Raw genomic sequence first — 144,179 nt, forward strand, 5'->3', positions numbered from 1 at the left:
CAGCTTCTCCCACCGGGTCCTGCAGAGACCGTCCTCAGGTCCCTCGATTGGATGGAAATGTGTCGGGGAAGCTGATAGGTCAAACTAAGGTTCCTCCCTTGTTGGAAAACAGTGCCCACCAGCCCTTAGTTCCTGCCTATTAGACCACTGGAGGTTCTTCAATTAGAAAACACCAACTAGAAGGACAGGGGAACACCATTCCATAGTTGTCATCCCTGAGTTCCCTTACATGTGTCTCTGACCAGACCAGAGTCAACCGAAGAGTCAAAACATTACAAATTGTAATGAACAAAATTAGTTAAGAGATAACTCTCGATTTTGGGTCAGGTCGGATCTCAGGGCTCTGAGATAGAGCTGCACTAGGCCTCCTGACTCAAATCCGGGCCAGCTGCCCCTTCCCCCTCCCAGCTCACTCAGGCACGTTCTCTCTCTCTCTAATATTAATAAAAATATTTTTTTAATTAACAATCCCAGTAGTTCTTGTAGCTTCACACATACAAACAAGGAAGATATTTATTAAAAAAAATATTTATTAATTTTTACACCTGCTGTAGCACAAGACTATTAACACTATAACTCACTGAATGTACATTAAATGTTCACATTTAAATAACAGGACAGGGTCAATATTTTCAACCTGTGGGTCAACTTTAGCATCTCATGAAGTGCTTTTTAGCCCTAGATATCTTGAGAGTTTTTTGAAAGGATAATTCCAAATCGGAAAACAATTCAAGAAGATCAAAGCAATAGGTTTTTCCAGAATAATAGGAATTTTACATGATGAAATGTCTATTTATGTGAGCACAAATCAAACAATAAAAATGTAAAATCTGTATGTAACCTACTCCAAAATTTTCACACTGCACTGATTGAAGTTTAGAGTGCCAATATGTCCTAAGAGAGGCCACAATATAAACATTGGCTACATACTTTTTTTTCTGTATTGATCTTCAGATGGCTTATAATCCACCACCTCTTCAAATCCAAGTCCCTTTGAAAAAATCTACTAACTTGGAATGGACGTGCAGAATACCTGATCTTAGAGAAGTGTTTGCCTTGATGGCCGCCTGCATCTCTGGTTGATAATATACAAATTGGTTTTAGATCCTTTGTTTATTCCACATAAGTACAAAAAGAGAAAAAGAAAAAACTTAGATGAGAAAGAAGCAGAGTCCTTCCAAACTATTTTCTTCTGTGTATTTTACAACTTGAAATAACTGGCATAAAATGAACATTCTGTTCAGTGATAGTTTTCTCTTGTAATCAATAAGTTATTCCTGAGGGAAGTGGTAGTACCTTGCTCGTTCAAATTAAAAAGGACCCAATAGGGCCAGATTTAAGGTATAAAAATTAAACTGGACCTTTAGCAAAGTCTAATACTCTTCGCCTAGCAAGTCTTTCTAGACAGGACACTGGGATATTTACAGTTATTATACTGCAGGACTCTGGAACCCAGAGTCTCTGTTTTGTGACTCAGGGTCAATGTTTTCTATGGAAAACATCAACATTACATCTTTGTTACCAAAGATAGAGTCCATCCTTAGCTTCTACACATTTACCAAGTAACTTTCTCAAGCTCCCTTAGTGCCCAGATTTTCAGGGATAACTAAATAAATGAGGTCTCAAAAATAAAGTGCAAAATCTACATATTAGTAAAGTTATTTCGACAGAATCATTTCTTTTTCCAAAAGGTGTCTTTACCATAAAGAAGCTACTATACTTTCTTAGTTTATAGAACCAGTTTTTACCCAGAAATGTAAATAAAACAGAATAGCTAACTTCATTTGAAATTGAAATTAGATCTTTCTGTTCGGGAGTGGTAAGTTCCATCACAAGATAATTCCTCTAAAAATGTGTTAGTATGTCACAAAATATTGTTAAAATACATACCGATTTCTGCAATGTTTTATGTGTACAATTGGAATGCACAGTAAAAAGTAGGGAAGTATTTTCCCCCATTGAATTCATAGCCAACAAGACAGCAAACAGGAACACATATAAGAAAAGCTATCGCTGAGGCAGATTTTTTTCCTCCCAAGTGACAGTATAAAAAGCATAAAGATTGGATTTCTTTCATATCCCTTATAATTACCTTGACATATAAATGGTCCCCACATTCTTATTTTTCCCCTAAGTGTGAAGTTGGTCATCTTTCCAAAAGGTCCAGGTGAGTTACAATATGTCTAAGTTAAAAGTGTTAAAAAAAAAAATGAGGGCCAGCTTTCCAACCAAACTTAAAGAATGTTCATTTTAAGACAGCATGAGAAGTACTAAAATACACTAAAAGATGTGAGAGTCAGATGTACACCTGATAAGAACAAGGAATTAATCCTGTTCCAATGAATGGTAAATGGATCCTGCAAGGCAGGACAAGGTTTCAGTGCTTTTCACTTTATCGATATGTAATTATCTTGGTAATTTTTCCTGGTACCGAGATCTCAAACACCTCCTTCTTAATACACCACAACCAGAGAATGGGAGGCAAAGCTTTAATGTGGGAGTTTAAATTCTGCTGACATCAAACAAACCTTTTCTCCTACGGGGAGTCTACCATAGTGGAGTAATAAGTTAAGACCTACCAGAACAGGAGGTTCTTGCCTCAGTGGCTGAAGGCCAGCGCCTGTGCAAAGCACTACCAATAGTAGCCCAACAACAGTTTTCCCAAAGAGGCAAGTTGTTGTTGTGGTTGTTTTAAATGAGCAATAAGAAAAATCTAGACGACGGTTTTTCCTTCAGAACATCACTGTCAAACCTCTGTTTCATCATCTTTATTTTCATATTCAATAGGCTTCCCTTGTTAAATTACTGAAAATGCAAACTCAGAAGATGAAGCAGTTCTGACCGAATAAAATGCCCCTCTCCTCCAGGGTCATGGCTTGGAATGAAGAAGTCCAGTGGCCATGGACTTGGCACATCCTTTCTCAACCTTTGGTACAAATGTGATACACCACTTAATGTTTCCGCAAAGGAAAAGTAAGGCCTATCAATGTGTTAAAAAAACAACTCAAGAGTAAGGCGAAGTTTCTCCACCTTGAAATCCACTTTCCCCTTAAAGATCTCCATTCCATGGCAGAAGCTCCTAGGGTTTAAAGAGGCAATTTGGTAAAGATGACCTTGATAAAAGGAGCCCCGGTGTGTGGTTTCCAAATTCTTGAGCGAATGATAAATCTTAAAAAAAGAGTTCCAAGTGTTGGAAGTTTTCAGACTTATGGATGAGAAGAGACATGATGTGACTGCTGGATTCAAGCTCAAGGGTAGACGTTAAGGTTTAGTGATATGCACTTCACTGCTCCCATTCCCATTGGTGGTGGTTGTAATGATATACTGCGTGGACTGCTGCTGGCTGGTGGTCTGGGGGTCCAAGTCACTGTGTGTAGCTGGCTGAACCTGGACTCCCGCGGAGAGAGCAGAAGCTTGCTTTTCCTCCAATTCTGGTTGACTTTCTGATAACACATAATGACCCTAGAATAAAAAAAGATCTTTAGAAATCTGAAGTCTTGAAGGAGTGGGAGAGGTTCTGGGTGGAGAGAAAAAGAAGGAATATGAAAAGAAATGTTACAAGGCAACACCAAAATAGGCGCCTATGTGAGTACTTTGGAGGGGATGAATCAGAGTTAATAGACTGCGAAGGTATTTTAAGGGACTGCCTTAGGTGTTCTACCAAATGATACAGTGAAGAGCTCCAGGTACAGAAATCTGCATCACAATCATGACTTATGTGGCTAAGGAAATGTGGGCTATTGTACCACTCTTAAGAATTCAGATATTCGGGGCGCCTGGGTGGCTCAGTGGGTTAAGCCGCTGCCTTCGGCTCAGGTCATGATCTCGGGGTCCCAGGGTCCCGGGATCGAGTCCCACATCGGGCTCTCTGCTCGGCAGGGAGCCTGCTTCCTCCTCTCTCTCTCTCTGCCTGCCTCTCTCTGCCTACTTGTGATCTCTGTCTGTCAAATAAATAAATAAAATCTTTAAAAAAAAAAAAAAGAATTCAGATATTCATAAAGTAAGATTGCTGTCTATTATGATTTAAGAGTAATACAAAGGAGATCACAGAAGAGTTATTTAAAGTTTCCTTAAAGAGGCAGAATGGCAGGGCACCTGCATGGCTCAGTTGGTTAACCAATTGCCTTTAGCTTCAGTCCTGATCCTGGAACCCCAGGATCAAGTCCCCCATTGGCTCAGCAGGGAGTCTGCCTCTCCCTCTGATCCTCTCCCCTCTCCCCTCTCATGCTCTCTCTCACTCAAATAAATAAATAAAATCTTTTTAAAAAAAAAAGAAAAAGAGGCAGAATGGCTCCCAAGACAGGGAATCAAGATCAGTGGTTCCTAGACTTCAGAATTTCACAGACCAGCAAATTAAAAGTAATAATAAGTATTCCAAAATTTTATTTTGCCAAGAAAAGTCATTTTTAAGATGCTACTATCAAATCAGAGAAATTTTAACACTCAGAAGTATAAGAAGAGGGGTGCCTGGGTGGCTCAGTGGGTTAAAGCCTCTGCCTTCGGCTCAGGTCATGATCCCAGGGTCCTGGGATCGAGCCCCATATCAGGCTCTCTGCTTGGCGGGGAGCCTCCTTCCCCCTCTCTCCCTGCTTGCCTCTCTGTCTACTTGTGATCTCTGTCTGTCAAATAAATAAATAAAATCTTTTAAAAAAATAAAATAAAATAAAACCTTAAAAAAAAAAAGTATAAGAAGAACACGATCTTAGAACAAAGTCCCTTACCCTGAATCAATTTAGCTTTATGAAAACATGCATTATCATTATTTTTCCTCTGATCATGAAAACTTCACAGACGTGGAGCTATTTCCTTAAGTTAACGTTTTTAAAGCAAGAATGTGTCCCTTGGCAGGGTGATCGGTCTGCTATAAAGGCTAAGAAAAAAGAAGTCATGGAGGAAAACCCAGGCAGTGGCCTTTTCAAGCACTGTCCAGAAAAAAACGTCAGAGACAAATACCCATTTGATTTATCTAGGGCCACACGCTCAGGGTCCACACTCACCAATCTCTGATTATGATTTAGTTTCCCATGTGGGTCCTTCTCAAGCAGGAGGAGGCCAGGTTCTCAGCCTGGGGTCCGTGGACTACTAGGTGGTCCACATGTAGGCTTGAGCAATTCTATGAAGCCTGGAAAATGTACATTAAATGTGTGTGTGTGTGCGTGTGTGTGTATTATGGCAGGAGGAGGGGAACATCCTTGGCTATAATCAGGTTTTCAAATGAGTTCCTGGCCCAAAAAGGTAAAGAGTCAATGGGTCCCACAGGGAGTAAAAATTTCACTGATTATGCCTATGAGACTCTTCTATTTCACATTAGTCATTGTTTTCACAGACAATAGTGTTCTTCTGGATTTACACATCTCTCCTACGTCTAGTTAATGTGAGTTTGTGTGCTAAGAAATGGGTAAGCTCTCAGTATGCTTTGTGGGGAAAAAATCAGGTTTTTTTGTTTTGTTTTTTTAATTTATTTATTTGTCAGAAAGAGACAGCGCAAGCACAACAGGGGCAGCAGTAGGCAGCGGGAGAAACATGCTCCCTGCTGAGCAAGGAGCCCGATGCGGGACTTGATCCCAGGACCATGGGATCATGACCGGAGGCAAAGCCACCCAGGTGATGCAAAAAATCAGGTTTTGGGGCCACCAGACTACCCTGCTGCTCTTTGAGACATCTCGGGAAAGAGTCTTCCCCTGGGAACATCCCAATATCCCTAGCCACTTATGAGTATGTTTCTTAATTTAAATTTACATACTGTTTTCTAATTACTTAGAGGCAGGCCAGCACAAACCAATGAAGATAAAAACACAGGTAGCAGATACCATCAACACTGACCTGCCTAATCTAAATAGAACAAGATAATTCATGCCAATGTTTTTCCCCCAAGGGTGGGGGGGGGACGGGGGACTATGCTGACTATTTAAAATAGCTTAAAAGAGCTCCATAACAGATTCATTCTACTGTTCTCTCCCAACCCAGCTGAAGACCAATAGTCATAAATACTTCCCACAAAGCACGTAAAAAGGGTGATCAACTACGACTCTGTACATGTATGCATCTAGCGGGTTCATTACAGTCATTAATTGCATAGGTATTTATTGACCATTTGCTATATACCAGCCTCCTGGGCAAGGCACTGAGAATAAAGAGGTAAAGGCCAAGACCCGGCTTTCAAGGAATTCACTGTCTGCTGGGAAAAGACAGACCGGAAACCAGTTATTAATATACACTATAATAAGGGTTATAACATAGCTCCACAAGGAGTTATGGGAGTACAGAGGAGGTACTTGGTAAGGAGAGCTGAGGAGTAGGAAATGGGGGTTCGTGGAGACTGGTGTAGTATAACGGACAGGAAAGTCCTCCGGAGCAGGTCACTTACCGGCGTAACCGCCTTTACTTGGCCAGTGGTGACCGGAGTGGCCACACCACTGTCTGTAATCACGAACTGACCCGGGGGAAGTGTCATCATTTGAATCTCCGATGCTGAAAAACAGGAAATATCCATACTTCAGTGGTTTCAGATCTTAATACAAGTTGTAGTAACAAATACCTAGCAAGGGACCACATCCCTCTTTGAGACATTTTCCATAGATTTGCTTACCGTTAGTCATATGATATGACTTCCCCACACTCTGATAAGAATGATCATAGAAAGTTAGCCCAGAGTTAGCAAATATCAGAAACAATCAATGCATCTCCCCTGAACGTGACTTCTGAATATCCATAAGACAAACATTTAATAATTTTTTTAAAACCTTGGAATAAGTTACAAAGGTTTACCTGTTAGCTCAATATTTTTATCCTTTAATTTGGGATTTGAATCACTAACAGTGTACCCACTATTGCCTACTAATCACAATGTAATCTAACTTGAATTTTTATTTCACCACCAGTGTTATTAAAGCAAATTAAAAACAAAGCTCACGGGGCACCTGGGTGGCTCAGTGGGTTAAAGCCTCTGCCTTCGGCTCAGGTCATGATCCCAGGGTCCTGGGATCGAGCCCCGCATCGGGCTCTCTGCTCACCAGGGAGCCTGCTTCCTCCTCTCTCTCTCTCTGCCTGCCTCTCTGCCTACTTGTGATCTCTGTCTGTCAAATAAATAAATAAATAAATAAATAAAATCTTTAAAAAAAAAAAAGTAAAAGAGAGAGTATACAATAAATAAATAAATAAATGTGTCAATAGGATTGAATTAATTTTCATTAATCACTGATAAATATCACTATATTCCTAAAAAAAATAATAACAGAGAGAATACACACAAAAAAACAAAAACAAACCCTCAAGGGCTGTCTGGTCAGTAGAGCATGTGACTCTTGATCTCAGGGTCATGGGTTTGAGCCCCATATTTGGTGTAAAGATTACTTTAAAAAAATAAAATCTTTTTTTAAAAAATCCCTCAAAAGACATAACCAATTGCAATGCATGAGCCTTATTTAGAACTCAATTTGAAAAAAACCAACCATTAAAAAAAAATTTAAGAGGAGAGCCTGGGTGGATCACTCAGTTAAGTGACTACCTTTGGCTCAGGTCATGATCCCAGGTCCTGGGAGCCCCGCATCGGGCTCTCTGCTCAGCAGGGAGCCTGCTTCTCCCTCTTCCTCTACCCCTCCCCTGCTTGTGCTCTCTCTCTGTCTCTGTCAAATAAATAAATAAAATCTTTAAAAAAAATTTAGGAGACAATCACAGAAATATAAACAGTGGATATTTGATGGTTATTAAAGAATTACTGTCATGTATTTTTAGGTTTGATAACTGTACTGGAGTTGTGCTTTAAAAAATATTTACCTGGGCACCTACGTGGCTCAGTCAGTTGAACATGAGACTCTTGGTTTTGGCTCCAGTCATGATCTCAGGGTTGTCAGATCAAGCCCTTCATCAGGCTCAATGCTCGGTAAGGAATCTGGTTGAGAGTCTCTCTCTCTCTCCCTCTCCCCCAACCACCCCCAAGAGTGCTCTACATAAATAAATAAATAAGTAAAATCTTTTTTAAAATATTTATGGATGAAATAATACAGATTATTATACAGGTGGGGGATTAGAAGAGAAGGAGGAGAGTACAGATGAGACAAGATTGGCCCTGACTTGGTGTAAGGTTGGACAATGGGCACAAAGGCATTCATCATACTATTCTATTTTTGTGTGTTTTTAAATGTTTCCCCTAATAAACAACTTCAATTCCAGAATCTTTTCTCCAGGGTTTCTATTATTCCCACGGCAATCATTTCACCTTTCTTTCACAGGAATTAAACTTAGTATAAATGTCTACTTACCAGGGTTCTCCTGGTAGTTACCATGAGTTGGAATCTTTCCCCAACTAGAAACAAGACTCAGCCAGCATTGTGACGACCAAAATTTAAGAGAACGGATTGTAAAAATAACAAGAAGATAGAGTTTGAGCCTGATTCCATACCAGATCCACATAACACAGCCAAAGATCAAGGACAATGGCGAAAGACTCAAAGAAAGAAGTCAATAGTAGGAGGAAGGCCAGCCCTGGCCTTCCCAACTTCTCAGCCCCTATTGCTCCTACTTGCTACTATCGACATCTAGCTATTCCTCTGTTCTAGATCTTCATCATAAAGATCTCGTGCCTTCCAGCTCATATCCAAGGCTGCCATTCCCACCCAAACTGTTAACTACGAGGACCTTCAGCCGCCAACCTTTTGCTGCTTCTGTAGCACTAATGTCAGGGTTTTGAAAGCCATCCACTCATCTCTCTCTCTCTACTGGATAATGATCTCTTTGAGTCAAGGACTGTCTTATAAGGAGAGGCCACACGGTGTGGTGGTTTGGAGTTCCAAGCCTCTAGTTACTAGCGGGGTTCCTTGGTCAGTTACTCTGTGTCTGAGTTTCCCTATCTGTAAAGTGCAAATAACAACTGTATTTACAGGTTGTTGTGAATACTGAATGTAGTATATATGTGGCTTAGAACCATTTCTGGCACCTAGTGAGAGCTTAATGAAAGCTGGCTAACATTACTACTGTGTGGTGTTACTGACGGGAATGTCAGTATTAATTTTTTGTATATCCAGGGTCTAGCACATCCGCTTATACAAAGATTCTATTCAACGAATGTTGATGGAAGAGATGACTCACCACCATCAATATACCCTAGATTCATCTATTCTGCTATCGAGTCCCTCTGCCTACACTTTCTTCGGCAGTACTCCTGATGGCTCTGAAATGGATCGCTCTCTGAGATCAGAACGCCGCCTTGAATTTGGTCATGAAACTCTTTCAAGGATATGCACCACAGAATGTAGAAAACGGCCAATGAAACTTTAACCCAGAAAATTTATTCTAAAGCTGATAAAATTATGACCCTTGACTGTAGATTTCCCACCCATGAGCTAGACCCCCATCCCTGGTTCTGACTTACAGTAGCCACGGAAGGAATTCCAAGTGTTGGGCAGGTAGGTGTGTTGCACAGAGGAACCTTGCTGCTGCTGCTGGAGAGCCTGGCCTGGTGTGGAGGCACCGCCTTGGATATGGGAGGGGCTGAGCCCTTGCTGGGACTGCTGGGAGGCAGGGCTCAAGGGCTGCCCAGCTACCTAGAGAGAAAGACAAGGCACAAGTAGAAAACTAATCACTTCCAGTATAGTTAAGACTCACAAGTAACTGAAGGAAGTAAATCCGGCTGCATGAATGATAACACTGAAAGTGCGGTTGCTAAACTAATAGTATTTTAAATAAGAAGAAGATTAATGAAAAGGAATCATAACTATCAAAACCCAATTCATTTTCCAAGGATTATCTACAAGAATATCAAAAAAATTAATTTTACTAAGCGCATTAGAAAGATAAATGAATGAAAGTCTAATTATCTTAATTACATTAAGATTTTTTAAAAATTGAGGAGCTAAAGAGCTTGCCTATGTCACAGAGCGAATCTATTAACACAAACTGAAGCAGAACCCAGAAATCATCATTTCCACTGAGTACACTGGGAAATCCCACTCACTTAGTGGAGATAAACACAGATGTGGAGGCAGACATCCAGAGAGAGGCTTATTCCTGTCCACAGGACAGAGCCCAAGCTCCACAGTTTGCCCTGCAAGCCCTCCAGATTCCAGCTCCAAACTACCTTCCCAACTTCTCTCCCAAACATCATTTCCTGTTAGTAAACTAAACAGTTTTCCATAAATGTCCCAGTTTCCCATCTCTGAGCCTTTACTCACAATGAGAGTGTATTCAGATCCTAATGCCTTGCCCAACCACCATATCAAAATCATACCCCTCCTTCAAGATGTAACTCAGATACCACTTCCACAGAAACCTCCTTGATTCCCTGCTAAATGTAATCTTTCCCTCTTCTGAAAGTACAGAACTTATCTATATAGCCACATCATCCTCAGACCCAGGCAAGACCCATCCTTAGACCATGGCCCTGGAATATGTGTCCCCTTCTACATGACACTTGGGAACCAGAGTCCCCCATTCCCTGTGGAAATGGCCTTGCACCCACTTCCAGAGCCTGCACAAGTCTCTTGCCTGGGCCTGTCATCTTGCAGGGGTCCTATCTCTTGGATGTGGGCTCCTCTAAGGGTATTTGGCCACAGGGGACCAAGGGGGTAGTTGTGGGATCACCTTTGCAGGGATGTGGAAGTAGCTGGGACATGTGGCTTGGGGTGTCCACATGGATACACAGAAGGCCCTGTGAGGTGCAGGATGGAGGCTGGGTGAGAAAAAATGGAGAGCAGTCTGGGGGAAGGTTGTCCCTGAGCCACCACCTTCTGAGGAGTCCCTCCAGCATAGGGTTCCTTTGAGAAACTTAAAAGTGTGATACCTGTGGTGGTGGAAAAGATGGGCCCCTTGTTGACAGAGGGGACTGTCTGGGACGAGAAAAAGTGACAGAAACCTCACAGCCGCTGAACCTCACACTAGAAGGAGGAGAGCGGCCACAGATGGCAAGCAGCAAAGCCTCCCATCCCCAATGTCCCCCAGTAAACAGGAATGCAGAGAAAGTACATGTTTATCCTGTGGATTTCCACAGCAGCTTGAAGGGCACAGAGCCAGCAAGGGAGGGAGAAATCCTTCTCTCTCTTCTTCCTGCCCAGCCTGGCAGCTGCCAGCACCGCCCATACGTTTGGCAGGAAGGCAAGTAATTTCCAATTGGCACTAACCATGTTACTTAGTATCAATTGTTACTTAGCATATATTTTTCAATTTTGTTATTATACAAATATATGTGTCAAGTAGGAAGGCAGAACATACATTTTTTTTAAAGTTTTTATTTAAATTCTAGTTAGTTGGGGCGCCTGGGTGGCTCAGTCAGTTAAGCATCTGACTCTTGATTTTGGTTCAGGCTGTGATCTCAGGGTGGTGAGATCGAGCCCCCTGTTAGGCTCCCTCCTCAGTGGGGAGTCTGCTTCTCCCTCTCCTTCTGCCCCTTACCCTGCTCATGCTTGCTCTCGCTCTCTCTCAAATAAATAAGTAAAATCTTTTAAAAAGAGAGTTTGTTTCTAGGTTTGTCCCCTTTCTCTTTTTTTTCCCTTTGCTCATGTGTTTTGATTCCTAAATTACAGATATGAGTGAAATCATATGGTATCTGTCTTTCTCTGACAGACTTATTTCACTTAGCCTAATAGTCTCTAGCTCCATCCATGTAGTTGCAAAGAACATATTTTATTTAACAGTTTGTTAGCTTGATTTGAAACTTTAAACTGCCTCGACACACGGCATGCAGGCTTTTGTTTGTACTCTTGTTCTGGAACCTGTGAATATCAGAAGTGGGCCTGCACGTGTCCTTTCTGGTTCAAATACCTTCGCTTCATATCCTGTTTGCTTCTGTATATATGACATAACCCTACTAGACTCCAAGCTTGGAGGGCAAGACCTAGAAACGTTTCATGCAAAGGGTAAGATTGTAAGAAATATTTTTTGGATAGATGTAGCTATGCTGTCTCTATCATACAAACACAATAATACACCACAAAGTCATGGTTCCAAAATTCAAGGAACAACTTAGCAACTGCATGCTATCAGAGAGCCATTTAAAACAGGAAGCAAAGGCCAAGGCTGTCCCTAGAATATGAGATCTCAGGGCTCCTTCTGCTCAGAAGCTCATCACTTAATGCAAGTATGCCCATAATGCCAATATAAAACCCAGAGGCAAAGGCAGGACCTATAATGAAGGCCCAAAAATCATTTCAATAGCCCAGGTACCTAGGTTTGAAGATGATGTCTCTTCACTCACATGAACGTTCCCGGGTCGCCAGGACCATACTCCCTCGACAAACAGTTGGAGAACGTACCTGGGATGACGAGGGGGTGGAGGGAGTGGGCTCTGTGACTTGGATGTGTTGCACCTGGATGGCATGCTGGGTGTAGGTCTGAGGGTCGTGGAGCTGGCCAACATCCACAGTGGACTGCTGAGACTGGTGTGGGGAAGTGGCCTGAGGGATGGGAAGACAAAACGCATTCTGATTAAGGGGAAGGGGAATCCTTCCAGAGAAAACCTTCAGCTGCCCCAATGCCCCAGCAGGAGAGCAGATGGAACTTCACATCTGGGGCTTCGCTCCCAGAGAGCCCACACCTAAGCCATGTTGGTAAGCATTAGCAAAGACGATTGTTTTTAAAAGTTACACTTAAAAAACATAAGCCGCTAATGCTATTTAATTCTGAAAGAAAAGGGCAGAAAGGGAAATAGAGCTCATCATAAGATGAATGAGAAGCTCTCAGGAATCAAAAGTCCTTTTCCCTTAAGTTTCATTTAATTTAATGCCTTACCCTTGACAAGAGAATTTACTTTCAGCTACTGACCTACTAGAAGAGTAGTTCCCAACCCTTTTTAGGTACCCCAGACATCTCTGAAAATCTGGCTAAAGTATAGTCCCTTTTTCCAGAATAATGTACATATACATCAAACTTCACAGGGAATCCCAGAGATTCATAGGTTCCTCCAAAGCCTGAAGTTAAGAAACATCCCATAAGAAAAACAAGAGAAAGCACAGTCAATGACAGTAGCAACTCCTCCTTTCCTGCTCTGGTATTCGTCCAGAATTTTCAGACCAAATTAGTTCAAAGCAACAGGTTTGATCATTTGTGCCTTGAATACACTTCCTTAGCGTAATTAAATGAAACAAGGTTCTGGGAGGATTTCTTCTTTTAGCTCCCTCATCAGTGAGAATGAGCTACCAATTATCTGGTAGAAGGAACGGAATTATACCTCTGTACCAATAATGTGCTGATACTCAAAACTCAAGATCGTTCTTTACAACCTCCCTTTAGATGCCCAAGTGGGCACGTACCAAACTAGTTCTCCACCAAGTAGTCAACTTTGGAGCTCAAGGACTCAGAAGAGGCTCTGAAAGATCACGGGGGACTGTCCCAGGTAGCACAGGAGGACAGTATACATGGCAGCCCAAAAAGGCTAGACTGTTCTTGAGGGAACTCTCTTACATCGCTAATTCCACAGCCCTGTACAGCCCGGAGGGCAGGAGAGCTTTACAATAAAAGCCTTAGACTCAGAACTTACATGCAAAGCAAGTGACGTGGAATCCAGCTCTAGGTCTGAGAATTGGGTGCTTTTGTTGACCACCACCCCCCACCCCAGCCCCGCCATATTGGCTAGTGGCCATATGACATTGGTGAAGGTGAAGAGAAACATGTATACCGGAGCCACTTGAACCACTTGAAGCTGTATGTGCTGAGGCTGCTGAAGACCGGATGTCGACTGAGACACGGGAATGTACTGAATTCTCTGGTAGTCCCCCTGTGACGTTCGGTAATCTGTGGTTAAGGTCTGGGACAGTTCTGTCATGGCTTGGGTTAGGAGGTCTGTTGTCTAGAAAAGTCACAAAAACCACATTAGCTGGTGACACTACTGCTTGTACAAATTAGCCCTGAGTTCAGGCAGGAGAAATCCAAAGATGAGAAGATACTGGAAGATTAACCATGCGTCTGCATCTGCCTGTCTGTGTCAGCCCCAGTGGAGCTACCAGAGAGGTTCTGACAGTCTCCCAGCACAGGAGCAGCACTGAACATTTCTTGCTGCCCCTTCTACGGAGAGCTTTGGAAAGCATCAACCAGGAGACCAACCATAAGCATAATGCCTGGGTAGAAAACTGAAGGATAATGGGCTACCTTTGCAGCCAATTACAGAGCAAGTTAGACATGACTTTCACATTGGAAGCTGTGATAGGCGCCAAAGGGGATGAGGTGCCCTTACCAGCCACACACTTACCACCACGGTCTCCCCGGTAGCACTGTCTGTGGTTAACACAGCTGGGGTAGCACTGATCACAGCTGTTGTCAGTGGTGGATGTAAGGTGTTAGGGAGCTGGGCATACTCTGGATGCTTCTTTCGAATGTGCTGTACCATCTTGGTCTGGAAGAGTATGGCAAAACCAAGAATCATTACTAGAGTTAGTTAGTTGCCATTTTTCCTCAAACTCAAACCCTGCCAAGAGTCCTAAAGTCTTTCTGGATTTGCCTTGAAAGAAAGAAGCAGCACAGGGTTTACAAGAGAAAAAGAAGAGGTAGAGAAGAAACTGAACACCCATGGGACCCCACACCACCAGGCAAGGGCAGCACACCTCATTCATGGTGACCTCTCATCCCCCCAGTAACTCCAGCAACCAATCACAAGCTCCCTGCCCCCCATAACCAAGAATGACCCCCTTTTCCAGATCTATCATGTAAGTTCCTACGTAGTTCCTACAGAAGTAGGAAGTTCCTAGAAGTAAATCTATAGAAGATGTAAACCTGTAGAAGTTCCTACAGAAGTAAACCTGAGCTCATAAAGCAGGAGCATAACTATTCTAACACGAAACCTTCAGCAGACCGAGGGAAAAGGAAACCAACTGAATGCTCAGGTTATGTATGAGATACACTAACTCTGGGGAAATTCCACATATCCTCTTCCCATACTGGATTTACAGTTCCTATTCTCAGGAAGTAGCTCCTTAGCCATCTGAACTAGGAAAACACCTCTGACAGCCCCCATCAATCCAGCAGAAGCCAACTGCCGCCTTCTCTTAGGAGATTCCTTCAATAATGACCTTGATTCAGATGCATTCAAAGCCCTTCCCAATACCTTGCTGCTGTACTGTTTGGAGCAGTGAGGGCAGCAGACAGGAGGGGTGGCTATTGTGCCCGTGAGCTGGGTGTGGGTGCTCAGCATGGGATCCGGCTCTCCTGGGCCAGCTGGACGGAGTTTGCGAATGCTCGGTGGGAGCTCAGCCCCTGGATGGTTCTTCAGAATATGGGCTTTTCGCTTGCTGGCACTTTTGTAAACCTGCAAATTCAGATGCTTTGTCACGAAAGCAGCATACGGTTCTACCTTCTTACTTTAAAGCACACTCTCTAACAATTCCGTTGTTAGACAGGAGAAATGAGAAAAGGTATTCAGGTAGCCCAAAATAAAATATATGAACAGCTATCCTGAAGGATATATAAAATAAGAGCATAATGTAGATAGGCTAGGCATCTCTCTAGAATTTGTACATCTAAGATAGTAATAACAAAAATAGCCCTTACCCTGAAGTTTAAGAGGTAGATACACAGTCACAGAAAAAGAATTATTTCAAAGCCCAGATCATCCCACTTAGCCTTTCTACAAAAGCTCTCAATGTTTACTAGATGCCAAAGTATCTTCCAAAATGGCAAGTCTATAAGTGACTAGTACCTCCAATGGTAAATCTATGCTTTAAAAAGTTTCCCAGGGGGCGCCTAGGTGGCTCAGTGGGTTAAAGCCTCTGCCTTCGGCTCAGGTCATGATCCCGGGGTCCTGGGATGGAGCCCCACATCGGCTCTCTGCTCAGTGGGGAGCCTGCTTCCCCTTCTCGATCTCTGCCTGCGTCTGCCTACTTGTGATCTCTGTCTGTCAAATAAATAAATAAAATCTTTAAAAAAATAATAAATAGGGCGCCTGGGTGGCTCAGTGGGTTGGGCTGCTGCCTTCGGCTCAGGTCATGATCTCAGGGTCCCGGGATCGAGTCCCGCATCAGGTTCTCTGCTCAGCAGAGAGCCTGCTTCCCTCTCTCTCCCTCTCTCTGCCTGTCTCTCTGCCTCCTTGTGATCTCTGCCTTTCAAATAAATAAATAAATAAATATTTTTGATAAATAAATAAATAAATAAAAAGTTTCCCAGTTTTAAGCTAACACAACTCCATCGTATAAGGAAACAATATTACACTGAAACAACAGGTGTATATTTGGTTTTTTTGTAACTGCACAAAAGTAAGGATGAAATAGTACAGTCTTCCATTGCAAACCTTGTCCACAAAAAATAAATAAAAAGAGAAAAAAGAAAAAAAAAAAAAAAACTTGTCCACATCCTACTCAATCTTCTAGAAATCCCAAACCCACTGTATATATTTTACAAGTAGGATGATAAACAATTTTGCTTTAGAGCCTAGGAATTTAAAATGAATTTATATACTAAGCCCTTGGTAAGCCTCTGCTTTTAAAACAAAACCACAGAGAGAAGGAAAAACATTTAACACAAAGTCAACTAATGATTAGGGAAAAAATTTTGGCTTAAAACGAGCCTGCACTTGTAGCCCTTGCTCATCTGAATGGAAAACTACTGAGAGCCAGGGGACCGTCTGTTAAGAGTAACTGTAAGATCCCAGTATATTTATGCATGCAGACTTAGGGCTCCCAGAGACGCATCCCAGCGTGGATAGTTTCCTTTTACCTTATCACAATACTGACAAAAGTAGTCGCGGTTGGGCTTTATGATGGGGAGGGTTAGCTCCGGCACCTCCTCTATCTTCATGTCTGGGTGCCTCTTTGATAAGTGATTTACCTAAAGGGGAAAAATGCAAATGAGAAAAAAGAACCCATTTCAAAGAGAAGCGAACCAAATGCTCTGGTCTTGACTGCTAGAAGATGGAATCCTCGGAAGCCATGCCCCAAAACAGTAAGGCATGTGGCCAGATCCAGCATTTCCAGGCCCTTCTGACACGAAGCCTTAACAGTCATGGTTAGCAAGAGTTACCAGTCATTCAGCAAATCACCGAAGGGTCACTGTGGATTCCACGATGGGAAAGGGGATAGCATGAACCCGGTGCACATACCCTGCTTTGAAGGGCAGTTTCCTACTACTGCTCTTTCGCATCCGGAAAGGGGAGGCATTAAGGGAGCCACTGGGGAGAAGGAAAAACCCCACCAGAAAGGATGTTCAGGAACACAAGAAGAAGGAAATGAAATAGAAGGGCAGAGACTGAGCAGGGTAAAGCAAAAGAAAACTCGTAATAAGAAGTGATAGAGAAAGACTCATCCCAAGAGGTCAGGAGAAATGAGCTGTGCCACAGGAGGGCAAAGGGAGACTGGGAAGAACTCCAAATTGGGCATCACGTGCTTCTGGCTTTTCCCCCAGCCCCTGACGAAACCTACTGAGAATTTTGCACAGAATACTGCACAGAAGCCATCACCATAAACAGAAGTGGGTGGGTCTGGTAGCCGCTTGGCACTGACCAGCATGCCTCGTCTCCGGAAGCCCATCATACACAGGCGGCACTTGAACGTGAAGCTGTCGTAGTCCGTGGACGTGATGCGAGGCTTGAACGTCTTGGAGCGGCTGATGCGGTCAGCCTTCTTGGCCTCCCTCTCAGGGTTGTGCATTCTCTGCATATGTTCCCGTAGCTTGTCTTTCCGCTAGTTAGAGAGAATGTTTGAAAAGGCAGGGGAGGGGGGTAGCGAGGCAGAAAATTTTTAATTGACAGGATTTAAAAAAGCAGTACAAGTTACCAGTAAGCACAACCTACCAAGAGGCATCCGAGTTGCTAGGGTGCTGGAACAGACAAGGACATGGCAAAACTCTGTCTGCTACCAAATAAGTGTGCAGCCTTGCCTTTTGGGAAGGAAGAAATTATGTGTATTATGGAGAAGATCAAAGGATAATGGAATAAACTTGGTATTAAGAATTACAAGACAGGGGCTACTGGGTGCTTTGGTCGGTTAAGCGTCTGCCTTAGGCTCAGGTTATGGCCCCAAGGCCCTGGGATCAAACCCCGAATCGGACTCCCTGCTCAGTGGGAAGCCTGCTTCTCCCTCTGCCTCTGCCTGCTGCTCCCCCTATCAAACAAGATCTTTAAAAAAAAAAAAAACTTAGGGGCGCCTGGGTGGCTCAGTGGGTTAGAGCCTCTGCCTTCGGCTCAGGTCATGATCCCAGGGTCCTGAGATCGAGCCCCACATTGGGCTCTCTGCTCAGCAGGGAGCCTGTTTCCACCTCTCTCTCTCTCTGCCTACTTGTGATCTCTGCCTGTCAAATAAATAAAAAATAAAAATCTAAAAAAAAAATTTACAAGATAAATTGATAATGAATGATAGGTAATACTGTATTTACAAAGCCATGTGTATGCTCAGTTCCCACACATTTTAACAAACATTATGATGCTCTTCCAAATCCCACATAAATTTAACTATTTCTCATCTTTTTTTTTTAATATTTTATTTATTTATTTGACAGAGAGAAATCACAAGTAGACAGAGGCAGGCAGAGAGAGAGAGAGGGAAGCAGGCTCCCTGCTGAGCAGAGAGCCCGACGCGGGACTCGATCCCAGGACCCTGAGATCATGACCTGAGCCAAAGGCAGCGGCTTAACCCACTGAGCCACCCAGGGGCCCCTAACTATTTCTCATCTTATGGATTTAGAAGTTCATGTAAACAATCACGCTGCCCACTATGGATGGGGCATATGGTCTAGGTCACAGGTCTCAGTCTGATGACCTAATCTAGTGATACATGTTTATACGAGTGCATAGAAAGAAAATCGGGCAGAGCCTATCCCAATGGAAAAAAAATTCAGAAACATGCCAGCTCCCTTCTTCAGCATTTCTCTCTTCTCTTGGACATGATTAAACTCTTATTGGCCTGATAAAGATTCTGAGCCTTTCCACCAGAACAGCTCTCCTCACAGTTTGGTAGAAGGACTTCTATTTAACCGCTGCCCTTTTTCAGCACATTCATCTAACAAGCATTTCTCAAGTGCCCACCGAGTATTGGGAACCATTCCAAGTTCAGAGTTCAACGCTAGGACCCCTCACTTACCTCCTTCTTTTGCTGCCATGGATAAAATACGACCACTCTCTCCTCCTACCCCACCCACCTCATTCCTGGGAAGCCCATCAGAGAATTTCATCATCTCCTACTCTGCAGTGAAGTCTGGATTACAAGCCCTGTCCTAAATAACAGTATTTCTGAGTGTCTTTAGATAAAGCTCAACACCTCAGACTTCTGTTATATTTCTACTTTTTCCCCAGCACTGGTCTTCACTAATCTCCCCCAACCCCATTCTCTTTAAAGGACCCACTTATTGTAAATGAATCATTATATAAGCCTGAAAGCCTCTTCCTACTACTACACCCAGCTCCGCATACACATTCGCTGAAGGCCATTTCTCAGCATTTTCCATCCTAACGACCCTAAAACCAATTCATTATGCCCCACTTTCTCCTCCTGCCTAAATCCTGCTGCTGCTGGATCAGCAATGATCCCAAATAGCTAGGCTCCCGAGCTGCACAGCCCAATTTCTCTCTGTCCACCCATCAGCCTGGCATCCAGACACGAAGTTTTACCAATTCTCCCTCAGATGTTTGCCTTGATACGGTAGCCCTCTTCTCCATGCCCACTGCCTGGGCCTTAGTTCAGCCCAGCTGTAAAATGCCCCTGGAGTGCCTTTACCCCTCTCCCTGTCCTCCTCCCGCCCCTTTCTCTAGCAGGCTCCATCTTCCCCACCCTTAAGGGAATTCAAGTGTCACCTATACCCCAAGTCAGATCAAATCCTTCTCGTGGCATTTTTTTTTTCCTCTATTACAGTAGCAGAAATCATTTTTTTTTTAAGTTTTATTTACTGAAGTAATTTCTACACCCAATCTGGGTCTCGAGCTCAGGACCCTGAGATCAAGAGTCGAGTGTCCTTCCAACTGAGCCAGTCAGGGCCCCCCAGGAGCAGAAACAATTTTCAATGCACATGTCAGATTTCCTCTTTAAAGTGAGAGCACCTGAAAGTCAAGAGGTCCTACCTTTTGGAACTTGTAGTAGGACAATTACAATTCAGTAGAAGTGCTACAACAGGCTCACAAGTTAAGGGTTCTCTGGGAATACACAGGAGAAGCACTTAATCCAGGGAGGGGGGCATCAAGAAATGCCTCTGTATGAAGTGACATCAGCCAGGCAGAAGGATGAGAGAGTCTGAAAGTGTATTTCAAGCAGTGGGTTGAGAAGGAGAACAGATGTCAAGCCCCCAGGAGAGTGAGACAGCATGCCACACTGCCGTAAACCCCACAGTTCAGCAGAGCAGAGTACAACGGGGAAGGGAGAACTGCACAGGTAACTAACTGGGAGCCAGGTCCTGTATTCAACTAGAGTTTGGGTGACACACAATATTGTATCAGTTTCAGGTGTACAACACAGTGAGTTGACAACTCTCTCTACATATTCTATTATGTAAGCCAGATCTTCTGGTGGCCTTTTTATTTTTTTTTAAGTAAGCCTTTATGCCCAACGATAGGTGACCTGAGAGCAAGAGTTGCATGCTCTACTGACTGAAACAGCCAGGTGCCCCTTGGGGTGACTTCTAAGTGATAAGCACTTTGAAATCTATCTAAAAGGCTATTAAAATTAAAGGGTTTGTCTGAAGGCACATGACATCCAATTTGTTCTCTAGAAAAATAACTCATTATAGTCTGAAAAATGAACTGTTGTGCTTTTAGACTGTGTCAACTCAGCTAAGGAGAACTAACTGTATTGACACGGATCCCCTTCCTAGTGTGGTCCTCAGTCTTCAGGAGGAGACAGGCTCACACCAGACTGGAAGACAGGAAGGAAGCAGTGGCCAGGATGCTCCGGGAGCTGGAGGTGGGTTGCTGGGATGGCCCCGATCACCCTCGCTGGCTCCTACTGAGCCACCAGCTCTCCTGCTGAGAGCAGGCACCGCGGGCAACTCCCACTGAGCCACCCAGGCATCCCGTTGGTGGTGTTTTTTAATTAAGAAAAGAAAAAGAGGGGCACCTTAGCTGCTCAGCAGGTTAAGCCTCTGCCTTCAGCTCAGGTCATGATCTCAGGGTCCTGGGATAGAGTCCAGCATCAGGCTCTCTGCTAGGTGGGGAGCCTGTTTCCACCTCTCTCTCTCTCTCTCTCTCTGCCTGCCTCTCTGCCTACTTGTGATCTCTGTCTGTCAAATAAATAAATAAAATCTTTTTAAAAAATAAATAATAAATAATAATAATAATAAAAGAAATGAAAAAGAACCTACACCTATTTAGAGGTCACATTAGAGTTCTCCGCAAAGGCCCAAACTGTGCTACTGTACACTGAATGCCAGCAGGATTCTACTCCACAACATATCAAGTTAAAGCTTGAAAATTACTTCCTATATCTCTTTACCATCTCCAAATTCTATACAATGCATCTTTTTATAATTAATTTTTCCCTTCTGCATCCTTTTCTGATTCTTTTCCAGTTTCTATGACAGCATGATCTACAGTCACACTCACTAGTGTTTCTCTATTCAGTGTGAGCCATCTGATTCCCCAATGAAACGTACTTTACTATTTTCCTATTTCCTTATTGAACTCTTATCCCTGAGTCTCCTGCGAGTTTGCCCCTTGCTTCTTCTAAAGTCTAGGCAGGCTACCAATACTTATGATGTCTTCTTTTAATCCTGGAGTCATGACCCTTTCCCAAAGTTGCCCAAGCCGTTCGGCATCCCACAGATCTCCTGCCTTCCTTAGATGACAGTTCCGAGACTTTCAAAGCTCGATTGCCAGGCTCTGATACGTAATAGGTCCCCAACAAAAGTTTCTCGATTTGGTAAGTAAACGTATTGTTCTCTTGGGAATTCAAAGCAATGTAGTTCCACCTATTGTACATTTGGATTCTTTTAAGGAGATGGGTTATCACTCTATTCCACAATTATATTAATTATTTGGGGATATTAAGGTGAGATTTTCCCCCTCATTTTACCATAACCAAGTCAAACGTGAGACATAAAATGCATCCCAAGTTCAGCTCTTTGTAAGGAGGTGATTAACTGATGGAATGAACAGGCACCTCTCCTTAGCCCCGCGAAATTTCTGTGACCCTGAGAACGTTAGGCCCTTCACTGCTTCTGTACCTTAAATTGTTTCCCACACGTCGAACACAGGAAATCTTTGCGGTCCGAATGTCGGAGCATGTGCAGGCGCAGTTTGTCAGGGCGGCAGAACGCCTTGTCGCACTCTGTACACTGGTAGATCTTTTCTGAGTGGAAGCTCCGCACGTGTTTTTTCACCTGGCAGTTGGAGACGCGAGTCAGTCAGAGGACCCAAGGAAAGGACAAATGGCAGCTTATGAACACTAGAGGGAGCCAAACGCATTCCCATGGATTTTCATCGGCCCTGCCTCATAACCCAATCGGATGTGATTGATAAGTGGCCTCACACACAGCACTCCTGTCACCAAGAAGCAAAACAAGTAGCCAGAAAGCCTTATAAATCTTAACCTCCATATAACTTGAAGAAAAGAAACAAAGAGTACTTGCTCAGTTAAAGCCCTGATCACATGAGACCCATTTTTCTTTCTCTCCTTTTTTAAGATTAAAAGCAGAATTCCTCTGGATTTAAATAAATCTTGGTAAAAAATTATCCACAGAAAGATTAAAAAAAGATTCTTTCTCACTCTTTCCTGCCTCCAACACATATAGAAGCAATTTTGTCCCTTTCATTAATTGGTCCTTTTACATCTTTCCATCAAATCAGGTTCTGAAAGGGACACCTCGGTGACTCAGTTGCTTAAGCGTCTGCCTTCAGCTCAGGTCATAATCCCAGGGTCCTAGGATGGAGCCCTATATGGTGATCCCTGCTCATAGGGGAGTCTGCCTTTCCCTCTCCTACTCCCCTTGCTTGTGTACTCTTTCAAATAAATAAATAAAATCTTGGAATAAATAAACAAATAAGGTTCTGAAGAATAAAGACATGAATTTGATGATATAAAATACATTACCCTTTTATGAGAACAACACAACATCAGTATCATTTCTCCTTAATCGGGACTTATTCCCCATGCTTTTGGATAATTTAAATAAAGGAATATGACCTCTGAAATTCCTTAGCCATAAATACCCAGTGAAGGAGAGCCGTGAACGACGGCTAAGTAGTGAGTCGTAGCAAACCATTCCTGTAAGACATTTTGCTTGTTTTTTGAGTCTCTTTTGCCATTAGATTCTGCCATAAGCCACTTTTCTAACTGTTGTGGAGTGACAAAATTACCAAGGCTCCCCATACTAGCAGAACTATGAGCTCCTTTTGTCTAGGTAATTTTTTTAAGAGGGAAAATATTTTTATTAGATATTTATATTTAACTATTCATTGACTAACATAGAACTAGCAGATCATCACTTGATGTTCAAATGAAATCATGAATATTCTGGAATTTATCCTCACCTATTTTGCTCCAGAATATAGTCCAGGGAAGGAGGTCAGTGCTTGATACAAAAGTATATTATATACCAACTCTCTTTGTCTCCTTCCAAAATGCATGACCTTAGTAAAGCAAGACAGGATACCACAGTAGTAGAGAGAAAATGTTTCCAGGCCAAGAAATGGGAGTACGTCTTCTACAGGCTCTCTACATTTTATGAGTAGAGCGTACTGGCAAAGATTAAGAAAGACTTTGTAAAAATGATAATCAGATCTGGGTATTTGCTCCTTGCAATACAACTTAAATGGTTCAATGCCAATGTCTGATTTGGACAATTAAGGGTTATGATGATGTTTCGCTTATCAAAAGTAGCTTGATTGAAGAAATACTGTTCTCAACCGTAAAGTTGTTTCAAGGACAGGATGAAAATGCAGGCGGTAGGCAGTCTCAATTTTCCAAACATCGAAGTTTCTTTTACCAAAGAAGAAAAGTGTACAGGAGTCTCAGGAATAGACACTCACCTGGATAAAATCTGGGAATCGTTTCTTACAAGTTGGGCACGTGAAGCAGCCATCATTGATATGAATGGCCACATGATCCTTCAACAGATCAAGGCGGTCAAAGGATTCTGGGCAAAAAATGCAAGAATAAGTCTTCTGGTCCGAATGGAGCTTCATGTGGCTCTCCAGGGACGCACTGCTGATGAAGCCCTTGTTACAGAGATCACAGGTCAGCGGGCAGTTCCCCTCCCGCCCGTGGAAACGCAAATGTTGGTCCAGTTTGTCCTTTTCCCGGAAGGCCTTCCCACATTGCAAACACTTAAAAGGCCGGAAAGACTTTCGAATAAACAGATGCTGAAGAGCTGCGTTCTGAAAGACACACACAAACAGGATCATTCAGCGAGGAGTCAGGCGGGCAAGCAGCTCGCACACCTACAGAGAAAGAGGATCGTCTCTGCAGTCAGACTTTTCATAGATATTAAACTCCAGGACACACAGTGGAAAGATTTCTCTGGTGAAGACGTGAAAACTAAACCCATGCCCAGAGAAGATCCCCCTGGAAAGCAAACCTTTTTTATGTCTTATGATGTTTATGAATATATGGGTTTGTTTGGGTTCTTTTTTTTTTTTTTTTTTAAGAATTTAAGTCAGTCACAGCCAAAATAGCATTCCCAATAAAAGATCTGTATGATAAAACAAATTCCGGAGTTGAGCAGAGCAACAATTGGAGATTTAGAAGAAGTGATGTGGGATGAGTCACACATGCATGAATGAGGTTGGAGCAAGTCAGCCAAATGTGACTTGCTGAAGTTCTTGAGAAAAAGAATTCAAAGCTTGATTAAAATGTTTAGGGGAAAAAAAAAGATATAAAAAAACGGAAGAGTAGTACTTGCCAGGGGCTGGGGAAGGAGGCAACAGATACAAGGTTACTTTCAGAATGATGAAAATGTTCTGGAATTCTAGTGGTGATGGTTACACAACTGAGAATATTCTAAACACCGCTTGTAAAAGGGTGAATTTTATGGTCCGTGAATTATATCTCAATTTAAGAAAGAGAACTTGAAAGAGAAATGAAGGATACAGATTTATATGAACATGTTCTTTCATGAGATAAGATATATGAGCACACATTATAAATGCAATGTGTATATTTGACCACTTCCTACTTAGAAAATGCAGAAGATAAGTTCTCGGTGTAGCTACTTAGTTCCACTGGTTAAAAGGCCATGATAACAAAGTTAAGAGTATCTTTTTGTTCCCTGTCTAGACTACTCAATTTTCTTTTCTTTTCTTTTTTTTTTTTTTTTTTTTGCAGTCACAGATTGCACTTCTAATGCTGATTAGCCATCTTATTGTAAATTCATGCACTTGTTATAGGGAATCCAAGTGAGAAAATACAGATATTCAGTGCAAATTCATTACTACCACTGGAAAAACAACTCATGCTCTACTGAGAGCAGATCAACAGAATCATCTTTCACACAGGGAATACAGAATCAATATTTTAGCTATACTATAATGAAGACTCACTCACAGGTTCATCAAAAGACCAGAGGGAAAGCTTTAAAGAGCTGTGGGGAGGAGGGGAATTCCCTCAAAAAAAATGTATCTGTGAATGGGTATGCTTACGTAACCAAGGAAATAGTAACTGAAGCATTAATGGAGACCTTGATACGTTACTGGTGCAATGAAAAAAATACAATGAACCATGCTTAACCCCCAACAAGAAGCAGCTTCTAAACTAAATTTAGTGGGAAATAATCATTCAGGAAAAAAGCAGAATAACCTTTTTTTTCCTTAGTGAAAATTCTGAACACAGTTACTATATGACAGAAAACTTTCTCCTCCAGGTTCTCTCTCGGGACCAGGAGAGAGATTTTAGCTACTTGTTTATCTTGAGGCAATACTTAGAAATTCTGTTGTGTTCCCCAGTGGACGGACACTGCTTCAGAACTGCATTACATCATATTCTCCTTTGTGTCTAGATCCCTTCATATATAGCTTAGCTCATAGGAAGTGTTCAATAAAAACTCCAGAATTAATGAAATGCATTTCATATGAGAAACAGAAAGAATTCTTTCAAGATCCTTCTACAGCACCTGCAGAGATCTGCAGGAGCAGACCATCCTCATGTCAGACACAGAGTCTGCTTGTGCTTTATCATCCTGTTCGACAGGTACCCAATCTTTTTACTCCATCTGAACAAATATTTATTGCACAGAAGAGCTCTCACTATTTGGGAGACTTGGAAAACTTAACGGAAATACTGCAAACAAACAAATACTATCCCGAGATTCAGACATGCCAGATTTAGAGTGCTTACAGCATGTGAGAATCATTTCCTTTATCCAAGTTCGATATGGTTTCCAAGGACAGACACCATGTACAATTGCCCTTGGTCCCACTGGGGATTCCACTCCTCTTGGGGTGCCAAATCTAGAACCCGGTTTTGTTTTGAACTATTATGCTAGTAAGTCTTCTGCCATTTCTGATTAGTTTGAATATCCTCAGACACTTGATCGCTGAGCAGCCACTGGGCTCCTCGGGCTTAGTTCTGTCCACAGGCCTTGTTCTCGTTGTCCTTTTAATTCCCATGGAGCCCTGAAGATCATATTCCTCTGATCCTCATGTAATCTACACAGTACAAGGCAGTGAAAGTGCTGAAACTATCCCCACCCCTTGACCCACTTGCAGGCCATTTCTACTCTAATTCTACATTCCAGTGTAGCTCAGAGCTCTGCTGGCACACATTGCTAGAAGAAACCATGAGAAGTGGTAAAAAAGCACAGACGGATCCATTACGGATCTTCTGACCCCTGAGTTGCCATCAGCCAGGCACACGACACTACATGGTCCAGAAGATACTCTGGGTGCCAAAATGCTATGATTGCTGCCATCTGTGATGGGGGTTCAACTCACATTGAAGTGAATTCTAAGACAACAGATTCTTTGCAGACAAAGACCTATAATGTTTCTGAAGTTTGATATTAATAGCTAAAGGAAATTCATTCTTGATCACTTTTCATATTATTTTGATCTTGATACCAAAAAGAAATCAATCCTGTTTGTTTTTTGGCTCTTGTTTGTTTGTTTGTTTTAACACTCTTCTGCCTATTTCTACCAGACTTTCAAAGCCTTTAATGGACCAGCCCTCACTCTCCGCCATCCTTCAACTGGCACCCCACACTAGGGTCAAGCTACAATGTGCAGTGTACCAAAACCATTCCAAGCACATGCCTATGTGTTGGCCTTTGATCTTATGGCCAAGAGCCCTGGAAACAGCCCACTTCTTCCTGTCTCTCTCCCAAAACATTTAAGGCTTGCTTCCTGCACAAACTACTCCCCGACCCCTTCTCATCTTTCTTTGGCCTTTCTCACTTCCCAGTTCCTATAGCAATTACAGGCTACACTTACAAGTTTAGCCCTTGACTCTAAGATCCATTACATGAGCACTCTCTCCATAATTAGATGGTAAGCTCCTAGCGGAGAGGACTCATGGGAAGATTGCATGGTGTCCCTAGCCAGGGCTGAGTATGCAGTCAGATCTCACTACCATTCCCTAAGTCATCCAAACTGTTGTAGAACTGGATGGGATCCTGGAGATCACTTAGTCCTACCCTTCATTTGGGGTAGGAGGAATCTGCCACCCACAATGTATTCATCGGTCTACCTGAAAATAAATGGTTATTCATTGACTGATTTGCAATTACGGTAGATTCCACCAGGTTTTAGCAAGTACAGGTTGCAAAGAACAGCAGGTCAGCAAACACGTCAATAACGTTCTGTTACGTGGAACACAGGAAACGAACCTACCTGCAGCTCCAACTGAGCAGGCAGCATTAGAGGAGAGAAAAATAGTTACATTACCAATGGGATTGGAAGACTTCCCTTCAGTTGGTCATTACCAATCTGGAGAGAAAAGATGAAAAAATACATAGCCCTAATTTTTAGAAGGTGTGAGAGGAAGAAACACAAGAGCTCAACTAAGACTGACCTCCAAAAGCCAAGTGCACGTGGCTTTTGCTTTGATGCAAGGAACCTCATACCCAAACCAGCCACCCAATGCACTGAAGGATACGAACACCGTTAGAGCTACACTAGGCTCGTACAACCACAACTTCACTACATGTGTGGGCTTTCATTTTGGGTTGTTTTTATGGGGTTTTTTTTTCCTGTAAAAAAAAATAAATCTTGTAAGCATTTCTCTGGACTTGGTGAAAAATCAGAATGGCCAAAGCAGAAAAGAAAGTCATGGAGCAAGAGTAAAATGCAGATTGGGAAATAATGTAGAATGACAGATTAGGAAGGTATTAATTCATACCTTTTTGCCTTTCTGGTCTATATTTACATATGTTTCCACAGTCTTTGGAAAAAACATACATGGAGCCAAAAGCATTATATGTTTCCATCACAGGATCCTAAGACTACTTAGCCTCAGAGCACTGACAACCTTTCAATATTATTATATTGCTATAAATGTTTAAATGTATTTTTACAGGAAGGCATGGACTAGACTATTTTTCAAGGTCTCTTCCAGTCTACAGGCAAGTAAGAAGACCAAGAGAAATATAAGCTACGTGTAGGCAAGTGAGAAGACCAAAAGAAACATGAGCAAAGACAATCACGTCTCTCAAAACTGTAAGGCCTAGAAAGGTATAAAAAAAAAAAACCTCTTTCTAGCCACACATAACATAAAAGTATATACCGCTGCCATAGACAGTGGAATAAGTCATCGTTTTCTGGATGTAAACTGGTCAGCACATACACTTATCCCACAAAACCCTATTGTTCTCCACATGCCTCTCCTCCAGGAACTAACTCAGACTCCAATGCTATCTGTGAGGTAAGAGTAACACATCTGACCTGGAGGCCGTGGAAGCTGGGTGGCCGCATGGTCTACAGTTGAGACACAGGCCACAAAAGTGTAACAATGACCAACTCCCAAACCTGGTACTACACTTCAGGCTGTCCCGGGTGTGTAAACTCTACCTGCCATAGCAATGTGGACACGGGTCCCTTCGCAATGATGAGTAATGACATTTGCCAGTCTTCTTTGGAAACTGTAGACAACCAAATTCATGTACCCGAAATTAAATCTGAGAGCTATCATTAGGCACGGAGTAGAGTGGCTTCAGTGTAAATAATTATTATAATTAAACCTACTTATTTCCCCATTTCCAATCTGTGAGGTTAGGGATCCAGAGAGCTATCCTACTCGAACTATACTAATCCAGAAGCTGCCAAAAGCCAAGCTTCTGTGTCATCACTAAATTGATGGAATTTAGGACCAGCCATCCCAGGCTGTCACAGGACACAAAGACACTGAGAAGTAGTTAATACATTCCTCCTAGATAAGGGGATCCAGTGTGTGGTAGGCTAGATGCAAGATTTCAGAGTGGATGGTGATTGAGTTGGAAAAACATGGCACCTAGAAAGCCAGTCGACTGGAGAAAGGGCAGCACCTCGTGAAGGAGGAGCTCTGCTTCCCACTTACTCGGATACGCTTGGCTCTGCGCATGTCATCAGCTGTCAGCGTGCTCTGGGTGGGCAGCACGCTCTCCTCGTGCTGGGGTTGCAGGTGTAGGCTCTGAGTTTCTGGCTCGTGCTCCAGAGAAGGCTGGGTTTCCTGTGGCAGCTGAGGGATGGGAAGGGTGGTCTGTTCTGGTTGATCTAGCCCATTCAGAGTAGCTGGCTCAGCCTCATCGAACTGTTCCTTCGTGGAAAAATGTAGCAAGTCCTGAAATTGCAATAACCAGGAATGATTTCCCCAGCTAGACAGACCCATGCTAGAGTGCCAGCTAGTATTTGGAACTGCTGCCTATTTTTTAAATCTCTAGAGTCCTAATGCTCAGAAAAAAATAGTCTCCTTCTGGGAAAACTATCCAAGACTAGGTAACTATCCACAGGATGTAAAACTAAGAGATATTCTAGACCACTTCATGAGGAAAAGACTCTGAGAGGAGAACTCATCTGGAATAAGACCATGAAACTAATTAAACATTATCCCCCAACAATATCTGGACAATTTCAACTTTTTTTTTTTGGTGGCAGGGGTGAGGTGGTGATGACAGAGGGAGAGGGAGGGACAGAATCTTAAGCAGGCTCCATGCCCGGCACAGAACCCAAGATGGGGCTTGATCTCACAACCCTGAGATCATGACTTGATCTGAGATCGTGACCTAAGTAAAATCAAGAGTCAGACACTTAACTGACTGAGCCACCCAAGCGCCCCCAATTTCAAATCTTGACGGCAACAAAGTTGGATTTTTGTTGTAACATTCAAGAATACGTTCAGGGTTTTTTGAGAATGCCTTCTTCTCGCCTTCTCCCAGTCATCCTCTAATTAACAAGCCACCAAGCTCGGACATGGCAGGACTATCAGCCTCCAGGAGGTACCTGTACTGAAGCCTGGTACTCGTTCCAGATCCCCAGAGCAGGCATCTAACACAGAGTTCTTCCTCCCCCGGTACCTGTGTCCCGTCGTCACACTTGTCCCCATTTTCACTGGTTATTTCCAAGCGGATAAACTTTGGAGGGCGTCCTGGTCGTCGACCAGGACCAAATCGCCTCTTGCCTCGTCCCCTTCCTCTGCCTCTTGTTCTGGGGACAGAAGATTAGGTTATAAACAACATGGTTACACAGTACTCCCTAACAAGTATTTTCCCTCGACGGTGCTGATGAGCCCCAAATCTTGATTTCCTCTCATTTTATTACTTTTCCTGATTCTTTTTTCTACTGGCAACAATCATTTTGATAATATGCACTTTCTTTTTTTTTTAAGTTTTTTTTTTAAGATTTTAAAATTTATTTTAGAGAGCATGCTCATGCCGATTCATGAGCGGGGGAGGGGCAGAGAGAGGGACAAGCAGACTCCAGGTGCTGAGTGCAGGGTCCAACGTAGGGTTCAATTCTACAGCCCGAGATCAAGAGTAGACTGCTTAACTGACTGAGCCACCCAGGAGCCCTGGTAATATACACTCTCTAAATATCTCATCCCTGCCATCTATATAGCCCAGAGATATCTTAAATTATTCAGAAAAAAAGGAGCTACTGAAAACTCGGAGCCCTGACAACCATTTTGTTACTGAAAATTCGGAAAGCACAAACATATCTCTGAAATAATGTGAGAAATGCAGACAAGACAGAACACGTTAGGCCTTACAGTGCGTTCCTAGAGACAAGATTCCATTCTTCCCCTCCTTCTCCCGTGCTTCACTTCCTATTCCTTCCAAGACATGTGGCTAGATTCAAAAGAACTTTCTTGTTTTGCTATAAACTTCTGGCAGGTCAAAACAAATTTCTAACTCAACTGTGCCATAACATGCCTTGTGAACACCAAGTAAATTTTATCTTCTTTAATAGATTTCTAGCATATAAAAATTCCTCAATAAAGGAATTCAGGAAGTGTGCCCCTAAAATCTCTTTTAGAAGATGAATGAGTGAGAGGATTAAGAGTACACTCACTTGATGAACACTGAGTATTGTATGGAACTGTTGAACCTGAAACTAACCTAACACTGTATGTTAACGATACTGGGAAGGGAAGGGAAGGGAAGGGAAGAGAAGGGGAGGGGAGGGGAAAAGAAAAAAGATGTGTGTGAGAGGTATGTGTAAAATACCAGATCATGTTTTATTTCTCCACTTATCTATTTAGCAATTTAACAAAAATTATATGTTGTTCCAGAATTTTTAAAAAACTCTTTATTATAGAAAATTCTGAACCTAGATAAATGTAGAACCCAATGTACACAATGAACCCTATGTGCCCATTACCTGATTTCAATACTTAGCTACTCATGGCTAATTTTATTCCAATGTACCCCCACCCCGGCTATTTCCTCCACACACTTACGCATTAGATTATTCTGAACTAAGTCCAGACATCATTTCAACTGCAAATATTTCCACAAATATGTCTTTACAATACAAGGACTCTTTTTTCTATATTCCATACAGATAGATAGATAGATAGATAGATATACACATGTATATTCTACAATGCCATCATCACACCTTAAAAATCTGATAGTTGTGGGGCGCCTGGGTGGCTCAGTGGGTTAAGCCTCTGCCTTCGGCTCAGGTCATGGTCTCAGGGTCCTAGGGCTCTCTGCTCAGCAGGGAGCCCATTTCCCCCTCTCTCTCTGCCTGCCTCTCTGCCTACTCGTGATCTCTCTCTCTCTGTCAAGTACATAAAATCTTTTTTAAAAAATCTGATAGTTGCTCAATATTATTAAATCTAGTCAAAGTTCAAATTTTCCTAATGGTCTCCAATTTCTTTTTAATAGGCAGCCAACAAATGTCTTTATATACCATGTGCCACGCCCCATACTAGGCAATAAAGACAAGTTATATGTGACAGTTGTTGCCCTCAGAAGTCTAATAGAGACAGCAGGCACACAAACCAAAAAAACACAGTATAAAAAGTGCGATAGCAGAGCCATGAACAGAGTTCTAGAGACACCTGACAGGGAGTGATTTCACTCTCACTATGCCCTCCACCCACCTCAGACACTTACTCCTATGGCTCCCACGGTCATATCCTAGACCGGGTTACCCTCCGTATCGAGCCCCGTCGTCCCCTTACCTCAGTTCCACGCATTGCCCACTCGAACGTTACCTCTCGCTTTCCAGCTCACACCCTCAAATCCCTGGACTCAACAATCCTTGCATCTCACCACCACCTCCAGTGCGGTCCTTCTGTCACCTGTTTGCAGTCCTACAACCTCTTGATGTTTTCTCTCCCTTCTTCCACACAGAAACTCTGAAGTCATTCCCTGTAACTGCTATCACCGCTCGCTCTCGACTGCCGTCCCCACGGCTGCTCCATCACTCCTGCTGTGCCAGCAAAGCCACCACACTGTGCCGTCCCACTCCCTGGCTGCTCAGCACTGGCATCACTGCAGTAAATGATACTGGACGATGACAAAGAGCCATGCTAGGGGTCTCACTTTAGCATCATGACCACGAACCTCAAGAGAGCTCTTAACGGTATGATCGGAGGAAGTCATATGTCCTTCCCTAGAACACGGATTTTCCCACTTGCCTAAACACTGTGTCATTCCATCTCCTCTCTTTTCAAATCCTGTAAAAGATGGCAACCCTAATGGTGTCCCATCGGTGCTACCGCATTCCAAAATACTCTCATTCTTCACCTGAACTATTAAAATAGCTTCCAACTGGACTCCCTGTCTTCACTCTTGATCCAAAGAAAGCACAAGTGACATTTTAATTTTCATCCTGCATGACATTTCGACATATAAATTCACATCACAGATACTCCCTGATCAGAACCCTTTCAAGACTTATCATAGGGACGCTTGGGTGGCTCAGTTGGTTGGACGACTGCCTTCGGCTCAGGTCATGATCCCGGAGTCCCAGGATCAAGTCCCGCATCGGGCTCCCAACTCCACAGGGAGTCTGCTTCTCTCTCTGACCTTCTCCTCGCTCATGTTCTCTCTCACTGTCTCTCTCTCAAATAAATAAATAAATAAAAATCTTTTAAAAAAAATAAAGACTTATCATACTTAGAATAAAATCCAAATTTCTTACCATGACCCATAAGGCCTACCTGATCTGGCCCCTGCCTACCCCAACCTACAGGATTCTCACTTATCTATTTTTATTGTACTATGGAATGAAACCTATGATTTAGTTTGATGAAGGAATCCTACTTCTGAAAAAAGTTTGCACATCAGAGAGGCAGACTGTGTGCTATCTCAAGAATTCCCATCCCAGAATCTCTTAGAAGAGGCAGCTATGGGGGAAAGATCTCCTAATGCTGGGTACTCTGATTATGCTAGAAAAAAAACCAACAGTAGATGAGGATGGGGGCAAGCAAAGGGAAATGACAAACAAGAACTTTCCCTCTGCAGCCCACCTGATTACCTGTCTACACACAGAAACACCCAGAAACAAACACCCATTAGTTGACCGACAATATGGAAATGAATCTGGACCTTTAACACCCAAATTTGCAAAACGTTCTGATACCTGCTAAACACATCCAATTTTTCATCGTGGGAATTGAGATGCTGCTGCAACTGCTCCGAGCTTATAAATCGGCGGTTACATTCGTAGCAAGGCCAGTTCTTCTCTTGCTCACGAAGAACTGCAGTCACAGGAGAGAAATCATAATGGCTGATGACCAGGAGACAGCAATAGACCTCAAATGCCCAGTGTCCCCACCATCCTCATCTCATGGAGCCCAGCCCATAAGCACAGTGTCTGCTATCTACACTACTCTTTTGTTAAGAAAATCAAAGGATAGACTTTGACAAGAGTAGTTTCTAGGATCTTATTTTCTTCTATATTCATATAAGACATCAAAGAACTGAACTCTGTCATACTATCGTTTCCCATCTCCCCAACACACATACCCACACAGCCTCACCACACTGGAAAGACAGAAAGCGCTACCGAGGAAATCTGCATGCAGATGACTTAGGGATTCTGAACCAGGGTTCATAAGCTGAAGGCCTCTTATCACAAAAAGACTTAAAAGCCAAAGCCCAATATAATTACTTTAACAAGATGTTAAAGTAGCTACTAAAGCTGATTATTGGCACACCCAATCCTAGCAATGCCACTCCTGAATGTGCACCACAGAAGTACGCACATAGGTCCACTAAAAGAAAAACCCATGTAAGAATGTTCACAGTGGCACTCTTCAAAATAGTCCCAAACTAGAAACAACCCTGTTGTATAAAAAAGAATTCGGCTGGCCTTTGTCCCTGGTTCCTGGCAAACAACCTCTGAGTCTTTGGAATAGCTCACATAATAGGAGTGCCGTTGTCAATCGTGGTAGTCTTTGACCATACGTGAGATTCTCCTAAAATGACTCAAGATAGGGGGCTCCTTGTGCCAGAAAGTCAAACTGTCTGATTACAGGGTTGGAGCCTGGAGCCTTGAGCCAGGGAGCAAGAGCTGGAGGGCAAGTTCAATCATGCAGCCAACAGTTCTATCAACCATGCCTATTTCATGACACCTCAATAAAAACTCTGGACACTGCAGTTCAAGTGAGCCTCCTGGGTTGGTAACCATACATCAGTGTGCCACAGAGGTGACATGGGACATGGAAGCTTCCTATTTGGGGCCCACACAAACCTTGCCCTAAGCACTTCTTCATCTGGCTAGTCCTGATATGTGTCCTTTATAATAAAACTGTAATCATAAGCATAGCACTTTTCGGAGTTCTGTGAGTCATTCTAGAAAATTATCAAGCCTCAGGAGGTTCTAGTTCCCTAAACTGTAGTTAGTTGGTCAGAAATGCAGGTGACATGGGAACGCCAGAGCTTACAGCCGGTATCTGAATGAAGAAAGTCTTGTGAAAGATTCAGCCCTTAACCTGTGCAATGTGACCTAATCCAGGTTAAGTGTCAGAACTGCACTGTACAACCCAGATTTTCACCTACAGTGAAACAGATGCATTAATTATGGTCTAGCTGTACTCTAGACTACCAAAATAGCAATGAGGATGAATGCTTTACAATAGCCCACAATATGGATAAATCTCACAAACATGTCGAGCCAAAGATTCCCAGAACATACATAATTCTAGTTATATGAAGCCTGATATAAGCATACCATATCCATGGTATTAGAAGTCAGGATGTTAGTTATACCCAAGAGTGAAGAAGGCACAAGGGACTTCCAGAGCACTGGCCACATTCTGTTTCTTCATCCGGTACAGGTTATACAGGTGTGTGTTCCCTTTGCGAAAATTTATCTGACTGTATGCTTATGATATGTGCACTTTTCTGTACATAAATCATACTTCAGTAACATTTACATTAAAAACAAAGTCAATGCCTGCCTTGTGAATGTCCTCAGAGATGATTAAATCTAGATAAAGACTGTCCTCAGGTCTAGATTCTAATTTAGTATTTGGAGGTTTTCGTTACATTAAATACTACTTTCCAGCCACCCAGGAACAAAATGTAAATATGTCACTGTCATTTGATCCCCAAATCAGAGAGGGATGTGTAGCTGAATAAATAAATAAATAAATAAAACCTACTGGAATATCTTTTAAATATATTGAGATAGGAAAACCGGAGGTTGCATACTGATATAATATATACAATTTAGAATTCATACAGAAAGTGGAAAATAGAAAAAAATCCAACCACCTTTCCTTTCTTCCTCAGAAATGTCGTGAATTTTCTGGTTCACAAACTCAGCATAGGATGCAGCATACCACACCTGCAAGAACCAAGTACATCATGAAGAACTAGAGGGCACCAGCACACGTTCCTTGGGTGCTTACAGTCTTTCTCCCGCTTACACGAAACAATTCAGGCTTTCCCACAACCCACGAAAAACAAACAACAACAACAAAATCGCACTGTGAACCCTTCTCTTTAACACCAGATGGTCAGTCAGGAAGTGTGTTTGCCAAGACACACTCACTGTGTGTTTTCTTTCTCCTTTTTAAAAAAATTGTTTTTGTTTTTAAAAAAAATGTTTTTGTTATTAGAACAACTTCACAAGAGATAATACTAATAGTCTCTTCATCAAAGTAAAACATAGCCTCTTCTGGTTGTTTTATCTGTATGTAAACACGAGTTTTTACACAGCTGGAATCGTCATGGCTTCCACCCAAGGGCTGTCGCTGGGATCCCTGAGGATGATTTCAAATGCGAAGGTGCTCTCCTGAGTCTCTTCCTCCCTCCTACCTCACTGGCTACTTCTGCTCAGTCTCATCTGGCTCTTCTTCCTCTCTAAGTTTCCTCAAAGCTTAATCCAAGTCCAGGGCCTTCTTATTTTTCCCTAAAGTGATCACATCCATTTCCAACCAATTCTAATTGAGTATCTCCACCCCAGGCTTTCCCTTTCTGTTCCCTCTACATACCTTCTACTGCCTACCTGGTATTTTGTGTGTTTCACAAACACTTCAAGCTTTACATGTCCAGAACTGAATTCTAGATGCTTCCATATTGCACCCCTAACCCTGCCCATCTTCCGAACTCAGTAAATACCCTGCCTTTCCCCCAGCTGCTCAAACTTGACAACTACAAGTTATCTCAGATTTCTCAGTGTTGTTCTGCCGTCCTTCAGCAAGAGGTGCTCAGATGTTCTTCATCTCTGCTTCTCCCATCAAGATCCATGCCAAGACAAGCTATTGCCTGGTTGGTTTTCTAGGGAGATTCCCCTTTTCCACTCTTGCTCCCTCCAATCCATTCTTCACAGGAGCAGAGAGGGCTTCTTAAAACACGATCAGATTTCATCATTCTCATGCTTAAACAGTTTCTCACTCATAAAAAAACCCTGCAATGCTCAATGATGGGCTCCAAAGGGCTCCACGATCCATTCTAGCTCTTATCACTCTCCATCACTACCTTTCAACAAGAGGGACTGCTTGCAGTTCCTCAGATAGGCGAAGGGCTTTCCCACCCCAACCTTTGCCCTTGCAGTTCCACCATCAGGACTGTTGGGTTCTTCCCCTTTGCCTCCCTTAACCTTTCTACAGTGCTGGCCCCTCCCGTCCTGTTCCATAGTCCCCGGCCTCATTACCGTCTCCTCGGCAAGGCCTTCCTTCCCCAGCATTTGTAAACTGGTCCCTTTCGCTACCTGCTCTTTTTGTACCATCTGCTTCCTTCAGAGCATTTAACCAGTATTTGATATTACATTTGACCCCTGAACAACAGGGGTTTGAACTGCATGGGTCCACTTATATGCAGATTTTTTTTTTAGCACAGTACCATAAATGCACTTTCTCTTCCTTATGATTGTCTTAATAACATGTTCTTTATTCTGGCTTACTTTACTGTAAGAACACAGTATATAATGCATACAACATATGAAATATGTGTTAAGCAACTATTATGTTATTGGTAAGGCTTTCAATTAATGGTGGCTATTAACAGTTACATTTTGAAGAGTCAATAGTCACGTGTAGATTTTCAACTGCACAAGGGGTTGGTGCCCCCAATCTGTTTATTCAAGCAACTGTATTTGTTCACTTACAACCTTCTGCCCACTTCCCCTCTAGAATACGAGCTCCCTGAACACAGACACCGGTCTATCTTTTCCAAGTGTCTGAAACACAGTAGGAGTTCAATATATTAATCACTAAATGAATTAATCATGTATAATTGTTATGGAACCCTATTTTAACAATGAAGGAATATTTATATGGAGAGTCCATTTTTCAGTGTGGAATAATAGTCTATGACAGAGTTTATGTTCTAATGTACTTGACTGTGACCTATAGCTGGATTTTGAGATAGTTTATCAGTTTGCTCTTATAAATTCTACCCTAGTCCATCAATTCCAAAATGTATATTTTTAAGATCTTAACACCTCAAAAACCATCTCCATGGCATTCTGCAATCACTGTGATGTGGCTTTCTTTCACTCATTGCTCATTGCTCCTGCACAAACCTGGCCAAGCTCTTTGCATTGTTCTCATCTCATGCAGTTAGGTGCCCCTCTGGCACTCCATGACTTGTTAACGCTTGACTAGCAGTGCAAAAGAAGATTTAAAAAAAAAAGCCATCTCCCTCAGAATAAATAAAACAAACGTCTAAGCAATACAAGGCTGGTGCGATCACCTTGCAAGTCCTCTGTTAATACATCAAACATCAAATTGTCAGGAACCTTCCTACTGACTTAATCGAAAGTCACTGAACTTCCAAAGACATATGTTTTAATTGAGGAAAAAGTCATATATGGGTTCAGTGGGAAAAACACAGGGTCAAAACATGCACAGAAACGCCATCAGTCATCTGGAAAAATATCCCAAAGGGAACAGTGGTTCACTTATTTTAAAAAATACTACAGCAACATCAACACCTTGATGGCACAGAAGACAAAAGATATACAAAATACAAACATCTGTGATGAAGTAAAATGATTTAGTTTAAAAAAAAAAAAAGACTGTACGCAAGGCAGTTTAGATGTTAACCAATTTATTTTGCTTGTATGTGCCTTTTTAAATATGCAGAAATGTGATAGGGTTTCAAAATTATCTCTAAATAAGTCTAATACAGCTCCTGGAGTAAGTAGAAAATTACTCTTTTTGGTGATAAAAATAAGCACTATAACCTAGCTTAAAAAGCAGCATATTTTCTCTTAATGACATATAAAATAATGGTTCATCTTAAAGTCACTGGTGTTTGGATCAGTGAAACACAGCATTACAAAATTAGAATATATCTAGCTCTATCTTTGTTTATAATTATTTCCTCAGACTAATTTTCAAAAATTAGGTTTATTCAGCCAAGAACATTTTTACTATATACTGCCAGGAATATTCTACAAAATATTGCAGTTCTGTGATAAATGTTCCTATTTTTTAAACCCTCACATTCACTGTACCGTATCCATTTCTTTTTGTTAACTTAAATTAACAAAAAATAGTAACTCATAGTTGTTTTAAGGGTTTTTAAATTATTAATATTAAAACAATTTTTAACCTTTCTTTACTAGTGATTTCTCCTCCAAATAAAGCCTATTCCCAGTATTCATGTGTCCATGTGGATACCAGAGAGGTTAGAGGTGTCTTTTCTCAGCTTTCATTCTTTGTTTTTAAAGATATTATTATAAATATCAAATATTTACTTACTTGACAGAGAGAGGGGCAGAGGAAGAGAGAGAATCTCAAGCAGACTCCCCACTAAGTGCAGAGCTTAACATGGGGCTCGATCCCATGACCCCTAGATCACAACCTGAGCCAAAGTCAGATACCCAACCCAACCAACTCAGATTTTATTCTTTCTTTTCTTTTCTTTTTTTTTTTTTTTTTAAGATTTTAGTTATTTATTTGAGAAAGAGAGAGCAAGCAAGAGTAAGGGCAGACTCCATGCTAAATGTGGAGCCTGACACAAGACTTGATCTCAGGACCCAGAGATCATGTCCTGACCTGACATCAAGAGGTGGAGGCTCAACTGACTGAGTCACCCAGGTGCCCCTCAGTTTTTATTTTTAAACCTTTTAATGTGTATTACAAAGATTTATCCCACTCTGTTGCTTCCTTTTCATTTAGTGTTTTGGCCATTACACTCAACTGTTACATTCTTCTTTAATTGTTTCTGCCTGTCTTTACCTCTACAGTTTTAAGAGAGAAAATAATCTTCCCTCCACAGTCGAGAAGTATTCACTTCGGTATCAAGAATTTATTGGGATAGATGATGTGAGGTGTGAATCTCTTTTTACAAAGACGCAGGTTTTGTGTAGCTTTTGAACAAAGTCTAGGTCTTTGTTCTCCCCCAAAGAGGTATCTATCTGCCACTTCCACCACATCGCAGCATTGTGCAATTCAGTGTGCATGTACTGATAAAATCATTTCTTGCCCCTTTTTCAACTATATCAGGAATTTTCCCTTAGAATCACAACAGGATTTTCATTATTTCATCAAAAGTTAATATTTAGACAAATTTCTACAGAGTTATCCGCAAAGAATATATTCCTGAAATCAGAAGTCAGTTCATCGTAAAATGAAGCATGTAGGTAAAGAAATCTAGCTGGTACCTCTAAATTCCATGTTATAAGATCTCCTGTTTCCAACTAATTCTTCTTCAGAGTATGTAAATAACATTAAGTGACCCCAACTTTAATCCCAAACTCCATCATAAATACCAGTCTGTTCCCTAAACACAACCACTTCTTTACTTCTGGGCTGAATGCCTTCGTGTAGGCCTTTGACAGACTCAAAAGTTAGGTACTTTTCATTGCTTTTTTATGGTATTATTGTAAATGTACTGTACATAGCAGGTACTCAACAAGTAAGTGAATTAGAAGGAAAGGACCATTTTTGTAAGAATCCCCCTTCAGAGAAAAAAAAAAAAGAGGAAAAGCATTAAATGGTGACTATTCCTAACAAAGGTACCACTGACCCAGCACTGTACCTTCAGCTCTTGTTTGGGCTCTACGTTCTTTATCGTGGTGTAATACACATGGTGGCCATATTGGTAAGCCACCAGGTTCTGCTCCAGGTGGTTCTGGGCTGGACGTACAAACATCATCCAGTTACACAGGGTCTCATCAGATAATTCAAACCACAGGTCTTCATGTAAATCTCGGTCTTTTCTGTCCCCTTTATCAAGAGAAACCTGCAACCAAAGAGAAAGTAAAAAGTCACACCAAAACAAAAACAAAACAAAATAAAAACAAATCTAACTTTTGATATGATATACATTAATGTAATAATATACGAAACACCACTCCTGAAATTAACCATATCCTGATTCTTCCTTTTGCATCTAGAAAGATCCAGGAATTGTGTCTTGCCAGGTATAAAAGGAAAAGGCCACTTTTTGAAGACTCACTTGGAACAGAATCACCTGGCAAAATGTTCCAGTTAACAATCTCATCATATAGATTCAGCTGATCTTCATCATTAATTAATACATCAAAAAATACTATAAATAAGCCAGGAAGTGCAAGCAAAATACTCTCTGGTTCCTTACAAGTTGCTTACTTCAGAGATGCAACTGCATTCATTAATAAGGAATAGCCTAGTGATACGTATTTCTCTTTCCAAAGTAATATTCCTTCTTGAAGATCTTGAGCATTCACTAAGGAAAACCTCCCATGACAGCAAATGATTTCTCAAAAAACACACCACAAAGATTCTCCCTTCCTGCTGCCCTTTCTTGGTTTTCCAGGGTAGCTCTCCAAGAATTAGAAAGCACAAGAGCTGCTAAAGCATCAAATGGAAAAAAGAGAGATCGGTATAAATATATTTTACAATACAGGGAACTATTCTTTAGCAATAGACTCAATAGGACAGATCTGTTTCAAAAATTAATAAGGGGTTTTCCTGAAAACTTTTTTGGTACTCAGCAGATTACATTAGTCTACATCAAGTTAATCTGAAGAAGGAAAGAAAGAGTTGTCAAAGTTTCTATTACGGACTGAATTGTGCCCTCACCAAATTCATATGTTAAAGTCCTAACCCCTCAGTATGTGACCACATTTGGAAATGAGGCTTTTAAAGCATGAACTAAGTTAAAAGAGGTGATTAAGTCATTAGTGTGGGTCCCAACCCAATCTGACCGGTGTCCTTACAAGAAAAAGAGATCAGAACACAGGGAGAGACACCAGGGACATCTGCACACACAGAGTAAAGGCATGAGGACACAGAGAGGAGGCCGTGGACAAGCTGAGGAGAGAAGCCTCAGGGGAAACCAACCCTGCTGACACCTGGATGTTGGCCTTCCAGCCTCTGGCGCTGTGAGAAAATAAATTTCTGTTCTTTAAGCTCTCCCAGTCTATGGTATTTATTACAGCAGCTCTAGCAGACTAACACAGCCCCTAAGAACACCACCTCTCAGAATGACTCACAGAATGCCTGAGGGGACTGAGACTGCCACCTCCAACTTATTGGAGAGAGAGAGAGAATGTTTCCATTCAAAACAAATTAAACAGAAAAAACAAAAATAAAAAAATAGAACAAAGCAGAGAAAGAAAAATACTAGCAAACAATGGTTATAGAATTGAATTAAGAGAACCCATAGGAAAACACATGCTCTTTTAAAAGTTACTAAGAACAAGAGTGAACCATACAATAAAGCAAAAATTACCTTCAGATGAATGTAACAGTCTTTCAGCTCTGACTCCCTGACGAGGGGACCCTCCACAGGGCCAAACTGGGTGCGCTTGGGGATGCGCCTTTTGGAGAACACTCCTCCGAGGAACCTGTCAATGTAGAGGACCAGGGGGAGGCTCGCTCTGGCTCTGGTGAGCACAGGCCGGTTAGGGATGGGATGCAAGGGGCCATGCTTCGGGCACACTGAGGAATGTGCATTATTACACTCCTCACACCCTGCAAAAGAGAGAAAATCTTAAAGTCAAATTTCTCAGCATCACTTGATCTCGGGGACAAAGTTCTAACCTGAAAAATCCCCCAACTCCAAAATTCAATTAACTCCTACAATTATACTACTCATTCAGTTGTAATTCTGCTAGCTTTCATAGACCAATAAAATCCTGTCCTGTGAGGTGCTTGAGTGGCTCAGTCAGTTAAGCATCTGCCTCAGCTCAGGCCCTGATTCCAGGGTCCTGAGATAGAGTCCCGCATCAGGGTCCTTGCTCACTGGGGACCCTGCTTCTCCCTCTCCCTCTGTCTGCTGCTCTCCCTGCCAAATAAATAAATAAAATCTTTATTTAAAGAAAAGGGTGGGGATCACCTGGGTGGCTCAGTGGGTTAAGCCTCTGCCTTCTGCTCAGGTCATGATCTCAGGGTCCTGGGATTGAGCCCCACATCGGGCTCTCTGCTCAGCAGGGAGCCTACTTCCCCCTCTCCGCCTGCCTCTCTGCCTACTTGTGATCTCTCTCTGTCAAATAAATAAATAAAATCTTTAAAAAAAAAAAAGGGATGTGTGGGTGGCTCAGTTGGTTAAGTGTCTGCCTTCAGCTCAGGTCAAGATCCCAGGGTCCTGGGATTGAGTCCTGCATGAGGCTCCTTGCGCAGCGCACAGCCCGCTTCTCCCTCTGCCTCTGCCTGCCACTCTGACTGCTTGTGTGCTCGCTCTCTCTCTCTCTCTCTCTCTATCGCTCTGACAAATAAATAAATAAAATCTTAAAAAAAAAAAAATCCTGTCCTGCTCCTCTAAAATCAGGCAGAATTAGCTTGTGCCTGCCAAAAATAATACACAGGCAGTGACTTATTTCTCTGCTGGAGATTAAGTCAAATAGTAGCTCAGTACATTTACAAATCAATTATAATAGATCTGAAAAGAAAACAGAAGAGCTTATTAGGATAAATGCTGCAAAATCTGATAAGACAGAGAGTTGAATTTTAGAGTATGTAAATTATATCTCAGTAAAGCCATTTTTAAAAATCCCTAACAATACCATTTAATCAGTTTCTTCAAAGAGAGTCATTGAAGCCTCATTGTCTAGGCATGTCTAACTCAAACAGAAAAAGCACTGTATAGTTTGAGACTTCAATGCATCTCGTGTGAAGGTAATGCTAAAATGAATGAATTTAGCATTTGGTCCTTCATTGTCTTGAGTGACACACTTAGCCTCGCCCAGACAGAGCTCATTTTCAGCTCCTTCTCAGAGCAATCACTGAGCACTTAGCACCCACACTCACTCCCTCTTTCCCAGGGGCACCCATCTGTAAACTAACTACCAGAACTAGGTGGAAATGGCCACGAAACAGAGAGAAGTGCCTGGACCCCAGAGGCATCATACGCATGACCTTTCACACACTTAATTAGCCAACTGCATTTTACCCAGCTGGGTGAGGACCTGGCTTAGGAAATAGGTACTTCCAATTTCTACAACTCTCCAATAATGTAAAGATAAAGTCAATGTATAGGTATTTGACTAAGGAGTTGCCTTGAAAACTCATGAATTCAAGGAAAAAAATAAAACGAGGAAGTTTTCTATTAGATACGGAGGTGAGCACTGGCCCCATGCAAAGAGGCTTCACCATCACCACACAGAAGATCGCCTGAGATATGGGGAAACTGCGAAGCTCCGAACAGCGTCAGTAATTCAAATAAATGAGATAAGAACTTTGCCATATAAGCATGAAAATGGATGGAAAGAAGCAATAATTTGGCAGGTGGAAGCAGGAACCCTCCCACCCTCTCCCCAAGCAGCAGTACAGAGAGGCAGTTAAGTGTTGTGCCTAATCAGCAGCACACGGGAGCCAGACCACCTGCGTTTGAACCCTGACTCTCATAACAACTGAGCACTACCAACCCCATCCTAAGACTCTGGAAAGCATTAAACAATGTGGAAAATGTAAACCACAGGCGCGTGGAACATAACAGGCCTGTTTAAAAGGTTACTGTGGAGAGGTGAGGCAGCAGAGCCAACTTGTTAAAGCTGAAACAGCAGAACATTCCAGGGATATTCGAGAACATTCCAGGAATATCTGAGGACCAGACAAACTTACCACACTGGCTCAGGGCTGGTGTCAGAGACAGGCTCCATGCCTGAGCCACCACTCACGCCTGTTGTGAGTGTGTGTGAAGCAGAGCAGGCAGCTCAGCCTCTTCCGACCCTCGGTTCATTCATCAGTCAAATCAGAACCCTCCCAAAAGCATCGGTGCCTCCCTCCCAGGCTGTTGTGAGGACCCAGCAAGGTGGTGCATGCAGAACAAGGAGCACTGCTTCTGCACACAGGAAGCCCCCAGCCGATGCTGACCATGTTCCCGTGCTCACACCCCCACCCCAGGAACAGCTCACACTTACATAAGTCATGCGGGTCGAAGGGCCTCGGGGGATCTGGTTCCCAATCATCCAGGTCCGTGTCTTCACCATCTTCCTCCTCATCTTCCTCCGTATCTTCATCCTCATCCTCGTCTTCTTCCTCTTTGGCCTCCAGTCTGCCCATAGGGTTCTGCAGAGTTGCCAAAGGGTCTGAACCATCCACACCCTCAATGGAAGGTAACACCTGGTTATGCACCGGTAATGAGGCCTGGACAAACAGTAACCATAAAGTTAGCACACGTTTGCTTTCAGTTAGCTGGTGTGCACACACACACACACACACACACGCGCACGTGCGCACACACACATGCACACACGCCCCAAGGTTGGAAGATAGTCTTCACATCAGCTCCCTTCAAGACCTTGAAGAAGACACTATTTCCATCTCTAGGCTGTAACAGATCTGCCTTCATGTTTTCCCCACCTCTGGGAAAGCTGATAGGAAAGCCTGGGTGCTCCCTTTTTTGGTGTGTGCCCTGTCTCCCCAGAGGCTTCTAAAACCTTCCCACACCCTCTCGGTGCATGTGTGGTATTGTGTCTCAACATCTGAACCTAATTTTAAGTCGGGTGAGGTCCCTCCTGCCTTTTCAGGGTAACCACGACACCGTGTATGTAATGATCCGATCTATCTTCAACCACTTCACTTTTAAAACTAAACACATGGTACAACACCCAGCTGTAAAATTTAGTGGTTAACAGCCTCCTTTTACACACTTCAGAGAGGCTGAAGTTTCTAAGTAAATGAAAGAGATGTTTATTTGTTTCAAGCTAAAGTTAGTCTTTTAGGAATAAGAGAAGGTGTGGGGCATGTATTGGGTTACTACTACCTTACCAAATATACTAGCAAAAAAATAAATGGCACCTTAAAAAGCTCCCTGCCCAAATAAGTGTCTTGGGGTTCCATGGGACCCCAGATTCATTTATTTAATATTCTTTCTCCTGCCTAATTAGCACCATAAATCATACTCCAGCCATGTCCCTTTCCTGTTCAATGAATAAAGCAAGTTTTTAAAATGCCTACTCCATTTTTCTTTATCTTCTCCTATGTTGTTGTCCTCTCCTAGAATGTTCTTCCCTTTCCAATCTTCCAAACCCAGTGGTGGTCCAGTTTCTCCACGAACCATCCCTGACCACTCCAGGCCTCCCAACGCTTCTCTGCTTTGACCCATGCAGCATCTGGAGTCCGGAATCCCGATCCACAACATCATTCAGCCTCTGCTCCAACATTTCATCACCTCACCGGACAGCCCGAATCATTTGGGATGATTCAGGGACAGTTCTGCGGGGCCAAGGTCTCCCCATGTGCATCAGTGGGCGGGACCTACACCTTCCCCCTCCAGGGAGACAGAATCCGTGAAGACACGAAGGTCTTCAAATAGTTCAAGACCAAAACCCCTAATTCATTCAGTCATGTTCACGTGGCCCAGTTGCCAGATCCCTCATCATCCTGTTGTCTTCATTCATTCCTTAATGGATTCCACATTTCTTGATGAATATGGCTTCAGGTTACATTAGCATTTATGACAGCCATTGTTCTACTGCTGACCCAGTTTGAACTGGCAAATCACTAAAATCCCTGAGTCCTTTTCCCTCTCACACCATGCTATTAAGCCATTTTACTCCTCCTCATGACTTAAATAGCTGATTTTTTACTTAAATGTGTGCGGGTGTGGCAGGGGGGAGTTTTGCATTTATCAGCAGTGTATTTCATTTTATCACTTTTTCTGTTCTTCCAATCTGCCAAGATCTTTTAGCATCTTGATTCCGACATATCACGTATTAGCTGGCCCTCATACCTTTGTACCCATTGCCAATCGCCATCTAGATTTCAACTAGTATGGATTTTCCTGTGAGCCCTTCTTGCCTCTCCAGTGGCACCTCAGGGAAGTAGACCATTGGCTTTGGAGCCACACAAACTTGGATCAAAATCCTGGCTCCACCACTTGGGTAGGGGCGAGGAGAACCTCAGTTTCTGAAGCTCTGAACCTCAGTTTCTTTATCTGCAAAATGGACACAGCAATGCATACAGTATCTGCTACTCTGAAGAATAAGTGATACAGTATGTACGTGAGGTCAGTAGTAGAGTATCTGGCATTTAGGAAGTGTGTAATGTTAGTTCAGAATCGATGATTATTATCATAAGTCCTTGAAGGACCAAGATACCACATATGTCCTCCACAACCTTACAAGATGGCTGAGCATGTCGCAGAGATTCGATGGAGATTCATTCTAGAAATACATTTGGACCTTTAGGAAATGACATCAATCCTTTCAGGCGTATAAAGGAACTCTAGTATATTCACAAAAAAATCCTTTTTCAGTTGTGCTTCTGAGAGCTTCTTCAACTCCATGAAGAAAGAGCATTGTGTGTGTTCACAGAATCCCACCTGCCCAGCAGCTGAGGACCCCAGCCAGGCATCGGAAACACTCGGGCTCTAGGAGCGGCTAGAACCAATTACCTCGAAACAACGCGCACGTGTTTAAACACACATCCATTTCACCCAAGAGCCAGACTTGTATGTGACACTCCGTCTCTGGCTCGGGGCCTTTAGAGGCTTTATATACGAGGACACAGTTCTGGGAGATGCTTCAACGTCAGTAAAAACAGAAAGAGCGGGAGACTTCTGGCAATGAAACCGCGGGTGCCGTCGCACCCCCCGCCCCTGAACTCCCACCTGATCCTGCTGCCAAGCTATCCTGCTGTCTCAGAGCACCGTTCCATTCTCACCCCTCAATTCTAAGGCACTTAAATTTCAGGCCAGCGTTGGTGATGAATGTCACCACACCATAAACAAACTAAAGCATATATATCCACCTGGACTCCATACACATTTGTTATCCCTCTGCAGAGCCGACCAGAAAGAAGGAATTCAGGAATCCAGAGTCATTCCAGGGAAGTTGTGATGTATTTTTTTTCTCCAACAGATGCTGCTAGAAACACTGCAGTTAAGGCAGGGTTACTGCTGGCTTCTCACCACTGCTGAGAAAGCTGACATGAAAACACTACCAACAACCTCCCCCCTACACAACCCAGCTGGAATTCTCTTAAAGGCTGTCGCAAAGACAAGGCTTGAACACTTCAGCATTATGTTCAAGAACTGATGCCGAAACACAGGTTGCGTGTAGACCAGAATCATGTGAGCTGCGGTTAGAAAGGGACAAAGGGGCTCATGATAATCACGACTAGGTCTCGCTCTGTGTATTTCTAGGTAGCTCAGACCTTATTAACACACAGTAGGCAAGCCTCGTGCATTTGTTTAATGAATAATTCCAATTCAACTGACATTTCTGGAGAGCAAGGCCTGCATTTAAATTTCTTTGAGGCCAGGCAAGATTAGTGACAGAGATGAATTCAAATTCTGACTCTGCCCTGCGTTTTCCTCTACATCACAGCGGCCCCTGTGGAGTTAAGTCTGTTTTGGTGGAGGAGGGAACAGGGAGGAGTAAACTTCACACACGCCTTGAATACCAGAGCAACAAGGTGACCACACCTGCCCCTGAGGCATCAGCCAGCGGGAAAGAGGTGAGCTGTGTGTGCCAATTTTCACTTAGAGGAAGGGAAGAAGCAATAAGAACCTTAATCCTGTGCACTTTGTCATGCACAATAAAACACGGTAAGAGGGAGAACGAATTTGTTAAACTTATGGCATACTTTCTCCTTCCCACTTAATATCATTCTCTGTAATTATTTCTGAAATTACATAATGCATTTCAGGATACAATTTATCTGAGAAGTGGAATATGAAACTACATTGGACAGCAGCAAACACAACAGAATGCTTCTGGATTCCTACTGAGACCAATTACCAGTGTAGCATATTTCCTTCTCAGTGTGTGGGGAGTCACACATGTTCACTTTCACAAACAAAGGGGAGACTGTGCTTCTAGGTCTAGAGACTGCCAGTACCTTTCTTAAGGACAAGGGAATGCATATATGAAAAAGGCTTCAAGTGAATTTTGCTACCACTGTAAACAATTGAAGATAGGAAACTTTTAGCCAAGATTGGGGGGGAAGGGAGGGGCAAGGAGAGAGTGGCGGGGTGCGGGGTGGTACCCATCAACTGTGTTGAACTCGCACTCTAACTTTCTATCCAGAATTTTTCCAGGTCACAGAATAAACTGACAATTTCGGAGGTATTTATTGCAGCCAGAAATAAAAACCATGCTGGTTGAAAGGAAACAGCAGTAGGGCAAGGTATGAAGCCAGTAGTTACACTGCCTTGTAATGCCAGGGTTCACAGAGCTATCTGACTACAAAATGTGAAACGAGCAGACTGTTTCTGGAGATTAAAAGAAGATGAAGGGCTCTTTGAGGTGCCAGTGGCAGCAAAAGTTCTAATTAAAACCATGCCTTAATATTAAAACAACAAAATGCCTATCAGATTGGCAAAGTTTTAAAAGAATGCAAATATTTAGTGTGGCAAGGGTGAGTGGAAGCAGGTATTTTCATGTATTGTTGGTGGGAATGTAAATTTTTCCAGCATCTGAAAAGCCATTTAGAAAGTCTTATCAAAATAACTTCCCCATTTACAATAACAAATGTCAAACATGTGTCAACCCCAGAGACTAGCACCGATAAATTTCACGCATCGCTCGGCTTCGACAATCATCAACTCTTGGCTAACCTTATGTCAACTATTCTCCCACCCACGTCCCCCTCACTAGATTGTTTTGAAACAAACCTCTGAACTATATTTTCATCCGTAAATGGCTTAGTAGACATCTTGAAAGGGACAGAACTTACATATTTTATGTATTACCATATCTAAAAAAACAGTCATTCCTTAATATCACCAAATATCTAGTAGATGTTAGAATTTCCCCCAACTGCCTCATACTGCTGTTTTTAACAGTTAGTTTGTTGAAATCAGGACCTAAACAAGGTTCACATACTGCATCTGATATGTCTGTGAAGTCTCCTTGTATCTGTAAATTCCTATTTCCCTTCTTTTTCTTCACAATTTACATGTGGAAGAAATAAGCCATTTGTCCCACAGTCAGACTTTGCTGATTGCATCCTTGTGCGGTCTCTTATTTGTTCCATTCTGTCTACTGGGCTTCCTGCAAGCTGGAAGTGGAATCTGAAGACTCAATCGGATTCAGGTTCAGTTTTTTGGGAGGAATACTTCATATGTGGCAAAAATGCAAAAGGAGGTCCACAACACCAAGAGGTCCACAACACCAGGAGGCCTATAATGAATGGCTCTCTCTTCTTAGTGATATTAACAACGTCCCAAGGGTTGGGCTGATTCATCCATTATAAAGTGCCTCATCAGCTTTTTCCTATGGTTTTAGGCTGTAGTTGATGATCATTGCCTAGATCCCCATTTCATTAGGAAATGAAAAATGGCGATTTTCCAAGCCAGTCATCTCCTCTTTATTTATTAGCTGAAATGCTTCTATAAAGAAATTTCCCTCATTAAGTAATTGTTTACCTGAGTAACACTCAGAGAGAAAGGCTGGATTCCTTCCCATCATTTACCAGTTTTTTTAATAATGTGGTGGTACCTCAGCATCCTCAAAGATTGATGGAGTTATCTCTCTTAATATTAGTATAAATTTATGAATTTTAAATATATTTAATGCATTTCAATATATTGTAGATATTTTCCTGTTTTTACAGGTCAAATGCCTCATTTTGGCCCTTTCAAGCCAGATCATGAGTTCTTTCCATAGGACCCCAGAAATTTTCACTAACTTCCTCGCATTCTGATAAGACATGACATTTCAGGCTCATCTTGCACACTTCCTGCCCCAGAACTAGAATCTGCCATTTCCCTAAGCAGCCTGATCTCTTTTACTGGAAAAATGTGTTGGAGACCACACTGGCACACTGCTACTGCATTGATGACTCTGGCTAAACATTTTTAGAGGCCCAAACTAGAAAATATATGTTTTAAGATAAAATATATTATGAGTTCATGCTAATATTCTAATTCAGTTTTAAGATTCTGGATTTTTATTTAACTTGTTTGATTTTTACACTTGTTTTTGTACGTGGAGGGGGGGGTTAAGATTTTATTTATTTATTTGACACAGAGAGAGAGAGACAGCTGGAGAGGGAACACAAGCCGGGGGAAGTGGGAGAGGGAGAGGCAGGCTTCCTACTGAGCAGGGAGCCAGAAGCGGGGCTAGACCCAGAACCCCAGGATCATAACCAGAGCAGAAGGCAGACACTTAATGACTGAGCCACCCAGGCGCCCTGATTTTTACATTTGTATCTTTTTTTTCACTTTCATAAAAAATCTTGGTTCTTAAATAATTTTAAATATGAATACCTCTAGTCTCCATCATTTCTTTTTTTTTTTAATTTTATTTTATTTATTTATTTGACAGACAGAGATCACAAGTAGGCAGAGAGGCAGGCAGAGAGAGAGAGGGGAGGAAGCAGGCTCCCCGCCAAACAGAGAGCCCGATGTGGGGCTCGATCCCAGAACCCTGGGACCATAACCTGAGCCGAAGGCAGAGGCTTTAACCCACTGAGCCACCCAGGCGCCCCTAGTCTCCATCATTTCTTCTTGGGGATTTATTCTAAGGAAATAAGCTGATACGACATCTATGGCAATGTTCTATATAGTAGTAGAAAAAAAAAAGTAACATACATGTAAAACAATAAACAGAATATAAACAATAGTAAGTTCTTAAAATAGAATACCAGACAGTCAATGATGATAGTATAGCTTTTCAGAATGCCATTAAAAAAAAAAAAAAATCAATCAGGGGCGCCTGGGTGGCTCAGTGGGTTAAGCCGCTGCCTTCGGCTCAGGTCATGATCTCAGGGTCCTGGGATCGAGTCCCGCATGGGGCTCTCTGCTCAGCGGGGAGCCTGCTTCCTCCTCTCTCTCTCTCTCTCTCTCTCTCTGCCTGCCTCTCTGCCTACTTATGATCTCTCTCTGTCAAATAAATAAATAAAATCTTTAAAAAAAAAATCAATCAGATGAAAGCTACCTTTGTTTTGTTTGTTTTTGTTTTAAATGAGATATAATTGACATGTTATATTAGTTCTGGTATACAATATATTTGATTTGATATTTGGAAGCTACTCTAAGAAAAAAAAATCAAAAAAAGAAAAGAAAAGAAATCTAATACTCTGGCTGAAAACGCAATGGACTACTGAATAAATATGCAAAACCCTAAACAAAGTATTAGCACATCAAATCCAAATTCAGACACATATGACAAGTAGCAAGCAGCACTTATCCCAGTGCACAGCTGACTTAATTTATAAATATCAATGACTATAATTCACCATATTAACAGAAAAGGGGAAAAAAGCTCAACAGATTCAGAAAAAACATTTGACAAAAATTAATATGCATGAATAATAATATCATTAATAATCAACAGTCGTTAAAAAGTAGACATGGGGTGCCTCGTTGGCTCAATGGATTAACGCTTCTGCCTTTGGCTCCAGTCATGATCCCAGGGTCCTGGGATGGAGCCCTGCATCGGGATCTCTGCTCAGCAGGGAGCCTGCTTCCCCTTCTCTCTGCCTGCCTCTTGGCCTACTTATGATCTCTGTCTGTCAAATAAATAAAATCTTTAAAAAAAAAAAAGACTTTATTTGTTTATTTGACAGACAGAGATCACAAGGAGGCAGAGAAGCAGGCGGAGAGAGAGAGGGAGGAAAGCAGGCTCACCACTGAGCAGAGAGCCCGACATGGGGCTCAATCCCAGGACCCTGAGATCATGACCCGAGCCGAAGGCAGAGGCTTAACCCACTGAGCCACCCAGGCGCCCCATAAAGTCTTTTTTTAAAAAAAAAAAAAAGTAGAAATAAAGAGTACTTTCTTCAGCTGATTAAGGGTATTCTTTTTATAAAAATCCTATTTTGCACATCATTCTTAATAGTGAATATCCTTGGGGCGCCTGGGTGGTTCAATGGGTTAAGCCTCTGCCTTCAACACGATCTCAGGGTCCTGGGATGGAGTCCCTCATTGAATGGGGCTCTCTGCTCAGTGGGGAGCCTGCTTCCTCCTCTTTCTCTGCCTGCCTCTCTGCCTACTTGTGATCTCTGTCTGTCAAATAAATAAATAAAATCTTTAAAAAAAAGTGAAAATCCTCTGAGAGCAGGAAGGAAAAAAAAAGAAACCTACTAGCAGCACTTCTGTCTAACAATGTGTTAGAGATCCCAGCCATGAAACCAAAGAGGGAACAAAATATTAAAGGATATAAGGTTTGGGAAGGGTTGAAAACAAAGAGTATTATCAGTATTCACAGACAACATGACTAATTATCAAGAAAATCCAGAGGTGCCTGGGTGGTTCAGTGGGTTAAGTGTCTGCCTTTGGCTCAGGTCATGATCCCAGGGTCCGCAGGCAACCTGCTTCCTCCTCTCTCTGCGCCTGTCTCTGCCTACTTGTGATCTCTGTCAAATAAATAAATAAAATCTTTAAAAAAAAAAAAAAAAGTAGAAATAAAGAGAACTTTCTTCAGCTGATTAAGGGTATTCTTTTTATAAAAATCCTATATTGCACATCATTCACATCATTCTTAATAGTGAAAATCCTCAAAAAAAAAAAAAGTGAGTATCCTCTGAGAGCAGGAAGGAAAAAAAAAGAAACCTACTAGCAGCACTTCTGTCTAACAATGTATTAGAGATCCCAGCCATGAGACCAAAGAGGGAACAAAAAAGACGTAAAATTAAAAGATATAAGGTTTGGGAAGGGTTGAAAACAAAGAGTATTATCAGTATTCACAGACAACATGACTAATTATCAAGAAAATCCAAAATAAAAGTTAGAAGATGAAAATTTAAAAAAAGTATACCATTTATAATACCATCAAAACACACCAAATATCTAGGAATAAATCTATTGAAAGATGTTGTAAGACTCTACCTGAAGACAATTTTTTAACTTTTATTTTAAATGTATGAATATATCATGTTCACAGAATGGAGGTCTCAAAATTATAAATAGTTCTTCACAAACTATCTCATATATACAGTGAAATTCCAATGGAAATCCTGTAGGACGTTCGTGGAAACTTCCAGGTTGATTCTAACATATTTATGGAAAAGCAATGGGCCAAGAAACTCTCAAAGAACAAAGTAGAGAAAAGATCACAGTCTTGAATGTATATTGTGGTACATTCATAAAACTCAATACTAGATTTCAGTAACATTAGAAGGAAACAAAACCCCACAGCTACACCCAAAAACGGGAAGAGGTCTCCCCTAGCCAACATCATGTTGAACAAGAGAAGCCACGAAGAAAGGAAATGGTAAGAATTTCCATTTATAGATAGTTCAAAACCATAGAAAATTAATCTATGATGTTAGCAAGCAGGAGAGCAGTTCTCTCTGAGGAGAAAGGAAGAAATGACTGGGGAGAAGCATGAGGTTGGCTTTCAGGAGCTGGGAATGATGTATTCTTTACTGCATGCACTTGGGGATACATCATTGCACTATATGCTTACAATCTTTTGCACTTTCCTGTATGTATAAGTTAACTAAAAAGTGAAAAACATAGTAAGAAATATGATGAACATAAAGGAAACTACATAAATAACATGAAAAACAATAGCTATGAAAATGACTGTTGGGGGGACGCCTGGGTGGCTCAGTTAGTTAAGTGTCTGCCTTCAGTTCAGGTTATGACCCTACTCTCCCAGGATCAAGTTCTGCATCTGGCTCCTTGCTCAGCCGGAAACCTGCTTCTCCTTCTGCCTGCCTCTCCCCCTGCTTGTTCTCTCTTTCTCTCTCTCTCTGACAAATAAATAAATAAATAAAATATTTAAACAAAGAAAGAAAAATAAAATCTTTTAAAAAATGATTATGGTGCCCCTGTGTGGCTCAGTCTGTTAAGCATCTGCCCTCAGCCCAGGTCATGATCCCAGTGTCCTGGGATGGAGCCCCCCATCAGGCTCGGGCCTCAGTGGGGAGTCTGCTTGAGATGCTCTCTCTCCCTCTCCCTTTGCCCCTCACCCTGCTCTTGCATTTGTCAGAGCTCTCTCTCTCTCTCTCTCTCTCATTCTCTCTCTAAAACAAATGAATCTTTAAAAAAAGAAATGATGGGCGCCTGGGTGGCTCAGTGGGTTAAGCCGCTGCCTTCGGCTCAGGTCATGATCTCAGGGTCCTGGGATCGAGTCCCGCATCGGGCTCTCTGCTCTGCAGAGAGCCTGCTTCCTCCTCTCCCTCTCTCTGCCTGCCTGTCTGCCTGCTTGTGACACAAGGACAACACAGGACCCATCTCGAGTACAGTTTAGAGGATATGATGACTCCGACCTCCTTCACTTTCACCTCAATTTCTCTTTCTTCTACTCGAGTAAATTTCAAAGTATTTAGGTTAATAAATAATCTGTCAAAAAAATAAATAAAATCTTTAAAAAAATAAAAAAATAAATAAAAAATAAAAAAGGAAATGATTATCAAGAACAGGTTAGGTATGGAATGCCAAGAGTCAATATACTTGGAACTGATGTTCCTGAAAAGTGAACATACCAAGTGAAACTGAAAAGATTTTCAAAGGTCTGACAGATGAAAACTTCGCTGAAATAAAGTCTTAACCTATACGTTTGAAGGACACATACTGTCCTAGGAAATTCTGATTCACATGCAGGCAAAGTCATTAGACTTCAAAGAAAAACTTCAACGATAAAGAAAGTACCAAGTAGGTGGAGAAAAGGAGAAAAGGAATGAGGAAAATAAATTGGACTCAAGATTTCTACAAATTAGGGGCACCTGGGTGGCTCAGGTTGAGCCTCTGCCTTCGGCTCAGGTCATGGTCTTAGGGTCCTGGGATCGAGCCCCGCATTGGGCTCTCTGCTCAGCGGGGAGCCTGCTTCCCTTCCTCTCTCTCTTTGCCTGCCTCTCTGCCTACTTGTGATCTCTGTCAAATAAATAAATAAAATCTTTAAAAAAAAAAAAGATTTCTACAAATTAAATGCCAGCAGAGAATGAAGCAAAACTCTAAACAACTGTGGTTACTGAACAGGACATGAATTTATTAGTCACAATAATAATGCACCTAACAACAGAACAGCGAAGAAGAGGACGGTGGGAGGAACTGTCCGGGTGCTGATGCCCTTGTCGTCACAGCAGGAGCCAAGGACAACACAGGACCCATCTCGAGTGCAGTTTAGAGGATATGATGACTCTGACCTCCTTCACTTTCACCTCAATTTCTCTTTCTTCTACTCGAGTAAATTTCAAAGTATTTAGGTTAATAACAGCATTTGGAGCACAATGCCATTTCCCCATGCTTACCTTTAGTTCTATGTCTGGAATAATAGTTACCAGCTATTAACTTAATGAGGATATTTCTGGGCAGAATTTTTTTGGGATCTATTTTATGTACTTTTTTTTCTGTATTCCTTCAACTTTTTATGAAAAAAAAATTATTACTCCAAAAATGAGTGAATGAACTAATTATCTATGAAAGACAGACAAAGGGATTTCCTTTTATTTTTTTCTGGCCAAATTATCAAAACTAATTAAACCCATCCATTGCTTGGTGATAGAATCAGTAAGTAGTCACAGAAATGTACATGATTTGCTTTTTCAAGCATATACCTAATGATTACAAAATTATTAAAATAAAATAACATTCCTATAGACTGTCTCTCCCCAAAATTTACATTTTAAAAGCTAATCCCCAAAGCAGAAACTAATATAACACCATATGTTAACTATACAGAGAATTAAAATAAAACTAAAATTAAAATAAAGAAATCCTCAGGGCACTTGAGTGGCTCAGTTGGTTTAGGGTTTGCTTTGGCTCAGGTCACGATCCCAGGATGGGGGGATCCGGCCTCCAGTCAGGCTCCCTGATCAGTGGACAGTGGACAGTCTGCGTCTCCCTCTCCTCCCGGTTCCTTCTCTCTCTTTCTCTGTCTCCCAAATAAATAAATGAAGTCTTTAAAAAAAGAAAAGAAAGAAAAAATAAAAGAAAGCTAATCCTCAGTGTGACAGTATTACGTGGGGCCTCTGAGAGGCGATTAGGTATTGAAGACGGAGCCGTCATGAACAGGATTAGCATCCTTACAAAAACCCAGACTCCAAGGCTGCCTCAGTTCTGGAGAGCATGTGACTCTTGATCCTGGAGTTGTAAGTTGAAGCCCCATGTAGGGTGTGGAGCCTACTTAAAACTAGAAAAAAATAATAATCTTTAAAAAAGGGAAAAAAGAAGCCCACAGAGCTCACTCGCCCCTTCAGTCATACGAGGCCTGAGCAAGAAGCCTGCTGCCTGTGATCCAGGAAGTAAGCCCTCACCAGAATCTGTCAGCCCCTTGATCTTCAACGCCTCCCACACCTCCAGAACTGGGAGAAATAAATTTCTATTGTTCATAAGCCATCCAGTGTATTGGATTCTATTACAGCAGCCTAAACAGATTAAGACAAATGCTCATTCAAGTTCACAGACGCCACAAGCTTGCAGATTACTATCAATCAGGAATAAATTCAACCATAATTTATAGGACAAAGACTCCTCAGAATTCTCTCTAGATTTCATAAATAATATTAACAGAACTACTGTCCACTTTTCAAATTTTAAAATGGAAGTATCTGAATCATCTACCAAAAAAGATTTAAAGGCACAAAGTGCTTGCTAATGGGAATTTTCTTGATAATCACTCATGACGCTCAGTGGTACAGCTAAATAGCAGTCATACTTGCTGGCAGGGAAATCAAACTTATTTGGATCCATATTCCCTTTAGAGTAAGACCAGGGGCATCTAGCTTCTATATCTTATCACTTTCACAACCCAGATGAAAACAAGGAAGAAATCCCTCCAAGTCAAATAGGAGATAGTAGAAATATGGATAAAAGGAAAGATGCTTTTTAAAAGAAAACCAAGGGGCGCCTGGGTGGCTCAGTGGGTTAAGCCGCTGCCTTCAGCTCAAGTCATGATCTCAGGGTCCTGGGATGGAGTCCTGCATCGGGCTCTCTGCTCAGCAGGGAGCCTGCTTCCCTCTCTCTCTCTCTGCCTGCCTCTCAGTCTACTTGTGATTTCTCTCTGTCAAATAAATAAATAAAATCTTTTTAAAAAATTAAAATATAAATAAATAAATAAAAGAAAACCAAAAAGGATAAGTCAGGTAAGCCTCCAACTCTTGATTTCGGCTCAGGTCATAATCTCAGGATCATATAAGATCAAGTCCCACATCAGGCTCCACACAGAGTCCACTGGAGATTTTCTCTCTCTCTCTCTCTCTCTCTCTCTCTTCCTCTGCCCACCTCCCCCCACCTCCATAGATCACTCACACTTTCCCTAAATCAATAAATAAAATCTTCTAAAAAATTTTTAAAATAAAAGAAAACTAAGAAAAATCTCAATTTTTCAAGAAGCTAAAATGAGGAAGATTGCTATCAAATTTGTATGTCATTTAAGCAGAAATTTTTTCCTCAATATTTAAAATAGACAAACTACCCAAATGTTTCCAAATTTCCAAAAAGAGACACTTATAACTTCAGGATTATTCTTTAGAATTTGAAGCAATATCCTATTAATATACTTGTTTTTTAAATTTCCATGACAAATCATTTTTTTTTACCAGACTATTTCAGTATGTACTGACTATAATGCATTAGTGTTGTTTTGCTTTGTTTTCATTAAAGTAAGTAAAGACCATTCTTAATACATAAGAAGTAGACAACCAGAGGACACAGAGTGCAGAGGGTTGGGGTGGGTTGGAGGGGGGCAGTGCATTCCAGGGAATGGAAAACAATAAAAAGGCAAAAAAGCGACTCATTACCTGCTGAGCTGTAGCATCCTGTTGGACATAAGCTACCTGCCCTGGGTCTGTAAACAGAGTCTAGACAAAAGAAACAACAACAGGAAAAAAACCTATCAATAAATCTTTAGACAGTTTGCCTACACAGGAAAAATTATCCTTCTGCTAAGCACTAATTCTTGGCAGACTTAATTTCCATATAGCTAGTAATAATCCTTCATTAATAAAGAAGATAAAGACAGTAATCTTACTTTTAGCTAAAACCTTTCATTCAGATGGTTCCAAAGAGATTATGTAAGTTAACCATCTCAACTGGCTAACATACTTGACAATTTTACCCTTAAGCAAAATCTCTCGTGGTTGAATGTCACAGCTAATTAAAAAAGGTATGTCACAAAAATGTAAGACATGGCATGAACAAGGCCGCATACATTCACCCATCACACTGTGTACCACAGGAATAGACTTGGGATTGAGTGAAAATGGATGGAGACACACAGACACACAGAAGACTAACATATACACAAGAAGAGTTTTCAAATATATATAAATGCGTGCTCATTACCAAAAAAGTAGAAGGGAAATAAACTGAATTTAATGTTCCATAGATTCATTCCTGCATAAAGTTAGTAAAATCATAATTTTTAAAAGGTCTTATTGAAACACATAATTTGGGTCATGATACAGCAGAATTAACTAGAGAAGGAAAATCTTCGAAATCATTTTAGTCAAGGTACCACAGAAAATCACCAATCCAGAAAAATATTCTGCCCAAGCCTTTAGCAAACCCAGAGGAATAAGAACTATGGTTCAGTTCTGATTCCAGAGGTACATCTAGGAATTTCAGTCAGTTGTATGATTTCTTAGACTTGCTATTTAAAAATTACTAGAAGTCAAAAGAGCATGTGACTCTTGATCTTGGGGTTACGAGTCTGAGCCCCACATTAGGCACAGATTACTAAAATAAAATAAATTTTAAAATTATCAAAAATCAGACATTCAGTAACACAATAATAAGTTGCCTACAGGACATTCTTTACATAAACTATCCGAACTTGTTTTAATATAGTCAAGGGATTAAAACTAAGTAGAGACATCCTAAAAGTACCATCTGACTACTTGGTGACTTTCATTTATATAGATTTAGAAGTTTTCAATTAGGTGGGCCCCATTTCTTCTTGGGAGTGATTTGAGCCCCTTGATTAAATACTGCATGAGGGCAAACTTTTATTACCAAGATTCCACTACAAAAGTATGGAACTTGTTTTTGTTTGTTTGTTTTAGTATATTTAAAAGTGCTCTTTACATTCTAAAGCGCTAACATGCAAACTGACATTTACATATTTGTTTGTGCCGCTCATTTGGAAACTAACACACCAAGTCACTGAGAAAAAAATAAAGAAAGCAGTTCTAACTGCACAGCTTTTACCTTTGCTTCTATTATAGTCCTACAAATCAGTCAATTATTAATAAGCCAATAGGACTTTTTGCTTACACCTTTCACTGAAATAATCTGTATGTTTTTATTGATCCATCTGTGATTAAGCTATACAGAACTAAATGCCATTTTTGACTTGGTTCTTGATACTTCAGAAAAGTAACAAGTTGGTAAGCTAGTCCACGGTTGCTGGGACAAAACTCAGAGGAGGCTAGCACTCTAACCTCCTACTATATTTAAATTAAATAAAGCGTATCTTCCTCTGCCAAGTTAGTTATAAGCTCCTGAAAGGCACAGATTGTATCTGAATCATATCTTGCATCACCAGCACCTAGCCCAGGGAGGACAGAAAATAAACATAAGTCAGTGGGGAGTTAACCAGTTAACAAACAAACTAGAAACAGTAACCCTTCACATGCCTGTGCAGCTTCCACAGGATGGATGTACACCAGTGTGTGCTCAGGCCCATCCACTGAAGTGTAGGAGGCACCATCTGCCGTGTACACCACCTGCTGGGGCGGACGAACCTGGTCATCGGTGTAGACAATCTGAGCCACAGTTCCAGCATCAGGAACAAAGTGCACCTGGGGCAGAAAGCAGCAAGTATATAGCAAGTGTCCTTGTAGAACAAAACCAATCTCACAAAGATACCTGGCTGACCAAGCACAGTCCACAGTTTTATCTCTAAAATATTCCCAATGAAAGGAGGATGAGAACTGATCCACCCTAGTCATCTACACTGTTAGTGACTTGGGGACAGGATCCAAGGAAGGAATCCTTGTCACTGATTTGCTAGTTAATATCAGGCAACTGGTATAAATTCTTCTTGGCCCCAAATGTCCAATGCAGACATCTCTTTTGGGGAATCATGAGGGGGCAGTCACCTGATCCTGGAAATGTGACTGAAGATTCCTGGTTGACCACATAACCAAAATATGAAATACAAATTATTCTGCAATGTAAAGCAATGTCAACTCAAAAGCCAATTGCCCTCAACACATGATTAATATTCTGCTTTATAATTAATAGTGCCTTTCTTCAGACATATTAAAACTAGGTCACTTTCTTTCCTACATGTTTTTTTCACACTCCAAGGCTATACTGGAGGCATGGCAGTAAGCATATGCTGAGTCAATGAATGTTACAGAACTCTTCCTTGCCAGTAAGATAAAGACACAGAAAATTCTAGTCTAGTACTTTTAAAGGGTTTCGGAAAACTACTTCAGTTGTCACCAGGGTAAATAATTTTCTACCTACCAAGAATGAAAGCAGAAACTAAATTCTATAAAATGCTTTCTGTATAGTCCGCTTAGGACGTTTGACTTCTTGAAGGCTAGAGCTTGGCACACAGCCTGATACCTGATATTGAAGGTATAGAAGCAGATGGCCAAAGCACACATTTGGGAGAGAAATAATTTATGTGCTGATATCAACATTAGTTGGAATCTTTACTCTTATGCTTTCCTGGCTTTGGACCTAACTTCTTTTATTTCAGTTTTTTTCCAGCGGGAAGCAGTAGATTCCAAAGACGATATGAGGAAATTTAATCCCCAGAAGAAACCTGGAGACCAAATGCAATCAAACAGAAATAAAACAAACTTCCACTTTTAAACTAAGTAAACTGTCCAACTTCTACACAAATTTGATTTGTCCATGAAGATACAGTTTGTATATTGCAAGAATTGGACTTCTAACAATTGGCACAGCTTGAAGTGCTGCAAGATAACTTTTTGGCTTTAGATCTGTGCATTAACATTGAAACTTGGTCTCCATCGCACAGTATCTTGCTAAATCAGAGTTCCTGGCTAGGAAAAGAAACAACTGGGAAGAGGGAGAGCAATGGGGGGTGTTGAGCTCTGCTGTTTACTATCCAATTACCTACAAAATGGTGACCCTGTTTTTTGAATGGACTACATTTTCACTCACAAACAAAATACACCAAAATACACAGCTACATGAAAGTTGTCTTCACATGGTTTCTATGAGAATCAGAACAGCATTCTCAGTTACCCTGCTGGAAGCATCACGAGAACATTTTTTTTTTTAAGTATTCAGACTCAGACTTTAAATCATACCAGAAAACTAATTTTATTTATTGCAATATTTGCCACATTACTTAAGTAAATGCGTATATTTAAGTCTTTAGTGTTAACATCCTAATTTTGGTAATAATACTAAGGTTATATAAGTTAATGAAAAACTAACTTAAAATTGCATATTTATTACAATGCTTAAAAATTAAGTTTTATACTTTGGCCACACAGGATTCCATATGACTGTGGACTGTTCCCAGAATTCAAATCCACATCAAAAAAGCAGACATTTGCCTTTGCTAAGAATAGTCAAAATAACACGCTGCTGGTTATGACCACAGTCCAAAAGGCTGTGATCATCCATCACAGCAGCATTTGGATACGTGACTGGCCTTCCAGGTGGCTGACTCAATGGGACAGCTTGCCATTAGACCTTTATATTCTGAATTTGAAAGAAAAGAAAAAGCCACTCGGTAGACATACTTTGTACTTCATTACAGATGAAGAATCAAAACCGTATACTAGGGCACCTGGGTGGCTCAGTGGGTTAAGCCGCTGCCTTCAGCTCAGGTCATGATCTCAGAGTCCTGGGATCGAGTCCCGCATCGGGCTCTCTGCTCAGCAGGGAGCCTGCTTCCCTCTCTCTCTCTGCCTGCCTCTCTGCCTACTTGTGATTTCTCTCTGTCAAATTAATAAATAAATAAAATCTTTTAAAAAAAAAAACCAAAAAAACCGTATACTAGGTAACATGAAAGAAACACTCCAGTTGGAGGCTTTCAGCGCTAAGAATATAAAATAAAACCAGGCAGTGAAACAAACATGACAGTAAGTTGCAGAAGTGGCAGAGAAGCCTGTGGGTGGTCCCCAAGCCCTTGTAAATCATAGTGACCCATGCTGGTGGAGCATTCGAAGTGCCAAAACCCTCTGTATTCCGCCTGTGCTGGTCCTGCACATCCGCTCCCTCCCAGCTACTCTCACTACAGCGAAGCTGGTATTTCTTTAGCTGTCAGCAAACCGACCCAACTGAAATACCGCTCCCAGCCCCACACTGGAAAGACCGCTCTTCACCTGTGCGGCATTCTCTTCGTGCTCGGCAGATGTGGGCCACACATGTGAGCTCTCATCTTTGGAATCCATCCTTCCCCCTGCTGGACAGCTCCGCGTCCGTCCGGGGCACCTAGAGCAGCACCGGGCAGAGGACAGTCATCTGTCTACCACGTGCGGGTTCATGAAGGACAGAAAGACCACTCTGCAACGTGCCTGAAGAAAAAGAGAAAGTGAACCAAGTTCTTTAATAGATGAATACATTTTAATAAATTATAGTTTCAACCACAAAGGGAAAAAAATAACACATCTGGACAAAAAGGTGAAAATGGAGAAATTATTTGTAATGATAATACAATGTATTGCATGCTTGCTATGTTCTAGACACTCATCAAGTAGGTGTAACCCTCACTAAAAATACTAAAGTCTGGGGCTCCCAGCTGGGTCAGTCCATAGAGCACATGACTATTGATCTCAGGGTCATGAGTTCAAACCTCATGTTGGGGGTAAAGTTTACTTAAAAAGTAAATGAATGATGGGGCGCCTGGGTGGCTCAGTGGGTTAAAGCCTCTGCCTTCAGCTTAGGTCATGTTCTCAGGGTCCTGGGATCGAGCCCCGCATCGGCTCTCTGCTCAGCTGCAAGCCTGCTTCCCCTGCTCGCTCTCTCTGCTTCTTTGTCTACTTGTGATCTCTGTCTCTTAAATAAATAAATAAAATATTTTTTTTTAAAAAAGTAAATGAATGAATAAATACTGAAGGTCAACAACACAGACTAAAATAGAAAAAAAAAATGCTGCAGGTATATCTCTGAGTTCTGCTGATGAGGAGAACAAGGTTTCTAGACAGTAAATGTAGGTAAGTGATGGGTTCATACCCAAGCCTGACTGTGGCACAGCCCAGCTCAGCTGTCCCCTGCACACTTGCTTAGACACTGACTTCCTACACCACCTACGCGAAATGAACAGCAGAATAATAAAAGTCACAAAAACAGGAAAATGGCAGGCAGAGAAGACTGAATTTTTTGGGCCACAATCTGGTGAATATAAATGTAATTCTGTTTCCCATTTGGTTAATGCAGGATCAATTAATGAACAAATCACAAACCTTAATAAACATCAACCTGCACTAAATCTACATCTTGAAATCTTTTCCAAGATAGGTGGGTTTTTTTTCCATTTTTTTTTTAATTTTTCCAAAATAGTACTTTAAGGAAATCAATCTTCCCTTTTGATGATGATAAATCATGGACATGTTAAGACTCATGTGAGATTTTGCTGTTTATTTTTTTTTTTAAAGATTTTATTTATTTACTTGAGAGAGAGAGACAGTGAGAGAGAGCATGAGCGAGGAGAAGGTCAGAGAGCGAAGCAGACTCCCCATGGAACTGGGAGCCTGATGTGGGACTCGATCCCGGGACTCCAGGATCACGCCCTGAGCCGAAGGCAGTCGTCCAACCAACTGAGCCACCCAGGCGTCCCAGATTTTGCTGTTTAATGGAGCAGCCAAGCCTGATATACCTCCTCCCGCCATCCCATTAAAGCAGCATGCATAAACGGGAAAGGTAAAACCGCTCAGAACACCACTACACCAAAGGTAAGGAAGACCACTGGCCCAGATCCAGTCAGAATTTTTCCCATTATTAATGGAAATAAGCCAAAAAACATATTCTTAGACTGCACATGCTCCGATGTCTAAACCAGAATAAGACTCAAAGAAGAAAGAAAGGAGGGACGCCTGGGTGGCTCAATGGGTTAAGCCTCTGCCTTCGGCTCAGGTCATGATCCCAGGGTCCTGGGGTGGAGCCCCACATTGGGTTCTCTGCTCAGAGGGGAGCCTGCTTCCCACACCTCTCTGTCTGCTGCTCTGCCTGCTTGTGCACTCTCTCTCTCTGTCAAATAAATAAATAAAATCTTTTAAAAAAGAAGAAGAAGGAGAAAGAAAGGACTGGAGGGGCTCCTGAGTAGGGTAGGCAGTTAAGTAATCGACTCTTGGTTCTGGCTCAGGTCGTGATCTCAGGGCTATGGGATGGAGCCCTGCATTGGGCTCAGTGCTCAGTGTGGAGTCTGCTGGGGATTCTCTCTCCCTGCCCTCTCTGTCCCTCCTCTTGCTCTAAAATAAATAAAATCTTTCATAAAAAAAGAAAGAAAGAAAAGACTGTAATAAAAGAAAAGACTACAATATCCAATATCTGGCCCTTACTCTGGAAAACAGGAACTGCCACATCACGCTGCCTGGGAGACTCTCCTGAGCCGCTGAGGAGCCTGTCCCCACTTCACCTCAGCATTGTCATCCTTACCCCCACCCAAAATCACCCCCGCATACACTCACCCTGCATACATACACCTGACTCTTCTCCTCTCTGGCAGAGGATGCTGGAAACAACAGGTGAATGCATAAACAAAGAGTTATGGGGGAACTTTCTGGATAAGTGGTAGTGTTTTATACCTTGTATCCAGACTGGGGTTGTGGTTACATGGGGAATACATGTATCAAAAGTCATCAAGCTATTCAATTAAAATATGTGTAAATTAGGGGCACCTGGGGGCTTAGTGTGTTGAGCAGCAGGCTCTTGATTTCAGCTTGGGTTGAGATCTCAAAGTCCTGGGATGCAGCCCCCTGTCAGGAACCCGTGCTCAGTGGAGAGTGCCGCAGTGTTGAGAGTCTCGCCCCCATTCTCTCTGTCCCTCCCCTCACTTGCATGTCACATGCATGTGTCCTCTCTAAAATAAATAAAGCTTTTTGGGGTGCCTGGGTGGCTCAGTCCTTGGACGTCTGCCTTCAGCTTGGGTCATGATCCCAGGGTCCTGGGACCGGGCCCTGCATCCAGCTCTCTGCTCAGCAGAAAGCCTGCTTCTCCCTCTCCCACTCCCCCACCTGTGTTCCCTCTCTCGCTGAGTCTCTCTCTGCCAAATAATAAATAAAATCTTTTAAAAAATAAAATAAAATAAAGCTTTTTAAAATTAATTAATTATGTAATTACACGCTAGTGGAGTTGGTTATTTTTAAAAAAAAGGATACCGGGGTGCCTGGGTGGCTCAGTGGTTTAAGCCTCTGCCTTCAGCTCAGGTCATGATCTCAGGGTCCTGGGATGGAGCCCCACATCGGGCTCTCTGCTCAGCAGGGAGCCTGCTTCCCCCTCTCTCTCTGCCTGCCTCTCTGCCTACTTGTGATCTCTCTCTATCAAATAAATAAATAAAACTCTTAAAAAAAAAAAAAGATACCTTCCTTACATAAGAATACTATTCAAGCACGTATAAAAAGATATTCAGGGCGAGCTGCATACTATGTGAATTATACGTGAACAAAGCTATTATTTTTTTTTAGAGGAACAAATATATTAAGAAATCTAGGAATAAATGTCACCAAAAATATTAAGATACTCATGAAGAAAACTACTAAATTGTAAAACAGGACATAAAAGTTTCAATATTATGAAATCACAAGATGTTCCATATAACAAGTGGTTTATTTGTTTTTTTTTTAACTTTGAAATAGTTTGAGAGAATAGCTACAAAATGGTAGAAATAACACCTGTATTTCTTCAGATTTACCAAATGTTAGCATTCTACATGTTTCCTTTATTTTGTCTTCTCCCTCTTTCTCCCTCTTGCTATTTGAGAGTAAGTTGCAGACACATGCCCCTTTATTACTAAATTCCTAAGTACCTATTTCCTAAAAACAGTACTTTTTCTCAAATTACTAGGAACAAAACCAGAAAGTTACAATGAAATGGTGCTATTATCTAATTTACAGACCTTATTCGTGTTTTGCCAACTATCTACTTAATATCCTTCATAGAGAAAGAAACAACTTTTTTTAAAAGATTTTATTTATTTATTTGACAGAGAGAGACACAGAGAGAGAGGGAACACAAGCAGGGGGAGTGGCAGAGGGAGAAGCAGATTACCCGGATCAAGGAGCCCAATGCAGGGCTTGATCCCATGACCTGAGCCAAAGACAGACGCTTAACAGCTGAGCCACCCAGGTACCCCTCAACTTTTTTTTTCTGGCCCTGGATCCAGTCTGGCATTTCATGCAGTGCATCCAGTTGTCATATCCCTCCATCCCCTCTGCTCTGGAACAGTCTCCTAGTCTTTCTTAGTCATCCATGACCTTGACATTTTTAAAATACCCAGGCCATTTATTTTTCAGACTGTTCCTCAATTTGAATTTGTCTGATATTTCTCCACGGTTAGATTCAGGATGTGTTTTTTTAGCAAGACTACCACAAAAAAGATGTTGTATCTTTCCTATATAGGAATTTGAGACTGTTTTTTCAACTTGGTTCATTGATTGCATAAATACTCAAGTGCATAAATACTGCATACTATGCCAGGCACTGGGACGGGACAAGGACCAAGGCAGGCTTATCCCACACACTCATGAAACATACACAGCTCTGAGTGTCATTCTGTATTTGTTTTCATTTCTAGGAAGCTGCTTATTATTTCAAATTCAAATTCAAAAGGCATAAAAAGGTATGGACAATCTCCGTACCTGGAATCCCTTAACCACCCTTCAGAAGCCACCTATATTATCAATTTCTTGTCTACACTTCCAGAGATATGCTACACATATACATACAAAAATACAGGGCCAGGTGGCTGGCTCAATTGGTAGAGCACATGATTCTTGATCCCTGGGTCATGAGTTCAAACCCCAGCCTGGGCGCAGAACTTGCATGCATATATACATACATAATACATACATACATACATACATATATACATACATAAATACTCAGTCTCTCCCACCACAAATGGCAGCATACTATTGATTCTATACAAAGTAACATCTCGGGGCACCTGGGTGGCTCAGTGGGTTAAGCCGCTGCCTTCAGCTCGCGTCATGATCTCAGGGTCCTGGGATCAAGCCCTGCATCATGCTCCTTGCTCAGTGGGGAGCCTGCTTCTCTCTCTGCCTCTGCCTGCCTCTATGCCTGCTTGTGCTCTCTCTCTCTCTCTCTCTCTCTCTGTCAAATAAATAAATAAATGAATGAAATCTTTAAAAAAAAAAAAGTAACATCTCTGCTGAGCCATGTTTATTCTACAAAACATCATACCTTATACACTGTTACCTATCCATTATTTCATTTCCTCCCACTGCATCGTTTCACTGTGTATACATACACACTAATTTATTTAATCTCCTGTGGATAAACATTTAGGTTATTTCTAGTCTTTTCCTATTACAAACAACACTGTGATGAATAACTTGGAGGCCGTTTTACATTTGTTAGTATCTTGAATTCTTTTTTTTTTTCTTTTTTAAAGATTTTATTTATTTATTTGACAGAGAGAAATCACAAGTAGATGGAGAGGTAGGCAGAGAGAGAGAGAAGCAGGCTCCCCGCTGAGCAGAGAACCCGATGCTAACTCGATCCCAGGACCCTGAGATCATGACCTGAGCCGAAGGCAGCGGCTTAACCCACTGAGCCACCCAGGCGCCCCTATCTTGAATTCTTTTGAAGTCTCTAAGGGAAGATGTTGAATCACTTACAGCCACCGTCTGACTGGTAGGTCATTATTAGTTCTCAAACTCCAACAGTGGCACCCACCTCCCTGTGCCTAGTGCATGAGGGCATAGGGGACACACAGGGAGAAGTGCTCTGACCTGTGAAAACACAGCAGTCAGTCCAAAGCACAGTGGTTAAGAGCTTGGGCTCTGGGGGTGCCTGGGCAGCTCAGTCTTTGTTAAGTGTCTGTCTTTCGCTCAGGTCATGATCTCCAGATCCTGGGATGAAGCCCTGCCTTGGGCTCCCAGCTCAGTGGGGCCTCTGCTTCTCCCTCACCCTCTGTCTCGCCCCCTGCTTGTGTTCTCTCTGTCCCTCTCTCTCTCAAGTGAATAAATAAAACCTTAAAAAAAAAAAAAAAAGAGTTTAGGCTCTGGACCTGGATTTGGATAGCAATTCTGAAACATAACTGGCCTCGCACAAAACACAGATGTTCTCTAAATTCCTGTTCCGGGGCACCTGGGTGGCTCAGTGGGTTAAAAGCCTCTGCCTTCAGCTCAGGTCATGTTCTCAGGGTCCTGGGATCGAGTCCCGCATCGGGCTTTCTGCTCAGCAGGGAGCCTGCTTCCCTCTATCTCTCTCTCTGCCTGCCTCTCTGTCTACTTGTGATCTTTCTCTGTCAAATAAATAAATAAAATCTTTAAAATAAATAAATAAATAAATAATAAATAAATTCCTGTTCCTTCTCTAGAAAATGGGGATCATAAGCTTACTGAGAGACTGACATTAAATAATGCATGTGAGGTGCTTAGTACAATGGCTGTTATGTAACAAACTCTCATATATTAGCTTTTTTAAAAAGGTATTCAATCACATTACATTTTTGTGTCAAACTGGCTCCCCATCTCAATTGTAAGTTCCTACAGGCCAAGGAATGTGTGTGTTCACAAAAGTAACTCTGGATCTGGCACGTGGCAAGTACTCAATAATGTGTAGGGAGTGTTTAAAAAGCTATCACAGGGATGCCCAGGGGGCTAAGTCAGTGAAGTGTCGCATGGTCCCAGGGTTCTCAGAGGAGTCCCACATCAGGCTCCCTGATCCACGGGGAGTCTGCTCGTCCCTCTGCCCCTCCACCCGCTCACTCTCTCAAACTCTCTCTCTCTCAAATAAATAAATAAAATCTTAAAAAAAAAAAAAAAGCTATCACAGTAGCCAGGGTAAAAGAGGACACCTAATTTCAACTGGATGCTCAGGGCTGGTCTCGGAGAAGAGGACACCTGAAGGAAGGTAGAAGCAAGTAAGCAGAAACAGGAAGGAATGGGACACTTGCCCCAGACTGAAATACCTTGTTCCTAATCTTTCCCAAATAAGGACGTAGACACTACATCTGGCATAAAATACCAGTAAACCATAGAAGACAAGATTAAAGAGAAGAAAAAAGGAGATAACTACTTAGCAGATGTGGAACAAAACAATAGAACGTTAATCTACACATAGAAAAGTTTGCAAGACACGTTTAGCAATCAGGATGTGAAGTGCCGTCCAGCCATAGCTCTAAAAATTTTAGAATACCAACAGCAAATAAAGAAACCCAAGATGGTGAAAACTCTTTCATTCAGATAGTGTCTGGAATCCAAAGCAGTGCTACCGATTATCCACTTGGTAGTTCTTTTATTTTTTTTTTTTAAGATTTTATTTATTTATTTGACAGAGAGAGATCACAAGTAGGCAGAGAGGCAGGCAGAGAAAGAGGAAGGGAAGCAGGCTCCCCGCTGAGCAGAGAGCCCGATGGGGGCCTCGATCCCAGGACCCTGAGATCATGACCTGTGCCTAAGGCAGCGGCTTAACCCACTGAGCCACCCAGGCGCCCCCACTTGGTAGTTCTTGAAGATAGAGTCATAAAACCTATTGAGTTTCTCTCCCTATGAAACTACTTAAAACACCAGTGTGACATTCTGCAATTATTTATTATTTAATAAATTGCTCAAGAAAACTCCAGTCTAAGGGCCACCTGGCTGGTTCAGTCAATAGAGAATGTGACTCTTGATCTTGGGGTTGTGGGTTCGAGCCCCACAATGGGTATAGAAGTCACTTAAAAATAAAATCCTTACTGGGGTGCCTGGGTGATGCAGTAGGGTAAGACTCTTGATTTCAGTTCAGGACGTGTCAGGATCATGAGATGGAGCCCCACACAGGGATCTGCACTCAGCAGGGAGTCTGCTCTCTCTCTCTCTCCCTCTCTCTCCCCCCACCTCCACAACCAACTATGCCACCCAAGCACTCCTAAATAAGTCATTTTATATCCTCTAGCATCAGTATCCTTGTTGTAAAATAAGAGGGTAGAGTGGTGGGTGCCTGGGTGGCTCAGTCAGTTAAGCGTCCGTCTCCTGGTTTCAGCTCAGGTCGTGATCTCACGGTTGTGAGATCGAGCCCCATGTCCAGCTCCTTGCACAGTCTGGTTGGGATTCTCTCCCTTTCTCTCCCCTCTCTGTCCCTCTCTGTGCTCTCTCAAATAAATAAATTAAATAATAATTTTTTTAAAAGATTTTATTTACTTATTTGACAGACAGAGATCACAAGTAGGCAGAGAAGCAGGCAGAGAGATAGGAGGAAGCAGGCTCCCTGCTGAGCAGAGAGCCTGATGCAGGGCTCGATCCCAGGACCCTGGGATCAGGACCTGAGCCGAAGGCAGAGGCTTTAACGCACTGAGCCTCCCAGGCACCCCAGTAATAATTTTTAAAAAGAGTATAAAGTGGTTTCTAATGTCTAATTCTGCCTTAAGCTTAGAGAGGAAGCAGCAGAGAACAGAAGCAAATCTGCAGAATCTCAGCTAAACACCCTGGCTCCCAGATGGGCTCCACCATTCACTAGTGTATAACTTATTCTCTGAGTCCTCAATATCATCATAGAAAATGGAGACAGTAATTACCTCCCAGAATTACTATAGGGATTACCTGATATATGGAGAAATTCTAGGCACAAGATCTAGCACAAAGTAGTATTCAAATATGTCAACTTTTTTTTTTTTAAAGATTTTATTTGTTTATTTGACAGAGAGATCACAAATAGATGGAGAGGCAGGCAGAGAGAGAGAGAGAGGGAGGCAGGCTCCCCGCTGAGCAGAGAGCCCGATGCGGGACTCGATCCCAGGACCCTGAGATCATGACCTGAGCCGAAGGCAGCGGCTTAACCCACTGAGCCACCCAGGCGCCCCAAATATGTCAACTTTTATATTTTACAGATGAGCTATCAGCACGTCAGAATTTTCTAAACATTTCATATTGTTTAAAACCTAGCAACTGATCACATATAAATGCCCTGAACACAAGCTTCCTATATGGTAAGGCTTATCAGATTGGCCTTCTTTTTTGTTTATTTTTAACTGCACAATTCACAGAGTCCTGCTGATCTTGATTTATAGGAGATGAGGAAGGCTAGAAACTACCCTAGTGCTGTCCAACAGGCTAGTGCTGACACACTCTCTCAGCTACAAACAGACGTCCTTCAACTCCTCATTGTTTTACCTCTTCTAAGACCTGGAAGAACGGGTGAACCACAAACTGCAGCTTGTCTAGAAAATAGTCACCCATCCTCCCTGCTTTTACCCCTTGTCCAAAATGTTACAGACTTCATTTCTAGGAAAAGAAGGACATGACTGCATTTCTATCTTCTCTTTAAGGGCTTTATTTAACAAATAGTTATTAAGTACTTAGTACATGCCAGGATGTTCTAGGTCCTAAAAAAATCCTTGTATAAAAAAAAAAAAAAAAAATCCTTGCTTCCTTGAAGCTTCCAGTCTATTTTTTCTGGGGTAATGTTATATAGATGGAAGTATGACCTTTAGAATCAGACAAATCTGGATTCTACTCTCCCAAATCTACCATGTGCTTCATAACTATGATGTTAGTAAGAAACATCCAGTCTCCTTGTCTGAAAATCCAAATTATCTGCCCAGCATGGATGTCGTTGGAATTAACAATCTGCATTTTGTCAGGCCTATAATGCATTTTTTTTTCACATTTTAACATTTCTGAACTAGAAATCTATTTTATTACTGTGGTGTCCTGTGGTTGCTGTCTTCAAGGTGTCAGTCAGGATGTGGATGCCACTGCCTGTTGTGTGTGACCTTGCGCACAGCCATTTATTAGTTTGTCCTTGCTTCACTGAGTCATGCGTATTGTCAACACTGGACACCCTGAGTCTAACTGCCATTTTAAACGTCTTCAAGGAGATTACACTATAATTTGGCATTAGAAGTGAAAGGCATGGGAACAGCAGTTGAGCATAAATCTGATTAGGGAAGCAAATATCCATCACTGGGAAAACAACCTTAACAAGCAAAGGACCTGGGTATGGAAGACAGTGATATGGAGGAAGCCGCGGTATGTACTGTCATTAACGAGATAGGGGAAAGACTAGCCTGGCACAGGTCGAGCGAAAAAACACCAGGATCAAAACTCCCAGAATAGACAGTAGCTGCTTGCAGGAGATTCCTGGAGACAGCAGTATTGACCTCTTTTAAGAGACACTGAAACACCAACACTCCTTTTTTTTTTTTTTAAGATTCATTTATTTGAGACAGAGAGAGAGCACTAGGGAGGCATAGGGAAGGGTAAAGGGAGAGGGAGGAGCAGACTTCCCACTGAGCAAGAAGCCCAATGTGGGGCTTGATCCCAAGACCCTGAGATCATGACCTGGGCCAAAAACGAACTGAAGCCACCCAAGAGCCCCAAGAAACACTGCATCACCAGCACTCTTGGTGGCACAGAAATAAGTCAATGACTCTGAGTGAAAAGTGATTCTGAAGAGTCAGACTCTGAAAGTGATAAAATTGGGGCAATACCTTAATCGATTTATTTCACTTACATTTTCCCTTTTATGTGTGCATAGGGTGATGTGATAAAAAATCTATGTCTAAATAAATCCGAAAGAGCTCTTTCAAGAAGTATATAGTAAAAATCCTAAGTGGAAAAAGCACTTGTATCAGAGTTTAACTGGCAAGGCCTTTTCTCCTGTAACAATACATAATGCAATTACGTATCTTACCACTCTCTCAGATTCAGTAAAACCTGGTAATACTTGGGATCACACAGCGTAATGACGAATATTCAAGAAATAGTAGCCATTTTTTTCAGGCTTTGTGAACATCAGATACACAAAAAGGTGAGTAAAAACCCTGCTCCTGCAGAACTCGCAGTGTGGTTGGGGAGATGGACAGCCCACCTCCCAGGTCACTCCAGGTGACACCTGCATGAGAAGAGTGACAGAGCTGGAAAGTAAGAGGAAGGAAGAAGGAAAGATAAATGCAGACTTTTCCAGCCAGTTCATAAGTCTGGTTCGCTCTACACAGAACAATGGAGTGTCCCTGTGCACCCAGACTCCCCAAATGCCTGCCCTCCTCCTGGTTCCTGCAGTTCCCAACACACTGCCACCCCTGAGCCAGATCCCTCATCATCCACCAGCCTGGTTCCCACCACCCCGGGGCCTACAGTGCTGAAGGAAGCCACTCCTCTAAAACCACCCAGGATTAACATTGACGAGCTCTCCCTTCATCACCTGCACGTAGAGGTAGAAAACAAGGCCCAGATCTGCCTTCAAAGGTAGATGCGTACCCCAGAAAACAGCTTGAGCTATAAATACAATTTCCCTATAAAATGCTGTTATAGGGGCGTCTGGGTGGCTCATTCGGTTAAACGTGTGCCTTCGGCTCAGGTCATGATCCCAGGATCCTGGGATCGAGCCCCATGTCTGGCTCCCCACTCAGTGAGAGAGTCTGCATCTCCATTTTCCTCTGCCCTTCATCCCTACTCATGCTCTCTCTCTCTCACATAAATAAATAAAATCTTTAAAAAAAAAAATATTATAGTGAATCCAATTCTAGGACATGGAATAACAAAATTTCAGAACAAGAAGAGAAATTCCAGGCCCGTGGTTCTCAAATATGTGTCGGAGACAGCCCCAGCAATCAATGTTCTTTGTTGAGTACAGTTAAATATTAATAGATTCATTCATACCACAGAATAATGATAGCTGATATTTGTAAAGTACTTAGTATGTGCTAGGCATGTTTTAAATACTTCCGGATGCACTGATTCATTTCATCCTCACAATAACCTATGAAGTAGGTTCGTTACTCATTACCTGCACCGCACAGGTGAGCAACAGAGAGAGGGGGAAGTTCAGCGACTTGTCCGGGAAGCTGAGCTCGTCAGTCAGTCACAGAGCTGCGGTCCCCGCCTGAGCGACCTGGCTGTGGAGTCCGCGTGTTCCGCCACTATTCTACACGGCTTCTCATCCCACAAACTGCAAACGCTTCCCCTTTGTTATGATTCGGCACCAATAACTCCACTACGTGAGCTATACAAAAAATCACATCCAACCTCACTTTATAACTTTCTCAAAAACTATCAAATTGAGCAGACTAGATATTCCCAAGTTTTCCACTTTTTTTCTGGCCACTTGTTCAGTTGCCACCTCCTGGTGCTGGCTAAGATGATTGGCAGCAATAGCAACAAAGGGTTAATGACATTTCAGGGGGTAAAATGTAAGAAAATTCTATACTTTATTTTTATTTAAATAAAAGAACACCTTGGTGCAGCTGTAGAACACTATGGTGGGGGGGGGTGCTGTTGAGAACCAGTTATCTGGAGCAAGTTCTATTTTTTTTTTTTTTTTTTTTTAGCAAGTTCTATTTTATACACGACAAAGTCACCAACCAGAGAGAGCGAGCGAATCACTTCAAGTCACGCAGCAAGTAAAGACAGCCCAGAAGTCAGGTCTGAGACTTATCCGCGCTCTCACCCCTCCACCACACTGGGCTGACAGTGGAAAGGACTTACATGCTTTAAAGCAGAATTTCTTGGGCGCCTGGGTGGCTCAGTGGGTTAAGCCGCTGCCTTTGGCTCAGGTCATGATCTGAGTCGTGGGATTGAGTACCACATCGGGCTCTCTGCTCAGCAGGGAGCCTGCTTCCTCCTCTCTCTCTCTCTCTCTCTCTCTCTGCCTGCCTCTGCCTACTTGTGATCTCTCTCTGTCGAATAAATAAATAAAATCTTTAAAAAAAAAAAAAAAGCAGAATTTCTTACATTGCCTAAAGCTGTTTGTCTTAGCTTTCCTCTTTTTCCTTTAAGTTTATTGTCCTTGACTTCCCAGCTAAACCACCCCAGTAAAGATGAGTACAAGACAGAAAGCAATTTAGGCATGGATTACACTTCAAACGCTAAGAATTTAAATTGGTGGATAATGCTTTGTATATTTCCTCTAAAGTTATGTTGCACACTATATTTTGATTCCCTGGATAATAAAAAAGTATATTTACTAATAATTCAATTGAAATAAAATAAATTTAGCTGAAATAGAAACGTAAGGAACCATCTGTTATGAGTCAGTGATTAAACAAAGCTAGAAAATAAAACTTAATGTTCTAAGGAAAATCAGTGACCTTTTTACATAATAACTTCATCAAACTGCTTTTCAGTTCTATAATTCAATTTTATTTATCTTTTCAGTTCTTAATCTATAATTAAAATTAAATGAGAGTTTTAAGATCATGGTACTTGAAAAAAGTACAGATTTAAAGAGAATAAAATAAAAGGTAAATAAAGACTCCCATGAATATATAAGACAATGAAAAAGGACTTTGGCTGCCTCCATTTTGACCTTAAGCTTTCTGTTGAGTTCTTCATTCCATCAAGTCTCTGGGCTCAGGCAGAAGACTCTGCAGGCAAAATTACCCCCCTCAAGCAATGAGGGCTGCCCTGAGCCAGCAAGACCCCACAGGACTGACCCTAAGACAATGACTGACCTGACCGTCACTACCCACCTGCACTTAGCCACCCACCTTTGCCCCACATCTTCCTTATATAAACCTGAACTATTTTCAGCACTTTGGAGACAGTCTTTGAGATGCTAGTCTTCCCGGTGTTGGACTCACTGAAATAAATTCCTTTCTTGTTTCCCCACCACTTGCTTCTCTGCCTTTGGATTTTGTTAGCAGCCAGCAGTGGAACCCATCTGTTTGGGACCCCCAGACCCAGCTGCTCTTATAGCCCTAGGCACCAGCCACAATGAGACTTCCAGATATAGCACTTCTAATGGTTTAGAGCTTGGTGAAACAAGCATTTTTTATGTTTAACTTGACCTTGAACTATAACACCCCCTCTGCCCTTGAGCTAGAAAGAGCTGCATTCAGGCCAGGGAAGTGGGTCAGGGCCCAGAAACCCAAGCCATACCTCTGGCTTTCAGTCCTGGCTCCACCCTTCACAAACGGTTAACCTTGTACAAATTACCTAGCCTCTCTGTGGCTCAATGTCATCCACTGTAACATGGCAACAGGAGTAGGATCTTCTTCATAGAGGTGTAAAGAGGATTAAGTGAGTTAATATTTGCAAAATGCTTAGAACACTTGACTATGGTAAACACTTTAGAAATTAAATAAAAGAAATAATCATTGGAGTGAATTTTGAGCCATAAATTAAAAATGGTATCGCAAGAAGAAACTAACTAGGGGAAAGAGGGAAGGGAATAAGAAAGGCAAGAAAAAGACAAAAAAAAAAAGACAAGAGGAAAGCAACGAGGATACAGAAGAAAATCTAAGTTTCCCAGAAGAGACTGGGTGGAAAGCAGGCAGCAGCACAAAGGAAATAACAGGGTGAGGTGAAGAGAAGTCTCAGAAGAAATTACTAAACAGGGACGCCTGGGTGGCGCAGTTGGTTGGACGACTGCCTTCGGCTCAGGGCGTGATCCTGGAGTCCTGGGATCGAGTCCCACATCAGGCTCCCGGCTCCATGGGGAGTCTGCTTCGCTCTCTGACCTTCTCCTCGCTCATGCTCTCTCTCACTGTCTCTCTCTCAAATAAATAAATAAAATCTTTAAGAAAAAAAAAAAAAAAGAAATTACTAAACAACGAAGTAGGCGGGGGAGTGGGGCAGAGAAGACAGAGAAAGTCCAGGAGGGAAAAAAAAGAATCTGATTGTTCTGAGGTAACAGGATAAGAATTTGTAGTAAAAGCAGAACAGGAGATTACTCCCTGATAAAGATTTCCTAAGGTAAAAGAAACAGCATTTACAGTTTGGGTTGGGGGAAGAGACACCTGATAGGCTCCCACCATTCTCCCACTAGTAAGGATAATGACCTTTAGAGACAAGTGAGATCCTGATTACGAGCCCAGAACACTGCTCTAAAAAATGCCATAGATGCCATCAACAGATGAAAAGATAAATGCAATGTGGTCTACACAAAGAATAAAATATTACTTGGCTTTAAAAAGGAAGGAAATTGAAATAAAAATAAAATAAACATTATTAAAAAAAATAAAATAAAATAGAGGCAGTCGTTAAGCATCTGCCTTCCGCTCAGGTCATGATCCCAGGGTCCTGGAATCCCATCCCTGCATTGGGCTCTCTGCTCAGCAGGAAGCCTGCTTCTCCCTCTCCCACTCCCCCTGCTTGTGTTCCCTCTCTCACCATCTCTCTCTCTCTCTGTCAAATAAATAATTTTAAAAATAATAAAAAAAATTTTTTAAATGAAAAGGAAGTAAATTCTGGCAGATACTCTCAAGTGGAGGGACCTTAAAATCATGAAGCTAAGTGAAATAAACCAGGCACAAAAGGACAGCTATTGTAGTCCTCCACTTCCAAAGAAACCTCGAGTAGACACCGGAAGTAGAAGAGAAGTTCCCGGGGGCCTGCGCGCGTTATTGTTTAATGGGTAAAGTAACTAGAATGATGAAAAAGTTCTGAAAATCAATAATGGTGATGGTTGTACAACACTGTGCATGTACTTACTGCCATTGAATGGTACGCTTAAAATGGCTAAAGGGTAGATTTCATTTTTTGTGTATTTTACCACAAAAACAAATAAAAATTAAAATTAGAATATGGCATAGATGTTCAAGGTGGAAACGCAGTGCTGCCGGGGTGGACCTGGGACTTGGCTGGTGCCCTTTCCCATGCAGACCATGAAGAAAGCCCATCACTCAGGGCCCCTACTCCTCCCCTTCAAGATGAACCCCGCCCTCCACGGGGCCTGCCTCTGCCCAGCCGCAGTGAACTTGCACCCGAACGCAGCAATCATTCCCAGCTCAGCTCAAAGGGGCTGACCTCCGACTCACCCCTGTCGGGAGTCCCTGACAGCCAGTCGGCCCAAGGCAGCTACCGCGTACAGCGCCTATCAAAGTCTCTGGCCCAGGGCAGGTGAACAATAAATAGCCGCGATTGCCTTTTTCTCTCCCCAAAGACTGACCGACTGACTGGTCTGCGATTTGAGAAAGCAAGAGAGAGACAGCGCGTGCGACCCCAGGAGCAGGGGGAAGCAGACTCCCCACTGGGCAGGGAGCCCGAGGAGACCCGGGGCTCGAGCCCAGGAATGAGGAAGCAGAAGGCAAGCAGAGGCGAAGGAAAGCACCAGCTGACTCCCACCCCCAGCCCTGCCCCCAGCCCCTGCTCCAAGGTGAGATCTGTGATACTCCTCCGGGAAACTTCCAACTATCTTTCCGTTAGCGTGTCCCTAGAGGGAAAAACAACCTTAGCTTGATAAAAGCCAGTCCTCCAGTACTTCTTTAGCATATGAAAGTCCCTTTGGACACCTCTCTTCCGTACCGCAGCCCCACAGTTTATACTCCGCCCTTCCTCACAACCCCAGTGAAGCTTCTCTTTCTGCCCATGCATCGTGTTCTGAACTGTAACAAAATCACTTTTCTGCACCAGAGACATCTTAAGGATTCTTTCTTGGCCGTCTGCTCCTGACCTCACCACCCTTCACCAAGACCCTGAGATCATGACCGGAGCCCGAGGCAGACGCTTAACCAACTGAGCCCCCCCCCAGGGGTCCTAGCAGTGATGCTGTTCCTGCCCATGTCCAAGAAAACCTCAGTCTCATACTTGCCACTTCTTTGGTACAAATAACCTGCCTGACATAAGGGACCTCCAAGACCGTTTTTTGGGGGAGAGCAGGGTGGCCAGGTGAGAGGGTACAAAGGAAGACCTTAGTCCAGTTCACTTTTCCTGTCAAAGGCCCAGTCAGCACAAGGCACTCCGTTGACCTATTTGAACTGGTCCTTTTTGGCCCATCTCCTAATTTCCTAGCTCAAAAACTCCCAGGCTCTGGTTTCTGGTTCGGGATTTATTTCTTGGATCTCTGACTCCTGACCTGATTCGTCTTGGGTCTTACACCATACTTTTTAATGTAAGGACTGGGAAACCCCCTATCCCACCAGCCACAGGGGCATCTACAGTTAACCACTGCCCTCTGATTCTGCCACGGGCCCCTTGGGTGTGGCCAAGGAACAGGGGTGTGCACAGGCGGATCATGGGAACAAGCTATATGGACAGCTAACACGTGTTGAATGCCTTCCATGGGCCAGTCACTGGTCTAAGCAATTAACACTTAGAAATGCTCATTCATTTAATGTCACAACAACCAAATAAGGTTTATTTATTTAATTGACAGGCAGAGATCACAATTAGGCAGAAAGAGAGAGAAGAGGAAGCAGGCTCCCGGCTGAGCAGACAGCCCGATGCAGGGCTCAATCCCAGGACGCTGGGATCAAGACCCAAGCTGAAGGCAGAGGCTTTAACTCACTGAGCCACCCAGCCACCTGTTTAAAGCCTATATCTTTGGGGCACCTGGGGGGGCTCAGTCAGATAAGCATCTGTCTCTTGATTTCAGCTCAGAGCATGATCTCAAGAGTTGTGAGATCGAGCCCCATGTTAGATTCTGCTCCAGCGTGGAGCCTGCCTGAGCTCTCTCTCTCCCTCTGTCCCTGCCCCCACTCACACGCATGCTCTCTTTCTCTCTCTCAAAATAAATAAACCAGTATCCTCACAATTCAGAAAACAATAGTACAGAATCACAAAGGAGTGCCCCAAACAGCAGCTAACCACTTCTTGACTGAGATGTAATACGAAATTTGGAAGCTACAAAATTAGGCTAGTGAAATGAAAATAAAGGACTCCTACTATGCTCACTCATTTGCAATGGCAAGTAGAAATTTCACATTTAACTGATCTCTGGACAAAACAGTTTTCGAACTCAGAAGAAAGGACAAAAAAACAGTGGACTCAGCTCTTAAAGATGAATAGGAATTGGTGGCGGAAGTAGCAATGGACGAATAACAAAATTCTAGAAATTTCAGCACAGATTCCCAATTCTTGCTGAAAAGAGGAAGCCTAAATAATCTGTCACATAAGTTTCTCATTTTGAAAATTCACAACAAATTGGTAACACTGAGAAAAACTGTAAATGAGACGCTTAAATAATACTTAACCTTGCCTAGCAAGGTAATCCAAGTGCCTTGGCAGATGCCATTGATTTGCTCTCCATCTCAACCCTGTGGAAACTAAGGCAGTGTTGATGAAGGAGCAGGAGGCTGGCTGAGGACAGAGCAGGGGCTGGCGCCTTGCACCCCCTCTCCACCCGCTCCCCTCAGTAATACGTGTCACATTCCTCAGGCACCCCTGACTATCCTAGAAGGAAAACAAATAGTTAACTTGCAGAGCTCACAATCCTGCTAGACAGGAAGTCTCCCTTGGCTTACAAATGTCCTAAATCTCACTAACAAAGGCGATTGATAGCAGGATTGTGACATTCCACCAAAAAGTCTCCCAACTATCTTAATGTTAATAGCTGGTCTAAAAACAACATTGATCAAGCCTCAAGGGCAAGGCCTCCTGTAGGCTTCTGACATCCAGGCACCGCTTAGGCCCTCTTTAGCATATGAAAACTCCGTTGAAACCTCCCTTCCCCTCACCTTCCCCCAACTGCAGGGTACAGAGCCTGCCGTCCCTCACAACCCAGAGCAGCCGCGTCTCTGCCTACCCACGGGTCCCCTTCCCGTGCTCTAATAAACCACTTTTTTGCACCAGAGACGTTTTAAAGAATTAGCCGTCGGCTCCGAACCTCCCCCCACCAAACCCGACCTCGGTTCTGGGACTTCATCATTTTGGCGAGAGCCAGCCAGGAGATTTGTGAGTCTTTACATTTGGACTCTGAGCTTCGGTGCAAAATTGGTGAGTACTTTTCTCTCCTTCTCCTTTACTCTCATTTCAGGGCTTTTCAAGGAGTATGGTCTAATTGGAACACTTGCACGTCAATAGCTCAGGCTGTAATCCTCTAGCCTGTGGCTACTCTACGGGGAGGAGAGCATCTGCCTTTTGGCTGTAAGTTAGTACCCTGGCCGGAATGGCAATAAGACCCAGAAACTTGATGGCCTCTCTTTATTCCTGTTCTTACAGAGCGTTGTCTCTCTTGGGCATGGGACAGCCACCTAAGTCACCAGGACGGCTGCCAATTTTAAGACTCCCATGTGAGGTTTCCTCCTGATTGATCTAATGTGATCCCCTCCACATCCCTGGTCTAGTCACTTCTGGCCGCGAGACCTCCACTGGGAGCCGGCCGAAACCAGTACCCGATGGAATTAAAACGCAACCGGGGACCGTTTCCTAGGGAAGTTGGCTGCAAGGACCACATGTGTTGGAATGTCGCATAGACCATGATGGATTTCAGTCTTTACTGTTTCTTGTCAAAGTCTTCTACAGACTACTTATAGCTATGAAATTGGGTAATTTCCCCTTGCCAAACTTTTCTAGTATTTCCATGGGTTAATATGGCAAAACAGTATGCAGTCTTCAGGACAGACAATGGCATGGCACAGCACAGTTTCCTAGTCCATTCACTAGGCACCCATCTGTAGCCTAGGATGCGATGGGGAAGTGGAGGGACGCCTCTGGTCGCTTTTGACACACGGGAACCTCTGACATATCCTGCATGGGACGCCACCCAGGAGTCCGGGGGGATTTGGTAATGGACCTTCATTACTTTTCTGGAAGCATGGCCTCCGTAGGCTTCTTCCGTTCCCACGGACTCTACCTTGGGGTGCCTTTTAACCCACTGGAAATAATTTGGATTGCAAAACTTAGGAAAGGACTGAGCTCCAGTAACACTGCATGGCCTCAGTGGGATCTATCCGTTAGATCTCCTCTGCAGGAAACGGGGCAAATGGACCTAGGATACCTTCACCGCTCATACCTAGGCCTTCATTGCTCTGCACCAGGACCCCAGACTAAGGGGCTTTTGCGGAATGTGTTCGTCCAGATAAGTCAGTTAGTAAACCCAGGTTGCTGGGCATCCTTAGCAAAAGGGGACTCTGACTGTCTTTTTCCTAATAGATGTGGGGGCTTCTCCCTCACTCACTTCCCATGTTAATGGCTGTAACTGGAGCCAACTGGGGTTAGTCTAACTCGAGACAGAGACCGTAAGGAATATTCACAATCAGCTGCCGAAACTCTTTGTTTCGGGGAAGTTTCCCTGTGTTCTCTGGCCTGACATGGACTGCTTAACCCCTCCCCCCTTGCTGGTGGGCAAGCTTGGCGTTTGCTCGTTTGTTGGGGTTTATGAGCTCTAGAACCGGGAATCTTTTCTCTGCCTCCTGGCAACACTTTCTTCTGCTTCCCCCATGAAGCAGAAGATCATGCACTACGGCTCCTCCTCTCCACTGTCAAGGAGCAAGAAGAGCAGCCCCTGGACCTAACGCACCCCACTCCAGATCTTCCCACTTGTGTCTCAGGTAAACATTCAAAGTGGAGTGGGCCCAGGTGGAGCGTAAATCACCATTGGAACTAAGTTAAGTTGGTTTAGTTAAGATAAGACGTGTTTTTTAAGTTAACAGTAGTAAATGTGAAACTTCGAAGTTTACTGAAGTTCAAATAAGCTCATGTTATTTGTTAAAATTTGTTAGCAAAGAGATGACTAAACTGATGTTTGTCTGTCTCAAAGTTTTAATGGGTAATTGTTGAAGTAGTTTTCAAAGTCTTTGGTAGCCTGAAAGTTTTAAAGTTTTGCTTGGGTGACCAATGGAATTAAATTGTGGACATCTAGGTCTTAAAGGATAAAATGCTAAGTCATTAATTACTGGATGTAGGTTTGTGCTTTTGACTTAACTGCAAAGAAACTAAGAGTATTTACATCTGTTGGTAAACGTGTTTTGCACTTAACTGTCTCATAAATTTGACATCTGAAGAATTCTGTTGTAACAGTTCACAATTGGTTAATACTTAGTCTTCACTAGAGATTAAGAGGTTTCTAAGAGTATCAAATTCTGCTTAGTGTAACTAAGACTGATGGAAATAAGGGAAACTCCGTAGGAAAGTAGATGATACGTAAGAAAGATTTAAAGAAGGGAAATGCATTTTATTAAAGATAAAAGGTAATTGGGTCCTAAATGAGATGGTTGTTAGGAAGGAAATGGCTTGGGAAAAAAAACCTGAATGCAGAGGAAAGTTGTAGAAGGTTTGTGAAGGGAAATCTTCAGAAAAGGAATTTTAGCAATGGTCAAGATGGACTAAGATTGAAATGAATGGCTTTTAAAGGTACATTGGTACAGGACTGAAATTGTCTCTGTTCAAAAGGACAAAGTTTTCTTAGATTAATTGATTTGCTGTAAGAAAATGTAAATGGTTTTCTCTTTGCCTGCCCAGAAAGTTCAGTTTCTGTGTTTTGTTTTATCAGGTGCTTATGATGAGGGAGTAGGAGGCTCGCTGAGAACGGAGCAGGGGCTGGTGCCTTGCATCCCCTCTCCACCCACTCCCCTTGGTAATATGTGTGACATTCCACAGGCACCCCTGACTGCCCTAAAAGAAGAGCAAATGGTTATGTTGCAGAGATCACAGTCCTGCAAGGCAGGAGTCTCTCTTGGTTTACAAATGTCCTTAAGATTTACAACAAAGAAGTTCCCTTCTCAATAGCCCAATTTCCAAAGACACATAACTCAGTTCCTCAAGCCCTAACGTCACCCTCCCCTCCCTAAAAAGCTGAAGGAGATGGAGATAGAAGGAAAAGTAAATAAAATTAAATTTATTTTAAAACCTAAATCTCATTAACAAGGATGCTTGATAGCAGGAATGTGACATCCAGCAGGAGACTCCCAATTGTCTTTATGTTAGTGCCTCATTAGAGGGAAAGTGGCCTTGGCTTGATAGTAACCAGGCCTTCAATATCCTGACAGTCTTCTTTACCCCAATAGCCCTTCTGAACACCCCTTTGTCCTCACCTACCCAACTCCTGTGTATATAACCAGACGCTCCTCACAGGCCCTGGGCAGCTGCATCTCTGCCTGCCCACGGGTCCTGTCCCCGTGCTCTAATAAACCACCTTTTTGCACCAGAGACGTCTTTTTTTTTTTCTTTAAAGATTTTATTTATTTATTTGACAGAGAGAGATCACAAGCAGGCAGAGAGAGAGAGAGAGAGAGAGGAAAGCAGGCTCTCGGCCCAGCGGAGAGCCCGACGTGGGACTCGATCCCACTGGGATCATGACCTGAGCCGAAGGCAGCGGCTTAACCCACTGAGCCACCCAGGCGCCCCAGCACCAGAGACGTCTTAAGAATTCTTTAGCCGTCGGCTCCGAACCTCACCCCACTGAACCTCACCTAGGTTCGAGAACTTCATCACTTAACATCCCTAACATTTTAACAAATGTTAACAAAATTTAAGTTGTAAATCTCTTTAACTCCAGCTTTTCCTCGATATGCGAAGTTGCTCATGAAGTACTACTGAACCAGTGACAAACCTTGGGTTACATTTGGGAAAATGCTGTAACTATTCTAGAGATTCTATGCACTTCCTAAAGTTTTAATGTTGTAAGAGATCATCACAGAAGTAACCTGATTTCCTTGCCAGCTCAACTGTAAAACTCTCATGGTCAACTCTAACCGTATCCATCTGAGTTTTTGTCATTTATAATTGTTTTAATTCTCTTGTAAAATGAGTTTCATTTTCAAGGAGATTCCTATAAAGGACTTTCAGGACAAATACAGATATCTGATATACTTGAAAATCCTAAAACTGAAATGGATAAGAATTTCCAAAACTAAATAAAGATGAATTCACCAGAATTAGTAACATGGGACTAAATGAACTAAAAGACTACAGTGTTGTGTCTCCTAATGTTTTGTCTTACTTTAAATATTGCTGGTTCTCTCTAATGTTTGCTCTTCCAGACTAGGGATACTTCCTCTTAGTTATTATCTGTAACTTACAGAGATGTAAAAATGCTCAAAGCATTCAACTTTTCTCTCTATCTAAACCCTCTGAAACCAAAAGGTCTCAGTAAGTATTCTTTATTCCATGGCAGTCAGTCATTCGCAGAAGTTCAATAAGAAAATGTTCTTGGGGCGCCTGGGCGGCTCAGTGGGTTAAAGACTCTGCCTTAGGCTTGGGTCATGGTCTCAGGGTCCTGGGATTGAGCCCCACATCAGGCTCTCTGCTCGGCAGGGAGCCTGCTTTCCCCCTCTCTCTGTCTACCTCTCTGCCTACTTGTGTTCTCTGTCTGTCAAATAAATAAAATCTTTTTTTAAAAAAAAAAAGAATCTGTTCTCCATGTAACAGGACACCATTGGAAACTGGTTATTTTATCAAGGCTTTGACTGGGATGTCATATTTGAAAAGACTCAGATATGACCAGACAGTTTAAAGGAACTAAGGTTGACTTTATGAAACCTGAAGCTACAAAGCCCCTTGGGACTGTTGGCCTCATACCTTGCTTACAGAGTTCCCAGCAGCCTCACCAGGTGAGTAAAGAATGTCACTCCTTGGTAGGTGCAGTCTCAGGAAGAGGAATTTGCCCAAAGGCATGCGGCCTGATGGCAAGTGCAGGGCTTGGCTTCTGGCCTGGAGAGGCTACTAAAAGTTCAACCTAGAGATTCCTTATAAAAAGTTCCAGCAAAGCAGACTCGAAAAGATCTATTGATCACACTCACTGTTCTTGCTGAGCTTATGTAAATAATTAGGCCAAGTTTGTTAAAACTGGACTTGTTTCACAAGTGAATTAGTCCTGATTTGGCTATCTCTGGAAATGGTTATTTTAGAGAGAAATTATGTTTTAGTAACACACCTTTAAGGATGTTAAATTCTAGATTTGATGGTCTTTAAATGTTTATCTAAGCTAAACAAATTTGAGGTAAACTTCAGAGAAGGTACACAATAGCTTCTTTAGTCGATCTTATTTTGTGGGGATATTAGCAAGACGCCATGGCCCATGATTAAACAACTGGAAAATGGGATTGATTCCCCTACAATTGTATAACTTAACTAACACCTTATGTGTGGCTGGGATAATGAAATTGCCTAAAAGCCAGCATACCACATTCCATAGGATTAACTATGGACTTGTGGAGGCAATAGATGACCCCACTTTCTTTATGAGTGGATTGAATGATGCATGGGGGGGGCTCCTCTTATCTCTTGACAAATTTTCTCACTTGCCAGTGATCCTCTGTAGTCAGGATATTTATTAAGCCTGGACCACTCAAAGGTCTTCCTGGTTTCATCCCTTAGTCCTCTTTGTTCAGGTGCAATTGCAAATAGATGCTTTAGTGAAACCTAGAACAGCCCTCATAAAAGAGCCTCAAAGCTCACTATGGGACAGTCCCTGACTGTACTGACTTCACATCAGGCCCAGATTTGTCTTAGAAGCCAAAGGCCACCAATGGATGATGGAGGCCGGCTTATTAAATACTGGGCTATACTTAACAGAATGCCTGAACCTGACCACTTTCTCTATAGAGCAAAAATGTTCAGAGGTTATTGATCTTGCTTACTCTATATGGCCAGATTTAAGATGCCCCTGTTAAAAACACGAATGACAGTTTTCATAAAAATAAAAGCTAGGTATGCCGTAGTACTCCCTAGCACTAAGAATAAATATTAACACTGCCTCCAAATATGCTTTCCTGGTATGCCCATGGAGCTAGTTTGAAGGAAAGGGGATTGCTATCAAGCCATAACTCCCCAATCAAATATGGGCCTAAGTTACAAAATCCTTGTTGCTATACTGAAAATGGCATATATCAAATCTGGGGTACATTTTCGTGGTTCATACCCACACTGATTGGAAGGCTCAGTCAAAAGGCAATAAAAGATCATACATATGGTACTTGGGCAAATAACACATGACATCGAGGATAGCAATTGTTAGAAATGTGTTCCCAAATAATAGTACTCCAGGCTACTGACTGGGCAAGGCGACCTGGCATTAGATTGTCAACAGAAACCACTGGATATATGGAACCAACCTATGGCCCTGGCTTCCTCCAGGGTGGATAGATTTGCCTGGATTCATGGGCGCATTACTAAAACCATTACCACTCCAGTTAATCTCCAATTTAAAGCAAACATGATCTGTTCTTAAATGGTATGATCATTTAGCATCCATTTTTGTTCCATCTGTGGGACTAGAGGATGTCATGTGGCATGTAGAAGCCCTTAGTAAATACACTACAAAGGCACTCCGTGATTCACTAAATAGCCTCTCCCGCCTTAATACCAAAGTCTCATATACACAAGGCAGTCCTACAAAATAGGATGGCCTTAGATGTCCTGACAGCAGCCCAGAGTGGCAAAATGTGCAATTATCAAAGCAGAATGTTGTGTGTACATCCCAGACTATCACAAAAATGTCACAGGATTAATAAAAGATAGGATGCTCTTCAAGATCCTTCTCTCTCTCTCTCAGTGAATGGTTAAGTTCCTGGTTTGAAAGAGGGCTATGGCCAATTCTCCTTTTCGGGCTTCTCATTCTTATCGCCTTATTAACCTTAATATGTTGCTTTGTTCAGTGTTTCTCTACTTGGTGCCGAGACTTCATTGCTGCAATGACTTCACCACGGCAGATGATCCTTACCACGCGCAAAGATACTTCTTCCCTGTAAACGCTGGATTCAGCTGCCTCTGCTTTTCGTAACTCCCTTACGCATCCCTCAACTGATCCATGTTGACCTGAGTAGGTAGGGACAACTCTACGCCCCTAATCAACAGGAAGAAGTTACAGAAGATGAGACCTTCCACCCTCAACAACCTTAAAGATTTAAGGGTCAAAATTGTTCAGGGGGGAATGATGAGGGAGCAGGAGGCCGGCGCCTTGTACCCCCCCACCCGCTCCCCTCAGTAATACGTGTCACATTCCTCAGGCACCCCTGACTATCCTAGAAGGAAAACAAATAGTTAACTTGCAAAGCTCACAATCCTGCTAGATAGGAGTCTCCTTTGGCTTACAAATCTCACTAACAAAGGCGATTGATAGCGGGATTGTGACATCCCACCAAAAAGTCTCCCAACTACCTTAATGTTAATAGCTGGTCTAAAGACAACATTGATCAAGCCGCTAGGGCAAGGGCAAGGCCTCCGGTAGGGCTCTGACATCCTGGCATCTTGTAGGCCCTCTTTAGCATATGAAAACTCCGTTGAAACCTCCCTTCCCCTCACCTTCCCCCAACTGCAGGGTACACAACCTGCCATCCCTCACAACCGGGGGCAGCCGCATTTCTGCCTGCCCACGGGTCCTGTCCCCGTGCTCTAATAAACCACCTTTTTGCACCAGAGATGTCTTAAGAATTCTTTCTTTAGCCGTCGGCTCCGAACCTCACCCCACCGAACCCGACCTAGGTTCTGGGACTTCATCAGTGTTGCCCTCCATTTCACAAGGCAGACGTAACCTGCCCAGGTGTGGGTCTGCCCAGCCTGAAGTCCCTCCATTGGCCAACCCAAGGCGCCATCCTAGCTTCCCCTCTGCCCCAATCTAACGAGCTACTGGAAACCCACGAGTGAGGGTGGAGTCAGGATGAAAATATTATTTTTAACTCCACAAGGAAGTAAAATAAACACAGTTTTAAGGTTTCTGAGATAGTAAATCGTCGGGGAAACCAAACTTTCATAAAAGCTTTCAACAAATTTAAAAAATAACAAAAGCCTTTGACTAGGTTCCAAATTTAAAAAGTGCTTTTCATTAAGCTGTTATGGATTTGGAATATTTCCATATAAACAGAGAGGTCTCAGGGTAATTAAAAAAAAAAAAAAAAACGAGAAAGTGATAACAACAGGGTCCTCCAGGTATTTCTACTGATGTCATTCAGTTAAAATTTGCTATGTGGTTTGTTTTTTTAAGATTTTATTTATTTGGGGGCGCCTGGGTGGCTCAGTGGGTTGGGCCGCTGCCTTCGGCTCGGGTCATGATCTCAGGGTCCTGGGATCGAGTCCCTACTAGGGCTCTCTGCTCAGCAGGGAGCTTGCTTCCCCCTCTCTCTCTGCCTGCCTCTCCATCTACTTGTGATTTCTGTCAAATGAATACATAAAATCTTTAAAAAAAAAAAAGATTTTTTTTTTTTATTTATTTGACAGATCACAAGTAGGCAGAGAGGCAGGCAGAGAGAGGGGAGGGAAGCAGGCTCCCTGCTGAGCAGAGAGCCCAATGCAGGGCTCAATGCCAGGACCTTGAGATCATGACCTGAGCCAAAGGCAGAGGCTTATTACACACTGAGCCAGCCAGCCTCCCCAACATTTGCTATGTGTTAACAGTGAAGCAAACAATGAAATGTTCAAGATTGCGGAAAAATTCCCCCAGATAAAAAAATTGTTTTGTTGGTTGGTTGATTGATTTTAAGTAGGATCCATGCCCAACACAGGGCTTGAACTCGTAACCCTGAAATTGAGAGTCACATCCCCTACTGACTGAGCTGGCCAGGCACCTCACCAGATAAAACTTTATGCCACTGGGAAAATAAACAGAAGAAAACTTTAGAAACTCAGCAAGTGAGCAGACAATGGCAGAAAATTTTCAGAATAAGCAGCACTTTTAATGTGAGAGGACTGACGTGTTACAGACTAAAAACTACTGCAGAATACATCCTAAGGAAATTTTCCTGGGGCACCTGGGAGGCTCAGTCATTAAGCATCTGCCTTAAGGTCAGGTCACAATCCCAGGGTTGTGGGATCAAGCCCCATATCAGACTCCTCGCTCAGTGGGGATCCTGCTTCTCCCTCTCCCATTCCCTCTGTTTGTGTTCCCTCTCATTGTGCTTCTATCAAATAAATAAAATCTTTTTTTTTTTAAGATTTTATTTATTTATTTGAGAGAGAGACAGTGAGAGAGAGCATGAGCGAGGAGAAGGTCAGAGAACGAAGCAGACTCCCCATGGAGCTGGGAGCCTGATGCAGGACTCGATCTTGGGACTCCGGGATCATGACCCGAGCCGAAGGCAGTCGTCCAACCAACTGAGCCACTCAGGCACCCTCAAATAAATAAAATCTTAAAAAAAAAAAAGAAGAAGAAGAAGAAGAAAAGAAATTTTCCTAATTCATTGTGGCTATCATCAAAGACAATACTGTGTAACCAGAAGAGAACTGAACTAAAGTTTAAAAGAAAAAAAAAAAAGATTAGAAAAGAAGACTACAAAAACAAGCAAGGAATGAAGTTGGTGCAAGCAGATCTGAAATTGTCCCCTTGGCCTTCTTTTCCCACTTCATTTATACGTCCCTTTGCCCTTCTACTCCCATACAGAAATCCCACCAGGCACCAAGTCCTCCTCCTCCCTCAAAGAAAAGAAAAACCTAGGTTAAGAGTCTTGTTGGGGGTCTCAGCCAGACAATTCTACATTAAAATCCTTGAGAGTTCAAAAGGAACCACCACACTCAGTGTGAGTTCTGAAGAATGAGAAACCTTGATGTTTGCCTTTTCGTTTTTACAAAGAATAGCTGGTTGGCTGGTAAAATCTGAAGGCAATTTCAAAGAGAATCTGTCAGGAGTCCTCTATTCTCCTCTCACAAGACTTTAGAGGGAAACCTCAAAGCAGCAGAGTGTTATCACAGGCCTAGGGAAAAGAGCACAAATCATTAGCATCCAGCTCCAGGGATGGTCACAGAGTAAACGTGGTGGATCAAAGCACAGAACACCACCAGTGCCTGAAAGCCTTCTGGTGTCCTCTCCCACAGGGAACGGCCAGCTTCCTCCACATCCACCTATGCTCTGGCAGGCTGCAGAAGGGCAGGGCACTCAGTCCCATGGGGCTACTCCAGCCTGATTTGCAGACTGGGTCTGCTCCTTGGTCTGACCTTCTAGAAGTCACAACAGACTTTGAGATCTTTCCTGGGGAGCTTCCTCCTTGGTGGGCGCTGGATTCCAGTTTTTGTCTCCCCAGCACTGTAAGACTACTAAAGTCCCCGCTCTTCTCTTCAGTTACTTTTCCCTCCTTGTCCTCTTGACCAGCACAGTTTAGCAGCAAATGCCTCAAGAGGAAAACCAGGGCTAATCTCGGGCTCACCTCTCTGTGTCTTCTTTGCCTCTGGGATGTTGGCCCTGCTGTTCTGCCTGCCCTCAACTCGGATCTCTGTCTCTTCAGTCCCAAGAGATTACCTAAAGCCCTGCAGGAATCTCGGCCTCTCAGACCTCTCTGTTTTTGTTTAGGCCCTGGTAAGGAAAGCAGGCCTGACGGGGCCGGGGCGAAGTACTCTGCTAAGTCAAAGATGCTGGTCACGAAGGACCTCATATCGAATGATTTCACTTATATGAAATCTGCATAATGGCACATGAATAGAGGCAGGAAGCAGAACACAGATGGGGAATTAAGACAAGAGATACGGAGTTTCTTCCGGGGGTTATGAATATACTCTAGAACGACGCTGGTGACTGTTGCAGAACTCTATAAAATACACTAAAGCTCTTCAAATGAGTGAATTTATAGTATATGCATGGTACCTCAATACAGGCATTTTTTTAAAGAGAAAACATGGACATTTAAATCAATGTAGAACGTCTAGGAAGCAAACGAAATAAACATCAAGAACTTTTCAGTATGCATATTGTATAATATTTATATTATACAATTATGGGGTATATATACACACACACATAATATAGTATAAGCATATAAATACTCTCTCTATATATTTAAACAACTTGAGAAAGTTCCAGACTCAAGAGGAATTGAGGAATTCTCAGGGGCTAGTGACTGAGAGAGAAAAGTCTCAAACAGGATGAGCCGGTTAAAGCCTTCAAGTTAAAGAATTACAATGCCCAAAGTTTATGAACTGGTTTTATCAGAATCACCTAGGAAGCTAGGCAAGAAGGACAAATTCCAGAGCCTTACCCCTGTAGAAATTTTTTTTTTTTTTTTTTTTAAAGTAAGCTCTGCACTCAATGTGAGGCTTGAGCTCTGGCCCTGAGATCAAGGGTTGAACACTGTACAGACTGAGCCAGTCAGGAACCCCCCCTGAGAATTTTGATTCAATCAGTTACAGATGTAGAGGGGAGGAGAGTGGGCATCTTTGTTTTTGTTGTTTTTTTTTTTTTTAAAGATTTTATTTATTTATTTGACAGAGATCACAAGCAGACAGAGAGAGAGGAAAAAGCAGACTCCCCACAGAGCAGAGAGCCCGATGTGGGGCTCGATCCCAAGACCCTGGGATCATGAACTGAGCTGAAGGCAGAGGCTTTAACCCAATGAGCCACCCAGGCGCCCCAGGGTATCTTTGTTTTTAAACATCCCCAGGTGGTGCTCCCTTCTGCAGCACAAGTACTAAAATTGGAAAGATACAGAGAAGATGGGCATGGCCCCACACAAAGATGACAGGCACCTCCATGAAGCATTCCTTATTTTTTTAAAAAAAGAATCAAGTATCCCCAGGTGAGTCTGATGTCACCCAGATCGGGCTAAGTCTTGGACAACAAGGGAAGAAAAATCTTTTTTCATGGCAATAAAACTTTTCAGAGAATCATTCTAGAAGTAATATGAGAGACTGATTATATAATGAGGCCAAGACCTGACTATTTTTTTTTTTAAGATTTTATTCACTTATTTGACAGACAGAGATCACAAGTAGGCAGAGAGAGAGAGGAGAAAGCAGGCTCCCCAAGGAGTAGAGAGCCCGATGCGGGGCTCGATCCCAGGAACCTGGAATCACGACCTGAGCCAAAGGCAGAGGCTTTAACCCACTGAGCCACCCAGGCGCCCCAAGACCTGACTTTTAATAAGCAAGGATCAGAGCTCTGAATTCTTACTGGGACTTAGTGATATTAATAGACATTCATACACAAACTTTCAGTGCTCAAAATCATCACCTTTAAAAAAAAAAAAAAAAAAAAGACTTTATCACTAAATAAAAGCTTAGCAAGACTCCTGACACCTTTGCTCAAAATAGACAACTTACCAGCCTCCCTAATATGCTTGTGGTATTAATGTCAGAATTCTGAAAAGGCTGAGGTGATTGTTAATTTAGGTGGTCCTCCTTGCCAACCACATCACTCTCACCAGTCTTTGATTTTCAAGCTTCCCTGTGCCACACGCTAACAAGCAAATCTGTTCCATCCACTTATGAGGAATATTTGAAATAAACTTGGGATGTAAATATGGATTTATGAGGAACATGGGAAGACTGAAAGATTGATTCAAATGACTCATCAAGTAACATTGAGCGCCCGTGTGTTTCAACTCTAGATGGCTGTAAGCACACTGCCCTAGCTCCCTCTGTGAACCGTGGCCTTATTTCACAAAACAGCTGGCAGGGGTACAAATACTAGCTGTGGCCCCTGGCACACCTGAACACAGAAAGCTATCTGGCCCAAATATCTCAAGCTCTTTTGTTGAATTAGCCATTGCAGCAAGTAAGAAGGAGACTGGCAGGTGGGTGTTCTGCAGCCCTGAAAGCCTTTCTTACAGATGGTTCTGGGTGGTAACTAGGACTCAACAATCATAATCCCAACTTGCTAGGATAAAACACTGGAGAATGGAAAGAGGCACACTTTTGAGTACCAAGCTGTTTCTTTAAGTTCGTGTGCTTTACTGTTTTAACTGAGAAAAAATATTAAAATGGGTTACAGGCAATTATTGTACAACCCAACTTTTCCTTACTTAACACAATGCATTTAACACAAGAGAAAACAGTGTAACTACCTGTTCACACTGCCTCAACTCCTGAAACACTACACAGCCTTTTTTTGTTGTTGTTCAAATAGGCTGAGCCACTGTGTTGGCCCAGCACTAAAGAAGCAAACTGGGGGCACCTGGCTGGCTCAGTGGGTTAAGCCGCTGCCTTCGGCTCAGGTCATGATCTCAGGGTCCTGGGATCGAGTCCCACATCGGGCTCTCTGCTCAGCAGGGAGCCTGCTTCCCTCTCTCTCTCTCTGCCTGCCACTCCATCTACTTGTGATTTCTCTCTGTCAAATAAATAAATAAAATCTTAAAAAAAAAAAAAAAAAGAAGCAAACTGGTACTAGTTTGAAGTAATTCCTTTTATATCCAATTCACTTCCTCTGTGAACAGGTTAATGAGGGTCTCACCTGCTGCTCATTTTCAAGTTCTCCTTCTTCCACCTCAGGTCCCCTGTTTGCAAATTTAAATATAAAACACAGAATGGTCAAAGACAAGCGTTTGATTAACAAGATAGTGAGCCCAGACAGATGACATAATGAGGCAGTCATTGCCTTCATAAAAATTCCATCTTACTGGCAATTAATTAAGACTTATAATCTAGGGGCACCTGGGTGGCTCGGTCGTTAGGCATCTGCCTTAGGCTCCGGTTGTGATCCCAGGGTTCTGGGACCCAGCCGCCATCAGGCTCCTTGCTGGGTGGGGAGTTTCCTTCTCCCTCTCATCTGCCTACTTGTGCTCTATCTGTCAAGTAAATTTAAAAAAAAAAAAAAAAAAGACTTGCAATCTAATTTCAACCTTCTTCAAATTTCAAGTTCCTCCATCTTAATGAAACTAACTATAGGAGGCCAGCATCCACTGGTCTAGTATACAGAATTGCCTTCTACGAGCCAGGACACTTCTTAAAGCACAGCGCAGTGTAAAAATATTGAATGTGAAGGCAAATAAAAAGTTCTCTATCTTAACAACTGAAATCACTTAGCTAATTTACAGGCTTGCTGTTAAGATAGAGTGGGATGTTTGTTATAATAGAGTATAACAGTATAGAGTATATTACAAATGTTAACTTATTACGATCACCACAGGCTAAGCATCAGTTCATGAAGATAACTTATCCAGAAAAGTCTTACTTCCAATTAAAAGGTATTTTAATACATTTTCATTACTAAGCAATTGATTTGGGAATAAATACCTCATAACTATAAGCAAGGGTTCTCGCATCTGACATATGACACTAGAAAATATGTATATTTCCAGTTAAAATGGGTAGACTCTTCAAACTCTGCGGTTAGCACTTTCTTCCACAGAGCAACAAACAGTGGCATCCAGCGCCTGTTCAGAAGTCTCAGCCACATCTCTTCTGCAAACACTTGTCAGAACCACTACGTCCAGAGCACATGTTAGATTCATTTGCAAATCCACTGAAGCGGTTAAGGGAGATCACAAAATTGGAGTCCCCTAATGGATGCAGTTTTTTATTTTAAAATGCAGCATAAGCACAGTCCGTCTTAATGAAAATGTGTACTGTGGAAATCCAATGGTACTTAAGTAAGCACCAGTGGAATAGTAACAATTATAACTACTGCCGTTTACTCAGCATCCATCACATGCCAAGCATTGTGAGATGGCCTTTAAATACTCAATGTCAATCTTCACAACAACCAGAAATTTGTACTTGTCCAAGGTCATAATGCTTGTAAGTGGGATTTGAACCCAGATCCCTTTCACTACCAAAGCTTGATCATTTCCCTCTCTGCTGCACAGCTTTCTCCTGGGCAAAACTGCCAGAACACAAGCGAGGCTTGGATCTGCTCCTGTTGCCCTGGCCTCAGACCAGATGATGCAATCACTAGGCTAGGCTTGATCCCAAAGGAACCCGGGGAGTTTATAATTTACCAAACCCACAGAGAGATTTAAATAGGCATATTAGTCTATAGCCAGATTAGCTGAGGATAGTGAAGATAACTTCACAAGAAGCATAAGCATAGTGAAGAGCGCCCATTATAAAAATGAAATCTTTTTAAAACACAATAATATTTATTAAATGCCTATTCTATGGCCAGCATTGTTTTAGGAACTGAAGAACAGACTGGTGAAAGATTTGTATTAAAATTGTCAGCAGAGGGGCGCCTGGGTGGCTCAGTGGGTTAAGCCTCTGCCTTCGGCTCAGGTCATGATCCCAGGGTTCTGGAATCGAGCCCCGCATGGGGCTCTCTGCTCAGCAGAAAGCCTGCTTCCTCCCTCTCTCTCTGCCTGCCTCTCTGCCTACTTGTGATCTCTGTCTGTCAAATAAATAAATAAAATCTTTTAAAAATAAAATAAAATAAAATTGTCAGCAGAGAGGGAAAATATAAATAACATTCGTTCACCCTTGTAACAAAACAAAAGCTACCTGGGTGTACAGAACAGAACATAGCAGCCCTCAAACATTAACTGAATCAACTCATATCAGGAAAATTAATTACTTCAAATATCTTTTCTGCTTATCTTATGTATATGCATTTCTCTAGCAGGGGAATTGCGGGTCTTCAGAGTCTGCATATCTTTGACTTTCTAGATAATTCCAAACTGCCTTCCAAAGTGGTCATACAAGTTATATTCCTATCAGCCAGATATGAATGTTCCTGTTGCTCAAGAGCATAGGATTCGGTATTGCCAACTGTAATTTAGGTATCAGTAATAGGGCACTGTGGTTGAAATTTGCATCTCTTTGATTATTAACAAGGCTGAACACCCTACAATGCAAATATTTAATAGACATTTTGCTATCTCCTTTTCTAAAATGCCTGTTGAAGACTTCTGCCCATTATTCTATTAGTGGAAGCAACATCTTTTTTAAGATTCCGTATCTAAGACCTATGCTGAGGTCATGAATATTCTCCTATATTAGCTTCTGAAGGCCTTATTGCTTTGTCTTTCATCTGCCATGCCTCTTGGGTCATAAATTAAGTGTCTGAATTCATGTGAATCTATTTCTGTACTCCTCATGGTGTTCTTCTGATCAATTAGTCTATCCTGGTGCCAATACACACTGTCTTAATTACAACGCTCTTCTTGATCTCCAGTAGAGATGTTTTTCCAATTTATTTTTTCTTTTTCAAGAGTCTCTTGTCGGGACGCCTGGGTGGCTCAGTTGGTTGGACGACTGCCTTCGGCTCAGGTCATGATCCCGGAGTCCTGGGATCGGGTCCTGCATCGGGCTCCCAGCATCATGCGGAATCTGCTTCTCCCTCTGACCTTGTCCTTGCTCATGCTCTCTCTCACTGTCTCTCCCTCAAATAAATAAATAAAATCTTAAAAAAAAAAAAAAAGAGTCTCTTGTCTTTTCTTGGGCATTAGCAAAAACTTTAGTATCACCTTGTCTATTTTTTTTAAACTTGCTGGGATTACATTAGATCTGTAAGTCTGTTTCCAAAGAATTAACACCTTGCAAATATCAAATCTTCCAATCCTTGAACCAGTGTATCTTCTTCATTTATTTAGGTTTCACTTAGAGTCACTCAATAAAGTCTTAGAATTTTTTTTCTGTAAAGGTCTTTTTATACATATTTTCTTAGACATATATTTTTTATACATACTCTCTTAGACTTAAAAATATGTCCAATAGTTTTTTTTTTCAAAGATATTGTTTTTAAGCAATCTCTACACTCAATATGGTACTCAAATCCACAACTCCAAGATGGGGTTACATGCTCTACCAGCTGAGCCAGCCAGGTGTCCCATATGTTCTATAATTTATAAGTGGTGAAAAAACATGGATCTGAAAAAAGATATGATTGTTTCTTTTTTTTAAGATAGAAACATTTATTCATTTTATTTTTATTCATTTGACAGAGAGACACAGTGAGAGAGAGAACACAAGTAGGGGGGGTGGGAGAGGGAGAAGCAGGCTCCCCACTGAGTAGGGAGCCCAGTGCGGGGGCTTGATTCCAGGACCCTGGGATCATGACCTGAGCTGAAGCCAGACTCTTTTTTTTTTTTTTTTTCTTAAAGATTTTATTTATTTATTTGACAGAGAGAGATTACAAGTAGGCAGAGAGGCAGGCAGACAGAGAGAGGAGGAAGCAGGCTCCCTGCCGAGCAGAGAGCCCGATGCGGGACTCGATCCCAGGACCCTGAGATCATGACCTGAGCCGAAGGCAGCGGCTTAACCCACTGAGCCACCCAGGCGCCCTGAAGCCAGACTCTTAATGACTGTGCCACCCAGGTGCCCATTTCTAATTTTATTTTTATTTTTAAGTAATCTCTACACCCAACATGGGGCTCAAACCCACAACCCTGAGATAGAGTCACATGTTCCACTGACTCAGCCAACCAGGTGCCCCAAAAAGATATATATTTTTTAATGATGTATAAAAAAGATATAATTTTTAAGAAATGATGGGGCATCTGGGTGGCTCAGTGGATTAAGCCTCTGCTTTCAGCTCAGGTCATGATCTCAGGGTCCTGGGATCGAGCCCCGCATGGGGCTCTCTGCTCAGCAGGGAGTCTGCTTCCCCCACACTCTATGCCTGCCTCTCTGCCTACTTGTGATCTCTGTCTGTCAAATAAATAAATAAAATATTTAAAAAAAAAAAGAAAGAAAGAAAGGAGAGAGCACAAGCAAGGGGAGAAGCAGACGGACAGGGAGAAAGAATTTCAAGCACATTCCCAGCTGAGCACAGAGCCCAACACAGAGCTCAATCTCACCACCCTGGGATCATGACCTGAGCCGAAACCAATAGTCAGAAGCCTAACTGATTGAACAACCCAGGCACCTCTCAAATAAAAGATACATTTTTTTTAAATTTTATTTATTTGAGAGAGAAAGAGTGAGAGAGAGAGAGAGCATGAGAGGGGAGAAGGTAAGAGGGAGAAGCAGACCCCTTGGAGCTGGGAGCCTGATGTGAGACTCGATCACTGGACTCCAGGATCATGACCTGAGCTGAAGGCAGTCGCTCAACCAACTGAGCCACGCATGTGCCCCAAAAGATACATTTTTTGAAGACACACCAGACTTTGGGATAACTCATATATAAATATGAATGTAAGCATTCTTAAAATTTTTAATGGAACAAAGTTCTTCAAAGTATAATTTCTACTACATAATTTAGTTTAGTTTGGGGTATTTTTTTTTTATTTTATTTATTTATTTTGACAGACAGAGATCACAAGTAGGCAGAGAGGCAGGCAGAGAGAGAAGGGGAAGCAGGCTCCTGGCTGAGCAGAGACTCCCCCCCCCAACATGGGGCCCGATCCCAGGACCCTGAGACCATGACCTGAGCCAAAGGCAGAGGCTCCAACTCACTGAGCCACCCAGGCACCCCAGTTTTGGGTGTATTTTTAAGTAATCTCTACCCCCAACCTGGGGCTCATATTCACAACCCCAAGATCAAGAGTGACATGCCTCACCAACAGAGCCAGTCAGCTCTCCATAATTTAGGGGGTGGGGGATTGTTGTTTATTTAAGATTTTTTTTTTAAGATTTTATTTATTTATTTATTTTAGAGAGAGTGAGTGAGTGAGCAGGGAAGGGCAGAGGGGAAAGGAGAGGAAGAAAGAATTTGAAGCAGACTCAGTGCTGAGCACAGAGCCCAAAGTGGGGCTAGATCCCACCACCAGGAGATCATGACTTGAGTTGAAACCAAGAGTCGGACACTCAAGCAATGGAGCCACCCTGGGTGTCCCCCCATAATTTAGTTTTAATTCTAGAATCAACATTTTATAGTTATGTCATATCTTACTTCAACAGCTTTAACGTACTTGAGAAAACTTAAACGTCACATAAACAAATGCCCTAAACACTGATTGGCTGTAGGTCCTTATATTTATCAATGTATGAAGTACTTAATTAAAATCCTGAATAATTTCATTCATCAACTTCAAGAGAAGATGGATAAATGAGAAAGAGACTGAAATCTAATTAATATACACACCATTGCCTGAGATTGTGAACCCCCACACATCTTGCTCCTAGCCTAGTTCCCACCACTCTTATATCACTCACTAAAATTGTCTCCTTGTTCTCATCGGTAGTTACAATAGTGTTCTGTCAATGCCACACATTAATGATGAAATGTAAACAGATGCCTTAGAAAACACACTGAAAAGTCTAGTCATACGCAAAGCAGCAATTAGCTAAAGGTGTTAGAGCTATTCCACCATCAGAAGGACATGATAATAAGGTTGCCCATAATCATGGTTTGTAGTAAGACTGAAAATAACCCCCAACAGACTAGCCTCAAAATCTTCAAGCAAGAAGAGATCTGCATCAGACACATGAAAAAATGCTCATCATCATTAGCCCTCAGGGAGATTCAAATTAAAACCACATTGAGATATCACCTTACACCAGTTAGAATGGCCAAAATTAACAAAACAGGAAACAACATGTGTTGGAGAGGATGTGGAGAAAGGGGAACCCTCTTACACTGTTGGTGGGAATGCAAGTTGGTGCAGCCTCTTTGGAGAACAGTGTGGAGATTCCTCAAGAAATTAAAAATAGAGCTTCCCTATGACCCTGCAATTGCACTCCTGGGTATTTACCCCAAAGACACAGATGTCGTGAAAAGAAGAGCCATCTGTACCCCAATGTTTATAGCAGCAATGGCCACAGTTGCCAAACTATGGAAAGAACCAAGATGCCCTTCAACGGATGAATGGATAAGGAAGATGTGGTCCATATACACTATGGAGTATTATGCCTCCATCAGAAAGGATGAATACCCAACTTTTGTAGCAATATGGACGGGACTGGAAGAGATTATGCTGAGTGAAATAAGTCAAGCAGAGAGAGTCAATTATCATATGGTTTCACTTATTTGTGGAGCATAACAAATAGCATGGAGGACAAGGGGCGTTAGAGAGGAGTAGGGAATTTGGGTAAATTGGAAGGGGAGGTGAACCATGAGAGACTATGGACTCTGAAAAACAATCTGAGGGGTTTGAAGTGGCAGGGCGTGGGAGGTTGGGGTACCAGGTGGTGGGTATTATAGAGGGTGCGGCTTGCATGGAGCACTGGGTGTGGTGAAAAAATAATGAATAATGTTTTTCTGAAAATAAATAAATTGGAAAAAAAAAAGAAGAGATCTGCACACAAAAAATAAAATTTTGAAGAAAAGGGAAGAAAAACCTCAGAAATCACTTTGAATATCTTAAAATTAATTACCTTCACTCCTTTATGCCTCCAAACATCTTAGAATCCAGTAGACATTCTTGTACTGCATTTCTATATGAGGAGGCTAAAATGTATCCATCACTTCTAGAAATTTACAACATATTTAGGAAATAAGAAATAAGCACAAATAACTGCTGTATGATATGAATTAAGTACCCAATAAGTGCTACTATTACTACAAAACAGTACAAAAGCCCTGTAGGACATTCAGAGACAAAAGGGAGCAGTTTCAAGTACAATGGTCAACAGCACCGCCATGAAGAATGTGTGCTTTCAGTCTGCTCTAATACAGGGGCTGGCAGATCACAGCCCAAGGGTGGCTCAATGCCTGTTTTGGGTATAGCCTATGAGCTAAGAGTGGTTTTTACATTTTAAAATAGTTGAAAAGACTCCAAAAAAAGAGTATTTCATAACACATGAAAATTACAGTACATCACACTTCAGGGTCCATAAATAAAGTTTAATTGGAACACAGCCATGCTTCTCATGACGGATGTGAAGGATCAGTTGTAACAGGGACCATATGGCCCACAAAACCACAAATATTTACTCCCTGGTTCTTTACCGAAAAAAAGTTTACCAACCAACTGCTGGAGAAAGATGCACGGGATTTTGCTGGACTGAACTAGAAGAGGAGGCAGGGGGCAGGGAGATGACACAAACATTCCATTTGAGAAATGAAGGTGTGAAAACATGAAGGAAAACTCCAGAATACTGCAGGGACAGTGGGAATACTGGTTTGGCTAAAGCAGAGGGTCCAAAATCAGTAGTTAACTGAGTCAGTGATCACTATGTGCTTTGTTCCTGAGACAGCTGCATTATTGTGGTCACTGATAACAAGCATTTTCATACCAAGACTATGAGACTGGTACTATTATTATCCCCATTAATAATTAAGAACTAGTCGGGGTACCTGTGTGGCTCAGTCTGTTAAGCAGACTGCCTTCAGCTCGCGTCATGATCCCAGGGTCCTGGGATCGAGCCCCACATTAGGCTCCCTGCTTGGCTGAAAACCTGCTTCTCCCTCTCCCACACCCCCTCCTTGTGTTCCCTCCCCCACTGTCTCTCTGTCAAATAAATAAAATCCTTTTAAAAATAATAATAATTAAGAATTAGTTAAACGACAGGTGCTTGGGTGGTACAGTCCATGGAGCGCTAACTCTTGGTTTCAGCTGAAGGTTTGAGACCCAGCCACGGCTGGGGCTCTGGGCTCAGCCCTCAGCACAGCACAGTCTTCTTGAGACTCTCTCCCTCTCCCTCTGCCCCTGTACACCGGCTCTCTGTCTCACTCACTCCCTAAAATATAAATAAATCTTAAAAAAAAAATAAACAAAAAACTAGTTACATGATTTAATAAAGAAACTACTCTTTCTCTGCCATATAAATATAATCTTTAATGGGGGGGGCACATGAGTGGCTCAATCAGTTAAGCATCTGCCTTTGGCTCAGGTCATAACCCTAGGGTCCTGAGATCAAGCCCTGCATTGGATTGGGCTCCTTGCTCAGCGGGGAGTCTACTTCTCCCATTCCCTCTGGCTGCTCTCCTTGCTTGTGGCTTGTGTGCTCTCTGTCAAACAAATAAATACAATCTTAAAAAAGAAAGAAAGGAAGGAAGGAAGGAAGGAAGGAAGAAAAACTAAGCTTACAGACTTTATGTAGAGGGCCCAAGATGAGTCGATTGAGTCTACTCTATGAATCTAGGTTCCTTTGCCCACAGAGCCCAATGCTACAACATATCAAACCTCCATACAGGGTAGTAAAAGGAAATGTTTGTTTTCAAATACAGACATAAAAAGAACATGATTTTATCTGTAAGCTATGACTCTTGTGTGTTTAAAAGTACAGTTGTCCCCTGAGCTGGTCCAAAAAGTTCCACACTTGGAATCAAACTATCAGGCCTTTCCCTAAATCATAGGAAGGGGGGGGGGGAAGTGAGCTTGATTTTCTCAGTTTTAACTTTCTCCCAGAAGTATTCCTTAAAGCTTTGAAAAAATGATACATTATAAAAATCAATGAGTAAGCAGCAGACCAAGTTTGGGAAAATTCAGCTGATTATGCTTAGCTCAACTTTTTTTAATGGATTATGTGCTCAATAAATTTTCATTTTATTATTTTAAGTTCAAATAATTGAGTATATTAATTCAACAACAGTTAACTCAATTATCTGGAAGTGGCTTTAAGGTTTTCTTCAAAAGAATAATGCTTCTGTGAGCTCTATCATAAGCACTAAGAAAAAAATCAGACATACCTACATATTAGCGTATCTATTAGATGAAACTATAGAAACCAAAAGATAATACATTGTATGAAGACTTATGTTACTTGGAAACCCCACTCCTATTAAACGAAGTCTAAGACTGCAAGTTCAACAGAAATCACACAAGCCACATAGGCAGGCTACATATGTAATTTTAAATCTTCCAGTACCTCTGTTTTTTAAAAGTTGAAACAGGTGAAATTGAAATAACATATTTATTTAACCTAGTATATGTAACATATTATCATTTCAACATATAATCCATATCTTAAGAGCACCCGGCTGGCTCAGTGGGAAGAGCACGTGACTCTTGAACTCAGGGTTAGGAGTTTGAGCCTAACATTGGATACAGAGATCACTAAAAAATAAATAAACTGGGATGCCTGGGTGGCTCAGTCAGTTAAGCAGCTGCCTTCAGCTCAGGTCACGATCCCAGGGTCCTGGAATCAAGTCCCACATCTGGCTCCCAGCTTGGCAGGGAGCCTGCTTCTCCCCTGGCCTGCTGCTCTCCCGGCTTGTCTCACTTGCTCTTTCTCTCTCTCTGACAAATAAATAAAATCTTTCTCAAAAACTAAATAAATAAACTTTATAGTTAACATTTTATCAATTGTTTCTTGATACTGAATCTCAAAATCTGGCATAAAAGTATTTTACACCTACAGCACTGGCCAAATTTCAAGTGCTCCATAGCCACATGTGGCTACTGCCTACTATTTTGGACTGCACAGATCGAAGGGATAGCTCTTCTAAAGATCACAATAGTAAAAAGGCTGTGGATTGCAACCATTGAGTGAGACCTAGAAAGTGCAAGACATGGGTCAAGAAAGAAGCATGTAGCTCCAATATTCTAACGTTGAAATAAGACTTCAACTAGGAAATGAATAACAATAACGTACCATTTTAGCAGATGACGTTTCAGCAATCTACTTGGGGTTCTTAAAATATTGTACAGTATTGATTTTATAATGTTTGTTTTCTCCACATTGTAACTAGCCTTGCTATAATTGTGATTATCCATCATCTCCCCACCGCCTCTCCATTTCCTCACCACCACCTCCCACCAAACGCCTGCCACGACCGCCAAGGAATTTTCTCTTTCAAAGTTATCAAAAAACAAAACATAACAAAACCTACTTCCAGATGTTTCCCACAACTTGAACAAATTTTTTTTTTTTAAGATTTTATTTATTTGACAGAGAGAGATCACAAGTAGGCAGAGAGGCAGGCAGAGAGAGAGAGGAGGAAGCAGGCTCCCTGCTGAGCAGAGAGCCGGATGCGGGACTCGATCCCAGGACCCTGAGATCATGACCTGAGCCGAAGGCAGCGGCTTAACCCACTGAGCCACCCAGGCGCCCCAACTTGAACAAATTTAAAACATACACAGATAATGTATAAACCACTGAAGGATCTGGGAAAGGGAATGGAAATAATGTTTCAGTACTGACAGTAAAGTATCAATGTCACAGAAGAAACTGGAGGAAATAAAATGGGAAGGCACCAGTCCAGAATGTTCCTCAGAAATCTTGAAATAGTGTTGTAGCCTTGAGAACAAAAAAAAAGGCAGAGACCAGACTTAGCAGTGATTCAAGTAAATCAGGTAAACAGTTGAATGCCAGAAGAAGGAGAAGAAGGCTTCAACGGAGAAAGACCAAAACAATGAAGTCAGCAACTCCCCTCTCCCCTTCCTCCCCTTACACAATACTCCAGGAGAATTCTAGAGGGACCATTCTGCAAAGATTTGCTTATAGCAAACATTTCATTTTTCTTAGCTCACTGGCTCTTTCTGGACACCAGACCAAATTCTCATTTGCTAATCTGCTAAAATACCGATGATAAGTTTAAACAATCATCAATAAATTCTGCTTGTAAAAAACACACAAATTGCTGGAGGGGTGTGTCATGGCTCTTTGGCGAAAGAGGTGGGGCGGAGGAAGATTATGTATTGTGGTGGTAATAGGTCAAAGTATATCAGCATTCAAATGTAAAACAAACTCTGACTAAACAATTCAAACACTGCACTGACAACAAGTTTAATGGTTTGTCTTTTACCAAAAGAAAGCTTGTAGTCCTGATGTGTTTACTAGTGCTTGAAACGTAAAATTAAGGAAACTATAATTATAGCTCAATATTTTTCAGTTCTGATCAATTCTGCTTGTTACTCAGAAACCTATCCCATTAGGACACATTTTTAAAAAGTAAAATGAGTCAACTGTTGTAATTCTTTCAGTTCAGAGGATTTCATGATGCACCCCTCAAGTAATGGGGGAAAGTACGGACAGTACCCAATTATCAGTGAAGTCATGAGGGTACCCATCTACATGAAGAACAAAACCAGAAACAAAAACCAAATATCACAATGCCAAGTTTGTAAAAATATTTGATACACACATTCACAACAAGATCTGAATCACACTAAATTATAAGCAAGGATTAACTCTAGTAATTTTACTTGAGGTAATTTTTATTTTATACTGTTCCTATATTTTCTGTGTTTTCTACAATGATCATGTATTACTGTTAAAACTAGGACGAAATAAATTTAGACAAGTGGGAACTGAGGCAGTACCAATCAATTTAGGATTGTATTGGATTGATAGGCTATCTCTTACACCACCACATTCTAAGCAAAAGCATTCAGGGCCCTTGAAGACATGAACTTTGCCTTATCTATCATATATACTTGATTATGTTCACATGCACAATATATGATGTGCACATTGATACTTGTGCTGCAAAACATTAGGAAACTAAAAATGATTCATTTAGAAAAACAGACAGCAGGTAAGCACCCTTGCAATACAAAGAGGCAAGAGTGGGACCGCCAAGGAATAAATCAGTTTAGAGGAGTCACAAGGTAGGAATGTCTTGGTCCAAAATTTTAAAATGTACATCTACTACAAATTGTTCACTTTATTTCTTTTTTAAAGATTTTATTTATTTACTTGTCACAGAGAGAGCACACAAAGAGGGAGCCCAGAGGGAGAAGCAAGCACCCCACTGAGCAAGGAGCTCAAGGAGGGACTGGATCCCAGCACCTGGGATCATGACCTCAGCCAAAGGCTTAAGACTGAGCCACCCAGGCAACCCTAAATTATTCACTTTAAAACGTCCCCTTTTGTAAAACTATCTCACCTCAACTCATGAAAAAAGTAATGTAGAAGTTACTTCTAAACATACAATCAATCAGCACTGCTTTAAAACGTGGGGTTGCCCCCCACAACAAAGGCAATTTTCTCAGTTCTAGAGAAACATGTTAATAATGGTTCATCAACGGGTAAACTATTATGGTGTTGGGGATGGAGTGGGTAGAAGAGTACCAAAAACAGGGTACCTTCCGGCCTTCAAAGAGCTTATCCCAAAAGGCAGTGTGATAACAAAGGAACGGATCGTGCAACGAGGCCCCAAAACGGTCGTGTTTTTTTTAGTTTTAAAATAATGAAGGTAAGTACTGTTGAGGTTAAAACTTTGTGGGACAGGATTTGAACAGATGACGGTGCAGAATTAGGCACATGGCTGAGCTGGGTGGACTCATCGCACACTTAATCCTCAATGGCAGCACCCAAACCACCCCCCCCCCGTGTTAAGCATACACAAACATCGACTGAAATTTGACTGAAATCCAACAAATCCGCCAAGCAAGGGCAAACACGCACGCACACAAATTTCAAGAGCGCTGCGTTCATTTTCCTTGGTCGGGACCTAACACCTGGCTACTGACTAAAAAATGCTTAACGAAAGCTGAGGATCGCCTGGAACCTGTACACCATCCACCCGCCCCAAAGGGCCTCTGGCTCACGCCTTTGCACGCGACACCGAGCACAGGTTGGCCTCGGCCTCCGCCCTGCCCACCCGGGCCGCTGTTTACCAAGACTGACCCAAACGTGCCATCCCCGCGCCCCTCCAAGCCGGGCCTCCCCGGGTCCCGCCGACGCCAACTTGTAAATATGGGACTGGGGGAACGGGCAATCAATGGCAGGTGGGTGGCGCGGCCTCACGAGACAAAGCAGGGCGCCCCATCCGAGGGAGCCCTCCATCGCGCGGACCCGCCTGGCCCTGAGCCCCGGTCCGCGCCGCCACCCCCGCGCCGCCCCCCGGAGTACCCGGCCGGCAGAGACCGCCCGCTGCACCCCGAGCGCCGGCCCAACCGCCGCGGCAGGAGCGCGCAGGGCACCCAACTGCCGTCCCGGCCCAACCAACGCGGGCAGGGGAGGAGAGGTGCGCGCGGCCGGCGGAGCGTGCGAGCCACTCGGGGGTCGCAGGGGGGAGGCTGCGCGCGGGGAAGGCAGGGGCCAAGAGGCGCCGAAGCCATCGCTGAACGCGGCGCCAGAAGGGGCTCCTTTAGGGGGTTTTGCCCCTTTCCCCTTAGAAGGTGCAGATGGTTTGACCCCCCACCCCGAGTGAGGTGCCTTGTCCCAGCCCCGGCTGGACTGTACCATCGGGCGGTGCCGCCGGGATTTCTCCCCCCCACCACCACCATCAGTTTTCCCCCCCCACCCGGGTCCGCGGTCGGTTGGCCCCGGCCGGGCTCTGAGACGCGGAAAGAGCTTGGCGCCATTTTGGGTGGGACTAAGCAAAGACGAAACACCCTCCCAGTCGATGGGGTACTCTGGACGCTGGCTTATCCGGTTCCCTTGATCCTTTAGGTACTTACACGACGTTGGGTGAGGGGAGCTGGAAGATCAGCGGGTCCCCGATCCTCTCTCCCTAGGGGTGATGGAAATCAAACCCCCCCCGCCACCTCCAGGTGGTTCTTCCCGCCGCAGAGTGGGAGCAGCATAAAAGGCGGGGTCTTATTAGCATAATCTGCCTGGCAACCTGATCTCGACGTTTTGTGATTGGTTGAACTCTGTAAACCCCATGCCCTGCCTAGAGACGAGTAACGCTGGGGCGAACTGACAGGCCCAGATTTAAGACTCATGACGAAGATCCTGAGACGCTTATTCAGGCGGCAGAGAAAGCCAAAAGGAGATCCGCACATTGGCCCAATGACTGAAGGCCTCTTTATTTCGTGCTCTGCTGTTCATTTAAAACCCAATCAAAGAGCGGGTCTCAGGCAGCGCTCGCCTACGTTTGTACTCTAAGCCAATCAGAAAGGCCGACTCTTCGGATTCAGGGTCAAGCCTGGCCCGCGGGTTCCGTGGCAGCGGCGGTGGGGTAACGGCCGGCCTCGGTGGCCCAGGTAGCAGGGATGGAGTGCTCATGGGGCCCGAGCCAATACCCCACACTCGAGAGGCCCGGTGTCCTGAGACGCCGAGCCAGGGACGTGGCGGGATGAGCGCGCCGCCGGCTTACGGGCGTGCTCCGGCTTGGCGCCTTCACAGATTTGCACCTGAAGCTGACCTGCCTGCGGAGTCTCGGCTGAACCGATGCTACGCGCCAACCCGAAAGCAGCGCGGGCCTCGGCGGGTCGGCACGGGCCTTCCTGGGCCTCGGGTTCCAGGCTTCTGGGTGTCCAGAGCCCGCCGCGCCCTCCTCCTGCTGCTGACGGTGCCTCCACCTCTGACCCCGCGACTGTGTCTGTGCTCAGCCCTTGCCAAACCCTGGAGCGCCTCATGGCAGCGCTCCTCGACCCTTTTCCCATTCTGAAAAAGGAAAGGTTTTTCCAGAAACACAAAGCATTATTCAACAATGATTAACCAGTGACTCAGGCACTCATTTCTTAACCTCAGGCTTCTACATCCTACCATCCCATAAAATTCCCTTCCCAAAGGGTAGTCAGGTGCACAGAAATGAACCCAAGCTTTGGAGCAAGATCTCCAACCCTAGATAGCCATCCCTAATAGGAATGAATGGCAACTAGATCTGGAAGGGACCTTGAACCTTTGGACCTTCCCGAGGGCTGTTTTTCCATCTAAGACATCTACCTTTCTACATTGTTTTGAAGATTAAGTGAGATTTACATGTAAAAATACCACCCACCTTGCAACTTAAAAGGCAGTGTTAATGATGATAAAGGAGATAAAACTGCTGAACTAATTGGCTAACCAAGAAAAAGTGGAAGAAAGCCCAAATAAGCAGAAGACTTGAAAATAGAAAACATCCAAGGGTGGGGAGGGGAATCCGTGAAATCCCTTCTACAATGTCCTCCTCACTGTTTTGTTTATTTAAAGAAACTGGAAACAAAGTGGAAATCGGAGAACATTGGGTTTTTTAAAACTTCAAAACAGTTGATTACCTTGTAGTAAGCAATTTGATAACTAGACCTGTCTTATTCCTCCACAGGGAGGGAGATGCCACAGGACTTAGAATTAGGTGATCCATAAACACTTGAATTTAATTGAGAAGGCAATGTATTGGGGACCTGATGAGGCACATGTAAGTAACTTCACTGAACGGAAGTCAGTTGCCTTAGGAAAGACTATATTGGTTAAAAAAGTCATTCCAGTGTTCCCCTTTAGCCCCATGCTTGCACAAACAATGCCAGAGGCTGGGCAGGTCCACTCCTACATTCTTTGACCTCTAGAGAAAACGTTCCCTATTTTGAGATTTGACATATCATGCTCTCTGATGGATTAGGATGGTCCCAAATGAGGTCTGCTAGACCAGAAATGTCAAGGAAACCAGAAGAGGAAATTGACATGAGAAATGGGGCTAGCTGGGCTGCAGAGTACAAGATACCCTCATGGACTCTGAGAAATGGTCTGAAACTTCAGAGTGCACACGTATTACAGTTGGACACCACCCCAGTGATGTTTTTTCATTCAGAAGGCCTTGAGTGAGCCTCAGCTCTATACATTATATATTTTTTTTAATATTGTTTTTTAAGTTATCTCTATACCCAATGTTGGGCTCAAACTCATGACCCCGAGATCAAGAGGATGTACTCTCTACGGACTTAGCCTGCCGGGTGCCCCTTATATAAATTTTTATTTTTAAATTTATACTCAGTAAAATTCACTCCTTTGGTATACTGGTATTTATTGAATATATACTGTATGTAGCAGAGGCAACAGAAGAAAATAAGATAATTCCAGGTGATAAGAAGAAAGTAAAGCAGGGGCACCTGGGTGACTCAGTCAGTTAAGGATCCTGGGATCAAACCCACATGGCAGTCTCTGCTCAGCAGAGAATTTGCTTTTCCCCCTCCCGCTTCCGTCCTGCTCCAAATGTTCCTCCCCTGACACTCACAAGCTCTCAATCAAATAAATAAACTTTTTAGAAGATTTTATTTGTTTGTTTGTTTGTTTGTTTGAGAGAGAGAGACTGAGCAGGGGAGGAGCCAAGGGGAAAGGAAGAAGCAGGCTCTGTCACAGGACCCTGGGATCATGACCTGAGCTGAAGGCAGATGCTTAACCAACTGAGCCACCTAGGCACCCCCATTTTTTTTACGGTCATATTTATTTATTTGAGAAAGAGAGAACACAAGCGACAGAGCGCAAGCATGGGGGAGCATTTTGGAGGGAGAAGCAGACTTCCCACTAAGTAGGGAGCCTGCCAAGAGGCTCGATTTTAGGATCCCGAGATCATGACCTGAGCCAAAGGCAGCAGCTTAACCAACTGAGTCACCCAGGTGTCCCCAAAGAAGTCTTTTCTAAGATACTAACATTTTGAGCTGAGACTTGAGACTTGAATAATTAAAAAAAAAAAAAAGCACCCATTAAAATTAACAACACAGGAAACAACAGATACTGGTGAGGATGTGGAGGAAGCAGAACCCTCTTGCACTGCTGGTGGGAATGCAAACTGGTGCAGCCACTGTGGAAACAGTATGGCAGGTCCTCAAAAAGTTAGAAATAGAACTGCTCTATGACCCAGCAATTGCACTACTATGTATTTACCCGAAGGGTACAAAAATACTGACTTGGAGGGATACCTGCATACCTATGCTTATAGCAGCATTATCAACAATAGCTAAATTATGTTAAGAGCCCAAATGTCCATCTACTGATGAAGGGATAAAGAATATGTGATACACACACACACACACACACACACACACAGGAATATTACTTGGTCATAAAAAAAGAATGAAGTCTTACCTTTTTTAGAGTGGAAGCTCATTAAGGCAAGGATTTTTGTGCTGAATCTTCTTTTTTTTTTTTTTTCATACTAAAAACAATAAGAAAGCCTGAGTTGCTGGAATATAGGGCAAGGAGTATAGTGATACAAGAAAATTTGAAAGGATCGTAAGATCATACAACCAGATCATAAAAGGTTTGGAATATTATGGTATTAGAGCTGTTATTGTATTTTAAGTGTGATTTAAAGTGGTTGGACGTTTTAAGCAGGAGTATAATGGGTTTTGTTTTTTAAGACGATCCTGGCTGCTCCAGGGTGCTTATCTTGTTGGGTAAGAGGGGAGAAATAAGAGACGAGGAGTTAGGAGTCTGTTGCAATATATTCTAAGCAAGAAATTGTTGATCTTGACTAAAATAGGAGTAGTGCAAATGGAGAGAAGTGTGTGGATACCAGATATGTTTTGGAGGTAAAACCACAGAACTTGCAAATAGATAAGATAATGGAAAGGAGTGGGAGTTTCTAGTGATGACAGGAGAGTGATGGAGAATGACTTGAAACATTGAGACTTTAAAAATAAAAAAGAAAGAAAAATTGAGTCTCGTGTGACCAAGTGAATGTTGATGACTCCACTGAAATTGGGAAGACTGGGAGAGAAATGGTTAGAAAATCAAGTATTCTGTTGTGGTCATGCTAAGTTTGAAGTATATATTTTAGAAATCCAATTAGACAAACTATACTGGCAGTTAGCATACAAGGAGAGATCAGGGCTATGATACAATTTCAGGATTATTAGGCTTTACAATTACAATTATCAGGCTATGATACAAATTCAGACTATGAATTGTATTTAAATACATATAGTTGGGGTGCTTGGCTGGCTTAGTCCGTGGAACATGCGACCCTTGATCTAGGGGTTGTGAACTCAAGTCCCATGTTGGGCATAGTACCTACTTTAAAACACACACACACACACACACACATAAAATTAAATGAAGTCTAATTAGATAAGTTCACCTGATAAGGCTTAGGTGAGGGAGAGAATGTGTATGGAGAAGCCAAGCGGGTCCAGGATTAAGCGGTTGGGAGCTGCTGAATTTAGAGATGGAGGAAGGAGGAAGAGACAACAAAAGAGATTGTTAAGGCCACTAAAACAGGAGAACAGAAGAAGATGGTGTCTGAGAAGCCTCAAGAAGGAAGTGTTTCAAGAAGGGTGTGGTAGTCAGCTGCAGCTAATTATTACTGAATGGTAAAGAAAGATAAAGTCAGGGATGCCTGGGTGGCTAGTGAGTTGGGCATCTGCCTTCAGCTGAGGTCATGATCCTAAGGTCCTGGAATCAAGCCCCACATCAGGCTCGCTGCTCAGCGGGGAGCCTGCTTCTCCCTCTGCCCCTCTCCCTGCTCATGTTTTCTCTCTCTCTCTCTCAAATAAGAAAAATTTTTTAAAAAGAAAGAAAAAAAGATAAGTCAGATAACCTGTGGATCTGGAAAGATGGAGTGGAAGTAGCTGATAAATTGTCAACAACAGTTTCACAGGAGGGTTAGGAAACAGAGCAGGAGTTGCATGAAAAAAAGAATGGGAGGTGAAGACTGACACCTGTTGCCAACAGTGTAGCAGATAACTTAGGCCAACAAAAACAGCTAAAATGCTATATATGCAGTTCGTAAAAGACCTTTCTTAAATGTATCACAGAGCTGGCAACAGAGTGAGTTTGCAAAGGCTAACAACAAAGTGAGTAAAAAGGGAAAGCTCATCATCATAGAGGAAAGCAAATTGAATAAAAGAGAAGAAATGCTGGAAAAAGAAAAACTGTCATTTGACAGCACCCGAAACAATTATTAACATTTCTCAAACAAGAATTATAGGTATAGGGACGCCTGGGTGGCTCAGTTGGTTAAGCAGCTGCCTTCAGCTCAGGTCATGATCCCAGGGTCCTGGGATCGAGTCCCACATCGGGCTCCTTGCTCGGCAGGGAGCCTGCTTCTCCCTCTGCCTCTGCCTGCCTCTTTGTCTGCCTGTGCTCGCTCCCTTTCTGTCCCTCTGTCTCTGACAAATAAATAAATAAAATCTTTAAAAAAAAAAAAAGAATTATAGGTGTAGACTGAAACCAATAGATGAATATTTGATAGCATGATGTCAACACGGTCTTGAAATATCTCCACAAAAGATAATTAATAATTATAAGGAAAAAGATAACTATGTAATGGAGAAATTTGGAGATACTATCATAGTGATCAAAGTTACTATCCTCAGGGGGCATTGGGTGGCTCAATCGGTTAAGGTGACCTTTGACTCAGATCATGACCACAGGGTTCTGGAATCAAAGTTCCAAATCGGGCTCCCTAGAGAGTCTGCTTCTCTCTCTGCCTCTCCCCTCATGCTTGCCTATGTGCTCTCTTTCTTTCTCTCTCTCAAAAAGTAAAATACTTGGAAAAAAAAAAAAAAAACTAAAGTTACTATCCTCAGGAATAGGACACGGATACATTGACAGATACAGCTTTACTTCTGCAATATGGCTGCCAAAAATTAATAACCTGAATCTGATTATAAGGAAACAATAGGCAAACCCACACTAAGGGACATTCTACAAGATAACTGGCCTATATTCACCTCAGATATATTAATATCATGGGACTCTTTGGCTAGCTTAACTGGTAGGGTAGGTGAATCTTGATCCCAAGGTCTTGAGTTCAAGGCCCACATTGGGCATGGAGCCTACTTAAAAAAAAAAAAAAATTATTAATATCATGAAAAACAAAGTCTGAGGAACCATTCCAGACTAAAGGAGACTAAAAGGACACAACAAATAAATGTCCCAGATTTGAATCCTGAACCAGGAAAAAACTTTTTTTTACATGTATAGAGAACAATTGGTCACACTGGCATAAACTTTGTAAAGTATTTTCTTACTTTTAGGAAATAAACACCAGGTGAAGGGGACATACATCTGCAGTTCATTCTCAAACACTTCAGCAAAAGAAAAAAAAATTCCATTTACATGTGACTAAAATGTTAACATGTGGAGAACCTGCACGATAGGTATATGGTAATTCTTGTACTACTTTTGCAACTTTTCTGTAAGTTCAAAATAATTAAACAAGGTGATAGTCCAAAAAAATAAATGAGCCAGTCATTTGGCTTCAGGTCTGCACTGTGAGGAGAGAGGAAGACTGATACGGAATGAGGTGGACTTTAGAGAAAGGATCAACGAGTTTGTGACCAGGTCAGTTGTTCAGACCCTCACTCTTTTTTTTTAACAATTTTTTTTAACAATTTTATTTATTTATTAGACAGAGAGAGAAAGAGAGAGAGAGAGAGAGTAAGCACCAGCAGACTGAAGGGCAGGCAGAGGGAGAGAGAGAAGCAGGCTCCCCTCAAAGCAGGGAGTCCCATGTGGTGCTCTATTCCAGGTCGCCGGGATCATGACCTGAGCTGAAGGCAGATCCTTAACCGACTGAGCCACCAAGGCGCCCCCAAGCTTCACTCTTATTCAGAAAAAAACCCAACAGGGTTCAGTTGTGGGTGACTGTGAGTGCAACTGGATGTTTGAAATTTATTATTTTAAATTTTTAAAATTTTTATTTAAAATCATATTAATGAGGGCACCTGGGGGGCTCAGTCATGATCGCAGTTGAGCCCTGTATTAGGTTCCCAGCTTGGCTGGGAGTCTGCTTCTCCCTCTCCCTCTGCCCCTCCCCCCACTCATGCTCTGTCTCTCTCTCTCTCTCAAATAAAATCTTTTTTTCTTTAAAGATTTTATTTATTTATTTAACACAGAAAGAGAGAGATCACAAGTAGGCAGAGCAGCAGGCAGAGAGAGGAGGAAGCAGGCTCCCTGCTGAGCAGAGAGGCTTTAACCCACTGAGCCACCCAGGCGCCCCTCAAATAAAATCTTTTAAAAAATTCACTTTAGGGTGCCTGGGTGGCTCAGTGGGTTAAGCCGCTGCCTTCGGCTCAGGTCATGATCTCAGGGTCCTGGGATCGAGTCCCGCATCGGGCTCTCTGCTCGGCAGGGAGCCTGCTTCCCCCTTTCACTCTGCCTACCTCTCTGCCTACTTGTGATCTCTGTCTGTCAAATAAATAAATAAAATCTTAAAAAAAATCACTTTGATGAACATATAGTGTATTATTACTTTCAGAGGTAGAATTTAGTGATTCATCAATTCATATAACCCCCAGGGCTCATTACTTCAAGTGATCTCCTTAATGCCCACCCCTCCCCCATGACTCCATCCCCCCACCTGAGTGAAATTTATATTGTGGTGGATAATCTCCTCCAAAGTTCATATCTGGAACCTGTGACAGAGATCTTATTTTGGAAATAGGGTCTTTGCAGATATAATTAGTTAAGATAATGTCATACTCTATAGGTCAGGCCCTATCATAATGATGGGTTTTCTTATAAGAGAAAATAGAGGCACATTGCACAGGGAAAGATACATAAAGACAGAGGCAGAGGAGCACCTGGCTGATTCAGCCAGTAGAGCTTGTGGCTCTTGACCATTGGGTTGTAAGTCTAAGCCCCACATTGGGTACAGGGATTACTTAAAAATAATTTTTTTAAAAGGCAAAGATGGACTATGATGTATCTTTAGGTCAAAGAAAATCGAAGACTTCCAGCAACCGCCAACAGTTTAAAGAAGGATTATTCCCTAAAGTCTTCAGAGAGAGAGCATTGCCCTGCCCACACCTTTATTTTGGACATCAAGGCTTCAGAACTGTGAGATAATAAATTTCTATTGTTTTAAGCACCCACCTAGTTGGTGGTACTCTGTTGTGTCAGCCATAGGAAACTGAGTGTAAAGTGAGTGGGAAGCTGGGTAGGTACAAGACTGTGTGTTGGGGTGAGGTACATACTGGAATGTGGATGGCAGGGATTATAAGCATTTATGAAATAGCAGCAGTATCAGGTTTACATTTGTTTGTTTGTCAGATTTGAAAGGAAAAGTCTAAGGAATTGAATAGGAAAATATTTTAATGTTATTTTATATAGAATTAAATATACTTATTATGGAGTAGAAAATAAAAGAAAAAAAAATAGGGGCTGGGGAACCTCAGTGGCTCAGTGGGTTAAGCATCCAACTCCTGATTTTGGCTCAAGTCATGATCCCAGGGTCCTGGGATCAAGCTCCTGTGGTGGGGAGTCTGCTTGAGGATTTCTCTCCCTCTTCCCTTGCTCCTCCCTACCCCAAATAAATAAATAAATGTTAAAAAAAAAAAAAAAAAAAAGGCATCCCTGGCTAGCTCAGTTGGTGGAGCATGCAAATCTTGATCTCAGAGTCATGAGTTCAAGCCCCACATATGTTTTAGAGATTATTTAAGTTAAAAAAATAAAATAAAAAATAATGACTCCAGGAGGCGAGAGATGCTGGCCAGGCGGCAGCGCTATCCTCTGCAGGCCCTGCAGCGCCAAAGTCAGGAATTAAAGCTACAGGTTGATAGCTTGCTTTCTGAGAGTCGATTGAAGGGAGTTCTAGATGCCAGTAAAAGAAGAGATATTTACCAAAGATGTGTCCAGTTAAAACAAGCAATAGATGAAAATAAAAATGCTCTTCAAAAATTAAACAAAGCGGATGAACCTGCCCCTGTTGGGAACTATAATCAGAAAAAAGAGGAGGAGCACAATCTTTTGGATAAGCTTACCCATCAACTGCAGGAACTCGCTGTGTCCATAAGCAGAGAAAATATAACTGAGTATGCTTCTTTCCTTACTTTCTTTGTCTCAGATATTATGTAACCAATAGTTTTGATGTTTGACTCAGAATAAAGACATATTAAGAGTATAGATATAAACAAATGGTGATAACAAGTATAATTAGTTGACATTTATTTATTATGTATAATAGAAAGTCTTGGAGCCTATAAAAGATGTAAAGAAGTGAAAGTCACAATCTCTGCCCTTAGGTAATTAATCTTCTAGTTGGGGAAACAAAAAACTATCTCAATAGCTAAATAAACAAATGTTAGAAAATAAGGACAATGCCTTTAATGTCAGTGTTGTTACATAAAAAGAAATTTTTTGGATTGTTAAAAAAAATAATAATAATAATGACTCCAAAAGAAGTTGCTATTATGGAGTATCTGCTTTTGTTTGTGGCCCAGACTCCTAGAGACTTTTTTTTTTCAGTTTTATTAATTTAAGTAATCTCTACACCCAATGTGTGGCTCAAGCTTACAACCCCAAGATTAAGAGTTGTATGCCTTTCTGATGGAGCCAGCCAGGTGCCCAGACTACCAGAAATCTTGTCACGAAACCGGATTTTGTTTTCAGTTCAAACAGCCAGAGTCATGGATGTTGAGAGAGAACTGGAAGGGAGGTGATGTACAGAAGCAGCTTCTGGGAAGTTTAATAAGCAGGGAGAGAAGCATTATGAAGACTTTAAGTCGAGTAGCATCTTTTCCCCTGACACATAGTCATAGTAAAAAGCAAGAAATGTATGAAAATGGAAACGTACTTTCCATCAAACATTGTTATTTCAAGAAAACACCTTTATGAAGGTGACTTAGCCTGAAAATTTGGGACCATAACTTAAATTTTGATATGAGGGAAGCTGTGTAAGCAAGAATTATTATAAATATGATAAGGATGCTATGGTTCAACTTGGTCGTAGTAATCTCATTTAAGATCACTCAGTAGTAACCTCATGTATGTAATCATTGTACTAAAAGTCTTCTTTCAGGAATATAATGTCAACAGACACCTGAGAATAATCCAAAAGAGAAACTACAGCATGCAAGGGATATCAGAAAGCCTCCAGCCAACGCAAATCTCCTTACACATTAAAAAAAAAAAAAAAAAAAATTCATACTGGAGAAAAAATTCCCGGATATAATGAATGTGGAAACCCTTTAGCCCGAAGCAATGACTCAGAGATCCTGAGAAGATACACACTGGAGATGGTGCATTCATGCATGTGCTGAAAGTAGTCAAGTGTTCTCCCTTTTTTTTCCCAAATGTTTTCTCGAATCTCATCCCTCACTTTACGTTTAAGAATCTATAGAGGGAGGAAATCCCATAAAAGCGATAAATGCAGAAAATCCTTCAGCTGTAATAGAAAAACTTCATACCCATCATTCTAAGGAGAAAGCTTATGAATGTGGAAACGCTTCTCTTCAAAGTCTAAGTAAGATTCATTAGAGACCAAAGAAGGCGTACTGGAGAGAAACCCTATGGCTATAAAGAAAGTGGGAAAGCCTCCAGTAGTGAAAAAAGTCTCACAGGGCCCAAGAAGATTTGTATTGGAAAGAAATCCCTGAATGTAATCAATGTGGAAGTGTCTTTAGCTAGAAGCAATACTGCAATAAGATCAAAACATTCATACTGGAAACAAACTCTACAATTGTAATAAATGTGGAAAATCTTCATCCAAAAGGAGAGACATTATTTATAAAATAATCCGTACAAAAGAAATCTTATGTATGTAGTAGGTATGAGAATGCTTTTATTCAGAAGTCAAGCCTCATTAGACAATAGAGAAGTCATACTTGCAGATAAACCCTATTCATGTAGGGGAGGTGAGGAAACATTCAATAGCAAATGAGAATTCATTTTTGAGAGACACCTAAATACAGTGCACATGCAAAAATCTTCAGTAGAAGCTGTCCCTCCTGAAATGTTACAACATTCATGTAGGAGAGAGACCCTAGGAATGTACTATGGGTGGAAAACCCTTCTCTCAAATCACACTGTTTACTGTATATGCAAGAACCAATATAGATGATAAACACAAATGTAAAATGTGTAGAAAAAGCCTACTCTCAACTTTCAAACAATGCTCTGCATATGAGAAACAATACTGAATAGAATTTCTATAAACAGGCGTGCCTGGGTGGCTCAGTCATTGTCTGCCTTTGATCCCAGTGTCATGATCCCAGTGTCCTCGGATCCAGTCCTGTATTGAGCTCCACATCCGGGTCCTTGCTCAGTGGGGAGCCTGCTTCTCCCTCTCCCACTCCCACTCCTGCTTGTGGAGTATCTCTCTCACTGTATCTCTCTCTGTCAAATAAATCAATAAAATCTTAAAAAAAAATTAAAAAAATAAAGATTTTATCTATTTATTTATTTGACAGAGAGAGATCACAAGTAGGCAGAGAGGCAGGCAGAGAGAGAGAGAGAGAGAGGAGGAAGCAGGCTCCCTGCTGAGTAGAGAGCCTGATGCGGGACTCGATCCCAGGATCCTGGGATCATGACCTGAGCCGAAGGCAGCGGCTTAATCCACTGAGCCACCCAGGCACCCAAATAGATAAAATCTTTAAAAAAAAAAATTAAGAGATCTAAATATAAAAATAAAAATCTTGGGGCACCTGGATGGCTCAGTCGTTAAGCCTCTGCCTTCGGCTCAGGTCATGATCCCAGGGTCCTGAGATCCAGCCCCACATCGGACTCCCTCCTCGGCAGGAAGACTGCTTCTCCCTCTCCCACTTCTCCTGCTTGTGTTCTCTCTCTTGCTGTGTTTCTCACTGTCAAATAAAATCTTTAAAAAAAAAACTAAGATAATCTAGGATACTATCTACCATCTCTTCTAGGAACATTGATTAATTTCTTTTTTTTTTTTAAAGGGGTTATTTATTTATTTGACAGAGAGATCACAAGGAGGCAGAAAGGCAGACAGAGAGAGATGGGAAGCAGGTTCCCTGCTGAGCAGAGAGCCCAATGCAGGGTTGGATCCCAGGACCCTGAGATCAAAGGCAGAGACTTAACCCACTGAGCCACCCAGGCGCCCCGAACATTGGTGAATTTCTTAACCAAGATTTGAAACCAAGAAGCTGCAATGGGGAAAAAAAAAAAAAAAGAAAAGCTAAAGTGAAGACAACAGCCATATTTTAATTACTTGTAAATAAAAATTTGATGCTATATATACCATAACAAGTCAATAAACAATACATCACATTTTTGCTATACAGAAAAGAAAGAGGTAAACAACTAATGGTAAAATAGACAAAGGCTAATAAGAAAATATCAGGGGCACCTGGATGGCTAAGTGGGTTAAAGCCTCTGCCTTGGGCTCAGGTCATGATACCAGGGTACTGGGATTGAGGCCCGCATCGGGCTCTCTGCTCAGCAGGGGACCTGCTTACTCCTCTCTTTCTGCCTGCCTCTGCCTGCTGTGATCGCTGTCTGTCAAATAAAATAAATTAAATCTTTTAAAAAATTAAAAAAAAAAAAATTATCAGGGAAGAGCAAATCCAAATGCTCCAAATCATATTAACATATTAAAAGATGCTCAAACTTTGAGGCGGCTGGGTATCTTAGTGGGTTGAGCGTCCTGCTGCATTCCCACTCAGGTCATGATCTCAGGGCTGTGGGTTCAAGTGCTGCATCGAGCTCAGTGCAGAGTCAGCTTGAGAGATTCTCCTTCTCTCTCCCTCCTCCCCGCACCTCCCCCTTCATGTTTGCACTCTTTCTCTCTCACATAAATAAAATCTTTAAAGAAAACAATGAAAAAAACTGTAAAAAGATACTCAAACTCGAAGCATTAGGGAAATGAAAATTAAAGTAATGATCAGGCATTATTTTTTGTAAAATAATTTCCTATGCCCAACATGGGGCTTAAATTCATGCCTCCAAGATCAAGTGTTGCAGGTTCCAGTGAGCCAGCCAGCACAGGAGCATCGATTGTAAGAGTGCTTTTATATCATGTCAGCAGCATGATGAATTGTTCCAGTCTTTTTGGAAGGGAAAGTAGTAACATCAATTAAAATTAAATTTGTCTATATGTATATACATATTATAGGAGATCTTACATAATCATATCACTCAGAAGTCCCCATTCTGGAATTCTATCTAAAACAAAGAGAGTCACCCATATAAGGTGTTTAATGCAGCATTTTTCATAATCACATAAAACTGGTAAACGGTCAAAGCGTGGTGGTACAACCATCTCATAGAACAGGATGCGGGCATTAAACAGAAGAAGGTAGAGCTGTATCAGTGGGCCTGGAGTGATTACCCATCCTGCTGAATTATAAAGGCAAAATGAAAAAAGTATGTTGCACCAGTCAGCTCTCAACTAGAGAAACAAAACCAGTAGGGACATATGTGGAGGGATTTATAGGAGGGCTTGTGGGGTCTGGTTAGCCCGTCTAAACTCTGTAGTGCAGGCCATTAGGTAGGGGAGGCTGGAACTCTCTGGTTCAAGTTGAAGCTGCCATCCACAGGTGGAATTTCTTCTCTTTCCTGGAAGTCCCAGTTTGCTCTTCAGGCCTTTCAGACGATGAGATGAAGCACTCCCAGAGTACCTAGGATATTGCTTAATGTGACAGACTCTGGATTTTTATTTTTTTTTTAAAGATTTTATTTATTTATTTGACAGAGAGATCACAAGTAGGCAGAGAGTCAGGCAGAGAGAGAGAGAGAGAAGCAGGCTCCCTGCTGAGCAAAGAGCCCCATGCGGGGCTTGATCCCAGGACACTGAGATCATGACCCGAGCCGAAGGCAGCGGCTTAATCCACTGAGCCACCCAGCTGCCCCCGGACTCTGGATTTTATTTTATTTTATTTTATTTTTTTTTTAAGATTTTATTTATTTATTTGACAGAGAGATCACAAGTAGGCAGAGAGGCAGGCAGAGAGAGAGAGAAGGGGAAGCAGACTCCCTGCTCAGCAGAGAGCCCGATACGGGACTCGATCCCAGGACCCTGAGATCATGACCTGAGCCGAAGGCAGCGGCTTAACCCACTGAGCCACCCAGGCGCCCCGGACTCTGGATTTTAATCACATCTACAAAATACTTTTATAGCAACACTTAGGTTAGTGTTTATTGAAGTAACCAAATAGACATATATAACTGACCATCACATATAACTCACCACCACATGTGTAATATTTCCTTTTTTTAAGGTTTTATTTATTTATTTGTCACAGAGAGAGGAACTGAGCCCATGCAAGGGGAGCAGCAGGCAGAGGGAGAAGCAGGTTCCCCACTGAGCAAGGAGGCCAATGTAGGACTTGATCCTAGGACTCTGGGATTGTGACCTGAGCCTAATGCAGATGCTTAACCCACTGAGCCACCTAGGCATCCCAGTATTTCATTGTTTAAAAGCAAATAATGAGGATCATAGTCCAGTTCCAAATGTCGGAGGGGTAGGACCTTAATTTCATCTGGTCCCAAGAATTCAGCTAGATAGCAATGGAATGATTCTGAACACCTGCAAACTCAACCAGGGATCTAAGAAAATAGTAGCTGCAACTCTACAAATAGAAAAGCAATCAGGGCACCTGGGTGGCCTCAGTGGATGAGCTTGCTTCTCCCACTCCTTCTCCCTCTGGGGCCTACCAGTACCCCCTCCCCGCTTGATCTCTCTGGCCCTCCCCACCCCCCCACCCCCCACCCCGTCAAATAAATAAATAAAATCTTGGGGAGGAAAAAGACTCTCTGAAAGAAAGAAAGAAAAGAAGAAAGAAAAAAAGAAAGCAAGAAAGAGGAAAGAAAGAAGGAAGAAGGAAAGAAAGAAAAGAAAGAAAGGCAACTGCTTTCTGCAAGAATGTTGAGACAGAAAAACTCATGTCAAAAAAGAGAACAAGAGGCAGTACTGACTGTCGGGGACCTAATCGGTATGGATATAAGTAAGATGTCAGAACTAGAGTTCAGAATAATGATTAGAAAGATACCTGCTGGGCTTCATGGCTTGCTCAAGATTCTCTTTCTCACTCTCCCTCTGCCCCTCCTCTTGCCCTTCCTATTGCCACAGAGCAACCCCCCCAACACTGAAAAAAAATTAAATACAAATTAGTAGTTTTCCTGAACAGTAAGTAACAATAGTCATAGTAGACACCATAGAAAAATGTGTAAAGATGGAGAGCATTCTACACAGAAATGAGATGCATGAAAGGCATCAATTATTAAGAAGGACTTTCTGGAGTCCCAGGGGTTGAGATTTCTGCTCCAGGCACACTTGACCTGCTTTACCATGTTGCCTGTGGTCTGCTCACTTGCCGAGGTTACTTATGATCCTCAATGCACAGCTCACTGACAGCAGGATTTTAGTATATGTGCTGCTGAAGCGAGCACGCTCACTGACAGCAGGAAACACAACTAGAGATCTGTGTTGCTCTTTTCTCTGAGCACACCTTTGGTTCCAAAGTGGTGTGTAAATAACAGCCCAGGGGCCCTGGGGTATGCTTTCACTTGTGGCTAAACTAACTATTAGAGTAGCTGGGGGTGTCTGGGTGGCTCAGTGGGTTAAGCCTCTGCCTTTAGCTCAGGTCATGATCTCAGGGTCCTGGGATCCAGCCCCGCATCAGGCTCTCTGCTCAGCAGGAACCATGCTTCCCCCCTCCTCTCTCTCTGCCTATCTCTCTGCTTACTTGTGATCTCTGTCAAATAAATAAATAAAATCTTAAAAAAAAAAAAAGAAGAAGAAGAAGAGTAGCTGGATTGCTAGTTGTTTATAGTGAAGGTTACTTTCTAGGCAGAGCCTGAGAACTGTCTTAAATGTAGATTGTTTAAACAAGCTGTGGCCTCTTGCCAGCTTTTTCCTCTTGTTTCTGATTTGGCTTAACCTCTAGCTGCATGGTGATGGAGGAAGATAACAGGAAGCAACAGCGGTTGGAAGAGGAAGACAAACGCAGATTCAGAGCCAGTGTTGGGAGAAGTGGTATGCGGTGGCAGAACGGAGAGAGAAAAAAAATTTAGTAGAGAAGGCTAAGAGGATGCAAAGGACCAGTTTCCAAAAATACAGCTCCCAGAAAACATTAAAGAAAATACTTTCTAAGAATTTTCAGTGATGAAACATTCAGAGCACCTTTTTTTATTCACTTAACGTAACTTAAAAAAATCAATACAGGGCAATTTCTATTTTGAGTTAAACCCCTGTTTTTGTATAAGTACTCTTACAGCTTGCCGAACCTTTCATGTGTCCCCATTTGATCTGGGTGAGATTGCAAATACATTGGCTGGCCAAACAGTAAACTGGGGTAAGTCTTATGCTGAACTGGAGAAAGAAAATGGAAATTTTTTTTTAGAAAACAAAACCCTATGCCAAATATAGCACAGATTAAGAGCCACAGAAACATTGTTCTGAATATTTATGGGTAATCCACGAATAATCCTCAGAAATAGATATTGCTGATGCAAATCAGCTTTAAAAAAATGGGATGTATTTTTCTAGTATATATGGCAATAAAGAAGCGTAAAACACAGGGATATTGCACCAGGGCTATAGATGCACAGTTTTAAAGACTGAGAGGAAACCAAGTGCCACCGGCTAGAGAAATAATTCTCTGTTAGTAAGGACCACATTTCTCTGATTGTTAAAAGTAGGACATAGTAAAAAGTAAGGGGAAAAGTCCATTGTCCTTTATGGCTATCATGATCTTCATGTTCGGATTTAAACTTGCTTCAGCTTTTGTTCCTTCTCAGCAAACATTAACAAGAGACAGTTTCTGCATAGATTTAAATCTGAGTAAGACCTTTTCTCCTCCTTAACGGTGTTTTTTATTTACTCTGCGCCTGTGGTCATGGAATGTAAATATTCTCTCAAATTCTCTTTCTTATCCTAATAAAGTAACCAGCAGAGAGCTTGAGAATTAAGCAGGATTCTTTTCTCTCAAGGTTCCTTCTCAAATTCTAGTGTGGCATCTAATCTCTTCGCTTTATTCAAGACAAAAGCGAGTTCTTTTAGGTTTAAATTTATTTCCTCACCAGGAAGAAACATTAATCACCAATACCTACAAATGCGATCATTGTTGGTAACTACATTTCTAGAAAAAATGCTTTTGAGGTTCTTTTGTTTCTTCATACAAAAGTCACAGGCTCACACAAACATTTCAACTATTCAGGTCTTGTTCAGGCCCTAGTCTTTCAGTCCATTCATATGCAAATTATTGCAACGTTTCCCCCCAGGTTAGAAAAGAAAAATAAGACCCTAGCTTTTAACCTTGACACTCCTGAATCCATCTAAAAATTTTATGCTAAATATCATGTCCAGTTCATATGTACCTTTTTTCTAAGGGAGAATGTCATAATTTCCAGCACATTCCAAGGGGTCCAAAACCCTATAAAGACTAAGAATCACTGCCTTCTAATAATTACCAAAATCCAGGGGACTTTTAAAGTCGAATTTCATTTTCCTAATTGGCTACATCAGCGCTTTCCAAATTTTAATTTGCATATGAGTCCTGTGGGGAGCCTGAATAAAATACAGATTATAATTCAGAAGGGCTGAGGTGGGATCTGAGATTCTGCCTCTATAACAATTTCTAAGGTGACGCTGTTGCTACTGGTCCATGGACCACACTTTGAGAAAGAGCAAAAATGACACACCCAAGGGAAGACCCTATGTAGCGTTCAGAAAATTTCACCAATTAGGAAGATTCAAGGGGCGTCTGGGTGGCTAAGTTGGTTAAGCGACTGCCTTTGGCTCTATCATGATCCTGCAGTCCCAGGATCAAGTCCCACATTGGGCTCCCTGCTCAGCACGGAGTTCTGCTTCTCCCTCTGACCTTCCCCCTCTCATGCTCTCCCTCAAATAAATAAACAAAATCTTTAAAAAGAAGAAGAAGAAGAAGACTCAAATACTTATTTGTCGATATACCCTAATGTCTGACAAAGACAGGAAAGGAAACACTTACCAGCATTGACTTTTGCCACAGTTAGAATAAGGAGTATATTCATGAGATGAAAAGTGACACCATTCTCCACTATTTAGATGTCTGAAGTTGGTTTTTGAAGATGTCGTATATCATAGAAGCTCTCTGATTGAATTTTCAATTTTTGTATTTCTTTTGCCACCCCTCCCATCCATAGAACTGTTTCCTTAGAGTTTAATAAGATGCTCTCTGGTCCCCAAGTGCAGATGATGCAAATTGATGGTGTTCCTGACAATATTAAATTAAAAATTGCCATTGTTTCATTATCTTTAAGACTGTGAAATACTGCCCTCTCTTTCTCAAGTCATATTAAGCCTTGTTACAAACAGGTTTAGAAATAGGTAAAACAGGGGTGCCTGTGTGGCTCAGTGGGTTAAGTGTCCAACTCATGATTTCAGCTCAAGTCATGACTCAGGGTTGGGGGATCGAGCCCAGCATCAGGCTCAATGCCCGGCATAGAGGTGTCTTGAGATTCTTTGTCTCTCTCTCTGCCCCTCCCCTCTAAAATAAGTAAATAAAATATTTTTTTCATTTAATTTATTTCTGAGAGAAAGAGCACATGCATATGCATGAGCAGGGAGGAGGGGCAGAGGGAGAAGCAGTGTTCCAGCTGATCAGGGAGCCTGATGTGAGACTTGATCCCAGAACCCAGGATCATGGGGTACCTGGGTGGCTCAGTGGGTTAAGCCGTTGCCTTCGGCTCAGGTCATGATCTCAGGGTCCTGGGGTCGAGTCCCGCATCGGGCTCTCTGCTCAGCAGGGAGCCTGCTTCCTCCTCTCTCTCTCTCTCTCTGCCTCCTGCCTCTATGCCTACTTGTGATCTCTCTCTGTCAAATAAATAAATAAAATCTTAAAAAAAAAAAAAAAAAAAAGAACCCAGGATCATGACCGGAGCTAAAGGCAGACACTTAGGCAACTGAGCCACCCAGGTGCTTGGTACATGAAATTCTTTAAAAAAAAAAAAGTCAGTTAGGAAGGACGTTAGGTTGAGGTTGGTGTAGAGGAGTATAACTACCATGACTTCCAGTGCTTTGACGAAACCTCAGATGCGAGGCTTTCTGGCCAAGCGTCTGCGATTTCATGTTGTTGGAGCCTTCGTTGTATCCCTGGGGGTTGCAGCTTTCTATAAGTTTGCTGTGGCTGAACCAAGAAAGAAGACATATGCAGATTTCTACAGAAATTATGATTCCATGAAAGATTTTGAGAGGATGAGGAGGGCTGGTATCTTTCAGAGTGCAAAGTGATTTTGGAACGTAAAGAATTTCTTTGGGTTGAGTTCAATTGAAGTTTGTCACTGACCTGTGTTCCTGAACTATGAAGCACGAATATTCGGTTATGGAATAGTTTGTCTTGATAAATAAACAACTAACAAATACTTTGGACAGTAAAAAAAAAAAAAAAAAGAAAGAAAGAAAGAAAAAAGAAAAGAAAAGAAAAGAAATAGGCAAAAAAATACATATTATTTTAGTACAGACAAGATCATCTCTTTCTTTTATATTCACTTTGTCTTTCTTCTCATCTGCTTATTAAAATTGACTTACCAAGATTATCAATACGTATATGGAAGTTTTGCCAACATCTGAAACTTAACACAAAAAAACTAACAATTCCCCTCTTACTAACACTCATCTTCCCAGACAAATAACTGTGTGATGAAATCCTCAAGACTTTGACTCTATGTCAAGACCCATACTTAATCTCTTACCAAGTCCTATTAAATCATCCCTCTAGTGTTTCCTAAAGTCTTCCAGAATTTCACATGGAAGGAAAAAAGAGAACTACACCAGTTTTCTTCCCTCCAGCCCTTCCCCCCAAAACTGCAGCCTCCCTGGTGAGATCTGAGGGAAGAAACTATTCAGTCCACACATTGCTTTATGCTTTTACTACATATGCATGTATCCCTCACTAAGTAGTTTTATTTGCATATTTCAAACTTTACATAGTATCATACAGTTCGAATTCTACAACTTGCTTTGTCTTCTCAATATTATGTGTATGGGAGTCACTCATGCTGATTCATATGTGCTGTCTTATTCATCAACTGAATATACAGTAGTTTCTCTTGTATTCTCCTACTGTTGAATATTTAGGTGGTTTGCAGCCATATAAATAATGCAGGGATTTTTGTATGTTTATTTGTTTCTTTGTTTTTTAAAACCAGAACATTTATTGTGTGACTAATCGTTGAAATCTAGATGAACTGGACGGTGCAACAGCTGCCCTCTTGGGCTGAGGTGTTGTTCGGTCACAGAATCCAGGCCTGAATTTGCGGTGTACAATTTTTAGGTGCCTCAGGTTATGGCCGCCGTGGTACTTCCTTTTCCAGCCTTGGCACTCTGGTTATAGCCACATTTGCCACAGGTGGACTACTTCTTCTTTTTTATTTAATTTAATTTATTTATTTGACAAAGGGAGAGAGACCGTGAGAGAGGGAACACAAGCAGGGAAAGTAGGAGAGGGAGAAGCAGGCTTCCCACCAAGCAGGGAGCCCGATGTGGGGCTTGATCCCAGGAACCTGGGATCATGACCCAAGCCAAAGGCAGACATTTAACGACTGAACCATCCAGGTACCCTCACAGGTGGACTTCTGATGGTGGCAGGTGTTCAAGCCACAGAGGGGCACAAGGAATGTGTCTTACTGTGACACTTTCCAAACAATGAGGTCCTCCTTGTTATCTTGTTTTCTGTGACAGACCCCAAAGAGCTCTCTATAATGTTTGGACAAATATCTTTCTGCGTATTATAGTCCTTTTTTCCTCATGTAGGTTTATGCCCTTAGTATAGATCCCGGAAGTGAAATTACCAAAAATAGCACAAACACTTTCAAGATCCTTGACACGATTACCAAACAGCATTACAAAATGATTGTACCAGTTTTATATTGCCACCAGAAATATATATATATATATTAAATATTTTATTTATTTACTTGAGAGAAAGAGATCGAGCACAAGAGTGGGGTGAGGGGAAGAGGGAGAGGGAGAAGCAGATTCCCTGCTGAGCAGGGAGCCCTGAAGCAAGGCTCGATCCGGATCTCAGGACTCAAATCATAACCTGATCATAACCACGGCTAAGCCACCCAGGTGCCCCACCACCAGAAATATATTAGTTCCTTGTTTTATCATACACTTAAGAGGCATGGATGATAAACTAATGTTTCTTTAACTTCAGCTAGTTTGCTCAGCAAAAGGTGGTATATTGATTTCTGGTGAAGTTGGAACTGAGTGACTCATAGTATCTTTCCATCATATTACTTCCTTGGTGATCTGTCTTTCAAGCTGTTTGCCCATCAGCATTGTTGGATACAGAGTTCTGTTTCATCTTAATAGCTTTTTATATATCAACCTGTTATTATATGACATTGTCAAATTTGCTACGATTTTTTCCAGGTTTTGTTTTGTTTTACTTTATTTATTTTTTGCACATGGTTTAGGGTTTTTTTTGTTTGTTTATATATATGTGTCTGTATACATATATATTTCTTAAAGATTTTATTTATTTACTTGACAGAGATCACAAGTAGGCAGAGAGGCAGGCATGGTGGTGGGGGGAGACTCCCCGCTGAGCAGAGAGCCTGATGTGGGGATCAATCCCAGGACCCCAGGACCATGACCTGAGCTAAAGGCAGAGGCTTTAACCCACGTTTTTGTATATATTTTTTAAAGTTTTATTTATTTAAGGCATCTCTACACCAAACCTGGGGCTTGAACACATGACCCAGAGATCAAGAGTCCCATACTTCACTGACTGAGCCAGCCATGCGCCCCCAGTAAATGGTCCTTTTAGATAGAGCAGAGAGGGGAAGAGAACAGTGAGAAATCAAGCTTTGTGGGGTGCTAAGCCAGGTTACAAATGATCTTTTATAACCTGCTAAAGAATATGGATTTTTTTTCACCACAGCAATGGGTGGCCTTAAAATATCTTTTTTTTTTTCTTTTGGCTGCACCATAAATCAGAGGGCATCTTTAATTGCACAGACATGTGTGGCATTACTTTTGCCATTTGCAGCACCATAAATCTAATTAAATAATAAAATGTCATCATTTCTCTTTGAGTAAAAAAATGTGTTTTAGAGAGATAATTCAGGAGACAGTGTGGCAAATGGGCTGCATAACGGAGATGCAGGTGGAGGGTGACCACTGGGAGACTGAGTGCCACAGTCCAGGTGAGATACGATGAAGGTCTGATGTTACAAGACATCATGCTAAGCACTGCAGGGAACACAAAGCTGAACAAGACATGGTCCCTGCTGTGCAGGATGAATGAAGGGAAATGCCAGATTCCATGCTTGTTTACCTTAACATGATGCCCCTGGGGAGGGTGATGTAGGAAGATGTGAATAAGAGAAGATAGGTTTTTATTAAAATCCTGCTGAAGGTAAAGATTACAGAAAGCAAGCACTCTTGCTTGATCTTTTCTTTTCTAAAGATTTACTTTATTTATATATTTGAGACAGAGAGAGAGCAGAGGGGAGAGGCGGAGGAGCAGACTCTGTGCTGAGCAAGGAGCCCGAGGCGGGGCTCGATCCCACAACCCCAAGATCAAGATCAAGAGTCCCATGCTTCAGTGACTGAGCCATCCAGGCACCCCTTGCTTGATCTTTTCAATTTGACTATGTTGTCTCCCGTGTGTTTATGTAATCAAGTTTGTGTTTTGACCAACCATACCCAACAAGGCAGGAAGCAATGCAGTTGGCAGTTGCCTGGGCTCGTTAGTGAATGTGATTTAAGTAACCAACTACTTGCTGACTCAGAGACAAGGTGACAGCAAAACTCTCCTCTCCTTAATCTGTGGCCAGCCAAGCGATTACCAGACTGCCAAAGTCCACAGGAACAGGCAACTGCTTCTCTTCAGCTTGTTCATCTGCTGTGTCACCCATTAAGTGGGACTGAAGTCTCATTCTAAATTTGAAGAAATAAGTGAGTCGTGTGAACCATTTCCGGGGCGTGGCATGGGGAAAGGGAGAAACAGAAGTCCTTGTTCCCTGGTGTGAGGTTCCATTACTCACCTGATCTCTTGTGTGGCTTTTTTTTTTTTTTTTAAAGATCTTATTTATTTATTTGGCAGACAGAGATCACAGGTAGGCAGAGAGGCAGGCAGAGAAAGAGAGGGGGGAAGCAGGCTCCCCGCTGAGCAGAGAGCCCAACGCGGGACTCGATCCCAGGACCCTGAGATCATGACCTGAGCCGAAGGCAGTGGCTTAACCCACTGAGCCACCCAGGCGCCCCTCTTGTGTGGCTTCTTAAAATGAATGAGCAAAGCCCCCCCCCAGCCTCCCCGCCCCCCCCCACCCGCGTGGGGCTAAAGGAAACAAGCATCCAGTACAGAGCCCAGCCCCAGAGTAGAAAAAGGATGGCTTCGGAATCAGACATGGTTGATTACTGGCTTTGTCAAGGCTGCAAGTCAGTTAACCTCTTTCAGTCTCAAGTTTTCCTCTTATACAGTAGTGGTTATGATATGACCGCACATATCTACGCAAAATAATATATGTACAACTCCAGGTGCTCTCATCCTTTGCTGGTAGGAGAGGAAAATGATGCCATCTCTTTGGAAAATAGTTTGGCAGTTTCTTAAAAAGTTAAACATAAATTTACCGTACAACTCAGCATTTTTGGTACGAGGCATTTATCCAAGAGAAATGAAAACCTGTGGCTACACAAAGACTTGTGTGTGAATGCTCTTAGCAGCATTATTCATGAGCGAACCACAAAAACACTCTGCCAATGAAAGAAGCCAGACAAAAAAGATCACACATTCTCTATGTCTGATTACATGAAGCAAGGCAAATCCAGAAAAGACAAATCTATAGAGACTTAAAATCTCTTCGAGTTGCCTGGAGCTGGGCAGAGGGGAGGGAGGGTCACTAAATGGGTGGGAGGAGGGATCTTTGGGCAGTGATGGAAATGCTCTAAAATAGGACTGTGGTGGTGGGTGCACAACTCCGTAGATTTACTAACAGCCATCAGATATACACCTAAATGTGGAATTTTATGGTGTAAAAACCCACCAGGAAGGGCGCCAGGGTAGTTCATTCAGTTGAACATCTGATTTCAGCTCAGGTCATGATCTCACTTCTGCGATCAAGCCACCTGTCGGGCTGGATGCTCAGCCCAGAGTATGTTTGAGATTTTTCTCTCTCCCTCTGCACTTCCCCCTGCTTGCTCTAAATAAATAAATAAATAAAATCCAAAATACCCCTACCAGGCATGGCATGTGATATTCAGTGCTGTAGTGAGTCCTTAACATTTAATAAACATCTATTGATAAACTACTTTTTTAAATTGGTAAGCTACTGTTTTTTAAAGACTTTTTAAAAGTAATCTCTACACCCGTGGGGCGCTGGGTGGCTCAGTGGGTTAAGCCGCTGCCTTCGGCTCAGGTCATGATCTCAGGGTCCTGGGATCGAGTCCCGCATCGGGCTCTCTGCTCAGCAGGGAGCCTGTTTCCCTCTCTCTCTCTGCCTGCCTCTCCATCTACTTGTGATTTCTCTCTGTCAAATAAAGAAATAAAATCTTTAAAAAAAAAAAAAAGTAATCTCTACACCCGATAAGGGGCTTGAACTCACAACCCTGAGATCAAGAGAGGCATGCTCTATGGACTGAGTCAGCTGGGCACCTGGTAAGCTACTTTATTTTTATTTATTTCTTTTAAAAGATTTACTTATGTATTTGACAGAGAGGGGCACAGCAAGAGAGAGAACACAGGGGGAGTCGGAGAGGGAGAAGCAGGCTTTCCACTGAGAGTGGGGAGCCCAAGGCAGGGCTCGATCCCATGACTCTGGGATTATGACCTGAACAGGAGGCAGAGAGATGCTTAACAACTTAGCTACGCAGGTGCCCCTGCTAAGCTACTTTAAACACATTATATGCCTCAGCTCACTTAACTCATATTTCTAAGACCAATTTATAAGTTCCACAAACTTTCAATGTTTCAAATAGCGCTTTCACTTTTTTCCCTGTCCACTTGCCATCTGTACAATTCCAAATATTTTTCTTTAAACAAAATTACTTTTTAAATACCTCATGTAAGGTCATCTAAAAATAAAACATTCTCTCACTATGGTAAATGGAAAAATCCATATCATTGGTCATAAATAAAATATTCTGTGAAAATAAACACAAGAAAAGCCAAATGGCCTTAGTTTGCAGATGTTGCCTCAAGAGGCCTTGCTCTCTTTGCTTGAAAAAGGAGACTGAAATGTCGGAGGTGACTTCGACATACCAGCACCAATAGTCAGCAGAGAATTTCTCTTTGATGTAATCAGAAGTGGCAACCCGGGATCCCAGGCTGAGAACAAAGGCAGTTTTTTTTTTTTTTTTTAAGATTTTTTTTTCCAATTTATTTATTTTCAGAAAAACAGTATTCATTATTTTTTCACCACACCCAGTGCTCCATGCAAGCCGTGCCCTCTATAATACCCACCACCTGGTACCCCAACCTCCCACCCCCCCGCCACTTCAAACCCCTCAGACTGTTTTTCAGAGTCCATAGTCTCTCATGGTTCACCTCAGTTTTTTATGCCTCAACTGCCCACACACAGTTGAAAACAACAGAGGTCAGATACCTTCTCAGGGCTTTATCTGGAGGGAGCCCAGCCTGCTCCTGCTTTGTCATTTTGTGCCTGGAAGTCCATAAAAGCCGTAGTCTGGAGAGAGAGGCTGGGGGGAAATCCATCCTGACTGCTCAGGCTTGGTCAGGTGTGAGGTAGGATGACGTGGCAGTTCTGGAATGTTACCTCCCTGAGGTAGGGAGGCTCCTGAGAGACTCACTGGCAGAAACCATGGAATAGTAAGAAAGGAGCTGGCCTCCTCCTGAGGCTGGAATTAGTCTCCCTGGCCTAGAGCGGCTACCCCAGGTACGGTGTGGAGACGGAGGCCTCAGGCCTTGGAGGAGCCTGGGTGTGCCCTCCTGGATGTGTAAATGAACCTAGCTGAGACCCCTGGGAATGGGAGAGGAGGGACGGTTGACGTGGTTAAGCCCGAGTCAGCCCTCAAAGTCAAGGAGCGATACAGACCCCATGGAAGTGCTCACCCTAACACTAATTTGACGACCAGAACTTGGATGCTTGGAGCAAGGGACCATCAACACCCAAGAGGTTTTAGACTCAGAGGCAACACGGCCAAGAGAAGATTTGGCACTGTGGGAATCCTGGGATCCACCCCCGCATTGGGCTCTCTGCTAGGCACGGAGCCTGCCTCACCCTCTTTCTCTGCCTGCCTCTCTTGCCTACTTGTGATTTCTGTTTGTCAAATAAATAAGACCTTTAAAAAAAAAATTCGTGTAGGGAAGAGACATTTTCCCCCTCTCCTTTCTTTTGGGAAATCGTGGGGAAGAGAGATTCACCTGAGCACGGCAGAAGGCGAAAAAGAAAACATGTCATGTTTGTTCTCCACTTGATTCAAACTGTAGAATAAACTGAATAGAGAGGGACTCAACTTTAAAAGACCTCACTTCAGGGGTGCCTGGGTGGTTCAGTCGGTTGGGCAATTGACTCTTGATTTCAGCCTAGGATATCAGTTCAGGCTTGATCTCAGGGTTGTGAGTTTGAGCCCCACACTGGGCTTCCCCCTGGGTGTGGAGCCTACTTGGGGGTAAAAAAAAGACCTCACTTTCACTTTCTGCCATTCAACTAATGCCCATGCTGTAACATCTAGAATGATCTTTGGTCTCTCTTCTCTCTGGGGAAACACTGCTCTAGGAAAGTGTGCCGTTGCCTTCAGTCCTACCCTACAGCCCTAGGGTTGCCCACTGGGGCTCTGAAAATGTGGAAGAATATCTCAGCTACTTCTCTCAGTCTTCATAAACCTTGGCCTTATTTTCCAAGCTATAGACTTGGGGGCAAAATTCTGGGAACACAACATACCTAACCAAAATGATTCTTCTTCCCTCCATCCTCCTCCCCCATTTCTACTTTTCTCCATTGCTCTAATTTTCTTCCTTATTACTGATTTCTCAGTTCTGGCCTTTCCTTAATCAGCAAGGGAGAATTCTGCCCAGCATTTTTTTACTCTGACTAGGGCTAACTGAAAACCCAGGATTCTAGCTTCCCAAGAAACCATGGCAGGCAAATTGTTGTACAAAATTCCTGCCTGCAAAGGCCTGGGAGTGAGTGCAGTTTCTACTTTTTGTGAACTCTTTAGCCTTGGACAAGTCCCTGAAGTTGAATTATGTTGCTTTATCTGTTAATGGAATTAATAGGGGTGTCTGGGTGGCTCAGTGGGTTAAGCCTCTGCCTTCGGCTCAGGTCATGATCCCAGGGTCCTGGGATGGAGCTCCGCAGCATCGGGCTCTCTGCTCAGCGGGGAGTCTGCCCCCCTCCCCACCTGCCTCTCTGCCTACTTGTGCTCTCTGTCAAATAAAATAAATAAAATCTGGGACGCCTGGGTGGCTCAGTTGGTTAAGCAGCTGCCTTCGGCTCAGGTCATGATCCCAGCGTCCTGGGATCGAGTCCCACATCGGGCTCCTTGCTCGGCAGGGAGCCTGCTTCTCTCTCTGCCTGCCTCTCTGCCTGCCTGTGCTCACTCTCTCTCCCTCTCTCTCTGACAAATAAATAAATAAAATCTTTTAAAAAAAAAATAAATAAAATAAATAAAATCTTTAAAAAAAATGGAATTAATAGTAATATCTACTTCCCAGCTTGCTTTGAAACTCAAATGAGGTAACATCCAGCTTACACCTTATGGATTGCACAAGAATGTTACTTTTTATTATTGCGATGGTAGTTTTTAATGCACCACTATTTTTTTTTTAAAGATTTTATTTATTTATTTGACAGAAAGAGATCACAAGCAGGCAGAGAGGCAGGCAGAGAGAGAGAGAGGAGGAAGCAGGCTCCCCGCTGAGCAGAGAGCCCGATACGGGGCTCGATCCCAGGACCCCAACATCATGACCCCAGCCGAAGGCAGAAGCTTCAACCCACTGAGTCACCCAGGCGCCCCTCAGTTTATGGTTTCTTTTGGGGAGAAAGAAGACAATGGGACTAGGGAAAGGAACACAGAGGGCTTCAGCTGCAGCTATCATATTTTATTTTATTTTTCTGAAATGAAAGAAATATTCAGGGCACCTGGATGGCTTGCTCAATTAGTTAAGCAGCTGCCTTGGGCTCAGGGCATGGTCCTCGAGGTCCTGGGATTTAATCCCTCCTGGCTCCTTGCTCAGCAGGGAGTTGGCTTCTCTCTCTGCCCTTGCCCCTGCTCACATTCTCTCTAGCACACACACACACACACACTCTCTCTCTCTCAAATAAGTAAATAAATAAAATCTTTTTATAAAAAAGAAAGAAAGGTCCAAATCAAATAGAACAGATTGCGAACAACAGTTCAACAATGGTGGTAGGCACATGACTGTTGACCATGTTATTCTCTGTGCTTTTTCTCTTTTGAAAAAAATCTTTTTTTTTTCCTTAAAAAAATGCTTCAGTTCAATGCTGAAAATCTGGAGAAAACAAAAGGATAAAGGCAATAACAACAGCAAACACCTAACTCAAATAACCAGTGTCAACATGTGTTGGTTTATACAGCTCCCGTGTTTTTACTTATTATACATACAAATGCACTTTAAAGCCAATTGGATCATTTTATTTTGTGACACCCAACTCACCTGCTGGCAGCTGGGTTGGATTGCCTTTGGCTTTAGAGTCAAACAGCAGGTCTTACACAAACAAAACCCTCCCTACCACCCCTTTATTACTGAAACTTTTGGTTTATAAAATTGCCCTTTACAAAAGATCTGTTGTGTAGAGTGTAAATATTTAATGTAACCCACATCCACTTAGCCTGCCTGGTGCGTTTCATTTATATTTCACTGGGTTACATAATGCCAAACTCATCTGCCGATTCACTCCATTCACTTTAGGGGGGGGGGGAGGCGAAATGGTTTTTTGGTGTTCTATAGGAACCACACATTCAAGTGATCACTATTGTTTTTTTTTTTATTTAAAGATTTTATTTATTTATTTATTTGACAGAGAGAGATCACAAGCAGGCAGAGAGGCAGGCAGAGAGAGAGAGGAGGAAGCAGGCTCCCCGCTGAGCAGAGAGCCCGATGCGGGACTCGATCCCAGGACCCTGAGATCATGACCTGAGCCGAAGGCAGCGGCTTAACCCACTGAGCCACCCAGGCACCCTGTTTTTCTTTTTGATCTACTTGGTTTAGGATTGTATTGGGTCCTCTCCTTGTCCCTCAATATCAGAAAAGGGCTTTTAATTTTTTTTTTTCCTCTCTACCCTTTCACTTTTCAACCACCTACTTCTTTTTTTTGGATTTAAACTCAGCAGTTGGTGAAGATTTCAATATTCAACCAGTCAAGAAATCTGGACTTGGTGACTAATATCTGGAAAAGCCACATGGAAGCCTAGAGCAGCACGGGCTTTCTCAGAAAGAACCGTTGTACAGAGCTGGTCTGGAGTTATGCGGCAGAGGCTGGGGTGGTTTCCTGCACTGTCCGATTTCCCACTTTCTTCTTCCTGGCTTCAAAACTGCTGCAGGTGCAACTCTGCATGAGGAAGCTGTGGGTCCTACACGAATGAATGACAGAGACACAGCTGCTAATGAGAGCTCTTGCCAACCTTCCCTAGAGACTGCGATTTCTGGGACAGGCTTCTTTCCCTATATCTTTGAGTTGATGTCACATTTTCGAATAAAAATCTTACCAAGGGGACGGTTGGGTGCCTCAATCGGTTAAGCAACTGCCTAAGCCACTGCCTTTGGCTCAGGTCATTATCTCAGGGTATGGGGATTGAGTTCCCTGTCAGCCTCCCTACTCGGCAGGGAACCTGCTTCCTGCCTTGCCTGTGCTTGCGCTCTCTCTGTGACAAATAAATAAATAAAATCTTGAAAAAAAAAAAAAAAAAGATCTTACCAAGGACCAGAAGGACATCCTTCCACCCATCTGAGCGACCTCTTTATGTTTATTTGTGGAAGAGAGTTTAAGGACTTGAGACCAATGTAATGGGTGATCCAGCTTCGTCCTTAGACAAAACTCTAGTCACTGTATCTATCTATTCATTTCTTGGAAAGCAGACTAATGATCAACTAATAAGGAAGACTATGGAGAGCAGGAAATTGGCCAATATGTTTTCAGTGACTCCATAAGTGGTAATGGCTGAGATGACGCTTATTTTTTTGGAGGACATGCCCTCCTGACAAGGCAGTGAAAGAAGTTAGCGCCTGCTAGTCTTTGATCCCAGAAAAAGAGTTGGCAAATGATATTCCTGGTGAACGTGTCTTTTGAGAACTTACGAGAAGATTTTTCTTATAAGTCTTTCCATTGTTTCTGTGATCTTACCCAGTGCCCCACTGTTTAACTTTTTAGTTGGGTTTATTCTCCCCTTGTCTTTTTCCATTTAACTTTCACAGAAGCGTGCTCTATGGCTATTCTTGAATGACTCAATATGCCATCTAAACTCTGTCACCACATTTTATTAGAACACCTATAAAGTATTTATTATTTCAATTAATAAAAGTATATGTCCTTTGTAATAATTGCCTTGGGGCATGAGTACAGAGTTAAAAACACTCAAAAAGTTATGTAAAACTGTAAAAGCTTCCAGCTAATGATAAATGTGCACTTCAGGCATTAAACCACTTTAAATTATTTTTTTTTTAAGATTTTATTTATTTATTTATTTATTTATTTTTTAGATTTTATTTATTTATTTGAGAGAGAGACAGTGAGAGAGAACATGAGCGAGGAGAAGGTCAGAGAGAGAAGCAGACTCCCCATGGAGCTGGGAGCCCGATGCGGGACTCGATCCCGGGACTCCAGGATCATGACCTGAGCCGAAGGCAGTCGTCCAACCAACTGAGCCACCCAGGCGCCCAAGATTTTATTTATTTATTTGACAGAGATCACAAGTAGGCAGAGAGGCAGGCAGAGAGAGAGTGAGAGAGGAAAGCAGGCTCCCTGCTGAGCAGAGAGCCCGATGTGGGACTCGATCCCAGGACCCTGAGATCATGACCTGAGCCGAAGGCAGTGGCTTAACCCACTGAGCCACCCAGGCACCCACTTTAAATTATTTTAAAGTGGTTTTCAGAAAGTACTCTTCCTATGGAGGAGCCTGCTGAAGAAAGGTTAAGTGTTGGTCTCAACCCTGAAGGAAGCCCAGTGAGGGGCTTCACTGGGATCAGAGTGGGGAGGAAATTACAGAAACAAGGGTCCTCTGGGAGGAGGCCTCTGTGGTTTTCTGTTCTCTCTTTTCTGGAAGGAATCTGGGACCTGTACGTCCATGTGCCCTACCAGATCTCCAACGGCAGCAGCATTGCAGATGAAGAGACACAGTCACTAGGGTAATCGACTCTCAAACCACTTAGGCCTTCAATAGACACGATCAATGCTTAAAATTCTAGAAGCAAATAGGCAGCTTGTTCAGACCCTCCAAGATGAGTTCAATTTCATACTTTCTGAGTTTGAGAGGTCAAGGAAATAAGTCTGATGAGTTTTAATTTAATTCTGTGTCTCTTCCCTGGAATGCTAGGCAAATATTAGCACCTTGTGTTGTCACCATTGACTTCTCCTTCAACTCACTAGAGGCTAATCATCACTCCCAGCTCAGCGCCTTTGCCTCTTCGCAGTAAGGGTAATGAGCTTGGAAAGAGGATTTGAGAAGCCTTTTTTATTTTAATCAGCCACACAGAGTTGTTACTTACAAATAATTGCACTTCTTGTTGAATATATAATTTAGGTCAATGCTCAGACCACCTGGAAGAGTGTTGCCACATGTTTATTAAAAAAGCATATTTCTGGGGCACCTGGGTAGCTTAGTCGATGGGCGTCTGCCTTCTGCTCAGCTCATGATCCCAGAGTTCTGGGATTGAGCCTTGCATCGGGCTCCCTGCTAGGGGGGAAGCCTGCTTCTCCCTCTCCCACTCCCCCTGCTTGTGTTCCTTCTCTTGCTATGTATCTCTCTGCTAAATAAATTAATAAAATCTTTTTGAAAAAGAAGCATATTCCTATGCTCCACCTAATATCCAGCGATTCTGAATCTTTGGGGAGAGGTGCCAGGAATCTGCATTGGAATAAGCTCTCTTTCATGACTCTTATATTCAAACACAAGATTGATGGGATGTAAGGTAAAGAAGTTCTCTATGCCTTTCACTATGAAGAAACAACATGACTCAGAAATTCAGCTAAATAGCTAAACCAGAACAAAGAAAAATTAATAATTGAGAAATTACTCTAGGCAAAAACCCGAATTAGAAGAATTTCTAAGCTCTGAGTACATCTCCAGAGCCCAGTGACTTGGCAATACTTTGGGGAATCATAGGTCCCTCATTTTTCAAGCTAGTTCCAGTCTCCTATATCCTGTTCTATTGGTTGAGACCACTTGAAAGTGTCTGTCTTCCCTTTATTTCCATTTCTCAATTTGCAAAATGAGAAACAGTAATTTCTGTCTTATATACCACATAATGTTATGGTAAAGATGTATCAAACGAGATAATAAATGTGAAAGCAGTTGGCAAACTATAAAGTGCTTTACAAACATTATTAGGTTGAGGGAATAGTGAACTGTATTATTCTTTTATTGACCAATCCCTTGTCATTTTGGGAAAAAATCAGTTACTAATTCAATCTTTTCTTCTGCGAACTAGGGCCGTGTCTTTGAACCATGAGTGAGCTGTTTTACAGCACAATCAATTCATTCATTGCAGCTGAATTAACCATGTGGTCATTTATACTGATCACGGAAATACTCAGATGAGAGGTGTTACTTGGGCTCTTCACAAATGTAGACACGATTTAAACCTTCATCCCCCTTGCCATTCTTCATATTGTTTCTTTTCTGCTGTCCACTTAAATAATCTATTTGGTTTTTAAATAAGTGCCATATTTGCAAAAATAAAACCCCCAAAGTATAAAAAGCTGTAATATGAAAAGTCTCTTTACCCCTACATCTGCCATCCATCTAATTCCCACCTACCTTTTATGAGTAGTCACTATCACTGAGTTCTTGTGTCTACTCGCAGAGATTGTGTTTATGCATACAGATATATGAATATACCTGTCATTTATATGATATAAATGTATCATTCCTTCTTTTCCTTTTTAAAAAAGATTTTATTTATTTATTTGAGAGAAAGTGACAGCAGAAACAGTGGGACGGGCACAGAGAGAGGGAGAAGAAGGTTCCTGCTGAGCAGGGAGCCCGAAATGTGACTCGATCCCAGGACCCTGAGTTCATGACCTGAGCCAAAGGCAGACTGTTGACCAACTCACCAACTGGGCTACCCAGGTGTCCCTTGTCTTTTTTTTTTTTTTAAGATTTTGTTTTTAAGTGATCTCTGCCCTGAACGAGGCTCAAACTCACAACCCCGAGATCGAGTCACATGTTCCACCAACTAAGCCAGCCAAGCTCCGCATCTCCTTTCACTCTTTACTATGATTGCTTCACTTAATAGTATGTCTGAGCGCCCTTTCCACAACACAATATAGAGTTTCCTTGATCTTTTTTTACAGCTACAGTAAATACCACCATATGGTTGCACTATAATTCATCTAACCAGTCTCATCTTGATGAACTTTTAGGTGGATTTCAACCTTTTGTCATCATAAACAATGCTGTCATGAATAGACTTGAACATTCACTATTTCATATTTGTGTGAGTATATCTGGATGACAAATTCCATATGGCTTATTTTCTAGCCTATGAATGTTTTACTTGATTTTTTTGGGGACTATTCCCAAGTTGTTGCACATCTTTCTTCAATTAGGGAAAACAAAATTGTACATAATACTCTAAGAATAATCTTCCCAATGCGGAATATAACAGGATTGTGCTTCTTTCTTTTGTTTTTGCAAATCAGATCTAGCAGAATTGTAAACCCATTTTATTTTAAAGATTTTATTTATTTGTTTTAGAGAGACAGTGAGCATGAGGAGGGGCAGGGGGAAGAAGGAGAGGGAGAGAGAGAATCTCAAGCAGACTCCGCACTGAATGGGGAGCCAGACCCAGGGCTCTATCTCTCGACCCTGAGACCATGACCCAAGCTGGAATAAAGTCAGATGCTTAACTGACTGAGCCACTCAGGTGCCCCTGCAATTTTTTCTTTTTTAAGATTTTATTTATTTGACAGAGACACAGCAAGAGGGAACACAGCAGGGGGAGTGGGAGAAGGAGAAGCAGGCTCCCCACCGAGCAGGGAGGCCCCGATGTGGGCCTCGATCCCACGACTCTGGGATCATGACCTGAGCCAAAGCCAGCAGCTTACCCAACTTACCCAATTAAGCCACCCAGGCGTCCCTAGCCTGTTTGTGTTTAAAATGCCAGCAATTGCTTGAGAACTTCCAGTCTTCCTTAATTTTTTTTTTTAATTGATTTATTTGACAGAGAGAGACCACAAGCAGGCAGAGAGGCAGGCAGAGAGAGAGAGGAGGAAGCAGGCTCCCCGCTGAGCAGAGAGCCCGACGCGGGACTCGACCCCAGGATCCTGGGATCATGACCTGAGCCGAAGGCAGCGGCCCAACCCACAGAGCCACCCAGGCGCCCTTTTTGTTTTTTTTAAAGACGTTATTTATTTATTTGACAGAGAAAGACACAGCGAGAGGAAACACAGCAGGCTTTCTGCTGAGAGTGGGGAGCCCTATGCAGGGCTCTATTCTAGGACCCTGGGATTATGACCTGAGCTGAAAACAGACGCTTAATGACTGAGCCACCCAGGCGCCCCTCCTTAATGTTGATTAATGCTCAATGATTCAAACTGACTTAGTGGCAGACAAAAATAACTACTAACTCAGGAAATTCTGAGGTATCTATGAAGTGTGCGGCAGACAAGTGGCACTGCCTTAGTTTTTTATTAGAAATGGAATTTAAATAATGAAAAACCGCAAACAATCCCTAACATTCACTTGAACTAATTGTCTCACCTTGATTTTTTCTATCTTACCTGTGCCGTTTTTTCCCTCACTCCCAAATCTCCTTTTGTCAGGTTTTCTCAAGCAGGGGTAGCACTGACGTTAAAAAAAAAAAGACCTGGGGGAGCCTGAGTGGCTCAGTGGGTTAAGCCGCTGCCTTCAGCTCAGGTCATGATCTCAGGGTCCTGGAATCGAGTCCCGCAACGGGCTCTCTGCTCAGCAGGGAGCCTGCTTCTCTCTCTCTCTCTCTCTCTGCCTGCCTCTCCGTCTACTTGTGATTTCCCTCTGTCAAATAAATAAATAAAATCTTTAAAAAAAAAAAAAAAAAAAGACCTGGGATCATGACCTGCAGAAGGCAGAGGCTTAACTGAGAGCTGCCTGGGCACTCCTAGCGCGAGACTCTTAATCACAGGGTTGCAAGCCCCACATTGGGTGTAGAGATTACTTAAAGATAAAATCTTAAAAAAAAAAAAATCAATCGATCTGTCTATCTAACCATCTATCCATTCATCCATCCATCCATCTATCCTTGGGGTGCCTGGCTGGCTCAGTTGGTAGAGCATGTGACTCTTGACCTGGAGGCTGTGTATTCAACTCCACATTGTGCTTAGAGCTTACTTAAAATAGATAGATAGATAGATAGATAGATAGATAGATAAATCCTTGCATTTCCTCAAGGGAATGGCTAAAAAGAGAGTGAATAGTTTGAGGAACTATGAGGTCATGAATAACACATAAAGTAGATGGAGGTTGAGAACTGACTTAGACTTCCATCAGACACCTCTGAACTCAAATGAGAATTCACTTATAACATAGCTGAATGAAAGAAAACAACAGAATTCAGGATTAGACATCCAAAAAATTTTTAGAAATAACTAGCAAGGGGCACTTGGGTGGCTCAGTCATTAAGCGTCTGCCTTCGGCTCGGGTCATGATCCCAGGGTCTTCGGATCGAGCCCTGCCTGCATCAGGCTCTCTGATCCGAGGGAAGCCTGCTTCTCCCTCTCTCTCTGCTTGTGTTCCCT

The 144,179-nt window shown here is 42.4% G+C and overlaps 1 protein-coding gene and 1 non-coding gene across 4 annotated transcripts; one reads left to right on the forward strand and one right to left on the reverse strand.

The window, feature by feature from the left end:
* Positions 1-512: 512 nt before the first annotated feature.
* Positions 513-108,496, reverse strand: PRDM10 (PR/SET domain 10). 3 transcript variants are annotated; one of them, XM_044258204.1, is made up of 22 exons: positions 108,410-108,496; positions 63,228-63,419; positions 60,654-60,710; positions 58,710-58,769; positions 44,993-45,218; positions 42,364-42,605; positions 40,687-40,890; positions 35,968-36,040; positions 33,830-33,947; positions 30,310-30,439; positions 29,334-29,576; positions 23,861-24,208; positions 22,057-22,212; positions 17,415-17,594; positions 16,633-16,743; positions 15,029-15,229; positions 14,177-14,320; positions 13,607-13,777; positions 12,246-12,386; positions 9,371-9,542; positions 6,368-6,471; positions 513-3,462 (listed from the first exon to the last, which is right to left on the reverse strand). In XM_044258204.1, the coding sequence occupies exons 2-22, from the start codon at positions 63,294-63,296 to the stop codon at positions 3,262-3,264; spliced, it is 3,351 nt and encodes a 1,116-aa protein (XP_044114139.1). In that variant the 5' UTR covers positions 63,297-63,419; positions 108,410-108,496; the 3' UTR covers positions 513-3,261. The 3 variants fall into 3 exon arrangements, with proteins under 3 accessions (XP_044114139.1, XP_044114138.1, XP_044114140.1); XM_044258203.1 differs by having other exon boundaries at positions 60,546-60,710; XM_044258205.1 differs by lacking the exons at positions 58,710-58,769; positions 60,654-60,710; positions 63,228-63,419 and having other exon boundaries at positions 108,410-108,467.
* On the forward strand, positions 92,972-93,077 carry LOC122914800. The gene has a single exon (XR_006385875.1). It is a non-coding gene; the product is annotated as a U6 spliceosomal RNA (small nuclear RNA).
* Positions 108,497-144,179: the final 35,683 nt, after the last annotated feature.

The sequence above is a fragment of the Neovison vison genome, chromosome 7 (genome assembly GCF_020171115.1).
Source record: "Neovison vison isolate M4711 chromosome 7, ASM_NN_V1, whole genome shotgun sequence".
Taxonomy (NCBI): Eukaryota; Metazoa; Chordata; class Mammalia; order Carnivora; family Mustelidae; genus Neogale; species Neogale vison.

What these genes read in the sequence shown, in the direction of transcription:
- PRDM10 (XM_044258203.1), bottom strand. Translation starts at nt 63,296, where the DNA reads ATGGATTCCAAAGATGAGAGCTCACATGTGTGGCCCACATCTGCCGAG. An exon ending in GATTCCCAGATTTTATCCAG is followed by an intron (nt 22,213 to 23,860) that starts GTGAGTGTCTAT and finishes TCCAACTGCCAG; the next exon opens with GTGAAAAAACACGTGCGGAG. An exon ending in CGTGTGGGAAACAATTTAAG is followed by an intron (nt 17,595 to 22,056) that starts GTACAGAAGCAG and finishes CTCTCTAACTAG; the next exon opens with CGGAAAGACAAGCTACGGGA.